This window comes from Cryptomeria japonica, chromosome 5, assembly GCF_030272615.1.
Source record: "Cryptomeria japonica chromosome 5, Sugi_1.0, whole genome shotgun sequence".
Lineage (NCBI taxonomy): Eukaryota > Viridiplantae > Streptophyta > Pinopsida > Cupressales > Cupressaceae > Cryptomeria > Cryptomeria japonica.
In genome coordinates, this window is record NC_081409.1 from 868,157,653 (window position 1) to 868,301,831 (window position 144,179).

Consider the following 144,179-nt stretch of genomic DNA (forward strand, 5'->3'; position numbering starts at 1 on the left):
TAACTCTAATTCTTTTCTACATTATTGTTCTAAATCAAACTATTGTCAAAGCAAATCAAACTCTAGATTGATACCTTAAAATATTGCTCGGATAAGAGCCTACCTGTTAATTTTGAAGCCAGATCTGAGATGTTCGATGCTAATTCTCCTTTCAAAATCTACTGGTTGTGTTACTTTTTTTTTGCTCTTTCTAAATTTCCCAATATTCTTCTTTTCTCTATGTTTCCTTTTTGGTCATTTTGTCTGTTTTACGAAAACAACAGTCTTATTTATGTTGTTTTCCAACTACAATTTCTCCTAGTTTTTGGGCTTATACCTAGTTGTGTTAATGTTTGTTGTGCCACCCATGCAGCATGTCTAACATCCAATGGTACATGGCATAACCACGTAGGGATCGGTTATAACAACACTAAGTTTGCATTTATTTCAAACTCAATGAGTTTGATGTAATGCTATCGGTCCTCACTTTGTATTATCACATGCGTTGGTTATGTGGGGTATCGACTCCTTCTCACATGGTGATATGTTACATGGGTAGTCAATGACTTCCATTGTTATAAATGCAGTTGTTATGTTATAATAACATGCTTATTAATAAATCTGCCACCATTAACATATATAATATATATACTATATACATATAATATGTATATGTGTGTGTGTATACATATGTATATATACATATGTATACACACACATATGTATGTATATGTGTATATACATATGTATATATATATACATATAATATGTATATATATATATATAATATGTATATATATATATATACGTATATACATATGTATATATATGTATATATACATATAATGTGTATGTATGTATATATATATCATAATTATATACATATATACATGTATATGATCATATCAATATTCGAACTCACACACACACAAACACACACACACACACACACACACACACACACACACACACACACACACACACACACACACACAAGTGAACAATACATTATTTCATCCATTCACTCATATATGCACACAAAACCATATAAATCTATGATCAATAATCTTATTAAATCTAATACTTTTAAAAAAAATAAAAATAAAAAAATTCTCGCTTTGAAATAAAACATATCATTTTGCAAATCAGACATGAAATTTCAAATTCAATTCAATCACAAGATCAAGTTATGCAACAGATACACATATTTATTCTAAAGTGGCGTGTGAGATTCCATCTATTCTATCGAAGTCCATGAACTAAGACAACTCTACCTAAACCAAGTTCTCATCTTCATCTACGTTCACATGTTCCTGCATTCACTTGCACTTGATTGTTTATTAGCAATGACAATCCCAAATTTCATAATAAAGATAATTTAAATCATTCATTTGTATTTGAATTTCCATCCTTATCCATATCAAATTTTAATTTCAATTACATTTCCATTTCCATTTCATCCATCTAATCATAAAATATAAATCATTTGCATAATTTATTAAATACAAGTAATTAAAGATAAAACGGTTCATGACATCCTTCCCCACTTGAAGAGACATCGTCCCGATGTCTTATTATACTAACAATAAGAATATAGTATCCCAAACATCATAAAGTAATAACCACACATCATAGTCTTAAATCAAAACATAAACAATAACAGTAGCATCCATTCTATCTAGGTTCACAACATGTGAATCAAAATTAGAGTATCAAGGTATCTCATGCAATAAGCAATACTACTCTATGAAAGCAAATGAGGAAAATGATGGTCAATCATCTCAACATCCTCCCATGTAGTGCTATCCTCAGAATATTGGTCCCACTAGACCTTATACTGAGTAAAATCTCTACTACGTAGCTTAACGCTACGTTGGTCTAGGATTCAAATGGGCTCTACTAGCACCACTCCTGGATCCTGTACCTGTAAAGATCACCAATCAAGAATATGAGATGCATCGGGATGATAAGGTTTCAACAAAGAAACATGGAAAACATTATGGATTCGAGTTAGAGCAGGTGGTAAAGCTAATCTATAAGCAACTAGATTAATAACTTCCAACACATCAAAGGGTCTCACATATCTTGGTGACAACTTTGATGATTTCCCAAATGACATAGAGTTCTTATGAGGCTTAACCCTCAAAAAGACTTTATCTCCTGCAACAAACTATCTAAAAGTCATGTTTCTATCAGCATAGCTTTTCTGTCTATCGATTGCCTCTTTCAATCTATTCTTGATCAACTTCATCTTCTCATCCATTTCCTTAAGCATATCTGGACCAATGATGATCCTATCTTCCATCCTATCCCAACTAACAGGTGTGTGACACTTTTGTCCATAGAGTGCCTCAAAAGGTGCCATCCCTAAAGATGCATGAAAAGAGTTGGTTGTATGCAAACTCAACCAAAGGCAAATACTCCTCCCACTTGTACTATTGATCATGCAATACATCCATAAAAGATCCTCCACTACCCAATTAACCCTTTCCGTTTGGCCATCAGTCTGAGGATGATATGTCAAACTAAAGTTTAGTTTGGTTCCCAAAGCTGCATTCAATATTGTCCAAAATCTAGCCGTCATCTTGGTATCCCTATCCAATATAATGGTTTCTGGTACACCATGAAATCGAAATATCTCTTGCACAAATTTCTTTGCAAGAGTCAACGATCCATCCTTAAGATTCCCACCTATACAAAATGTGCAACTTTGGTCAACTTATCGGCAACTACCAAAATGGTATCGTGCTTGTTCTTACTCAAAGGTAATCCTTGGATAAAATCCATACTAATTACTTGCCACTTATGCTCAGGTATGTGATGTTGATATACAAGTCATGCTGGATGAACATGCTCAAATTTTACTCGTTGGCATTCCAAACACTGTGCCACATACTCAATCACCTCTTTCTCGAGTTAAGGCCAAAAATATAAAGTTCTCAATTCAACTACCATCTTCGTCACCCCAGGATGTCCTGAATAAGGTGTATTGTGCACCTCATGCAATATCAACTTCCTTAAGTCTCCACCTTCAAGAATATACATCCTTCTTTGGTATCTCAAAATACCATAAGGTTCCAACTCATATCCATCAAATCGGTGATCTAAAGGATCTACTCCCAAGGCTTGCTTAACCCTTAGGTAATGCTCATCTTTAGAGAGATTCTGCAACACTTGTTGCTTCAAGTTTGACCTAGTAGTAACCATAGCAGATAGATGTCTTCTTCTGCTAAGAGCATTTTCTACCTTGTTTTCTTTCCTTTGATATATTCAATAGCAAAATCATACTCACTTAGGAATTCAAGCCACCTTCTCTGTCTTGCATTAAGGTTAGGCTGTGTAAAAATATATTTTAGTCCTATGTGGTCTATCTTCAACTCAAACCGCTTCCCTAGAAGGTAATGCCTCCATATTTGTAAAGCATGAACTATAGCTAAAAGCTCTAAATCATGTGGTGCATAGTTCAATTCATATTGCTTCAGTTTTCTAGACTTAAAAGCAACTACTTCCTCTTCTTGCATCAACACTGCTCCTACACCTTCACTTGAGGCATATGTAATCACTGTGAAGTGTCCATTAGGATCCAGTATAGTCAAGACTGGTGTTGCTGTCAACTTCTACTTCAAAATCTAAAATGCCTCATCATAAGTTTCTCGGTCCATTCAAATTTCTTTCCCTTCTTCTGAAGAGAAGTAATAGGTGCCGCTATCCTAGGAAAACCTTCCACATACTTCCTATAGTATCCTGCAAGACCCATAAAACTTCTGACCTCTGTAAAACTCTGAGGTGTTGGCCAATCTACAATTGCCTCTATCTTTGTAGGATCAACTAAAATTCCTTCAGTGGATAAAACATGACCTAAGTAGTGCGCCTTTTCTTGAAAGAAAGCACAATTAGAAATCTTACCAAAAAACTTTCGATCCCTTAGTCGTTGCAAAACTATCCTTAAGTGCTTCTTGTGTTACTCTTCATTCTTGGAATAGATTGATGTCATCAATAAATATAAGCACAAAATCATCCAGGTAATCTCTAAAAATGTTGTTCATAAGGTTCATGAACGTTGTTGGGGCATTGGTTAGACCAAAAGGTACGACTGTGAACTCGTAGTGTCCATACCGAGTTCGAAATATTGTCTTAGGAATATCCTCATCCTTAATCCTTAGCTGGTGCTAACTTGATCGAAGATCGATCTTAGAGAATACTATAGCACCCTTCATTTGATCAAAAAGTTCATCTATCCTTAGCAAAGGATATATATTCTTAATGGTTACCTTGTTTAGAATCCTGTAGTCAATACATAACCTCAAGGTACCATCCTTCTTCTTCATGAAGATTACTGGTGCACCCCACAAAGATACACTGGGTCTTATGAAACCTTTCCTAAGCAACTCCTGCTATTGGGCCTTAAGCTCATATAATTCTGTGGTAGTCATTCTTTATGTAGCCTTGGATTGTGGCTCGGTTCTATGTAAGAGTTCTATAGAGAAGTCAAATTACCTTTTTGGTGGTAACTCAGTAAGATATTTTGGATTAACATCCAAGAATTCTCTTAGAAGTGGATAATCCTTAGGGCTCTTCTTGGCATTATCCAAGTCACTTACCATGACAACAACAATGGTATATCCCTTCCTCCGAGCTTTCTCGAGTTGCATAGTTGAGATGTGTCTCAATTCAAGAGGCCTTTTAGACCCATGAATTTCAACCGGATTTCCTGCATCATCTAAGCAGCTAACAACTTTATCCTCACAGTTTACTACAACTTTATGTTTAGTTAGCCAATTGATTCCTAATATCACATCATATGATCCCAATGGCGCTACATAAAGGTTAACCTGAGTTTGGAAATTTGGAAGTTCTAAATCACTGCAAAATGGACATGAATCTACCCTCTTCTCTACTCAATTTTGATATTGAACCATCCATGCATGTGACATATAAACAGGTCTAATAGATATTCTAGAAACTATTTTAGGATCAATAAAGTATTCAGTAGCCCCTATATTGATCAAAATAGAAACTAGTGACCAAAAAGCTTACCTGTCATCTGGATAGGTGAAGCCTGAAAGTTAGCATGGTGGTTATCTACCGTTGCATGAATCAAATGAGGTGATGCTCCTTGCTGGTTTCTTCCTCTTTGAGATGTGGAACATTGTGGACAGTTTGAAGCATAATGATTTCCCCCACAATTGTAACATCCATCTATAGGTCCTGGATGTCCATCTGATCTATTCCTGTCAAAGTTCTGCCTAGTATTGGAATTAGTGAAGTTGGTGTTATTGTTCACTTTCTTGTTTCCACCTTGATTCACTCCTCCTTTCTCCTGATTATTAGGTCCTCTTTTCAGATTCCTTATATGTCGACTATTGTTTCCCTTCTAATGATCATTGTTTTGAAAATTCCTATTCCCAAAACCTAGTTTGGTATTCACATTCTTTCGGAAGTTTGCCAGTTGCTGCAACTTTTGTTCCTATTTAGTTGCTTTCTCAAAGACTTCATCCATAGTCAATGGATTATGAATATTCACTTCTGCTCCAATGTGAGTCCTCAAACCTAATATGAACTTCTGAATGCGGAATCATTCATCCATTTGGTACTGCGGAACATGCTTTAGGAGATTGGTGAACTTCTCCCAGTATTGAGTAACTGTCATACCACTCTATGTTAGATTTTGGAACTATGTCATCTTGTTGTCGAAGAATAACTGAGGAAGCCACCTCTTCCTAAATGATTGCATAAATAGTTCCCAAGTAATATCACCAGGTTGTGACTTCTTCTTAGATTTCTCATTGTCCCACCATGTCACAACTTCTCCAGTAAGCTGATAAGAAGCCCATACTTCTTTAGTTTCATTCGACATGTTACGGAGTTCAAAATACTTCTCCATCTTAATTACCCAAGCTTCAACACCATCACCAATAGTCTTACCATTGAACTTAGGTGGGGCTATCCTTTTCAAGTCTTTGGCTAGCTCCCCTTCAATCCTAGCTCCGTGATCAGGTTGTTCTTCAACTCTAAGAATTTCATTTCTAGGTTTCTCTTCCTATCGAGGTTGTTCATTTTGAACCTCACCAACTCTTTGAACATCTTGTTCAATTCCATCCATCCTAGCATTCTTCTGATTCAAAAGTTCAAGAATCTGATAAACTCTACCATCCCCATTACTTGATCCACATCTTGTAGTTCTAGAACCCATTCTTACTCAACAATTCCTTCATCAAGGAATGTCTCTTAGCGTAATGGTCATAGGCCCTAGTGTTGTTAACCTACACGCTCTTATACCAAAATGTAAAGACGTATAACGTTCTAATTTGGATAATAGAATTAAATACTATTTATTCTTAAATAAACTCATAAATCCTTTAATAAGTCTATTTACTCCAACTATACTAACCTTAGCTCTATATGATCAATCCATTGATATCATAAAAAAAAAAGAAAATTTCTACAATCGAAATAATGAGTCTTTATTCAATAAGGAAATATAAATAGTATTTCTACAAATAGTTGTTCATAGTATTCCATTCATTCTATGCATCATTCACATCTACATTTAATACTTAGGCCTTTCAAATGCCTTAAGTTCAAATAACAAGTATAATACAAAGTAAAGGATGAGATGCGTCCATTGATCTTCAATCCAAAGATATCTTCAATGCAATCTTTTAGAAATGAAGACGAGAACAAGATTCAGGTGCTTTTTCCCCCCAACCTTGAAGTATACACTTCCCCAGAATTCTTAATCAATTTAGAATATCTGACCCTACACAAATTGCTTTGCAAGAAGAATTCAATAGACAAGATGGAATCTAGTGCATGCCTAAAATGATACATGCATTTTCTATTATTCTAACTCAATTAAGAAATAAGAAAGATCATAACAAGGATATGGTAGAGAGTGTAAATAAATCCATCTATTTTAATGGTCAATAAGTTACTCGGTCGAGTATAATGCCATGCATAGCAATAAATTATAGTTTGGAAAAGAAAACTACTCTCTCTATAATTCCACATTCGGCACCCGTCTTGAATGGTAACTTTCCCCAAAAAAACACATGCAAAAGTATTCTAACATTTCTAGCTTCCTATTTTTCACATGATACCAAAAATATAATAAAAGACAATCTTTCATTTCACACATAATTTGAAAACAATTTTTAAACAAGAAGGTGTATCACATGTATGTATATTTAACATATAAAACAATATAAAATGCAAGGATAGAATCTGAGTACACATTCTTCTATTTATTTCTCATAAAATTCAAATAGTATAATTATCAATAACTAACACTTCATGTTTTGATTATCTAGTTTCTATGTTTTCCACAATGAGTAATACAATAAAAATATCTTCATAATGCACCTACATCTTTATGACTCAAAAATGGTATTTGATATAATCCAACATGATTTTTATAAACAAAAATCTAATCCATAACTCTAATTCTTTTCTACATTATCATTCTAAATCAAACTATTCTCAAAGCAAATCAAACTCTATTCTTTCAGTTTGATACCTTAAAACATTGCTTGGATAAGAGCCTACCTGTGAATTTTGAAGCCAAATCTGAGATGTTTGATGCTAATTCTCCTTTCAAAATCTACTGGTTGTGTTACTTTTTTTGTGTTCTTTCTAAATTTCCCAATATTCTTCTTTTCTCTATGTTTCCTTTTTTGTCGATGTGTTTAATTTACCAGAACAACAGTCTTATTTATGTTGTTTTCCAACTACAATTTCTCTTAGTTTTTGGGCTTATACCTAACTGTTGTTAATGTTTGTTGTACCACCCATGCGACACGTCTAACATCCAATGACATATGGCATAACCACGTAGGGCTCATTTATAACAACACTGAGTTTGTGTTTGTTTCAAGCTCAATGAGTTTGATGTAATGCTATCGATTCCCACTTTGTATTACCACATGCGTTGGTTACGTGGGGCATCGACTCCTACTCACATGGTGATATGTTACATGGGTAGTCGATGACTTCCATTGTTATAAATGCAATTGTTATGTTATAATAACATGCTTATTAATAAATCCGCCACCATTAACATATATAATATATATTATATATACATATAATATATATATATATACATACATATATATATATATATGTATGTATATAGATATATATATATATATGTATGTATATATATATATATATATATATATATATATATATATATATATATCTGTGTGTGTGTGTGTGTGTAATATCAAAAGCTTATGTATATGTATGTATATATAAATTTTCATGATTAAAAGATATATATATATATATATATATATATATATATATATATATATATCATAATTATATATCATAATCAATAATCTTATTAAATCTAATACTTTAAAAAATAAAAAATAAAAAATAAAATTCTTGCTTTGAAATAAAACATATCATTTTGCACATAATTAAAAATAACTTTGAATGGAGCAGAGCGAAATGGCGGCACTGGATGGCAGTAGGATCGACACTGGCGATAGGAGCAGGTTTACTGATGTGCGCTATTCCGATGCGCAGTCTTCGAAGGTTGGATCTTGGAGCGATGAAGCGGACATTGCTTTCCCCATCGAGATAGGTAGATTGCAGGTTGTTCAGAAACCAATTAATGCTGGGAAAGCAGATATGGTCCAGGGCAACAGATATTCCAGACCATGGTTAAACTTTGGAAACCCTTACTCAAATGGAAACCAATGCCCTATTGACCCGCATACATGGAAGGAGAATGGTTTCATTTGGAATAACAAAGGTTGGTTTCGTAAGGCTAAGCATCCCGCTTCTGAGGCTCCCCAAAACTGGTATCCACCGCCTGAACCTAGCATTTTTGGTGTGGCACTCGAGAGAGGCAATCCACACTCTGGCTCTTTTTTGGTTCCCCTGATTGATCACAGTGATCCCCAAAAGCGGAATGGGCGCTTCAAGCAATACAACTCAAGGGTGGACCAAGCCAGGTTCTGGAGATCCAATTTCCGCCCTAACAATCGGAACCCTTGGTCGAGCCATGAAAGATGCCCTGACTTTTGAAGAGCAACCTCCCTCCCTCAACGACCTCGCTTTCATAAACCGGTAAAAAAAACCTCAAGACCCACCATCTTTTTGGATGAGAATAAAATTAATTCTGCTAGGTCAAATTTGCTTGAGTCTTGCCTTTTCATCAAGTGGGGTGGTGGAAAGCAGGTTAAGGATAACTTTGAATCCTGGTGTAGAGCGCAGTGGGGTAAGGATAGTAACATTAATATCCTCCCAAATGATTTCTATATGATTGAATTTATGAGCAATAAGGATAAATGGAAAGCGCAAAACAAAAGTCCATACATCTTAGATGGCATTGAAGTTCACACCATTGATTGGCAGCCCAATTTCTGTAAGGAAGTTAAGTAGCGGAAACAACTTCCTACACTAACCTTGAGAGGAGGGTAATGCAAAACTTTTTCAGATTGTTACAACAGTTACAGAAAATAGAAATAGATATAATAGCATTCATACCACAACACAGTGATTTACGTGGGGAAAACCCTTTCGGGAGAAAAACCCCACCCTCCAAAAGCAGCTCAATATTTTATTCAGCAATCAAAACAGATTACAAAATACTTGCAGAGCAAGCTCTTCGCAGGAGTACCACTAATCAGAGATTCAGAGGCAACTCAATAGCCATAAGACTCTTACCCACAACCTCTATCTCACACACCTCATAAATAGGAGATACAATATAAGAAACCGTCAAACGGTATTACAAAACCATGGGCTAAAACCACCCAATAAGGTGTAGCCGACCTTATCTCCCTTCTATGACATGTTAAAGCACACATCAACACGTGTCGCTCCCTTTTACAGCTCATTTATGTATTCGATACAAATTATTTTTCCTATTTCAGGAGTACAAACTTCCGGAGGCCATAACTTGAGAACCGGGTGTCCGATTGACGAACCGTTTGAAGCGCCGGAAAGCTCGTGAAGTGCTCTATCACCTCGTAACCCGCTTTGCCGGTTACGGCAACTTTTCAGGGCGTTTCGGAGCCTCTAAAGTCCCCAAAATTAAGTTTAAACATTTTATTGCACCCCTCCAAGACGAAAACTTTAATATCTTCAAAACTAGCTGTGACCTTGCGACGCAACTTTACCAGAATGCTTATCTAGCCAACCAGAAGCTTCAGGGAGAGTTTCGCACCATTTCGTGCTCAAATAAAAACTTACTATAAATAGTAACCTCGCATAAATGCAAGGTTGAGACACCATTTTTCCCAACAAATCTCCCACTTGTCGAACACCTTGCATGAGCGGAAGGGAATGTCAACACAATGAATCAATTGCTAGGGGCCATAAGGCCCATAGACTCTGAACACCATCTGAACTTCTCTGTGCTCACAGCCTTAGTTAAAGCATCTGCAACATTCATCAAAGTGTCCACCTTAACCAGCTTCACCCTACCATCTTCGACCATATCTCTAACAAAATGATACTAAACATCAATATGTTTGGTCCGGGCATGAAATGTCGGGTTCTTAGCTAGGCTAATTGCACTTTGACTGTCACAGTAAACTGTCACTGTACCTTGTTTTATTCCAATATCCGAACACAGTCTCTTAAGCCAAATGGCCTCTTTACAAGCATGAGTAGCTGCCATATACTCTGCTTCAGTAGTGGATAAAGCAACCACAGCCTGTCGCTTACTCATCCAACTAATTGCACCACCAAACAAAGTAAACACATAAGCACTGGTGGATCTTCTGCTATCAATATCACCTGCTCAATCTGAATCTACATAACCATGGATATCAAGGGAAGTCATGTCTCCAACTGAATTACCATGATAACACAAAGAATACTCTGAAGTACCCTTCAAATATCTGAAGACTCTTTTGACTGCATCCCAATGAACTCTACCAGGATTAGACATATATCTAGAAAGTACTCCCACTGCTTGGGCAATATCTGGTCTAGTACAGACCATAGCATACATCAAGCTTCCAACTGCACTCTGGTAAGGCACTCTGCTCATGTCTTCCATCTCCAATGGGGATGTAGGACAATCTGAAATAGATAGTTTCGTTCCAACTGTAAAAGGAACACTCAATGGTCTACAATTCTGCATGTTGAACCTCTGTAACACTGAATTCACATACTTACTCTGGCCTAGCCATAGCTTTCTGTTCGCCCTATCTCTTCTAATTTCCATCCCAAGAATGTGCTTTTCTGCACCAAGATCTTTCATTTCAAATTTAGCAGCGAGCTGAGACTTCAGTTCTGAAATCATACCTTTCCCTTTGCCAATGAATAACATATCATCAACATACAATGCAATGAATAAGAAATGATCACCATAAGATTTATAATAAACACAGTGATCTGATTTAGAACGTTCAAATCCCAAACTCAACACATATGTATCAAATTTCTGGTACCACATCCTAGGACTTTGTTTGAGGCCATACAAAGATTTCTTCAATTTACAGACCAAATTACTTTTGCCTTTCACCACATAGTGCTCTGGCTGTGTCATATAAATATCTTCCTCCAAATCACCATGAAGGAAAGCAGTTTTCACATCCATTTGCTCAACCTCTAAATCATAAGCAGTAGCAATAGAAAGCAAAAATCTAATGGACGTCATTTTTGCAACAGGAGAAAATATCTCACCGTAATCAACACCCTCAACCTGAGAGTAGCCTTTTGCAACTAACCTTGCTTTATACTTTTCAATGCTTCCATCTAAACCAATCTTTTTCTTGAACACCCATTTACAACCAACAGGTTTTCGTCCTTCAGGCAATGGTACAAGATCCCATGTATCATTCTTTTTCAAAGCTGCAATTTCTTCCTCCATAGCAATCTTCCAGGATTCTGCATCATTCATACCTAATGCCTCTTCTACAGATTTCGGTTCATCCACACTAGTATTCAGAGCAAAAATACATCTCCAATCATCAGGTGAATACCTTTCAGGTGGTTGTCTATGTCTTGTAGACCTTCGAACAAGCTGAGTTGGAGGTTCTTCCTCCTCTTCTGAAGATTCAGAGCTAGACGAGCTCTCCTCAAATTCTTGCCTATCTAGGGGTCTTGATTCAACTCTTTCAGGTGTAGAAGGAAGTTGAATCACATCTTCTTTTTTAGTCTGTTCTGGCTGCAATGTAACAGAAGGAGACTTAATTTCTCTAAAAATAACACTTCTACTGTGAATTACCTTTTGTGCAACAGGGTCCCAAAGCTTGTATCCTTTCACACCATAACTATACCCGATGAAGATACATTTCACAGCCTTGTTCTCCAACTTTGTTCGCTTCTCCTTTGGCACATGTGCATATGCCTCGCAACCAAAAACTCTAAGATGTCTCAATGAAGGCTTGTGACCTGACCATGCTTCCATAGGCGTTTTATCAACAAGAGCTGATGTAGGAGACCTGTTAATCAGGTAGCAAGCAGTGGCAACAGCTTCAGCCCAAAACTTTTGTTCAAGACCAGCACCACTCAACATACTCCTAGCCTTTTCCATCAGTGTCCTGTTCATTCTTTCTGCAACTCCATTCTGCTGTGGAGAATACGGAGTTGTCTTCTGCCTGTTAATTCCACAGTCTTTACAGAATCTATCAAAATCATTAGAGCAAAACTCATCGCCATTATCAGTTCTCAAACATTTTATTTTCTTTCCAGTCTGCAACTCAACCATTGCTTTAAATTCTTTAAAACGACTAAAAACTTCAGATTTACTCTTTAGAAAATAAACCCATGTCCTTCTACTAAAATCATCAATAAATGAAACATAATATGTGGATTTTCCAATCGAAGAGACATCTACTGGACCAAACACATCAGAATGGATAAGATCCAAAACACCACAAGTTTTATGAGAACTCGAGTAAAACTGAACGCGGTTTTGTTTTCCATAAATGCAATGCTCACAGAAATCAAAGTCAAGGTTACAGTCATTCAAACCTTCAACAAGGTTTTTATTTTTCAAGGTCCTTAGACCCTTTTCTCCAATGTGGCCAAGTCTCTGGTGCCATAACATAGTCTTCTCTGCAGGTAACTTTGCTTCAGACAAAAGAGCACCCTTAGGTACCCAAAAACCATTTCCATCTGCTGAAGGTGAAACCTTCAAATCTTCCAGTGAAGTATCCGCAGATTTACTTTTTACAGAAGTGTTATTACACTCAACAGTGTATGCTTCAAGCTTATACAAAGTGCCAAACCTGACACCTCTAGCAACTACCATAGCACCCTTAATCATCTTACATCCTGCTTCAGAAAAGACTACCTGCACACCTGCATCTATCAGTTTGCTCACAGATAACAGGTTTCGTTTTAATCCAGGGATATGCAGCACACCATTAATCCTTTTTATTCTACCATCAAAAAACCTGATTCTAACTTTACCTCGACCAACAATGTCTAGTTGTGAATCATCACCCAAGTACACCTTACCTCCATTAAATCCTTCATATTCAGAAAACCAATCTCTATTGGAAGTCATATGAAAAGATGCACCTGAGTCAATTAGCCAGGCATCATTATCTGCATGAGTCGCCAAAGCCGCAATAAATGCATCACCATCTTCCTTGTCGGACTCAGAATCAGAATTGAACTTTTTCTTTTTCTTCTTCTTTTCTTCTTTGCAGTCCTTACGGATGTGACCCGGTTTACCGCAATTCCAGCAAATGACTTTGGACTTTCCAAGAGATTTCGATCTCCCTTTGGATTTGGACTTGCCTCGCTTCTCATTCTTCTTGCCTTTCTCCTTAGGTCTTCCACGAACGGTTAGGGCTTCCTTTGAACTGATGGATACCTTCCTTCGCATCTCTTCACCGAGTAGGGCACCCACCACGTCTTCAGATTTCAAAACAACAGAAGTACTACCGATAGCCATAACAAGAGAATCCCACGAATCAGGCAAAGAACAAAGCAAGATCTGACATTTCTCCTCCTCATACATCTTAACACCGACGGATACTAATTAAGCCACAATCATATTGAATGCTTCTAGGTGGTCTGCAATTCGTCCACCCTCTTCCATCTTCAAGGAATACAATTTCTTTCTTAAGAAAATTTGATTTAATAAAGATTTCACTTGATACATCTCACCAAGCTTAGTCCATAGCTTCTTTGCAGAGTTCTCTTCATGGACATTGATTAGAACAGAGTCTGCCAGGCACAGTCTGATTAGACCCTTGGCTTTTCGGTCCATAACATCATACTGAGCTGCCGCAGTAGGATCTGAGGGCCTTTGGACATTCGCATCAACAGCATCCCAAAGATCTCGATCTATTAACAGATCTTCCATCTTCAGCTTCCACATCTCAAAATTACTTCCATTAAATTTCTCCACCTCTATTCTCCCTGACGAACTCGCCATCTGAATATTCCTGCAACAGGATCAAAAAGTGTCTTCTGCACAAGCTCCCACTCAAATCTGGATTAGTTCAAAAAACCCAACTGCCCACAATTGAAACCAAAGGTGATCAGGCTCTGATACCACTTGTAAGGAAGTTAAGTAGCGGAAACAACTTCCTACACTAACCTTGAGAGGAGGGTAATGCAAAACTTTTTCAGATTGTTACAACAGTTACAGAAAATAGAAATAGATATAATAGCATTCATACCACAACACAGTGATTTACGTGGGGAAAACCCTTTCGGGAGAAAAACCCCACCCTCCAAATGCAGCTCAATATTTTATTCAGCAATCAAAACAGATTACAAAATACTTGCAGAGCAAGCTCTTCGCAGGAGTACCACTAATCAGAGATTCAGAGGCAACTCAATAGCCATAAGACTCTTACCCACAACCTCTATCTCACACACCTCATAAATAGGAGATACAATACAAGAAACCGTCAAACGGTATTACAAAACCATGGGCTAAAACCACCCAATAAGGTGTAGCCGACCTTATCTCCCTTCTATGACATGTTAAAGCACACATCAACACGTGTCGTTCCCTTTTACAGCTCATTTATGTATTCGATACAAATTATTTTTCCTATTTCAGGAGTACAAACTTCCGGAGGCCATAACTTGGGAACCGGGTGTCCGATTGACGAACCGTTTGAAGCGCCGGAAAGCTCGTGAAGTGCTCTATCACCTCGTAACCCGCTTCGCCAGTTACGGCAACTTTTCAGGGCGTTTCGGAGCCTCTAAAGTCCCCAAAATTAAGTTTAAACATTTTATTGCACCCCTCCAAGACGAAAACTTTAATATCTTCAAAACTAGCTGTGACCTTGCAACGCAACTTTACCGGAATGCTTATCTAGCCAACCAAAAGCTTCAGGGAGAGTTTCGCACCATTTCGTGCTCAAATAAAAACTTACTATAAATAGTAACCTCGCATAAATGCAAGGTTGAGACACCATTTTTCCCAACAATTTCAACCCCCGAACGTATGTACTGCCAGACAACAAGGTATGGATAAGACTGTATAATTGTCCCTCGGATTATTGGCACATTGATGTCATCAAGGATATATCTTGGAGGATAAATTGTGGGGAAGCTTCCTCAGAATTTGTATTAGCACGGATCAAATCACCACGATTCTCGACGAAGTCAGAATTATTGGGGCAGGGAAGATCTGGATCCAAAAGATTGATAGAGAAGATCAATTGCATATTTGTCCTAAATTATTTTCCTTAGATCATACCGGTATTAGTTGTGATGTTTCGGCTACGATTCAACGAAGTTATTCCTGTATGCAATCTCCTATTGAGGTAAATCTGCAACCGGGACCTTCTATTTCCTTTGACATCGGGGAAGCTATTTGCAACAACACTCTTGATAATGAGAATGTCCCACTAATGGAAGCAACCCCTTTAATCATAATTCCTCCCTCCTCTAGTCAATGCAAGAGTCAACAAGATCTTCTCACACTTTTGGAGAAGACCAAAACCCTACAGGTAGATATTGAATCTAAGTTAGCAGATTCACTTCCACCCTCCCCCTGTGTGCCTAGGAATCAACTGGTAATTGAAGATGGCAATCTTCACTCTCCGGATATGGAGACTGGCATGTTGAGGGAGATGGGAGGGCAGATCTTCTCCTCGACTGGCATTGAGCTGGAAGATGGTGAAATTGAAACCTCTGCCTCAGAGGGAGAGGAAGACTTTGAACCGGACTCAAATCTTATACTGGAGGGTACTCCAAATTTTTTTGGTAAATTGGATTCAACTATTGACAAACCTAATTTTAAGCCAAAAGGTGTGTGGGGGCGCAAGTCCAAAAAAGTTATGCTTGCAGTGGCTAGTGCTGCTTGTGGTCAAACCAAACTTAATTTAGAGAAGGGAAATACCCTTCCCTAGGAGCAATGGAACTCCTATCTTGGAATGTCAGGGGCATCGATGCCCCTAACAAATGGTGCTTGATTAAGCGCCAGATTGATGACACTAAAGGAGATATTTGGCTACTTCAGGAAACTAAATGGAGCATGGCTGAGACTGCTACTAAAATGAGAGTTTGGAAACAGTGGAATGGGCTTTTTAGGCAATCGGATGGAGCCTTTGGTGGCTTGGGTATCATTTAGAACCCCATGAATGTTAAGATCTCACTTGTAGGGGATGATAAGTATTGACAACACTGCTCGGTTACCATTCTTGGATGGAATGAGAATTTCAATCTTTTCAATGTGTATGGGCCATCTACTGTCGGTGATAAACGGGCTCTTTGGGATCTCTTATCTAGCAAACTAAACAGTATTACTGACGGTAGTTGTGTGGTAGCTGGGGACTTCAATGCGATCCTCTCTGGCACTAAGAAAAGTGGGGGTATTCAGAGAACTAGTACCTCCCAGAAGGACTTTTTGGATTTTGTTGAGCAGAATCACCTTTTAGACATTGTTCCGAAAAATGGTATTTTCACATGGACGAATTGGAGAACAGGTTTCACTAATATTGCTGAACGACTTGACCGGTTTCTTGTCTCTAGTGAGTGGTTAGGACAAAATTTAGCCTTAGAATCGTTGATTCTCCCGCTTATCAGATCAGATCACTACCCGATCTTTCTGGAGGTCACCTTGGGTCAAGTGGAGGGGGGCACCCCGTTCCGGTTTGAGAAAATGTGGTTCAGAGTGCCTGAACTATATGACCTTATAGCCGCTTGGTGGAATGAACCGGTTTTTGGGAATTATTCAAGACTTCTCATTCTCAATAAAAAGATCAAGTATATTAAGGTCAAGATCAAAGAATGGAATAAGAGCCATTTCAAGAATATTCATATGGAGAAATTAAGAATTAAGGCTGAACTAGCAGACTTTACCAGCTCTGTTATCACTTCTGGAATGACTGAGGATCTATTTATCAAAGAAAATTCTCTCAAGTCTGACCTAAATGAAATCCTTTGGTGTGAGGAAATTTACTGGCGTCAAAAATCAAGGGAGTTGTGGCTTAAGGAAGGTGACAAAAACACCAAATTCTTCCATCGGTCGATCATTGCCTATCGAAATAGAAATAGAATATCAGAGATTATGAGACCAGACGGAGTTACTATCAAGAATTATGAGGACATTACCTAAGAAGCTGTAAGATTCTTTGACTCTTTGTTGAACGGCGCCCATTAGATTGATCATGAAGCAAGAACCAGAATTTTGAACTCAATCCTATTTGTTATATCCGATAATCAAAATACAGCTCTCTGTACTCCTATTTCAATTGATGAGGTAAGGACTACCACCTTCCAGCTAAAATCGGATAAGACTCCTAGCCCGTATGGCTTCCCTGTTGTTTTCTTCCTTCACTTCTGGGATATCATTGCTCAAGATCTACACCTTGCAGTAGAAGAACCAAGAAAGATGATGACTATGTTAGGGGCTTTCAATCACACCTTTTTGACTCTAATTCCGAAGTAGCAAAATCCACAACAGATGAGTGACTTTAGGCCCATTGCTCTATGCAACACTGTATATAAGATTGTAACAAAGATCATTGCTAACAGATTGAAGCCCCTCCTTAATCACATTATATTAGATGAACAAAGAAGTTTTGCCCCTGGAAGATTCATTGTGGAAGGCATTATTGTTGCTCATGAAACACTTCACACAGCCCAGAAGACCAAAGACTCCTGTATGGTTTTAAAACTAGACATCCTGAAAGCTTATGACATGGTGGACAAGGTTTTCTTATTTGATATTTTTAATAAATTTGGCTTCTGCAAGGAATGGCTCACTTGGGTCATGAGTTGTCTTTCTTCCCCCAAATTCTCTGTTCTGGTTAATGGCTCATCCCATGGTTTTTTCTCTTCAACAAGAGGAATCAGACAAGGTGATCCATTATCACCATTTTTGTTTATCATAATGGTTGAAACTCTAGGTCGATCTATTAGAACTCTTCAACAAGATGACAGTTGTGTTAGGCCCCAAAGACAACTGAGAGGGGGGGTGAATCAGTTGTCAAATAAATTCAAACCAAAATTAACTTAACCAAAACTTAATGCTTAATATCGGTAAACCAAACTTTATGCCGGTAGATAGTTTATCGGTTAATTGCAGTATCAATAAAGATTAATGCATGAAACAGAAAGACAATAACATCCACAACACATAACACATATATTTGTACGTGGAAACCCTGTAAGGGGAAAAACCATAGTGGGAAGAGTTACCCACAATCAGATGATACTATTGCAGATAGTATGTGTGTACAATATGGAGTCTGCACATGCAGAAAGGCCAGCTACCTAGAGCTCACTGCTCAATCACAAAATGGGAGTCACACTGACTACAATTGGATGGTTAAATCCAATGATAATGTATTGCTTAAAATAACATCTTCTTATGCTGGATTCGGTACCGGTTTAGTTCTAATATGCCTTCTTCAAACCTTCCTTCAATATTGAATGATGTCTGCATGTATAGCTCTACTTATATTCGCATATACCTTATTCGCACTAACTTACATTCCCATATCAATCTCACAAGTGAGATCTTACATATATACCGAAGCCTAAGACCAAATGTGTAGGTTGGATTACAAATAAATTACAATAAAATAAATTACAAATAAATCATTATGTGATGCATCATGTCGGCTCAATGCATTTACAATAATAACAAATCATGTTCATAACGTGTCATGTTGGTCTGGAATAGATATGCTTGCCGGTGCATAACCTGGACCTATTTGCTGGTAACAATAAATATGCAAACCCGAATAGACCAATGAACAAATCGCCAAAACCAAGTGATAAAATAGTGTCTTTGACATAACCAAGTAGTCTCCAAGTCATTCCAAGTGCTGATGAACAACATAACCTGTCGGTGAACCAGATACCTGTGACTGTGCATAAGTCACTGAACATGTCGGTGAACATAACCAAAGATCTCCAAGTGTTGATAAGTGTTAACAAGTGTTGACATCAATGACAAAACCATATCAACATATCCAAAATACCAAAAATCTCCCCCTTTGGAATTGATGGCAACACAAGATGGAAAAACCATCAAAGTGCCAAAACAGAAATGCCAAAAACCAAAAACAACAATCTCCCAAAGAGATCATTAACCAGAAATAAAAAATACATAATATCTCTTCCCCTAGGACTAATCTCTCCCAAAAGATAATGTTTTTTTCCATAGATATCTCTCCCCCTTTGATATCAAATGCCAAAGCAATACAAAACTAAATACAAACAGTTCATAGAACTTATTACAAGATACTAATTATCCAATTTATCCAACTACTCCCCCTGAGAAGTAGCTCTCCTCATCAAAGCCGAAATAAAAATTTCTCTGTTAATTCTGTCGGTTGATGATAATCATCAACTGTCTAAGTCTCTACCGGTGGGGGTAGAACTCCAAGCTGCTCTCTGAGATATTCAAAAGTCTCCTTAGGTAAAGAATTAGTAAAAATATCCACAATCTGCTCTTTAGTATTACATAAACCAATTTCACTTCTTTTGCTTCAACATTCTCTTTTAGAAAATTGAATTTGATAGAAACATGTTTAGTCTTAAAGTGAAATACCGAATTCTTAGATATATCAATTGTTGCCATATTATCACAATAAATAGTTATAGGTTCCTTGCATTTTACCTTTATGTCCTTCAACATTTGTTTGATCCATAATACCTGTGCACAATTAGTTGCTACTGCAACATATTCTGATTCAGCTGTTGATAGTGATGTACAACTCTGTTTCTTTTTCAACCATGAAATTAATCTACTACCAAGAAAAAATGCTCCGCCGGTGATACTTTTTTTGTAATCTACATCTCCTACCCAATTTGCATCTGTGTATACACATAAATTAAAATTTTCATCTCTAGGATACGATAAGCCAAGATTTGTAGTGCCTTGTAGGTATCGGAAAATCCTTTTTACTGTTGATTCATGATTTTCTTTAGGATTACTTTGAAATCTTGAAACAATACATACTGCATTCATAATATCAGGTCTTGTTTGTGTCAAATACAGTAAACCTCCTATCATAGACTTGTATCTAGTCAGATTAACAAGTGTTGATTCATCCTTCAATGATAATTTATCAGTTGTAGTCATAGGTGTGCTTACCGGTTTAGATTTTTCCATGCCAAATTTCTTTAGTAATTCCTTCAAGTACTTAGATTGACATAAGAATATACCTTTATCAGGCTGTGAAATCTGCAATCCTAAAAAGAATTTTATCTCTCCAATCATAGACATTTCAAATTCTTGCTGCATTTTATTAGAAAAGTCTTTACATAATCCATCTTCTCCTCCAAAGATTATATTATCAACAAAAACTTCAATAACCAAGATGTCATCTTTAGTCACTTTGTAATATAGATTGTTGTCAACATTATCTTTAGTGTAACCAAGCTTCAAAAGATATTTGTCCAATCTAGCATACCAAGCTCTAGGAGCTTGCTTTAATCCATACAGAGCTTTCCTTAACCCGCAAACCATATCTTTGTCATCTGTCAAAGAAAATCAATCAGGTTGTTCAATATAAACTTCTTCTTCAAGATCTCCATTTAGAAATGCACATTTAACATCCATTTGATATACTTTATAGTTCTTGTGAGCTACAAAAGCCAATAATAGTATGACTGCCTCAATTCTAGCTGCCGATGTAAAGGTTTCATTATAATCAATTCCTTCTTTTTGTGAATATCCCTTACATTTACACTAATCTTGCTTTGTTTCTGATTACCTTGCCATCTTCATTAAGTTTATTTCTGAATACCCATTTAGTTCCAATTACATTTTTGTCTTTAGGCCGGGGAACTAATGACCAAGTGTTATTCCTTTCAATTTGTTCCAATTCATCTTCTATAGCTTTAATCCAATATTTATCTTCACATGCCTCATTAATTGATGTAGGTTCAATTTGAGAAATAAGACATACCTCTTCATTTGCCAATCTTCCTCTAGTCATAACTCCTTGATACTTGTTTCCAATTATCTGATCTTCAGAGTGGTTCAATCTTACATACCTGGGTGTTTTTACTTGTTGATGTTCTTTAGTGACTATTGAATCCTCAGATGATGCCGGTGTAACTGGATCAACATTATGTACCGGTGTACTCATAGTAGGTTCGTTTGTGATTATCTCTATTGTCGGTTCAGATGTACCTTGAATTTCCTCTAAATTTCTCATCAATCTTCACATTTGCACTCTCAACAATTTTCTGCAATCTCTTGTTAAAACATCTATATGCCTTGCTCTTAGATGAATAACCAAGAAATATTCCTTCATCACTTCTAGGATCAAATTTGCCAATATACTCATCTCTTCTAATATAGCATTTACTTCCAAATATTCTGAAATATTTAAGAGTAGGAGTATTACCAAACCATAGTTCATGAGGGGTCTTATTAGTTTCACCTTTGATGTGAACTCTGTTGAATGTGTAAACTATTGTATTCATTGCTTCTCTCCAATATATATGAGGTAGGTTTGCTTCTGATATCATACTTTTAGCTTGATCCAAGATAGTTTTGTTCTTCCTTTCCACAACTCCATTCTGTTGGGGTGTCCGGGGTGCTGACAACTGTCTTCTGATCCCATTCACTTCACATAATGTATTAAATTCCTTAGATGTGAATTCACTTCCTTGATCTGATCTCAAACATTTAATTTTCTTATTGGTTTCATTCTCTACCATCACCTTGAATAGTTTGAATTTCCCAAAAGCTTCTAATTTCTCCCCGAGAAAAGTAACCCAACACATTCTAGAATAGTCATCAATGATTAGCATAAAATATCTATCTCCTTGTAAACTTCTAGTTCTTGCTGGACCACAGAAATCAATATGAATTTAGTCAAGAGCATTATGTTAGGTCCTGGGGACAACTGAGAGGGTAGGGGGGGGGGGTGAATCAGTTGTGAAATAAATTCAAACCAAAACAACTTAACCAACTTTAATGCTTAATACCAGTAAACCAAACTTGTATGCCGGTAGACATTTTTACCAGTTAATTACAATACCGGTGGAGATTAATGCATGAAATAGAAACACAATAACATCCACAACACATAACACCAATATTTGTACGTGGAAACCCTGTAAGGAGAAAAACCACAGTGGGAAACCTTACCCACAATCAGATGATACTATTGCAGATAGTATGTGTATACAAATGGGGTCTGCACATGCAGAAAGGCCAAGCACCTAGAGCTCACTGCTCAAACACAAATAGGAGTCACACTAACTACAATTGGATGGTTAAATCCAATAAGGATGTATTGCTCAAAATAACATCTTACTATGTTGGATTCAGTACCGGTGTAGTTCTAATTGTCTTCACAAAAACCCTCCTTCAACCTTCAAATGATGTCTGCATGTATAGCTCTGCTTATTCTCGCATATACCTTCACACAATTCCTTTTTTGTATTCCACATTTGATCTTACAAATAAGATCTTACATTTATATCATAACCTAAGACCAATTTTAGTAGGTCAGCTCTAAAGGATATTACAATAAAATCAATTTATAAATAAAACAATATTCGATGCAATAACTGATTCAACATGTTGGCTTGATGCATTTACAACAATAATAAAACATCTCCATAGTGTGTCATGCTGATCTAGAATAGATAAGCTTGTCGGTGATTGATCTGAACCTATTTGCCGGTAACAACAAATATGTAAATACAAATATGTCAATGAACAAATCTCTAAGACAAAGTGTCCAAACGATGTCTTCAACATAACCAAGTGTTTTCCATGCCATTCCAAGTGCCGATGAACATTATATCCTACTGGTGTACCAGATACCGGTGACTGTGCATAAGTCATTTGCTTGCCAGTGAACATTGCCAATTCTTCAAAGTGCTAGAGTTGATAAGTGATAGTAGGTGTTGACATCAATGACACAACCATACCAAAATACCAACACATTATTGGATTTATCTGGTACACTCTTAATAGATTCTCTAACTTGCTTTCCAAATTGGCATTCCATACATACCGAATTGTGAGGTTTAACAATCTTAGGTAAATCTCTTACTACCTTAGTTGTACTGATTTTCACAATTCAATCAAAGTTTACATGACAAAGTCTCTTATTCCATAACCAACTTTCATCAATATGAGCAATCAAACATGCTTTCTCATTGTTATTCAAGTGAAAGATATTACCTCTAGTTTGATTACCAGTTGCAATTTCCAAACCAGTTCTGTTTAAGATTTTACATTTACCATTCTTGAATTGTAACTGAAATCCTTTCTCAACTAATTTACGAACACTCAAAAAATTATGCTTCAAACCTTCAACATAGTAAACATTATCAGTATTGTGCTTACCATCAAAAGATATAGTTCCTTTTCCTTTGACCGTACAAGCTTTATCATCTCCAAATCTCACTAGACCTCCATTGTATTCCTGAAAGGTTAAGAATTTACTCTTATCACCAGTCATATGATGTGAACATCCAGAATCAATGATCTATTCATCCTTATCTTCAATTTTAGCTGCCAGGGCCTGCTCTACCGGTTGAACAATAGGTGTCGGTTGATCTTCTATTATAGCAACAAAAGCCCATCCATTGTCTGTCAGATCCTCATCAGAATCATCGGTAACTCCTTCATCAGCATAATAACAAGATTTGTCTCTATTCTTCTTGAATTTGTATCTCTGATAATCAAGGTTAGGCTTATATGTTCTTTTAGCTTCTTCTTTCGATCTTGCATGTCTATCAGGACACCTAGAAGCCATATGACCAATTTTATTGCAGTTAAAACATTTAAATGGTGCTTTACCTTCATACTTACTTCCAATTGGACCTTTAGGCATTTTCCTTGCAAATAGTGCTTCAAGCTCTTCCAGTTCTTCATTCTCCTTTCTGATTTCTTCAAGTTCTCTTGCATAAAAGGATTTCCAATCAGATTTTTCAGATGATGATGATGCTTTAAAAGATAGATTTGTCTTTATTGTAGCAACGGGACCAAATTCCTCAAGTTCAAAAGCTAAAAGTTTTCCAACCAAAGTGTCTCTAGATACAAATGTATTAGGCATTGTACTTTCATTTTATATGGCGGTGGCAATGCTCTTAAAAATTTAGAAACAATTTCATCTTCACTTAAGGTTCCTCCACAACATTGTATACCCAAAACAATTTCATTTACTCTTTCCATAAAAGCAGAAATCCTTTCATCTTCTTCCATTTTCAAATTTTCATACCTGACCCGAAAGCATTCAAGTTTTGCAATTTTGACTGTGGAATCTCCTTCACTCAATGTTTCCAATTTGTCCCAAAAAGCTTTAGCAATAGATCTGTCTGATAATCCCATGATTTGTTGATCTGATAATGTGCTCAAAAGTGCTTCTCTTGCTTTGCAATCATTTTCCTCATCTTTAGCCAAGGTTGGTGGATTAGGTTGACCTTGAGTAGGATCAGTATAACCATTATTTGTAACATCCCATATGTCCTTTCCAATGCAATTCAAATGTGTCTACATCCCGATCTTCCATATGCCATAGTTGGTTCCATCAAGTTTAGGATTGTCCTTCCTGAAATAGTTAGAAGATATTGGATCTCCTCAAGTTGTTAAACTTTTGCAAAAAGAGGACTAGGCTCTGATACCAATTGTTAGGTCTTGGAGACAACTGAGAGGGGGGGGTGTGAATCAGTTGTCAAATAAATTCAAACCAAAATTAACTTAACCAAAACTTAAGGCTTAATACTAGTAAACCAAACTTTATGTCGGTAGACAGTTTATCAGTTAATTGCAGTATCGGTAAATATTAATGCATGAAACAGAAAGACAATAACATCCACAACACATAACACAAATATTTGTACGTGGAAACCCTATAAGGGGAAAAAACATGGTGGGAAGCCTTACCCACAATCAGATGATACTATTGCAGATAGTATGTGTGTACAATATGGAGTCTGCACATGTAGAAAGGCCAGCTACCTAGAGCTCACTGCTCAATCACAAAATGGGAGTCACATTGACTACAATTGGATGGTTAAATCCAATGATAATGTACTGCTTAAAATAGCATCTTCTTATGCTGGATTTAGTACCGGTTTAGTTTTGATATGCCTTCTTCAAACCTTCCTTCAATCTTGAATGATGTCTGCGTGTATAGCTCTTCTTATATTCGCATATACCTTATTCGCACTAACTTACATTCCCATATCAATCTCACAAGTGAGATCTCACATATATACCGAAGCCTAAGACCAAATGTGTAGGTCGACTTACAAATAATATTACAATAAAATAAATTACAAATAAATCATTATGCGATGCATCATGTAGACTCAATGCATTTACAATAATAACAAATCATCTTCATAACGTGTCGTGCTGATCTGGAATAGATATGCTTAACGGTGCATAACCTGGACCTATTTGCCGGTAACAAAAAATATGCAAACCCGAATAGACCAATGAACAAATTGCCAAAACCAAGTGATCAAATAGTGTCTTCGACATAACCAAGTAGTCTCCAAGTCATTCCAAGTGTCGGTGAACAATATAACCTGCAGGTGAACCAGATATCGGTGACTGTGCATAAGTCACTGAACATGTCGACGAACATAACCAAAGATCTCCAAGTGCTGATAAGTGTTAACAAGTGTTGACATCAATGACAAAACCATATCAACATATCCAAAATACCAACACGTTGGGTTGGAGTTAATGTGGCAACAGGGGTTGAAAAAATGACTCATCTCCAGTTTGCTGATGACACCATTCTGTTTGGTTCGGCTTGTAGGCAGGAAGCTAGAACTATTAAATCATGCCTTGATGATTACTGTTTGGCTTCTGGGCAGAAAATCAACAGGCATAAATCTGAAGTGTTTTTTGTCAAAACCCCGCTTAACCTACAAGTTGTATTATCAAGGATTCTTAATCTCAGAGTCGCTAACTTCCCTGGGAAGTTTCTTGGTACTCCCCTCTTCATTGGTAGCAACAGATCTCACTACTGGAAGCATCTTATTGATAAGTGCAAATCCAAACTTGCATCTTGGAAAGGCAAGTGGTTATCCTCTGTTGGGACTATGACAAAATTGATTCTTTTAGCGCTACCGGTTTTTTCCATGGCTTGCCTGAGATTGCCGGTGGCAATTGAAGATGAATTATTTTCTCTAATGAGAAACTTCCTTTGGAATGGTTTGGATGACAAAGGTAAATTCCCTTTGATAGCTTGGAAAAATATCTTCCAACCAAAAAAGGCAGGCGGTGTTGGCATTCGCCAAATCTCGATTATGAATTTAGCAATGGGCACTAAGTTGGTTTGGGAGATCTGTAGCGACGGGAAGCAAAATAGGTAAGGCTCTTAAAACACAAATATCTGGACTCCCTAGAGCCTAAAAGGATACTGACTATCAACAATCCTCCCAGAGGCTCGGCTATTTGGAATTTCATTATGGACAACAGGGAAATCATCAGTGATCAGGTTACCTAGGATGTCAGGAATGGTAGGGATGCCTCCTTTTGGTTTGATTCTTGGTTTGGTGAAGCTGTCCTATGCCACAACCCCTCTCTAAAACCTATTATGGCAGAAACCTGTCGCCTTTGGGGGCACAATATTTGCGATTATGGTTATCCGATCGAAGAAAATGGTATTGCCAAATGGAACTGGAACTCTTTGGATCAGTTGGACTTGGATCAACATCAAAAGGACTTGTTTACTGACATTCTCAACAAAAGGTTTATTTTCCCTTCGCCTGATAAGGACATTATTAGGTGGTGCGGCTCTTCCGATGGCAAATACAAAGTATGTTTTGGTTACAAACTGAAAGAAGTGACTATCAACAAACAAGACTGGCCTTTTAATCTTTTTTGGCATCAACGTCTCCTTCCCAAAGCGGGCTCCTTTGCCTGGCTGGTTTGTCAAAGAAAAATATTGACTCAAGAAAGGCTCCAGTCAATGGGTATCAATGGACCCAACAGATGTCCTTTATGTTTGGAAAAGGAAGAGATTGTGGATCATCTTCTTCTCCACTACAAATTCTCCAATCACTGCTGGTGGCATTTCATGGGTAAACTGTGAATCTTTGGCCCCTTCCCAGCAGGGCTGGTCAACTGGTTTTTGCAATGGCCTAAACTGGCAGGTAAGGTTGTTTTTGCTGATTTGCTTTTTATCCTCCCATCTCTTCTAATCTGGGAAATCTGGAAAGAAAGGAACCACAAAATCTTCCAGGGTAAAGAAATGAGCCTATTGTCTCTTTGTGGGAAAATAGAGAACCACCTGACTGAACTCCTGAATGAGGCTGCCCAATCCAAATCATTAAAGAAAAATTTGTTCACGGACTGGGATTATAAGATTAAGCTGGTTCTTCCAAACTTCCTCATCCCTCTGATCTTCGGACTAGATACCCCGGTGGATCAAATCAATCCAAGAGTGGGGGTGAAATGGGATGTGCCAAAGGTTGGGTGGTGCAAGGTAAACTTTGATGGTGCGTCTGCAGGAAATCTGGGTCAAAGTGGAGTTGGCTATATTCTGAGGGACTCTGATGTTCTCTGTTTAAAATAAATCTCTGAAAAGATTGGTGTGGCCACTAATAATGAAGCGGAATTCAGAGCGGCTTTCAGAGGTCTTCAGTTAGGGAAGGAGCTTGGGGTGCAGAGAATTCATTTGGAGGGAGACTCATTAAATGTTATTAATGTGATCCATTGTAATAGCATCCCTAGTTGGTGTCTTAACCAGTGGCTTCAACCGATCTTGGTGTTGCTAGCTACCTTTGAGGAATTTCAGGTTAGCCACATTTACAGGGAAGGTAATGGTGAAGCTGATAGACTTTCTAAATTGGCTATAGCCATAGGTGACCCCACCTGATTTTTCACTGATGATGTTTTTAGGGGTCGGTTGGTGATGTGGCATTTGCTCCACCAGTTGACATGCTATCCTCGCTCTTTGGTTGGTTCTATTGATGTTTGTGCACTCTCTGGTTCATTTCACAACCTCCGGCTATGGAGCAATTTGCTGCTTTGCTCCCCGGTAGCCGCTTTACCCTCGGTCATGGTTTCAGGTGGAGAGATCGATCGTTTGCCCTATTTACCTGTTATGGTCTCTTCTCACCATCGCGATGTGACGCTTGTCGACATCATTGATTAGTGTCGGGTTTGGCCTTGGGGTAATTAAATATAAGTGTACTTTAAAATCTAGTCACGACTAGATTCTCTCATGATTTGTTTTCAATCACTTGATGCTTAAAGTTGGTCGACACCAAGTTGAGGAGCTTTGGCGCAGATGGTTTGTGGATACTGGTAGCTCACACGTGTGGATATTTATTGGGTATGAATTGCTTGCAGGGTGTCATATTCTCTGGTTTGATGCCGCGCTATTTAAAAATGGTATACCCTCCGTTTCATCAAACAATTGCTTTTCTTTTTGGCGATTCGCTATGGAGACCCCAATCCTCCTTAAAGCTACTTGTCGCCAGATGGCTTTCTTGGGAGAAATCATGGACAAACGTCTGCAAGAGGTCATCTTCTCTTAGTATCCTCTCATTCTCCACAACGTTAAGAGGATTCTAGGAAAGGAATTCCTCATGGCATATCACAGGTACAGAGCCAATGCCGATATCCCAGCCTTTTTTCTTGCAATGATAATTTACATGGGTACTAGTAAGCAGAAAGCAAAACTGTTAACGCAAATGATGTTTAAGCATCGCCTGTTGGGGGAAATAGATGTTGTATTGGACAATATTGATGCCAATCTTAGAATTCCGCTACCCCAAAACTATTATATGTTGCTAGGCAACGAAGCAGAGGTTAAGAAGCTTGTGATAGTTAATTCTCTGGATTTTGAGTCTCTCCAAGCAACCTGGCCTGGCATCTCCAGGAACATTGATTTCCTATTTAATGCGGCTGGCATACATAGCGGTTTCACTTCGGAATGGCGGGCAAAATTTCTTTGTGATGAAGATATTGCGGGTATCAATGGCTTTGGGATTTTGGAGAACGGAGATTTGGTGGATGGAAATGACTGGGGTTTTGGGTTGGGCGAAGAGTGGATCCCAAACAACTATCGACTCCCAAAGGAGAAGGCATAATTGGTTGCTCATGCGAATTGTGGCACAGAATGTCCCATTATTCTGGATGCAGCTAATGCGCTAGCGGATGATGCTTCTGAAGACTCTCTTTGACTCCGGTTGTCACTAGGCACTCCGGTCTCTCTGCTTTTTTAGCTTGTATGTTTTTGTCTGAAAACCTCTGTTTCTGTAAGAGGTTGGTTTATGTCTGTACTCTTCCAACCCTCAGGGATGGTCTTTCTTTTCTTAAGACTTGAGCTATGGTAGGGGGTTTTCTTCCTGATTCTTTCCCCCTACCATTCTTTTTGAATCAGGCCTTGTATCCTCCTTTTTGTTCAATACAAGGGTGTTGCCCCTATGTAGCTATTTACTTATTAAAAAAAAAACATATCATTTTGCAAATCAGTCATGAAATTTTGAATTCAATTCAATCACAAGATTAAATTATGCAACAGATACACATATTTATTCTAAAGTGATGTGTGAGATTCTATCTATTCTACTGAAGTTGAACTAAGACAACGCTACCTGAACCAAGTTCTCGCTTTCATCGACGTTCACCTATTCCCGCATTCTCTTGCACTCGATTGTTTATTAGCAATGACAATCCCAAATTTCATAATAAATATATTTTAAACCATTCATTTGCATTTGAATTTCCATCCTAATCCATATCAAATTTCAATTTCAATTTCAATTCCATTTTCATTTCCATTTCATCCATCTAATCATAAAATATAAATCATTTCCATAATTTATTAATTGCAAGTAACTATAGATAAAACAATTCATGACACTCTACTTCTACTCTTTCTAACTCACACACGCACACTCCCTATTTCTCCCTCCCTATCTCTATACCTATCTATCTATCTTTCCTCCTCTTGATCTCTCTCCCTCCCTTTATTAATTATCTCTATCACCTCTCTCTCACTCTTTCCCCCTCTATCTCTATCTCCACATATCTCTCTCCCCCTCTTGATCTACATAATATTTCTACCTCTATCTCTCTCTTATTCACTCTCTCTTGTAAGACCCCCCTCTCTCTATTTTCCTCTTACTTATCTCTCTATGTCTTTTTACACACACACACACACATCCCTATCCCTCTTTGTCTATCTATATTTCTTCGACTCTCGAACTCTCCCTCTCTCCCCTCTACTTATCTCTTTCCCTCACTCATGGCCTCCCTATCCCCTATCTATCTCTTTATGAATCTCTCTCTCTCTCACTCATGGCCTCCCTATCCCCTATCTATCTCTTTATGAATCTCTCTCTCTCTCTCCCCTATTTTTCTTACTCTCTCCCCATCTCTATTTTTTTTTAATCTCTAGTTCTCTCTATTTTTCTATCTCTTTATATGTCTCCCTTCCCCATCTCTATGTGTCCTTATATCTCTATCTATCTGTCACTTTATATCCCCCTCCTCTTCTATAGATCTCTCTATCTTTCTGCATCTATTTATAAATCTCTCTCTCTCTCTCTCTCTCTCTCTCTCTCTCTCTCTCTCTCTCTCTCTCTCTCTCTCTCTCTCTCTCTCTCTACCTCTATATCTATATCTCTTCTTCTCTCTATATCTCTCTCCACATTTCTTCTTTCATCTATCCTTCCATCTCTATCTAGTTCTCACTATATCTTTCCATCCCTCTATATATCACTTCCTATCTCCATCTTTATTTTTCTACCTCTACCTCTCTCCCTTTATTTATTCCTCTTTCATCTCTATATATCCCCCCCTTTCTCTCTCCATCTCCATCTCCATCCCCATCTCCATCTTCTTCTCTTAAACTATCTCTTTTACCCCTATCTCTTGCTCCCCCCCCTTCATCTCTCCTTCTTTCTATCCGCATCTCTACATATCTCTCCCACTCACCCTATTTCAAACATAACATGAGATTGTTGGTCAGGAAACTTTACTATCTTTTTGATTTAAAGGTTTTGTTTTAGTTATGATTGGATCCTTGTAAGTGGATGCATAGTTGATTTAAAGCTATCAATTCTCCATTGAGAGATTTTTATGTACTACACAAATTAGACCAAAATTTTTCTAATAGACCTTCTACACCTCTTTGACATACCCATTGCACACCAAGGTGCAATTACTAGTTAAATATTTTTTCTAAAGAATAAATAGCCCTCAATTTTTAACAATATATATTTTTTTATTAGTAAAGTTGATTCATATTATTTTAATATCATAAAAGTATACACAATTTATAATTAGAATGCTTAAAATTATAAGCTGCCCATACAACCCTACCACCAAAAAATATCAAAACTGTAACAAAATGCTGACAAAATAGAGTCCAAATTCGATCCAACCCAACTACAGTCTTACTAAGCATGCTAGAATTTACATTTTAAATAATAATAACCAAAAAAGCATAAACCAAAACTAATAAACTAGGCTTCATTTCTTATTTGGTTTTGTCTTCCAATAGTCATCCTTTGTGAATTTGGGCTTTTTGCATTTCACAAATATGCTCGCTGCATCCTTGGCCCTTTTTATCCTTTTCGCATTCTTGAATGTATTCTTTGATGAACCAGATGTGAATGACTACCTCTGTTGGCATATGCACACTCCAATGAGACATTGTAGGTGATTGAAGGTTTTGTCATTGATGACAACCTTACAATCCTATGGCACCGACAAGGCATTACACCGGCAAGGCATTACACCGGCAAGATAGTTCACTGGCATCAACAAATCACACTCTACACCGGCACTCAGACCACCGACACCGACACAGAGAAAGGAAGCATACCGACACAGAGGCCGACAAGATTTTTGATATATTATATTTTGTTTATTATTGTAAAAACTTTGTAAGCCGACTTGGCAAGTTGTAAAATGACTCTTATATATAAGAGAGGTCATTGTAGACATTTTGTAAGCGAAAAAAAAGGAAGATATTAGGCAGACCTATTATGCGAAATATAGGTTAAAGGTTTTATGTAAAGAATAGAGCACAAACCGGTACTGGATCAGGCATTGTAGATGCTATTGTAAAGCAGCACAAGATATTGGATTTGTATAATCCACATTGTAAGTCAGTGAGACTTCCCATTGAGCAGTGAGCTCTAGGCAATTGGCCTTCTTGCATGTGCAAGCCTCTCTTGTAAGTAATATTCTCTTATTGGCCACTAGGTAGTTACAATTTGAAATAGATCCGCCAAAATCAAGTTTATACTCTCCATAAACTTTTTACTGTCTCTAATTGTTGTCTCTGTTCTTTTAACTGTACCGGTGAGGTGTTGCATATGCTCTGCCGGTGTTTTCTGTCCCTGTATCAGTGCCTCAGATATTTCCTTCCGCAATGATGCTAGATAGTCCAATCTTGGACTCAGTTTTAGTCTCAGATGCTTTGCCTTATTCACTATTCTCTCATTTTCTCTTTCTAATTTAAGAAACTCTTCCTCAAAATTTGTTATCCTTTGCTCAAACACTGATAATGTATCAGGTGAGTTAACAAAATTATTAGAAAGTTTATTGATTTCATCCTGTACCTTGCTTATTTTCTTATTTATGTTTATTGTCAAAAAGTTTGTCTTGCAGGTGTCTTTATATAGAGTTTTGTATTCCTTTAATAAGTTACATAGTTCCGGTAGAAGCGTGTCAAATTCTCTGGTACACTTCTTTATCTGATCTTCAAAAAATTTCTACTTTTCAATTTCTACCTTGTCCTTCAAAGTCTCTTCCTTTATTTTCTCAATAGTCACTGTGTTCTCAGTGATGTATTTACACAAAGTATCAAGTTGTCCTAAAGAATCTTTATTGTCTATATTACAGTTAGGAGCAATTACCTTCAAAATTGGGATTTAATATCATAGTTAGGAGCAATTACAAGGTTGAAACTACAAACTCTACTAACATCTTGACAACCTTTGTCATTGATGCCAAAGGGGGAGTAGTGCTATGAGAAAATTCAATATCACAGGAATCATATGCTCAGGGGGAGCACACATTTTTGGTAACATTTTTGGACTTCACATTTTTGGATACACTTTTGAAATTTCTCATGAGTGTTGCCATCAATGCCAAAGGGGGAGATTGTTGGCATATGCACACTCCAATGAGACATTGTAGGTGATTGAAGGTTTTGTCATTGATGGCAACCTTACAATCCTATGGCACCGACAAGGCATTACATCGACAAGATAGTTCACCGACATCAACAGATCACACTCTAGACCGACACTCAGACCACCGTCACCGACACAGAGAAAGGAAGCATACCGGCACAGAGGCCGACAGGATTTTTGATATATTATATTTTGTTTATTATTGTAAAAACTTTGTAAGCTGACTTGGCAAGTTGTAAAATGACTCTTATATATAAGAGAGATCATTGTAGACATTTTGAAAGCGAAAAAAAAGGAAGATATTAGGTAGACCTATTATGCAAAATATAGGTTAAAGGTTTTATGTAAAGAACAGAGCAGAAACCGGTACTGGATCAGGCATTATAGATGCTATTGTACAGCAGTACAAGATATTGGATTTGTATAATCCACATTGTAAGTCAGTGAGACTTCCCATTGAGCAGTGAGCTCTAGGCAATTGGCAGGCCCCTCTTGTAAGTAATATTCTCTTATTGGCCAGTAAGTGAATATTGTGGGTCACAAATCCCACCGAGGTTTTTCCCACACTGGGTTTCCTTGTTAAATTCTTGTGTCATGGTGTGTTTTTCATGTGGATGCTCTTAATTCTGTTTATTGCATTATTTCTTGCATACCGGTATACTGTTATAATATGTTCTACATGTTTTAAGTTAAGAAATTCAATTCATACTGATTCACCCCCCCCTCTCAATATCTGTGGGAATCCTAACAGCCTCCTCACGCCAGTCTTCATGGTTCTCAGCTAAACACCACAATATGAATAACCTTAGCAATGAGGTAAAAGTAGTCGTTTGCACCCATCTTTCTGCTCTAGCAACAAAGCCTTCACCCAACATAGCCATGCTTATAAAGGCATCCATACCCAAGCTCCACTCTGTTTTGACACAGGCTTCCATCACTTGCCAAGCCTCTTCCTTTATTCTCAATTCTAGACACCAGATGAACACCATAAACAAAATGTCCACATTAGAACGATATTTAGTCTCTACTTTAATAAACCCATCACCCAACATCAATTGAATCATCCAAAAAAAACATGGGATTATCGAATTTGAAACTATTTTCCATTCTCAAATCCAAAATTTCCCCATAAAGGAAATCTGCTGCTTCTTAGCCCTTAAACTGAAAAAAGCTTTCATTTCTCTCTACTCACACCCACGATCCTTAGCCATTGCAGAGGAGAAACAAACCCAACATCACACAACTAGTTAGAGTAGGCTTTTAATCATCCTCACATTCCATTCGTTTGCCATATCTCCCAAGCATCCCAATTCATATATTGTAAATCCATCCACCAAAAATCATAATTATTTGCATTGAATGAAATTGCCCATTTTGATAAGTTGTCTCCTACCTTATTTTCATCCCTCCTAACATGTGAGATTTAAAAAAAATTAATATTGATTTAACTTGTACTTGATAATTTTATAACTTTATTGATTTTTCATTCAAATTTTTGCCTTTAATCAGTCCATTTACAATAATTTATGGGTCGCCCTCTAAGTGCAACATAAAGATCGATAGTTTGTTTGTCAGATGAATTGCAAGTAAAGCCACATTAACCTCTGCTTCATTATTCATGCCTTCCTTAAGTTTCTAAGTTTCAATTGCAATATATTACTTTGATTGTCTCTAGACACACATCCTACTCCTAATGATCTCAGATTGCCCTTGGAAGCACCATCAAAGTTAATTTTGACATTTTTTACAAATATTAAAAAATCAAAACAACACTCTATAATTTTTTGAACTAATATATTTCATTGTTTTTAAATTCATTATTATTAATTACGTCGAGAATCATAGCACTACAATGACACCCACCCAACTATTTTTTCCGTGTAATTTTAATGACTAGATAATGGCTAATTTAAAAATAAGTTAAAGACTAAAATCTAAATTAAAAAATAACTTTCTATTATTATTATTTATTATTACAATCTAAATTAAAAAATAACTTTCCATTATTATTATTTATTATTACTAGATAATGGATAATTTAAAAATAAGTTAAAGATTACAATCTAAATTAAAAAGAAAGTTTCTATTTATATTATTTATTAAATATAAAAAATATATGTTTAAATCTAGATTTAAAAGAAATAAATCTAAATTAAAAAGCAACTTATTATTATTTATTAAATGTAAAAAACAATAATATTATTAAATTTAGATTTTGAAAAACTTCTAATTTAAAAAATTATGTTTTTAAATCTAGATTGAACTTCTTAAATCATTTCATATGCTAAAAAAAACTTTAAAAATTATATTTTTAAATATAGATTTAAAAGAAACTTCTACTTTCATGTTTTAAAATTTGATATTCTCAACATTATCTACCTACATAAATTTTATAATATTTTTTTTAAAGAATAAACAACCCTCAATTTTTAACATCAAGGCACCAAACATACACCGTTTTCTCTCCCAAAAACTCCCTCTACCCAACGGAAAAAAGACCCCTCGCAATTGTTAAAAAATAATTTAGAATTTTTTAAGTTTCTAATTTTATTTATACGCTACGGATATACACAAATGAGGGGTGCAGTCTGCCATAGAAAAACCAAATTCTTCCCCTGAAAAGATGGGTTTCCTGCCGTCTCAGTCATCCGGTCTTTGTGGGCGTACTCATGACACGAGATTGCTACCAAATGCTGTATATACAAATTGTGTATACGCACCATTGAAACCTGCTACAGTTCCCAAATCTGTGATGCTTAAGCATTCAAGTAAGTAAGTAGTCATCCCCGTCTTCCCTATATTTCAGGGACAGTTTGTGAATCCTTGTAAAGGTCAATGTGTATATTCAATGTATATATTCTTCCTGTAAGCTCACAATACGATTAATTAATTTATTCTTATTCATTTTATATAGTTGGAGGGCATTGAAGAAAACTAATGGCGCTTTGTCCGGGAGAAAAATTTCACAGGGAGTTCGAGCCATGGCCACGGTAAATGTATGTATATATTTTTTGTTTTCTGAATTATTTTATCTCACAATATATGCATATCATATATAGATATATACAAAAAGGTCTATATATATGGTGAAGGTTTATAGATTAGGTAGGAGTGTACAAATAACTCTATAATTATTTAGAGTTTAAATTGTTTAATGAATTGATATAAATACTAAATGACAATTAGATTTAAATTAAGAGTCGAGATTGATAAAGATAATGTTAAAGAGAGGGTTACGACGTGTTTACTTTTATTTGTTACTTTTGGACAGTTAGATGTTAGATTATTCAATATAGCCTGTCATCAATACTTGATTCTTGATGTTTTCTAAATCAGCACTGCATGCGCGTTCACACACCTACGTAGGATATCTACTCTGTTCTTGGTGAGGTGTTGTCCTGGTAGCGCAGTTCTACCCTCTTTGATACTTGTATGCTTGTGAATCTAGGTTGGGTGGTTCTGAGAAGCCGTCTTGGGTAGACTGCAAATGGGTGGAAGGAAGGTGTGGAAACAAACTTGATGATTAGTTAATTTCTGATGAAAAAAGTTGGAATACATGCCAAGCAGAAATGTAGAGTGCTTAGATGATAAGCTGATTGTGTAAATACAACATATTTAGATGATAAGCTGATTGTGTAATATATGTAGACACAGCTGTTGATGCAAGATCCTAGTTTCTATATAATGTAGTGTGAATGAAGTTTAACCCGCACAAGTAGCAGAGTTGGCTTGGGCTGTGGGTTTGCTCCTCATTGGTCTTGGGTTTGACTCGAAGCTCAGGTTTGCCTGATGCACGTGGTTTGTGGGTGATTGCATGCATCCCTAGGGGATTAGTCTCACCTTAGCTTGCCCCTTCTTGGCCCAACTTGGCAGTAAGGCCGGCCAAGGTAAGGCAGATTGGGCGCTGGGTTGGGTCGTGGGGATACCCCTGAATTAAAAAAAAATAAAAAAATACAATTCTAACAAATAACACTTACAAATCTACCACAAATGATGGACTCACAAAGATTGGACAATATTGTAGACTTGAAGCTTCATTGCACTCCATGGGTGAGAATGCCCTCAAGAACCCAAGGGCTTTCATCCTTTGATTCTTGCAATCAACGGGCTTCTGTCCACTGATCACAATCTCCTATGGGAATTTGTCCACAAAAAACACTTGAACACAAAGTTCCCAGAAGGTGCAATAACATAACTTGGATGCTCACAATTGAAATGTTTTTCTTTTTTTAAATGCTTCCCACATAAAGACTAAACTAGTTGGCCTAAACCCAAATGGCACCAAGGCCTAAATTTGAATTCTACACACTAAAATACAGGTTGGTCTTATATGAAATATCCCAAACCAGGGATACTAGATATCTATAACCAAATTTCCCTCAAATAATAATACCAATGGTGATTGCAAAGCCAAGAATAATTAATTTTTTAAAACTCGGAGTCTCAATTTCAGACATACAACTTAAAATATCAGAAATTCAGTTCGAATATGAACTACACCGTTTCTGTCATAAGTACTGCTCAGATGTACTCAAGTCAATACAACAATATTTGGCAGAAATGGAACAATAACAATGTGTAATGCCCCCTATTTAGGAATGCCCTAATTTAGTCCTAGATCTCAATTTTCAAATAAACAAGAGCTGGGTTAGAAATATCTTTCACCTGATTGAACCCCTGCAAAACAGGTTAGAAACTATTTACAACAACAATTCATTAAGCAGGCCATCTTAATTAGGAATCATTAAGCTTATACCAGAAATATTAACTTATTCATAAGTTATCTTAAACATGTTTGGGGAAGCTAAACCAAAGGAGAACTAGGATAAAGTGACCTTGATAGGGTGTCTCGGATCCTCTACCCTAGGCTCAAGAGCGGATATACCATCCCTCTTGGCCTGTGCCATCCATATGAGGTGGTGTACCTAGTGAGATGTCCCACAACCGTTCCCCCTCATCTTGCCATCCATTCCCCACTTCCTATGATTGGACTTCGTGGTGTATTGATTCACCATGATAAAGGGATAAGGTTATTCACAATAGGGATGAAAAGATGTTAATACAGATATAGAGAAGAAGATTATGCAGATTTAAAGACAGATTTGTAAAAGTTTTTTTGGCAGAATCATAGAAAGGAATAATGTAAGAGTTTCATGAGGAAATTATTAGCAGATTTATGATGATCTTGTGAAGGAAAGTATGAGCAGATTTCATGCAGAGATAATGAAGTTTTTGGAGCAGCTTCATGAAACATATTAAAGAAAGGTGTGTAAGAAATATTATGGCAGATTTGTAAGAGCTTTGTGAGGAGATTGTCATCAATTTTGTGGCAGATTCACTATCACCATTGTAGCAGTTTGAGGAAGAGGGTTTGTGGAGAGAAGACTATCCATCATGCGTTGGAGAAGCAACATTGAGAAGATGGAAAATAGAATGAGGGATTGGTGCCTCTAGTGGGCAAGTACTCACAAATAGAATGAGGGGTTAGTGCCTCTAGTGGGAAAGGTTAGTGCTCACGAATAGAATGAGGGGTTAGTGCCTCTAGTGGGAAAGGTTCTCACAAACAGAATGAGGGGTTGGTTCCTCTAATGGGTCGATACCTACGAAATTGTAAAATAAGTTTTCTATATATGAGGAAGCTATTTTACCGTGGTTTTCTCTCATAAGGCTTTCCATGTATATATCTTGTGTTCTATTTGTGTTTATAATAGTCGGATCTCATGTGAATGATAGTATGGAATGAATATGTTTTGAGAAAAAGTTATATGCTTATAATATTAAGTTGAAAAAGTAAAAGTTTGTTATACTGATTCCTCTGCCCCCCCTCTTAGTATAACCGTGTTCTTAACATAGTAGATATCCTAATAGAATTTTCTGAATCATACCTCTTTTCTTGTTCACACCATTCTGAATGTTCTTCTTGCTTGCTCAACTCAAGAGGATCATCCCTCGTATGTTCCATCTCCATGTTTTCTTCCATTGGAAGAAATAGTGATCGAAGACAGGTTTCTCTTCGTTGCCTTGCTTGTTCTATATGATTGCAACGTTCCTTGATCTCTTGCAAGTGCTGTCTTTAGTAACCTTAAGCTCATAAGTAAGCTTATCAGCTTCGTCTTCTTTTCTTCTCAATGTATCAAAATATATCTCATTAAGTTTGAGGAGATGATCTCTATCTGAAAGTAGGTGTAGGTAATTTGATTTAATCACAACCAAAGCTTCTTTGATTACTTGTGAGTCTGCAAGAGATAGGAGCCTTTTACAAATAATTTGCCATTATCTTATGAGTATCATCAATGTGAGTTAAAGATGCAATAATCATGTCTTCGTTTAACCTCAATCAACTTTCCAAGTGATGTGACTCTTGAGCTCTAACAGCTTCAAACAAATGTTCCAATTTGTCTTCATAATTGAGGCATTCCAACACAGCTCCCTTCACAACATCTTTTCCGCTTGTTGATGTGTTTTTGAGGCACCTCTAAGATAGAATAAAATCACCTCAAATGCTAAGTATTTTACCCTCTGTTGAACAAAATCACCTCAAATGCTAAATATCTGATTAACTAAGATGATTCCAAGGTTTCTAATTTCAGTTCTTGACATGTGGGTAACTCAATGGCGAATGTGATTTTGCTGTTTACACAATTGTTCGAAAGACTTAAACTTATCATGAATGGAAGTAGGTTTGCCAATGATTTCAAATGACTTGTGATTTTGCAAGATGAGCGCTTGCTCTATTTCTAACAAGATTTTCAAAATAAAATGCAAAAGGAAAGGGTTTAGAAGTTCTAATCTAATCCTATTTTAAACCTAGAATGCAAGGGATAGTGAATGACTCAATGAAATTCTAGTAGCTAGTGGTATGGATAAAATGATTTCATATGAATTCACTCAACAATTACTTTCATTCCACTACAAATACTTAAAACAAATTTCTAATCTAAATTTGGAGGCAAGAGAACCACACAATGCTTCAAAATCTCATAAAGTCACCAAGTTTCAATGATTGAATTCAATTTAGCAGCATATAGGCAACAATTCTCAAAAATCTCTCTCTTACAAATGAGAGGCAAAGGGGTTTATATAGAGTCTCAAACTGAAGTGGATGGCCAAGATTCATTTAGAATCAAGGGCCGAGATCATGCCAACATTGCCCTAATTAAGGTTTACATAAACCCGAACCGGTAACTTAGCATATTAGCCTTTAGTGGAAATTCAGATTGCGTTGGGACTCAATTTCCTTGAAATTTCATCAAATTTAGTCAAAACACCCTCTTGGTGGAAAATCGATCCTCATCTAGACATGTAAATTTGCTCAAATCATCACATATTAGCCTCAAGTGGAAATTTGAACCTCATCAGGATACTCAATTTGCACATTACCTTGGGTCTTTTTACCCCTAAGTGGAAAAATGTGGGTCATCGAGACTCACTTTCCTTATGCATTTTCATTCTTGTAGGCTTGGTGGAAAAATGACCTCCATCGGGACACATCCTTGTCTTGAGTGGAAATTCCTTAGTCATTGGGACTTTCCACAAAAACACTTGCAAACTAAGTCGAGGAGTGGAAAAATGCACCTCATCAGGACTTTGTCCATTTTCATCAACACTTTCATGCTCAAGATGGAGTGGAAAATCACGCTCCATCGGGACTTTCATCATTTTCATCTTTATAACTGAGTGGAAAAATGCCTCCCATTGGTACTTTTGTTTTCATGCCTTAATTGCTAAGTGGAAAAATGTTTTCCATTTGGAATAAGCTGATTTTGACACTCTAAAAGCCCAAACTTATCCAATTTCATCATTCTATGTAGTGGAAATTCTGTTGCCATCGGGACTTTTAACATTTCGTCAATATTTGAGTGGTAGAAAATAGAAGTCCATCGGGACTTTGTGCAATTTTGACCTGTTTTACCTCCAAGGAGTGGAACAACGACTCCTATGTGGACTTTTAGGACCTTCGCACAAAGTTCACACCAATTTGGAACATTTTAAACCTTTTTCGTTCTCTTTTGAAGGCAAGTTGCAACTTCAACACTTAGGATCACTTTAACATTTTAACATCCTTTTAAGCACTTCGATCCTATTGACTTTAAAACTCAAAATTTGACATTGCTTGCACATTGAAGACTTGGAAACGTGACCACACCAAATGCGAGACTCAGACATTGATAGCTCAAAATTGTCCCTTGATTGCCAAAACCCTAAACTAACAAAAACCGGAATGCATGAAACAGGGGGTTCTCGTTTGCAATGGGGTGATGTGTGAAAAGGTCACAACACCGCCAAACTCACGTTTTGAGGTTAGGCCAACATTGTATTCAATCAAAGGATTACCAACATAATCATGGGTAGAATCATTTACCTCATGCTCTTTACTAACTGCTGATGCAAAAGCAGACTATGAGCAATCTGAATTTCTATCTTTTACCTCATACTTATCAATCGATTCTTGAGTGTCCTCCATGGAAGGCTCCTGTGATAATCAAGGCCTGTTGGTCAAACTCAGAAATTCAGAATCATGTTCATGCCTTTTTCAAGTATTTTTGTTGTCCCTTACATCTTCTTCCAAGGTAGGTTGCTTGTTCATAAGTGCTGGTCTATGAGGTATGGCCAGCTGAAAGTCATATATCCTCCTAGCTGCCTTAGCTATCATAAAACTGTTCCATACTGTTGTGACCATTTCACACATCGCCCCATTAAAATGGGGACCCCCTCTTTTTGCTCGGTTTTGCCTGTTTCTCTCTCTGCTTTTAGGGTTTTGAGTAGGTGAGTCAGTCGTCTGGACCAGGGTTAAGCCTTAGGGTTTCCGTTTCGATGATTTTAAGCCAGAGTCCAGTCCAATTTTGAAGATTGTTAAGCTTCCTCTCGTAAGGTGCAATTTTGAAGTAAGGTGAGTTGTCAAGGGGTCAAGTAAGTCTGTCTAGGTTCAGTCGGAATTTTGAATGCGAGTCTGAATTTTTTTTGCCTATGTGTGGATGATGGAATTTTAAAATTTTGTTTGAGTGATGTTGGCCAAATTTTGGAAATTTTGATAATTGATCCTAGGCATTGGAAATAACCTAATTTCGCCTTTTGAAGTGACTGAGGTCTTAAAAGCTTGATATTTTGGCCTGTGGAAGCAAGTTCGCTCCTGTCCCTCAGCCAGGGACCAGGGCGAAAATGATATTTTATGCATCCTGGTTATTAATTTGTTTCATTTGTCTTGTGCAGGGTCGCCAGGAGATACAGTTGAACGTAAATTGGAAGCTTTGAAGATTTTGAGATTCGAAAATGGCAAATTTTTGGAGTGTGAGGTCAAATCGCTCCTGTCCCTCAGTGAGGGACCAAGGCGAAATGTCTTGCCTAGGCCATTTTGACCTCATTTTGATCAAACTAAAGTGTTAAGGGCATAATGAAAGGTGAAATCAACATGACGGAGCGTCCAGACTTAGTCGTTTGCGAAGAAAAGTTGAACGTTTGCCCTCAAGGATAAAGATCGCTCCTGTCCCTCATTGAAGGACCGGAGCTTGTTTCTCAAAATTTTATTGTCCTTGCAGGATCAAGACGAATTTTGGATTGGAAGAGATAAAGGGAGGCATGTTCTTTCCATTGAATATAATTTGAAGAAATTCGCAAACAAAGAAATGTGCCAGGAACAAAAATCGCTCCTGTCCCTCACTAAAGGACCGGAGCTTAAAATCCAAAATTGCCTTGCCCTTGCAAGATTTGAACGATTTCGCGATTTGAGAAGAACAAAGGAAATACAGTTTATCAGTTGAATATAACTTGAAACTGCCATCATAAGGGAAATTGACCATAGAAGCAAAATCGCTCCTGTCCCTCTCACAGGGACCAGGGCGAATTTTAGTGATAGCTCCCGTCCCTCTCCCAGGGACCAGAGCGATGAAGTTAATGTTCATTTTTCTTCCCATGACTAGGCGCTAACATCATTTTCAAATCGCGTTAAATGCTAAATTTCGATAAACCTTGATATATTTAATTAAAGTTAGCATTTAAAAAATTGCGCATGAAACATTTAAATAATTAATTTTGCCTTTTAAAAAATCGAAATAATTATTTACGAAGGCATTTAAATTAATTAATTAATTAATTTAAATAAAAAGAGGAGTGCGCTTGGGTTTTATTTTTATATTTTTACAAAGTCGGCCTCCATTTTTATTTAAAATTTATTTATTATTTGCCTATTTTCAAAAGTCAGCCCAGGAGAGATTGAAGATGTAAGCGCCTATAAAGGGGAGGTATGATATCTCATTTCAAATCATCATTCAGTCATTGTTGCATGCGATTTTGGAGAGCAATAGGAGAAAGTGCGAAATATCATCAAGAAAGGAGTGCGAATTTTGTTGCAAGTGGAGCGAATTCTCTATCATCACGTTGGAGACCTTAAGGGTGGTGGAATTGACAAGAAAGGCGCCTTTGCTAAAGGAGGATCACGTTGAAGACTTCAAATTTCGTTTTTTGCCTAGGCGAATTTCATATTTTTGCATTTTGTTAGAGTTAGCTCTCAAGTAAGGTATGGCGAAGTCTTCCTTTGTCTTGAGTTTTGAATTTTGATCGTCATAGCCTTAAATTTTGAATTTTGAAATTTTGAAATTTCAGTAAGCTCAATCGTATTTAGGAAATGATAACTCAAGGACTTATCATGAAGTTTCCTAAATTCAATCCTTAATCTAATCTATGTTTATACATTGCAAAATCTATTACTTATTATGAAATGTTGTGTAGGTATCAAGATGGCGACTCCCAAGCTCGAAAGATCTACAAGTCGAAAGACTCTTCTCAAGGAAAATCAAGCCAGATCAAGGACAGTCTCATCAAGGACGATCAAGCAAAGATAAGGGCAACCTCCTCCAGTCTAGCATTGACAAGGACGACCTTCTTCGATCCAGCATCATCAAGATAAGGGCGACCTCTTCCAATCCAGCATTCCAAGGCGAGGTACATCAATCATCCTGCAAATCAAGGACAAAAGGAGTTAGAACAAGAGTTAATTAAAGATAGCTTCTCAACGACATCAAATTGAATATCTACCAAGTTACAAGTGTCAAACAAGGTGGCATCCCAGTCATCACTCCTCCAGTCAGTGTGGTCCACCTCAGCATTTCCAGATTCAATGTACCTAACTCATGGAAGGTGGCGCAAACTCCTATGTACCTACCCCGGCTATTCATTGGTCGAAATTTCTAGAGAGGACATGTGTCCAAGCAATACAATTTTATCATTGGTCAAGCATTAAATGTTATGGAATGGTTGTAACAAACCCTAATTAGGGTTTAGGTGTCATAATCTTGGCCATTGATCTTCTTTTTGATCTGGACCGTTCATTGTAATTGAGGATGCTATATATACCCTCATTTCTTTTCATTTTAGAACTAGAAACTAGAGATTAGATATCAGCATTAGGGATTATAGATTAGCAATTTGATAGAAGCAAGTATTTTGTAGCAAGATTGAGCTTTGAAGAAGGAATTTCAAACAATTGTTGTTCATGATGGCTTTGAGATCAATAAAATATTGAAGTTATGGTGTTTTATTGCAATTCTTGTGGTTATCTTCATGGTTGTTCGTTTTCTTGAATCATTCTCAATCAAAATAGTGTTTTAATTTGAAGGACAAAGTGTTGGACTTGATCGTCGGTGAGGTTCACTTTCCAAACCACTAGCTTCTTGCTGATTGTAGGAACGCCTTGCGTGGTCAATTGGATCGACTTGAATCACTTAAACTTTCAATCATTGTTGTATCTTGGACATGTGCCTTTGTGGTAGTGTTTATGATCCTTGATGAATTGAAAAATCATTTGTTACCTTAGAAGATCGCATCAATTTCAATTGAGTTGTTACTTTATGGCAATATTGAAGTTGGTAGAATCTTGCCAAGTCTCGTCCACATTAAGTCATTCTTAGGGTTAGATTAGACTAGATCTCTCGCAAGCCCAACTTTTTTGATTTTTTTTTTTGAGAGCTTGTTAGTATTAGGAAACCCTGTTCCTGCAGTTTGGATTTGGCGTAAGACCCCTTGATGAAACAGCAATCACAACGGCCACTGGTGCTTATCCACACGTAGAGACCCTACTTAAAAGAACATTGAAGTCACCCTAACTGATCCTTCTTGCGATATCTTCAGCAGTTAGAGATTTTATTCAAGAGAGGATAAGGTACCCTTGGGTATTTTATTCTGTGTATGATTGTGTACAAAATACACGTCAACACATACCTGAACCTTCTTAACTGTTATGTTTTTTGCATCCAACCAATTCCATGGTGAAGTATCCATGACAAACCAAACATTATCAAATTGTAGGATCTTTTTGTTAGGCAATCGCTTAGTCTCTACAATCAGCTCTTTAAGACAATACGAATATTCCTCAAATATAATCATGTGTATGAAACAAGGGAAATCAATCTCACTACATGACCAAATTTTTGTATTGCTTTCATATGTATGAATTGTTAGGACCCGGAGGGAACTGAGAGGGGGGGGGGGTGAATCAGTTGTCTATTAATTTCAACCCAAATATAACTTAACCAAACTTAGTGATTAATATCGGTAAACCAATGCCGGTAGACAGTTTAGCAGTTAATTTCATCTTGTTCTTCATTTGTATTTGGGCTAGGATTTCCCAAATATTCCACTACAACTGTCTCTTCTACTTCAAGATGATACATAATTGGAGATGCTCAATCCTGAGAAGGTGTTCATTGCTCTTGATCCATTTCAAGTACCCTAACTGATGAAGTGCTCGTAATTGATTGAGTAATACTTGTTCTTGACTTCTTACGTTGAGATTCCGCACTAGCAACTTCCTTTCCCAAAATTCCCTCTTTTTGAGGACTCTCATTAGTATCCTTCCTTTTCCTGGAAACTCGAACTTCTCCTTCATTGTTTCTTTCCTCGTTACTTGTCATCATTTCATCTTCATGAGAAGAAGAATCTTCATCATCTATCTTGCCATATGTAAGGGATATACCCTGGTTTCTCAACTTGTCAATTTGTTGATCTATCCACCATCTTGAATTTTCTATCACATCCTTCATCAATGTGCTTATATTTGTAAGCTCAAGTTGTGACCAAGTTGGTGCCAAGATAGCCTTATCCTTTTCCTGCTCGTATTGAGGCAATCTATGTTCTCCATTGCCTTTCACTTGGTCGGGAATTGGAAAAATATTGCATCTTCTAAAGAAATCGATTGACATCCTGGACCACATCTTTCTTCTAACTACATATTCATCCGTGAGGTTTGTCCAATAATCTTCTATGCCAATTCTATGCTTGTATCTTTTCCCTTCCATTGCACACATCTTATGCTAAGGATCAAAGTGTGACCTAAGCTTGTATACGCCAAGTTGGTAAAACTGCAACTCCATATTGGCTGTCTCGGTTGCTTGGGCTGTAGGACATGTTTCTATCATCTTTCCAACTGGGATAGGAAAGGATACCCTGGGTCTATGCTCCTCCTTTTGAATGAAATCAATTTTGGATAACTACCTCACTACCTCAAATAGCACCATCTTGTCAGTCGGATATCTAGGTAGCTTGTATAGATGATATGTGCACCCCTGGATTCTTATGTATGTGAAAGTTGGAAACTGGATGAACCACGAACCAAACTTCTCTACCAGTGCAATAGCCTCCTTTGATAATCGTTTGTGCATTCCACCTTGTAGTAAATGAGTGAGATATGTTGAAAATGCATCGTTTACTCTTCTATAATGCTCTTTTGTGTGCAATTGCAAGTGTGGATAGTAGTCGTACACCTTTAGTTGACCTCTCTTAAGGCCTACTTTGCCTTTACATATCAACCCCTTATACCTTATGTTCCTAGCCAACATGTATACCACATAAGAACTCACGTAGAATATTCTTGTTCTTTCCAGGTTCCTCAGTTGCACATCTAGGTTGTTGCTAATCAGTTTAGACCAATTTATCATCTTTAAACTGAGAGAAATCTCTTCTATATAGTAGAACATCCACGTTTCAAATACTGCTCCTTGTGGACTCCCCATGATTCTATTTAGCATCAACACCATATCACTATACTCATCCTTGAAGTTAGTGCACATGAGTTTCTTTGGAAGCTTGGATTGTGGTCTCTTCGGTCTGCTCATCCAATCCGAAGTAACAAAGCCCATACATCTTCCAGGTGCCTTTTCAAATATTGCCTTTGATTCTTGCTTTGTTATGTTCAACATCCATCATAATGAGGAATATCAAAGGTCTCTTTGATTGCTTCTTTCGAGAGGAATGCAAGAACTACTCCTTTAGGTGCCACTATCATCCTTGTTGAGGATCATAATGTCTTGCAAATTCAACCATAAACTCGTTGCATTGAACTACTGGCAGGAAATCGATGGCTTGATAGATTCCATTCTTAATCATGTTGCTTGCCAATGTGGATGGCATTTTATCTTGGGTGTCGAACATTCTCCTCTTGAGCTTGACTAGATCCAATTATTCCAAGTTGGTATCACCAACTTTCTTCCATTTTGATGACATTTGTAGACTTTGGGAAGAAACTTTTAAGCACCGTCTTCATTTGAATCTTCCTCGCACTACCTCCTGTCTTTGATCTCGACATGTTCCTGTATGAAGATCAAAGTCAAAAACCTGGTTTGGAAAACGAATAATGACTAAGAAAATGTTCCAAGTTATCAATTCTGGAATTGCTTAATTTCTGATTTCTACTTGTAAAATCTAAAATAAAATCAGAATTTCACGCTTTGAATGACAATTCTAGGAATGGAATTACACACTTGACAAGATTTGAAAATGAAATTCTTCACAAATTATGCTAAAATCAGGCATTCTATACTTGATAAAGTTCTGATTTTAAATCTGAATGCTGGAATTAGGCTCTAAAATTCGATTGCTCTTCTTTGGTAGAAGACGATTTGGGCTTTGATCTTTGATCAGCCTCCTTTAATTCCCTCTTCCTACGATTTTTTCTTCAACTTAGCCTCTAAATGCTTGACAAAGCTTGTTTGAATTTTGAATTCCCTTCTTTGCTGGCTGAATGCGATTTTGAAGACCTTCCTTAATGCGTATTTGAAGACCTTCCTTAATGCGTATTTGAAGACCTTCCTTAATGTGTATTTGAAGTGATTCTCTTGGAGCGAATCTACTTAGCAGATTTGAATTTGATTTTGATGAATAGTGGCTTCTCCCTTTGTTTTATAGGCATTAAAACCAAGAATCGCACCCTTCCATTCTCTAACAAGGCCGACTTTGCATTAACAAGTTTTATGTTTGCAAGTTAAAATTCGAACTTGCTTTGCAATTGGTGATCAAATCAGCATTCTTCTCCTCATGCGATTTTGCACCTTGAATAATTGTTAATTAACATAAAGTGCCCAAGCTTTAATTTGTAAATGAAAGGCAGAAATTTGAACTCCTATGAAGGAGTGGAAAATCGACATATAGAAGTAAGGTTTGCATTCATTATGATCTTTAATCACCTTTCAAGTGTTCAAATGAGGAGTGGAAAAATGCTACCTAGAAGGAAGGTGTGGAATTTTGAGGTGCACAAGGAAGATTTCCATCTTGAAAGTTCATTAAATTTGGAGTGGAAAATCACCATGCACTAGGAAGGTGCAAAATTTCACTTGGAGGAGGAAGGTGTGATTTTCTTCTCAAAACTTCATTCAAGGCTTGATCTAAAGTGAGTGGAAATTCATACTCTACTAGGAAGGTTTTGTTTTCATGTCTCAAAATTTTACCTTCTTCATTCATCGTCCAACTAAGAGCAAGGGTGGAATTTCGCTATGTAGGAGTGAAAAATTGACTTGTAGGAGAAAGGAGTGAAAAATTGACTTTTAGGAGGAATTTTTGATTTCCTTGTTATTCCACCTTCTTTGTTCCATTTTAAACTTGCATTGCTCATCTTTGCTTGAAGAGTTAAAATTCAACCTCTAGGAGGAAGGAGTGGAAAAACACAAGGAAGGAGGAAGATTTTGATTTCCATGTTTTTCTACCTTGTTCCACTTATTAGCAAAATTTGCCTAGAGTGGAAATCCGACCTCTAGGAGGAAGATTTCTCCTTTACTTCCCTTCACCTCTTTTCACTTTTTGATAATTCGCTCTACTTGCAAAGGGTGGAAAATTGACTAACACAAGGAAGGAGTGGAAATTCGCACCCTACAAGGAAGATTTCTACCTTCACCAAATTTTGCGTTGAAAATTTCCTCTCAGGGTGGAAAATTGATCTCCACTAGGAAGATTTCATTTCCTTCATATTTTGCTCTCAGCTTCCAGGAGTGGAAATTCGACATGTAGAAGGAAGATTTCAAATTTGATTGCCAATCAAATTCCATCTCTTAACACTTGATTTCATCTCCAAAAGGGTGGAAAATCGATCCTTAGAGGGAAATTTCTAATTTCGCTCACCTTGACTTCCCTTGACAATCTAGTAACATGACAACTTGACAACATATCTACAAAATTGACAACATTTGACAAAATTGTCAATATTGTGCTTTCGCTTCTTCCCTTCAATCTCGAGGACCCTAGCTCAAAGCTAGCTCAAATTACCAATTTCAGAAAGTGAATTGCTTTGGAGGTCAAAACTTACTGCCAAACTAACAAAACCCTAAAGTAAACTAGACGCCTAAGCAAAAAAAGGGGGTCCCCATTTGCAATGGGGTGATGTGTGAAAAAGGTCACAACATTTAGTTTTGTTGCACTTTAGCCTATGGTATTTATCAAGAAGCGTGCTAGACCTATTTTGGTGAAACTTTCACCTAGGAGAAAGGATGGCATGCTAATTAAGCTTCCGTTAACTTCTCATAAAAATGGAGAATATGTTGAAAATTGATATATTTAAGCTTAATAAGTATAGAAGGAAGTAGAGTGTCAACACCCAAGAGACCTTATTATATCAGGCTCTGGTGAAATGTCCCAAAACCATCATCCAGATTCCAAATAAATAACATAGATCAAACATGATTGTGGTAGTTTCTTTCATTGTCAATATGATCAATATGTTTGTAGCAAGAAGCAAGTTCAATATTTCTCTTGATGGATTTGCACAGAGTAACTTACTTAGTATCCAATTCTGTGTTGGATGCACACTGGACTGTGGATATGGGCTTTAAAATGCTTGTAATGTAGCCCTCTCTCACATTTACATCCAGCACAAGTTGTGTAATTTTCTCTGAGATGGACTTGGAATGTAGCCTGCCCTCACATTTACATCCAGCACAAGCTGGATAACTTCCTCTGAAACGCACTTGGAATGTAACCTGCTCTCACATTTACATCCAGCAAAAGCAGGGTAACTTTCTCTGAAATGCACTTGTAATGTAACTCACTCTCCCATTTACATCCAACAAAAGATGCACAAATTTCTCTGAAATACATTTGATTTAAACATTTTCTCTACTTTTTTTTATCATTTGGATTGCTCATGCCATGCCATAAAATTCCATTTTTCTTGATATTTTCAGGGCTCTCCAGGGCGTTACAAAGCAAATTCAAAGGAAGTGATTATGGTGGATCCTGTGGAGGCAAAACGGCTAGCTGTAGTTCAGATGCAGCAATTGCAGGCTGAGGCAAAGTTGAAAGTAAGAACACAGTCATTTTTCATTGGATTACTATTTCTTTATTTGGTATGTAGTATGTATAACTATAACAAAATAAATGTTAAGTTGAGCAGAATTGAAAATTATTGGAAGGGATATGATGTGTATGATTTTCCTGGTGATACAAACATACATACTATTTCAGATTGACATGTTGTAATTGGGTGGGTTTTAACTGGCAAAAACATTCTAAATAGTACATGTAATCCTTCTAATGATAAAATTTTTATGTCTGAAGAGTTTTATGTGCAGGATGGGTAATGCAGTTTAAGAACACAACAGTAATTGGAAGATAAGTAAGACCAAGAACATAACAATCATTGGAAGATTAATAACTCATGACAACTTTACATTCATTTCTTCTACATTATTGTGCATCGAACCTTCACATTCAATTCTTCTACATTTTTGTGCGTCAAATCAGGATGTTTCTGTATATGCAAATTCTTTCAAAGGCACATCACTTCATTTGACTAACTTAAGAATATGAAGCTTGAGAACCATTAGGTACCTGTTTTTTGAATGGACATAGTTTATTACTAATCTTCACTAATTATACAAATTAATTGCCATTTATGGCAGTAAACTGCTATGACTTCAACTGCAATACTATTTCTTAGATGTTATCTTTAAGAAAAGAATATCATATCCAAAATTGTAACTTGTTTATCTTTATCTAGTTATGAATCAAATTACTAGTCTTTTATACACGCTTGTCCCGAAAATATGCTGAAAAATGGAATGGAGACAATTACTGACTTTTATTTGTTACAGTGTTCCATGGGCGTTGGGGACGGGGGGGACAAAAGGCTTAAGTTTGGGGACGGTGGGGGGTTGGCAGGGTGGTGGCGCTGATATAGTTATACATATACTTATAGTACATGAAAAACTAGTTTTGAAAAGGTGTATAATAGTATAACAGTATAAGAATTACATTTCAAGTGAAACTATAGGAAATTAGTAAAATTATAGCATAGCAAAATTTGAAATACTAAATCTAAATACCAAGATTTCTTGAATGCTAATTGCTAAATAAAATTTGACAAATGAAATTGTCAAATTGGAGATTTCTATTATATCGAAAATATGAATATCTGATGTCATATCAGATATCACAAAGTCTATAAAGATGATTACATGATTCATCATTACAATGAGTAGCAAATACAAATACTAATAGCAATAGCATTACAAAAGACAAAATGCAAAAATGTCAAAACTCAAAATGTAGCGAAGGGAGGCCTCTAATCGTCTGCGAACTCCTCATCACTGGAACTGCTGGACTCTTGAAGGTCGAGAACCCTCAAGCTCACACCAACCATCCTTGCATATGAAGTGGTAGGATCATCCTCATCAATCTGTGAAGGCTCCTTTGGCTCTACATGCCATTGTGCTGCTGGACTCTCCTTGTACACAAGTGTCTTGTGATCCATGAGATGCAAAGCACTGTGTATAGCCACAAGCTTCTCTATTCTCTTAGAGGTAAGTCCGTTCCTCTTAAGAGAGTGGATGAAGCTATATGTAGACCAGTTCCTCTTAGCATCTGAAGAACTGGAAACCTGGGATAGCAGACGAATAGCTAGAGTGGTGGTCAAAGATTTCGGGCCATGACAATTTCACCACAAAAGTGGGTCCTCTTGTGCTATAGTTTCTATATCCATCTTTGCCGCATCTGAATAACCTCTAAGAGTGGCAAATTTTGTCCAGTCAGTGTGAATTATGTTGACATCTCTAGAATCAAACATCTTCTCTATGCACCTAAAGAATTCCGCCTTCACCTCATCATCCTGAATTGGTGTCACTCTATCTGGTCTAACCTTGTACCACTTAGGATTCAAGGCAAAGGCAACCATATGCAAAGGAGTGTTCAACTTGTCCCATCTGCGCTGAATGATTGACTAGATATGCTCATTGTAGAATGCTAAAGAGGGGTCCTTCACTTGTACAACAACCCTCATCTGGTCAAGAATAGAGTCAATGCACTCATACACCTCTCCAAGATTAGGTCCATCCCCATCCCCATATCTTATGACTTGGAATACTAGAGAAATGATGGAGACAATGTATTTCACATTAGTCCAAAACACATCACTCTTCACTATCTCTTTCACCCTTCTCCCCTGCTCTGTCTTGGCCTTGGCCCACCTATTCCACTCATTAGTCATTCTCTTCAAGAGAATGAAATAGGATGCATATCTGGTCTCAACTGGTTTCAATAACTCCTTTGTGAAGGTCCCGAAGAGTGCATGTGAAGTGTGGTGGTTACAGATAAACATCTGCACATCTCGCATCGGTGACCACTCCTCTAATTGAGTCAATCTTCCCCATGTCCTTGAGTGCATTGTTTATGGCATGCTGTTGTGACCATTTCACACATCACCCCATTAGAATGGGGACCCCCTCTTTTCGCTTTTGTTTTGCCTATTCTTCTCTCTGTTTTTAGGGTTTTGAACGAGTGAGTGGTCTGTCTGGGCTAGGGTTAAACCTTAGGGGTTCCTTCTGACATTATTTAAGCTGAGTCCAGGCAAATTTTGAAAATTGTTAAGTGTCCTCCCGAGGATTGAGATGGAGACGATTGAAGAAAGGTAAGCCTGTCAGGAGAATCAGATAGGTCTCAGGTTAGGTCTAATCAAGGTTTTTTGGGGTAAAATCCAAATTTTGTCTAAGTGTTAGCATTTTGGAAGTGAAATTGTGTGTTCTTGCTTAGGAAATTTTGATCCAATTTTGGAGGTAAGATGATGCCTGAAACAGAGAAATCGCTCCTGTCCCTCACCAAGGGCCCAGGGCGAAATTCATTCTAAATGCAATTCCTTGTTTTTGATAGGCTTGCTAACTGGTTCCTGGCCTTGAAGATGACCTAACTTGGCCTTGTGAAGTGATTGGAGACTTAAATTTTGAACATTTTAGCCAGAAAGGATAAAATCGCTCCTGTCCCTCTCTCAAGGTCTAGGGCGAAAATGTTATTTAATGCATATTTGTCACTGACTTTTCTATTTTGTTTTGTCTCAGGAGAGATAATTGGACGTGACTTGATGCTTTTGAAGATTTTGAAGGCATGAAAATGATTGATTTTGGAGTTTAAGGGAAAATCGCTCCTGTCCCTCACCAAGGGACCAGGGCGAAATTTTGAATTCCCTCATCTTGCAGTGAAAAAGGACCAAGTGTTGGATATGATTGGAAGACAAGTAACTTTCTCCACCCGCCTGAAGGAGTTTTTACTTGAAATGATGAAGGATTTTGTTGGAATCATCAAAATCGCTCCTGTCCCTCTCTGAAGGACTAGGGTGAAAAGACTTATTTGAGTCACTCCTGACCTTGTTTGGTCAAAATTGAGACATCGAAGGCATGGTGGAGGACGAAATGAACGTGATAAAGCATCCAGACTTGATTAAAGACAATGAAATGATGGAGTTTTTGTCTAGAAGGGTAAATTCGCTCCTGTCCCTCACCAAGGGTCTAGGGTGAAATTCTTTATATGCACATTTTTGGACCTTTCTTGGACTTGAACTCTTATTCATGGCGTGTAACAAGATGAAATCTTCCCTAGCAAAGACATTTCATGATGAAAGACGAAACGATTTGGCCTAGATGGCAAAGTTTGCTCCTGTCCCTCACTGAAGGTCCGGAGCTTGATTTTCCAATTTGCACTATTTTTTGCAGGATCAAAGTGATTTTATGATTTGAAGAGATCAAGGAGGGTATGTTTTGTCCATTGAATATAATTTGAGTGGTCCACAAAGGAGGAAATCAACCCAAATGACAATAGGCGCTCCTCTCCCTCACTGAAGGACCATGGCGTTTTTTCAAGATTCTCCTCTTTGTTTGAAATTTTGAGGCAAAGCCTAACTTAGATGGGAGGGAGAAATGATGTTTTATGCCTTAGATGCGATTGAGGGTTTACAGAACAAGGAAATACACCTAGAAGCAAAAAGGCGCTCCTGTCCCTCTCCAAGGGTCCAGAGCGATTTTCTAAAAGTGCAAATTTCCTGCAAAGACAAGGCAAGTTTTGTGATTGAAATGAATGGAAGAAGGCATGTTTAGCCCGTTGAAGATAATTTGGAAGGCTAGCAAAGGACGGATAAACTTGAAATTGCAAAATCGCTCCTATCCCTCTCTGGGGAACCAGGGCGAAAAACCTAATATCTAGCCTTTCTCTCCAAGTTTGGACAAATCTAGGCCAAGGCGCAAGTTTGAAAGGATGTTTAAAATGCCTTGAGGTGGAATTGAGATGCAAGGACCACAAATTTTGATGATAATAAGGAAAATCGCTCCTGTCCCTCACGAAGGGTCCAGGGCAAAATTTCCAAATGTGCCCATTTACCTTACATTTCAAGATGATATTTTTGTTTCCAAGACTCAAGAGGGAGTGGGGAATGATGTTCTACGCCTGGAGGGTAATTTGAAGATTGAAGTGATCAAGAATTTGCACAAAGGACTCAAAAGCGCTCCTGTCCCTCACTGAAGGACCAGGGCGATTTTTACAAAATCAACAATTTCCCTCCAAGATTACGCCAAGGAAAGGTTGTGCAAGGATGGAAAAGGTCTTCTAAAGCATGGTGAACAAAGACTTGAATTTTAAACTTGATAATCCTAGGCTAAAATGCAAAAGTCGCTCCTGTCCTTCACTAGAGGACCAGGGCGAAAATCTTTGAAGAACTTATTTTGCCTTGCAAAAACAAGTTAAACATGCATAGAAAGGATGAAAGAGATCATTGCTTACCCCACAACGAGAATTGACTAATAAAAGGTGAAGGATTAAGACCAAAAGTGGAAAATCGCTCCTGTCCCTCTCCAAGGGTCCAAGGCGAAAAAGTCCTAAAGGCTCTTTTCTCCTAAAGATCAAGTGAATTAAACTCGAGATTCCAATTGAAAAGGCCATTTTAAATGCCTAGATGAAGTTTTGAACGTGGAAATGAGGAATACAAGGCCTAAATTGCAAGTTCGCTCTTGTCCCTCTCCAAGGGTCCAGAGCGAAGTTATTGGCATTCCTTATTTTTATCATATTTGAGCGTTAATATCCTCCAAATTTTATTAAATGCCAAAATTGCTAACTTCGAAATATTTGAAAAAATTAAATTAAATTGGCATTTAATAAACGGCGCATTAGGTATTTAAAAAATTAATTTTGAGCCTTAGAAAATCGAATTTTTATTATAAAGGCATTTAAAATTAATTTTTTATTAAATTAAAATTGAAAATAGAGCGCTTGAGGTCTTTTTTTTATTATTTTGTCAAGTCGGCCTCTCCTTTTTGCAAATTTATTTATTTTTAGGCCTATTTTGCCAAGTCGGCCTAGGAGGAGTAGGGTGGTAAGCGCTCTATATATTGGGGGTGTGTTTTTTCATCAATCAATCATTCATTCATTATTTCAAGTGCGAATTTGGAGAGCAAGAAGGAAGTGCGAAAGCTGGTCTATTTGGAGCGAATTTGTCTTAAGTATTGAAGACTAGAGGTGGTGGAGTTGATGCTTGTGAAGCCTAAAGGAGGCGCACTTTATTCAAGGAGAGCTTTGATCTACATTTTGCCTAGCGAATTCTCCTATTTTTTGCATCATTTCTTAGAATTAGTACTCAAGTGGAGGTATGGCGTAATCACCTTAACACCATTGTTGAAGATTTGAATTTTGTGCTTTAAGTTTGATGTAGTTAATTAGGAAATGATAATTCAAGACTTATAACGAAGTTTCCTAATTAAAATCCTAAATCTTCCTTTCTACTTTATATTTTACGTTTCAAAATATATTGCTCATTATAAAATGTTGTGTAGGTGTCAAGATGGCGACTCCAAAGGCAGGAGCATCTACTAGTCGTCCAGCTCTCATGAAGGAAGATCAGAGGAATGAAGAATTGGAGACCAAGATCGTGTCCAAATGGAGCAATATTGGAGATACCAACTTGGGAAACTTCAGTGTGAAGAAGTTTCGAGAGGTCCCTTACATTGGCAAGCCATCACCTGTTGCAAAGAGAATAATTGAAAGTGGCATCATCAAAGCGGCCGGTTTCCCTCCAACAGTCCAGTGCCATGAGCTGATGATCGAGTGTGCCCGCCATTATGACTCGCAATCAAGATCGATCGTATCCAAGGAAGGGAACATTTTGGCTTACCTTTCAGAGGAGGCTATAAGTGAGGCTCTCCATCTTCCAGAGCATAAAGATATGATTTACAAAAGCCTAGAAGGAGCCAGGTCAATGTATGAAGATGATCCAGACACTTGCTTGAGCATCATCAATAAGAATTGGTTACTCAAAAGTCGTCCTCGCCTGAGCAAGATTCCCAACACACCACATAGGATCGACTTCCAGGAGGAGTATAGAGATTTGATAACTTTGCTCGATCGAGTTACAGGGGCTCCTCAAGCCTTCTACTTTGAGAAGTGGATGTTCTACTTCATCCAAGTGATAGTTCAAGGGAAAGGAACGATTCATTGAGCTAGAATTATTAGCCATTGCCTGGATGTGCAGTTAAGAAGACTAAAGTCTACCAAGTCGTTTCACATGAGCTCATACGTCATATATGCCTTGATCAGGAGTTTCGAATATGCAGGACTACCTCACAGGGGAGTGATCGGAAGAGGACCTGGAGAAGTGAGAGTTTGTGACTCTTATGTGCATTTGCATCATCCACCTGGAAGTGACTACAAGTTAGTCAATGATACCTTCACGATGAACATCACTAGGATATTGCAAGGCGGGATTCACAATCGACTATCTCCGGATGCACAAGAGCTTGTAAAGAGGTATGGTGCTTGGTTCATCCAGTTTCAAAAGTTTACATATATCAGAGTTCATGGGTGTCCTTCACCTCCCTACATGTTGCCGAGGTATCCAACAGACAGGATAGTGCTACTCGAGGTGAGTAGGCAGTTGGCAGCTTATGCGAAGGCATTCAGACACAGGCATCGAAGTGGAATTCCCGTGCCCATCATATTGGAGAATTCAATTGAGGTATGTCCTAGTGTTCAAGCCTTGGATGATGCAGAGAGGGAATTGGCTTTATATTCATTCACGTTTTTCGCTTTGAGGGAGAATTTTGATCCTTATGGGTATATGGAAGAGACAGCTGGTAGGAAATACAAGCACGAATTTCAGGTAGAGGACTTTTGGATGAATCTCTCAAGTGATTTAGAAGTGAAAAGAAAGATGCATTCCAGATTACCTTTAGATTTCATCAGGAAGTGCAAAGCTTACAGAGTGGCCGATCAAGCTCAGGACAGTGGCAGACATCTCCAGTCATCCTATGACAGAGAGGACAAAGCAGTGAAGATAGATTGGAACGAACCTGAGATTTCAGACTTGGGAGCTTTGATGGCCCCAGTTTTGTCATGTACTCGCAGATGGGTAGATGTACAGCATCAGAAGTTAAGAGAACAGAACATACCAATGACTTTTACTTTGGAGGAAAAACTAGAAGAAGGAGGAGCAAGCGCAAGTGAAGGCAATTCTCATCCTAGAGGCGCGAAGAGGAAAGAAAGACCTGAGAAAAGGAAACCCTCCAAGAAGAAGCAAGAGGCCAATCGAGATCCCTCATCAAACACATCTTCTCGACATGAGAAAAGGACAAGTCAAGTTGAAGGACAAGAGAAGACGTTGCCTGAGGTTGACGAATCTATGGAGTCGATGGTACAGAATGATAAACCTGAAAAGGGGCAGGCATCTCACCATTCATCAAGACAATCTCCCCAAGTTGATGAGCTACATGAAGAGAAGAATGATGATGAAGTGACATCCCCTCTTCGAGAAGACGAACCATTGCTTAAGGAAATACAAGTTAAAGAGACAAGATCCGCTATTCGAGATTGGTTGAAGGAAAGATTGACAAGGGTGATTGTGATTGAAGATGAAGATGATGTAATTGACTTAGAGAGCCTTATAGGGAATTCTCAGGAAGTAACGGAGAAGAGGAAGGCCACCAAGATGTCCAAGGTGATCAGAGATGAGACAGGGTCCAGGAAATTGCAGATAGCTACACCAGTAGTGGACAAGTATGAAGGTGAAATCCTTGCAGATGAGTATGATGTAGAAACATTTGAGCTTGGTCCACTTACTGCTGAACAGGCACTGGATGAGGCAACTGATTCATTTGAAGCACTTAAAGACAAGCTTAAGGAAGAAATGGAAAAGAATAGAAAGCTTGAGAGAGAGGTCGGTGCTTGGAGAGGCTACTTTAGCCATCTCAATCAGCTTTTGGGACGTTAGGATCCAGCAGTGTCTCCTGTGCAAGCACTTCCCCTTGAATCAGTTGGCGAGGCAGAAAGGGTCAAGAGCTTGGTTCCGCTTTTTGAGCTTTTGGATTGACAAATCCCACACAGTAGCCGTTGAATTTACAACAAGAATGATGCAGACAATCCATCGAGCTATCCAGGTCCTTGAGATCGTCCACAACCTGATGATAACAGTAGCCGCTTTCGCTCACACTAGAGATGTTATCATTCCTGTTCTGCAAGTAATCAGGCAAACACCAAGGAAGATCCTAGCTCAAGAAAAGATAATGGATGGAGGAGCTCATAATTTACTTCAGTGGTCAACTCTACTCCAGATGAAGGAGGTTCTTTTCGAGGACATCAACACCAAATACAATCAAGTTGAAGGCGTCATCCATCCAATTCAGATAAGGTGTTTGAAGTGTTGTGTACCATTCTTGGCAGGAGGATCGAAGTTGAGACAGATGTGGACCTTCAAGAGTTGGAAGAAAGAGTCAAGGTCATCTTTTGCAAAGATGAGAATGTCATCACGAATGAGCAATGGGATCTAATGTTCACTACTATGCTCCTGATTGAGAAGATCAAAGAACTCGAACCTGGATGGGAAGCTGCTCTTCTCAAAGCCTTTGATCAGGTTATCCACTTGGAGGAGCGAATGAGGAATCTTCCCGAGATTCCTATTGTTGAGATTGAAGGAATTGTGTCCAAATTCGTTGCATATGCTAAGAAGGAACATTGGAAGGGGAATAAGGTTCTAGAAGAGAGGTTGTTATAAAATGATGTGGCATCTTAATTGTCATTGGTCTATGTTTCCTCGATTTTTGTGCCAATTAAATATTTGGCTATGCATTTAATAATGTTCAATTAAAAGGGAACTTTTTGTAACAAACCCTAATTAGGGTTTAGGTGTCAAAATCTCAGCCGTTGATCTTCTTTTGATCTGGGCCGTTCATTGTAATTGAGGATGCTATATATACCCTCACTCGTTTTCATTTTGTCATTAGATAATTAGCAATTAGAAATTAGAAGATTAGAGCTTTTGGAGAGAAGAAAGTTATTTTGTAGCAAGATTGAGCATTGAAGAAAGAATTTCAAGCAATTGTTGTCTATTTTGGCTTTGAGATCAATAAAATATTGAAGTTATGGTGTTTTATTGCAATTTTTGTGGCTATTTTCATGGTTGTTTACTTTCTTGAATCATTCTCAATCGAATTAGTATTTAGGTTTGAAGGACTAAGTGTTGGGCTTGATCTTTGGTGAGATTCACGTTCCAAACCACTAGCTTCTTACTGATTGTAAGGACGCCTTGTGTGGTCAATTGGAGATATTTGGATTGTTTGAACCTTCAATCATTATTGAACTATTGATATGTATCTTTATGGTAGTATCTATAATTCTTGATGATTTGAAAATCATTAATCACCTTAGAAGATCGCATCAATTCCAGTAGAGTTGTAATTGCTTGGCAATGCTGAAATTGGTAGAATCTTACCAAGTCTAGCCTACATTGAGTCACCCTTAGGATTAGATTAGAATTCATCTCTTGCAAACCCTATCTATCTTTTGATCTTTTTTTGAGAACCTGTTAGTTTTAGGAAAATTCTGTTCCTGCAGCTCGAAAATGTAAGGCCCCTTGAAGAAACAACATTTAGAACGACCACTGGTGCTTATCCACACGTAGAGATCCTACAACGAAGAACCTTGAAGTCACCCTGATTGATCCTTTCTTGCGATATCTTCAGCATTCAGAGGCTTTACTCAAGAGAGGATAAGGTACCCTTGGGTATTTTATTCTGTGTTTGATAGTGTACAAAATACACGTCAACACATGCACACAACATGGGGTCCACCAAATATATCTATAGGCTGGTTCAATGAGTCTCCTTGCTGCTCTACACACATGGGTTGCATCTATCACTACTTGGACCACATTTTGTGGCCCAAACTCCTCAATAGCCTCCCTGAGGACTTGAAACTAAAAATCAGCATCTTTGCGATGCCCTATACAATCAATTGCTCTAAGGAAGTATGGGCCGTTTGCACATGTGACAATGATGTTGATGAGTGGTCGATGGCTAATGTTCGTCCACCCATCCATAACTATGTTGCTCCTAGATGCTACCCAACATGCCTTCATCTTCTCCATCAAAATATTGATCTTGGAATAGCACTTATCCAAGATTGAGGTCCTCATTTTCGTCTCACCTAGTGGCACATATGATGTTCCTCCCTTCCCCATCGTAGCCATCATTTCCCTATAATAAGGAGTTCGTGTAACATGAAATGGGATGCCATTGGCAAAGAAGAACTTGCTAATGGATTCATCTATCTCATCTCTCAACTACACATTAAACATATCAGCTATGGGGTTACTTTGCAATGTTTGCAGCTTGTGTTTCCTTGTCCCCCTAGCCTCTCGTGATTGGGGCATGGCACTAGAAGTGGAAGTGGATGGAGATTCAAACATCATTCCTCTCGTCTGTGAAGCATGAGGAGAAGTATGTGGTGCATGTTGGCTCTGCTGAAGGGCTGCCCTAGCAGACAAAGTAGCAGTAACTGAAATATTTATGTCATCTGGAACACCCCAAAGCTTGTTAAACTCAATTTTGTACTGTATATTTTTAACTTACTTCAAAAACTTACAATGATCCACTCCTTTTTATGTCCAAAAAAGAAAGTGTGCATTCACTCTAGTGATGCTACCAAACCATTCAACCCCACAAATGTTGCGCTTCCACTTCCTTGTTCCCCTACTTGAACGTGATGTGCCTGCTACTCTTGAAGCAAACTATTTGAGAGGAGATTTAGGATCATAAGCACCCCTAGCATACTATGCCAACAACTTTGAAGGGCAACCTGTACTAGCTGATGCACTCGCCATGGAACTAGATTGGGCTCCAGGATCAGCCCCATAGTCACTCCCCTTATCCTCAGGTTCAAATTCTGAATCATATTCACTACGAGAATGGATTTCCATCTCATCCTCACTCATGTCTTGGGAGTTCATTGTGAAAGTGACACTGCATTTCACAAAATAAAAATAAAAATAATATCAGCCTAGTTTAACAAATTGAAATACAAATTGAAATTTCAATTTTGAAAACAAAATTTACAATTTTGAATTTATAATTTTATATTGTTTAAAAATAAAAATAAAAATAATAAATTTGATGTTGAATCTTGAGCACAAAATAATGAATGCTTCATTCATCATTTTGCCTTCAAGATTCAACATTAAATCTGATTTTGAGATGAATAAGAAAAAAAAAACAAGTTTAAACAAACAAAGAATTGAAAAATGAAAATAAGAAAATAAAAGTAAAACAAAAAAACAAAAGAAACCCTACCTTGTGCTTGAAAAATCTCTCCAAAATGCAATAGAATCCTTTTCCTCCTTTTCTTCTTGCTTTTTCTCACTCCTATCACACTTGCAATCACTCTTTTCACTCCTTCAATGAGACTTCTACAAGTTTTTCCTCCTCTTCAGCTTGCTGGAAATAAAATCAGTCTTTCAAAATGTGAGTGAAATCATCAAATATGATGGTTTTGTGTTGTTTTGGGGGAAGGGGTGGGGCCCACGTCAAATTAGGGTTAGCCCCCAACCCGCAAAAATCAAACTTTTTTTTAAAATTTTAATTTTTTTTAGCATTTGGCGTGGGGGCGACGAGAGATGTGTAGACGTATCCCCACCCCTCGAGAAACGTCTAGGTGTCTTCCATGGAGGCGTGGAGACATCTCCCAAGGAGAATTGGGGATGTCTCTATGTCTCCACGTCTCCTTGGGAGATGTGGAGACGTTTCCTCGTCTCTGGCGAAGCATTGGTGGCGGTGGTGGGATGGCAGGAGATGTCACGTCCCCATTTCCCCGTCTCGAAAACTTTCCCGTCTCCGAAATGTGGCCCAAAAGGGGGGAAATTGCGTTTCTGTGGAACGCTGATTTGTTATGACTTGATTTGGTTTTCAAGAAACTACTTCTTAATTTACTGTCTCTTCAGTTATCTAAAGCAAATTTTTGTTTAGGGTATTGTTGACGGGTGTTTTGTGACCACACCAACACAAAATAAAGTTTCCCAACGGTCACCTTATCCTCTCTTGATCAAAACCAGATGTATGCTAAGATTGCAGGAAGATCATACATTGACTCCAAGGTTCCAACTGTGTACTAGCGACTTTACTACGGATATAGACTCTTTTGGCTTTGATGTTTGTTGGTAATCCAAGGGGACTTATGTTTGAATCATTCTTTCACTTCTTTGCTATGGCTGGAACTTCATCATCAAATATAGCAATTCTTTGATGCTTCTGCTTCGAACAAACTAAACTAGAATGAACTCAAATTAAAAGGGAAAGGGTTTAGGAAGACTAAGCTAAATCTAAGAACTCAATAGATAGCAATTCTTCTGATGAGATCAACCATACTTTACTTCGCCACTAGCAGACAACTACATAAAGTGGGTGCAATCTTCAAAGGTTGTGTTTGAGAGATTTTAAACCATTGATGAACACCATTAGAGAACAATGTTCATCCAACAATTCAGATTAAGTGCACACATAGAAAAGCTTAGTCCAACCTTGCACTGTCAATAGAAATCATCTATTAACAAATGGTATGAGCAAGCAATCTTCACTTTAAAACATTGCAATCAACTTTGTTCATCTAACTGCTTGAAAAATAAAATTCTAGTCTAAGTGAGGAAGGTGAAACCATGCAAGTTTTGAAAAGTAACTTAAGTGAACACCATCCGAGAACAATGTATCACTGTTATTATCTCAATAGCCTATCGCAACAATATCATACAATCTCCCCTCCTTTACAAATGAAGGGGTCACCCTCTTATATAAGCTTCCAACTTTGATTACATGCAAGTCCTAATTAGGGTTTGACCCAAAAGATTCCACACACGATGCAACAAGGTGGGAATAAACATTAATGACCATCATGTCCATGATCAATTAATTACATTCCTGCCAAAAATGGTGTCTATTGTGCATTAAATGCACCACTTCTTTCAAATTCGCCCAATGTAATAAATGCTCCATCATGCAATAAATCACCCACTTTGCTTTGAATGCTCCACCATCTCCAAAATCAACTACATGCAATAAATGTCCCATTATGCAAAGTTCGCCCACTATACAAATGATGCTTCATCACTTCCAGGAATATGGTAGCCGCAATGCATTAAGTATGCCACTACTTGGTCAAGATGTTGTTGATGTGTATTTTGTACACAACCAAACACAGAATAAAATACCCAGAGGTATCTTATCCTCTCTTGAGTAAAGTTACCGAATGCTGAAGATATCACAAAGAAGGATCAATCGGTGAAACTTCAAGGTTCTTTTATGTAGGTTCTCTACTCGTGGATAAGCACTAGTGGTCATTGTGTTTACTATTTTTCAAGGGGCCTTACGTACTCTCAGAGAAAGCTTGTTCATGTGACTACTTTTCAAATGAGGAAACAGGATCCTCCTAATGCTAACAGATTTTCAAAAAAAGATCAAAAGATAAAGGATTCAAGGAAGAGATACTTAAACTAACCCTAAGAATGACTTAATGAGGACTCGTCTTGATAAGATTCTACCAATTTCAGTATCGCCAAAGGATTACAACTCCACTGGAATTGGTGCGATCTTCTAAGGGGATTCAACGATTTTCAAATCACCAAGGAGATAGATACTATCAATGAGATACATATCAATACTTCTAATGATGATTGAACTCTTAATCAATTTCAAGGTTTCCAATTGACCACACAAGGCGTTCTTACAATCAGTAAGGAGCTAGTGGTTTGGAATGTGAGTCTTATCAAAGATCAAGCACAACATTCGTCCTTAAAACTTAAAACTTAAATGCTATCTCTACTAAGAGTGATTCAAGAAGATAAACAACCATGAAAATAGCCACAAGGATTGCAATAAAACACCATAACTTCAATATTTAATTAATCTCATAGCCAAATAAAACAACAATTGTTCAAATTTCTCTCTTCACACCTTATTTCTCTGCTGCTGATATTAAACTTATTTCTCTCTAACTCTCTAACTTTTTTCTCCCCCTTTAAAATGAAATGAGTGAGGGCTTATATAGCACTCAAATACAATGAACGACCTGGATCAAAAGAAGATCGATGGCTGAGATTTTGATACCTAAACCCTAATTAGGGTTTGTTACAAAAAAGTCCCCATTTAAATAAATATTATCAATCCATAGCCAATAGGAATTGGCACAAATAACAAGGAGACATAGACCAATAGGAATTAAGTTGCCACATCATCTCATAACAACTTTTCATCTAGAACTTTGCTCCCCTTCGTATGCTCTTTTCTAACATATTCAATGAATCTGGACGTAATCTTCTCAATCTCAGCAATAGGAATCTCAGGAAGATTCTTCATTTGTTCTTCCAAGTGAAGGACTTGATCAAAAGCTGTGAGAAGGGTCGCCTCCCATCCAGGCTCAAGCTCTTTTGTTTTCTCGATCAGGAACATAGTAGCATGCATTTGATTTCGTTGCTCTTCGGTGACTATGTTCTCCTCTTTGCAAAAGATGATCTTGATCTTGTCTTCCAATTCTTGGATGTCTACATCCATATCGATCTCAATTCTTTTGCCAAGGATCGTACATAATACCTCAAATACCTTGTCTTGAATAGGGTGGATAGTTCCCTCAACTTGGCTGCACCTGGAACTGATATCTTCGAAAAGAACTTCCTTTATCTGGAGCAAAGTTGACCATTGTAGAAGACTATGGGCTTCTCCACTCATTATCTTCTCTTGTGCTAGAATTTGTCTTGGTGTCCTTCTTATCACTTGCAAGATCGGGATGACAACATCTCTAGTGTGAGCAAATGTATCCATAGTTACCAATAGATTATGGATGATCTCAAGAACTTGGATAGCACGATGGACCGTCTTCATCATCCTTGTTGCAAATTCCATAGCTACCTTGTAAGATTCATCAATCCAAGAACTCATGAGTTGGACCAAGCTCTTTACCCTTTCCGCCTCATTTATTGATTCAAGAGGAAGTGCATGCAAAGGAGATATTGTTGGATCCTGTCGTCTCAAAGGTTGATTAAGATGGCTAAAATAATTCCTCCAAGCACTGACCTCCTTTTCTAGTTTCTTATTCTTTTCCATTTCTTCTTTGAGTTTGTCATTAAGTGCTTTCAGTGAATCAGTTGCTTCTTCCATGGCTTGCATAGTGGTAAGTGGACCAAGATCAAATGTTTCCAGATCGTATTCTTCTGCTAGAATCTCATCTTCATACTTGTCCACCACTGGTGTAGCTATCTGCACTTTTCTAGGATCCTGTCTCATCTCTAATTACCTTTGACATCTTTGTGGCCTTGTTCTTTTCTATTTCTTCATAAGAATTTCCTACGAGGTTTTCCAAGTCAAATACTTGTTCTTCCTCTTCAACCACAACTACCCTTGTCAACCTCTCTTTTAGCCAATCTGGAATGATAGATTTCCTTTCCCTCACTTGTATTTCTTTAGGTAGAGGTCTATCTTCCCTGAAAGGAGATGTTGCCTCATCATCATTCTTTTCTTCTTGTTGCTCATTAGTGTTGTTTGTAACGAGGGGTATAGGGGTTTGGATTGCCTTAAGGCAACATCCGAACCCCCTTTTAGGACCGGGTCCTACCCTAAATAACGTGATCCCATCCTTATTCATCACGCCACGCTAAATTCACCCCAAAATAACATTGGTGCCAAAATTAATAAGGAGGCCGACTTACAAGGAGGCCGACCTACAAAAGAATAAAGATGCATATAAATAAATGACAATTTGTAAGTCATTTCAATGAAGTGAAAAATCATATCAAAAGGCGATTTAGCTCTGCTGTGCGAATTTAAGGAAGAGGGCGAACTTATTCTGCTTGGTGCGAAATTGTCCAAAGGGACATAGTAGATTTTATGCAAGTCATTGAAGCATACAAGGACAGATCTGATATGTGAAGATCAGATTCGAGCTAAGTATTGTACTTATATTTTAGAGGAGAATATATAATCTGACCTGTGGGTCTTTCATGCTGGGTTTTTCCTCCTTGGAGGTTTTCCCAAGGTATGCTTGTTTGTCTTCTGCTCTATTTCTAATTTATGTTGGCTTACTAAATACTGCAAATCTGATTACAATCTAGGGCACAATTTAATCTATATTGGTTTCCTAAAATACTGCAAATCTGATTACAATCTAGAGCACAATTTAATCTATGTTGGTTCACTAAAATACTGCAAATCTGAATACAACCTAGGGCATAATCAATTAGATAAATCTGGTTAACATACCTAGGGTTTAAAATAACATGGTATCAGAGCTCTAGGTGTCACTAACTTCTGATTTAGCAGATCAATTGTTGCATATAGCTGTTGTTTGTGTTCAGATTAAAGATGTTAGGTTTGAAGGCTGAAGATAGGCTTGAGGGAGCCATTGATTTTGCTGCTTGGAAAGTTCGTATTCTGTTGATCCTTGAAGAAAATGACCTACTGAAATTTGTAGAAGAAGAAAGGCTTGTCTCCTCCAGAAGATGCTGAAGAACTGAAACTGTTCAAGAAAGATTCCCTCAAGGCTAGAAGGATCATAATTGAGTCAGTCAAGAACCATCTTGTCACTGTCATATCAAAGTTTACATCTGCCAGAGAAATGATCAAACACTTGGAAGGGATCTATGAAGTCAACAATCTCAGCAGGGCTCTTGCCCTAAGACAACAACTTCTTCACATGAAAATGAAAGAAGAAGACTCAATCATAGCCTACTTCATGAAGATCAATGAACTAAAGGACAAGCTAAGCACTCTTGATTGCCAAATCTCAGATAAAGACCTTGTTATGATTGCATTAAATGGTCTACCAGATGAATGGGAACCATTCATTCGTAGCATTGGTGGAAGAGCCGATCGTCCCAACTTTGAGCGTCTTCAATCTGATTGCATCGAAGAGGAATCTCGAATTGAGGTAAGAGGAAAATTCAAGAACTCTCTCAAAGATAATCATGTTCTCTTATCTAAATCTAGGAAAGGTGGTCATTGGAAGAAAGAAAAGAGAAGCAAAGATTTTAGATCCTCCTCCTATGATCCAAGGAAAAAGTCAAGAGATTCCTCTCACATTCGTTGCTTCAGATGTGATAAGTATGGTCACTATGCCAGAGATTGTCAAAATGACCAAAAGGAAAATGAAGTTGCCGAACAAAGTGAAGACTACCTTCTTATCTCTACTCTTTCTAGCAATGTTCCTACGGACAGCAATACATGGATACTTGACAGTGGTGCCTCCAGACACATCTTAGGATTTCGTGAGCATCTCTCAAATCTGATTGAAAAAGACACCAATCTTCATGTAGTAATCGGTGATGATGCTCGATACTCGGTAAAAGGTTTTGGCACTACCTCTTTAAAACTAGATTCTGGTATTTCCTTACAACTCTGTGATATTCTATTTGTACCTGGTATTAAAAGAAATCTTATTTCCGTTTCTGCTTTAGAAGATAAGGGTTTGCAAATAGCATTTTTTGAAGGGAAAGTACTCGCTTGGTCTAAGAAATCTAACTTCAAATCTGCTCGCATTATTGGAAATAGATGTGATAGCTTATATAAGCTTGCAGCTAATCCAATTCAAGCTCTCATTCATGAGACCCCTGAATCATGCAAGCTATGGCATAGAAGATTGGGTCATCTTCACTTTCCAGCTCTTCCCACTCTCGGTAAAATGGTCAAAGGTATGCCTAATCTCAGTTTATCTCATGATGATGCTTGTAAAGGTTGTGCAATGGGCAAGAATGTAAAGAATCCTTTTCATAAAAGCGATAGTAGGGCTAAAGAAAGGTTAGAGCTTATTCATTCAGATTTATGTGGTCCTATGTCAGTAGCATCTCCTAGCGGTTTCCTATACTATGTTATCTTCATAGATGATTTCTCTAGGAAAACATGGATCTATTTTCTTAAAACTAAAGAGTCTGAAGAAGTCCTAAATAGATTTAAAGAATTCAAAGCCTTAGTTGAAAATACTACAGGAAATCGAATTAAATGTTTGAGGTCTGACAATGGAGGTGAATACACCTCAGGTAGTTTCTATGACTTTTGTATTAAAGCAGGAATTAAGAGGGAGTTCTGTGTTCCCTATAACCCTCAACAAAATGGAATTGCTGAAAGAAAGAATAGGACCATTGTTGAAGCTGCAAGAGCCATGATACATGATCAGGACTTGCAACCTTTCTTATGGGCAGAAGCATCCAAAACCGCAGTTTATATTCAGAATAGATGTCCTCATCAAGTCCTAAAGAATGTGACACCTGAAGAAGCCTTTTCAGGAATCAAACCAGACATCAGTCACCTAAGGATATTTGGAAGCCCTGTGTATGTTCATGTGTCTAAAGAAAAGCGAACCAAGCTGGATCCATCTGGAAAGAAAGGCATCCTAGTAGGATACAACGAATCTTCCAAAGCCTTCAGGATCTACATTTCAGGTCAAAGGTATGTTGAGGTAAGTAGAGATGTAACTTTTATAGAAGGTATTGCTTTCAAAAGATCTAAAGGTTCATTAATCAACAATGATGATATGGTGATGGAAAAACAGGATTCAATTGTTGATGCTAACCCTGAGTTACAGGAGGAGTCCATTGATCTTCCAGATCAGGAAGTTCAGAATGACTCATCAGAACCCATGCAATCTACTGATATACCTCAGGATATTGTGGTCTGCAAGAAGAGACCACTTTGGGTTAGAAATACAATTCAAGATGCCGAAGGGTTTGCTGCTCCCAGAGGAACCTTCAGAAATAGCAAGAGTGTCCAAAATCACGCCAACTACATTTCTGTGATGTGCAATATAATTGAGTCTGAACCCCACAATATCGGAGAAGCTATGTCCCATCATGCTTGGAAATTAGCCATGGATGAAGAGTATGGGTCTATCATCAAGAATGATGTCTGGGACATTGTACCCAGACCCAAAGGTAAGTCTGTCGTTTCCTCTAAATGGTTGTTTAAAATTAAACATAATGCTGATGGTATTATTGAAAAATATAAAGCTAGGTTTGTAGCTCGTGGTTTTTCTCAAAAGGAAGGAATAGATTATGAAGAAACCTTTGCCCCTGTTGCTAGATATACCTCTATTAGGTCTATAATAGCCATTGCTGCAGCCAAAGGTTGGGAGCTGCATCAAATGGACGTTAAGACAGCCTTCCTTAATGGTGTCATTGAGGAGGAAGTCTATATTGAGCAACCAGAAGGTTATGTAATCCATAAAAGAGATTCTCATGTTTGTAGGTTGAAGAAAGCTTTATATGGGCTCAAACAGGCTCCTCGCACTTGGTATGAAAGAATTGATAAGTACTTTCTAAGTTTAGGGTTTTCCAAGAATGATGCTGATGCTAACATTTACTTGAAAATTTATAATGATGAGATGCTTATTTTAGTTTTGTATGTAGATGATTTATTTCTCACGGGTGAAAATAAATTAATCATAAGATGTAAAAAGGAATTAGCCTCAGAATTTTAAATGAAGGATTTAGGTCTAATGCACTACTTCCTAGGGTTAGAAGTATGGCAAAGAGCTAATGAAATCTTTCTAAGTCAGGGAAAATACACTATTGACATTTTGAAAAGATTTAGAATGATAAATTGTAAACCTATGCGTACTCCTATGGAATCTAACTTAAAGAAGTTAAGTGTTTCTACTGCTAACTCGGATTTTGCAGATCCTTCTGAGTACAGGCAATTGATTGGCTCCCTAATGTACCTAGTCAAAACTAGGCCAGATATCTGTTATGCAGTGAATGCTCTCAGTCAGTTCATGAGTTCACCTAAACATGTTCACCTGGTTGCTGCCAAGCACATTCTAAGATATCTACGTGGCACGATTGGTTATGGGCTGAAGTATTCACTTAATACCCCAATCCACCTGAAAGGCTACTCAGATTCAGATTGGGCAGGAAGTGTCAAGGACAGGAAAAGCACTTCAGGCATCTGCTTCAACTTGGGCTCCGCAGTGATGGGCATGCAGAAAGCAATCTTCGGTAGCATTAACCACTGCAGAAGCTGAGTACATTGCCGCATTTGTTGCATCCAGAGAAGCAGTGTGGCTTCGTAAGCTCCTTTTTGGATTATTTGGTCAAGTCAATGATCCTACCACCATTCATTGTGATAATCAAAGCTGTATAAAGATGTCAGTAAATCCTGTATTTCATGATCGGTCCAAACATGTGGAAACACACTATTATTACATTCAGGATATGGTGCAGAGAGGCGCCATTCATCTAAAGTACATTAGCACAGATGAACAGATTGCTGACATCCTCACCAAACCCTTATCCAGAGTGAAGTTCGAGTACTTCAGAGATAGACTTGGTGTCATGGAAAACGGAACCCTGATTGAGAGGGAGCTTCAATCTCAGTGACTATTGGTAGCAGTTTGAATCATTCTTTGCTTGTGTGCAAGAATGAATTACATCCAATCTATGCTTGTGTGCTACATGGATAATTGTAATAATGTAAAGACCCACTGGTGTATTACACTTTCTATGCTTGTGTGCTAGAACCATCCTATGCTTGTGTGCTAGGTGGAAGATGTAATTCTATGCTTGTGTGCTAGATCCATTCTATGCTTGTGTGCTAGATGGAACTTAAAAGATTCAGATTATGTATTCTCCTCCTCCCTAGTTAAGAGGGAGTGTTGTTTGTAACTAGGGGTATCAGGGTTCGGATTTCCTTAAGGCAACATCCGAACCCCCTTTTAGGACCGGGTCCTACCTGTTGACGTGTATTTTGTACACTATCAAACACAGAATAAAATACCTAAGGGTACCTTATCCTCTCTTGAGTAAAGTCTCTGAATGCTGAAGATATCGCGAGAAACGATCAATCAGGGTGACTTCAACCAATCTGGAATGGCGGATCTTGTCTCTTTAACTTGTATTTCCTTAAGCAATGGTTCGTCTTCTCGAAGAGGGGATGTCACTTCATCATCATTCTTCTCTTCATGTAGCTCATCAACTTGGGGAGATTGTCTTGATGAATGGTGAGATGCCTGCCCCTTTTCAGGTTTATCATTCTGTACCATCGACTCCATAGATTCGTCAACCTCAGGCAACGTCTTCTCTTGTCCTTCAACTTGACTTGTCCTTTTCTCATGTCGAGAAGATGTGTTTGATGAGGGATCTCGATTGGCCTCTTGCTTCTTCTTGGAGGGTTTCCTTTTCTCAGGTCTTTCTTTCCTCTTCGCGCCTCTAGGATGAGAATTGCCTTCACTTGCGCTTGCTCCTCCTTCTTCTAGTTTTTCCTCCAAAGTAAAAGTCATTGGTATGTTCTGTTCTCTTAACTTCTGATGCTGTACATCTACCCATCTGCGAGTACATGACAAAACTGGGGCCATCAAAGCTCCCAAGTCTGAAATCTCAGGTTCGTTCCAATCTATCTTCACTGCTTTGTCCTCTCTGTCATAGGATGACTGGAGATGTCTGCCACTGTCCTGAGCTTGATCGGCCACTCTGTAAGCTTTGCACTTCCTGATGAAATCTAAAGGTAATCTGGAATGCATCTTTCTTTTCACTTCTAAATCACTTGAGAGATTCATCCAAAAGTCCTCTACCTGAAATTCGTGCTTGTATTTCCTACCAGCTGTCTCTTCCATATACCCATAAGGATCAAAATTCTCCCTCAAAGCGAAAAACGTGAATGAATATAAAGCCAATTCCCTCTCTGCATCATCCAAGGCTTGAACACTAGGACATACCTCAATTGAATTCTCCAATATGATGGGCACGGGAATTCCACTTCGATGCCTGTGTCTGAATGCCTTCGCATAAGCTGCCAACTGCCTACTCACCTCGAGTAGCACTATCCTGTCTGTTGGATACCTCGGCAACATGTAGGGAGGTGAAGGACACCCATGAACTCTGATATATGTAAACTTTTGAAACTGGATGAACCAAGCACCATACCTCTTTACAAGCTCTTGTGCATCCGGAGATAGTCGATTGTGAATCCCGCCTTGCAATATCCTAGTGATGTTCATCGTGAAGGTATCATTGACTAACTTGTAGTCACTTCCAGGTGGATGATGCAAATGCACATAAGAGTCACAAACTCTCACTTCTCCAGGTCCTCTTCCGATCACTCCCCTGTGAGGTAGTCCTGCATATTCGAAACTCCTGATCAAGGCATATATGACGTATGAGCTCATGTGAAACGACTTGGTAGACTTTAGTCTTCTTAACTGCACATCCAGGCAATGGCTAATAATTCTAGCTCAATGAATCGTTCCTTTCCCTTGAACTATCACTTGGATGAAGTAGAACATCCACTTCTCAAAGTAGAAGGCTTGAGGAGCCCCTGTAACTCGATCGAGCAAAGTTATCAAATCTCTATACTCCTCCTGGAAGTCGATCCTATGTGGTGTGTTGGGAATCTTGCTCAGGCGAGGACGACTTTTGAGTAACCAATTCTTATTGATGATGCTCAAGCAAGTGTCTGGATCATCTTCATACATTGACCTGGCTCCTTCTAGGCTTTTGTAAATCATATCTTTATGCTCTGGAAGATGGAGAGCCTCACTTATAGCCTCCTCTGAAAGGTAAGCCAAAATGTTCCCTTCCTTGGATACGATCGATCTTGATTGCGAGTCATAATGGCGGGCACACTCGATCATCAGCTCATGGCACTGGACTGTTGGAGGGAAACCGGCCGCTTTGATGATGCCACTTTCAATTATTCTCTTTGCAACAGGTGATGGCTTGCCAATGTAAGGGACCTCTCGAAACTTCTTCACACTGAAGTTTCCCAAGTTGGTATCTCCAATATTGCTCCATTTGGACACGATCTTGGTCTCCAATTCTTCATTCCTCTGATCTTCCTTCATGAGAGCTGGACGACTAGTAGATGCTCCTGCCTTTGGAGTCGCCATCTTGACACCTACACAACATTTTATAATGAGCAATATATTTTGAAACGTAAAATATAAAGTAGAAAGGAAGATTTAGGATTTTAATTAGGAAACTTCGTTATAAGTCTTGAATTATCATTTCCTAATTAACTACATCAAACTTAAAGCACAAAATTCAAATCTTCAACAATGGTGTTAAGGTGATTACGCCATACCTCCACTTGAGTACTAATTCTAAGAAATGATGCAAAAAATAGGAGAATTCGCTAGGCAAAATGTAGATCAAAGCTCTCCTTGAATAAAGTGCGCCTCCTTTAGGCTTCACAAGCATCAACTCCACCACCTCTAGTCTTCAATACTTAAGACAAATTCGCTCCAAATAGACCAGCTTTCGCACTTCCTTCTTGCTCTCCAAATTCGCACTTGAAATAATGAATGAATGATTGATTGATGAAAAAACACACCCCCAATATATAGAGCGCTTACCACCCTACTCCTCCTAGGCCGACTTGGCAAAATAGGCCTAAAAATAAATAAATTTGCAAAAAGGAGAGGCCGACTTGACAAAATAATAAAAAAAAGACCTCAAGCGCTCTATTTTCAATTTTAATTTAATAAAAAATTAATTTTAAATGCCTTTATAATAAAAATTCGATTTTCTAAGGCTCAAAATTAATTTTTTAAATACCTAATGCGCCGTTTATTAAATGCCAATTTAATTTAATTTTTTCAAATATTTCGAAGTTAGCAATTTTGGCATTTAATAAAATTTGGAGGATATTAACGCTCAAATATGATAAAAATAAGGAATGCCAATAACTTCGCTCTGGACCCTTGGAGAGGGACAAGAGCGAACTTGCAATTTAGGCCTTGTATTCCTCATTTCCACGTTCAAAACTTCATCTAGGCATTTAAAATGGCCTTTTCAATTGGAATCTCGAGTTTAATTCACTTGATCTTTAGGAGAAAAGAGCCTTTAGGACTTTTTCGCCTTGGACCCTTGGAGAGGGACAGGAGCGATTTTCCACTTTTGGTCTTAATCCTTCACCTTTTATTAGTCAATTCTCGTTGTGGGGTAAGCAATGATCTCTTTCATCCTTTCTATGCATGTTTAACTTGTTTTTGCAAGGCAAAATAAGTTCTTCAAACTTTTTTGCCCTGGTCCTCTAGTGAAGGACAGGAGCGACTTTTGCATTTTAGCCTAGGATTATCAAGTTTAAAAGTCAAGTCTTTGTTCACCATGCTTTAGAAGACCTTTTCCATCCTTGCACAACCTTTCCTTGGCGTAATCTTGGAGGGAAATTGTTGATTTTGTAAAAATCACCCTGGTCCTTCAGTGAGGGACAAGAGCTCTTTTGAGTCCTTTGTGCAAATTCTTGATCGCTTCAATCTTCAAATTACCCTCCAGGCGTAGAACATCATTCCCCACTCCTTCTTGAGTCTTGGAAACAAAAATATCATCTTGAAATGTAAGGTAAATGGGCACATTTGGAAATTTCGCCCTGGACCCTTCGTGAGGGACAGGAGCGATTTTCCTTATTATCATCAAAATTTGTGGTCCTTGCATCTCAATTCCACCTCAAGGCATTTTAAACATCCTTTCAAACTTGCACCTTGGCCTAGATTTGTCCAAACTTGGAGAGAAAGGCTAGATATTAGGTTTTTCGCCCTGGTTCCCCAGAGAGGGACAGGAGCGATTTTGCAATTTCAAGTTTATCCGTCCTTTGCTAGCCTTCCAAATTATCTTCAACGGGCTAAACATGCCTTCTTCCATTCATTTCAATCACAAAACTTGCCTTGTCTTTGCAGGAAATTTGCACTTTTTAGAAAATCGCTCTGGATGCTTGGAGAGGGACAGGAGCACCTTTTTGCTTCTAGGGGTATTTCTTTGTTTTGTGAAAATCTCAGCCGTTGATCTTCTTTTGATCTGGGCCGTTCATTGTAATTGAGGATGCTATATATACCCTCACTCATTTTCATTTTGTCATTAGATAGTTAGCAATTAGAAATTAGAAGATTAGAGCTTTTGTTGAGAAGAAAGTTATTTTGTAGCAAGATTGAGCATTTAAGAAAGAATTTCAAGCAATTGTTGTCTATTTTGGCTTTGAGATCAGTAAAATATTGAAGTTATGGTGTTTTATTGCAATTCTTGTGGCTATTTTCATGGTTGTTTACTTTCTTGAATCATTCTCAGTCGAAGTAGTATTTAGGTTTGAAGGACTAAGTGTTGGGCTTGATCTTTGGTGAGATTCACGTTCCAAACCACTAGCTTCTTACTGATTGTAAGGACGCCTTGTGTGGTCAACTGGAGATATTTGGATTGTTTGAACCTTCAATCATTATTGAACTATTGATATGTATCTTTATGGTAGTATCTATAATTCTTGATGATTTGAAAATCATTAATCACCTTAGAAGATCGCATCAATTCCAGTAGAGTTGTAATTGCTTGGCAATACTGAAATTGGTAGAATCTTACCAAGTCTAGCCTACATTGAGTCAGTCTTAGGATTAGATTAGAATTCATCTCTTGCAAACCCTATCTTTTGATTTTTTTTTTTGAGAACTTGTTAGTTTTAGGAAAATTCTGTTCCTGCAGCTCGAAAACGTAAGGCCCCTTGAAGAAACAGCATTTACAACGACCACTGGTGCTTATCCACACGTAGAGATTCTACAACGAAGAACCTTGAAGTCACCCTGATTGATCCTTTCTCGCGATATCTTCAGCATTCAGAGGCTTTACTCAAGAGAGGATAAGGTACCCTTGGGTATTTTATTCTGTGTTTGATAGTGTACAAAATACACGTCAACACTACCCTAAATAACATGATCCCATCCTTATTCATCACGCCATGCTAAATTCACCCCAAAATAACATTGTTGCCAAAATTAATAAGGAGGCCGACTTACAAGGAGGCCGACCTACAAAAGAATAAAGATGCATATAAATAAATGACAATTTGTAAGTCATTTCAATGAAGTGAAAAATCATATCAAAAGGCGATTTAGCTCTGCTGTGCGAATTTAAGGAAGAGGGCGAACTTATTCTGCTTGGTGCGAAATTGTCCAAAGGTACATAGTAGATTTTATGCAAGTCATTGAAGCATACAAGGACAGATCTGATATGTGAAGATCAGATTCGAGCTAAGTATTGTACTTATATTTTAGAGGAGAATATATAATCTGACCTGTGGGTCTTTCATGCTGGGTTTTTCCTCCTTGGAGGTTTTCCCAGGGTATGCTTGTTTGTCTTCTGCTCTATTTCTAATTTATGTTGGCTTACTAAATACTGCAAATCTGATTACAATCTAGGGCACAATTTAATCTATATTGGTTTCCTAAAATACTGCAAATCTGATTACAATCTAGAGCACAATTTAATCTATGTTGGTTCACTAAAATACTGCAAATCTGAATACAACCTAGGGCATAATCAATTAGATAAATCTGGTTAACATACCTAGGGTTTAAAATAACAATTAGCACCAACTTGGGAAGATTGACTCGATGAATGCTGAGGCGTCTGTCCTTTTCCTTGTTTATCATTCTGTACCACGGATTCGATAGACTCATCAATTTCATACACTATCTGCCTCTGATCTTCTCCTTGACTTGCTTCCTTTTCATGCCTAGAAGATGTGCTTGGTGGGCGACCAGGATTCACTTTCTGCTTCTTCTTGGAAGGCTCTCTCTTCTGAAGTCCTTCTTTCCTCTTTGAACCTTTGGAATGAGAAGTATTCTCGCTCACACTTGCCTCTCCTTCTTTCGGTCTTGTTTCCAATGTGAATGTCATGGATACATTCTGCTCCTTCAACTTTTGATGCTCTACATCCACCCATTTTCGAGTGCAAGATAAAACGGGAGCCATCAAAGCTCTTAGGTCTAAGACCTCTGGCTCATTCCAATCTATCTTCACTTCTTTATCTTCCTTCTCATAGGATGATTGGAGGTATCTACCACTGTCTTGGGCTTGATCGGCTACTCTGTAAATTTTGCATTTCTTGATGAGATCCAAGGGTAATCTGGAATGCATCTTTCTTTTGACCTCTACATCATCCTGGACATTCATCCAAAAGTCCTCCACTTGAAACTAATGTTTGTACTTCTTCCCGACTGTCTCTTCTATATGACCATGAGGATCGAAATTCTCCCTTGAGGCAAAGGATGTGATTGAATATAGAGATAATTCTTTCTCTGCATCCTCCGCGGCTTGAGTATTAGGACATACTTCAACTGAGTTCCCTAGTAGGATGGGTACGGGAATCCCATTTCCATGCTTGTGTCTTGATGCCTTCGCATAAGCTGTCAACTGTCTAGTCACCTCAAGTAGTATTATCCTGTCTGTAGGATATCTCGACAACATGTAGGGAGGTGAAGGACACCCATGAACTCTGATGTATGTGAATTTTGGAAACTGAATGAACCATGAACCATGTTTCTTCACGAGCTCTTGCGCGTCCAGAGACAGTCGATTGTGAATCCCTCCTTGCAATGTCCTGGTGATATACATCGTGAAGGTGTCATTGACTAGCTTGTAGTCACTCCTTGGTGGATGATGCAGTTGAACATAAGAATCACAAACTCTTATTTCTCTGGGTCCTCTCCCAACAACTCCTCTAAGCGGTAACCCTGCGTACTCAAAACTTCTGATCAAGGCATATATAACATATGAACTCATGTAAAACGACTTGGTAGGAGTTAGCCTTCTCAACTGCACGTCTAGGTTGTTGCTAATGATTCTAGCCCAATTGAGCATTCCCTTTCCTTGGACGATCAGTTGTATGAAGAAGAACATCCACTTGTCGAAGAAGAAAGCTTGAGAGGCACCCGTGACCTGATTGAGCAAGGTTATCAAGCCCTTGAATTCTTCTTGGAAGTCAATTCTGTGCGGTGTATTGGGAATCTTGTTCAGGCGAGGTCGACTTTTGAGCAACCAATTCTTGTTGATGAAGTTTAGATAGGAATCAGGATCATCCTCGTAGATAGACCTAGCTCCTTCCAAGCTCTTGTAGATCATGTCTTTATGCTCTGGGAGATGAAAAGCTTCACTTATAGCTTCCTCTGAAAGGTAGGCTAAGATAGTTCCATCCTTGGTTACGATCGTCCTTGAGTGTAAATCATAGTGCCGGGCACACTCGATCATCAATTCATGACACTTGACTGCAGGAGGGAAACCCGCGGCCTTGATGATGCCACTCTCAATTATCTTCTTCGCAACAGGTGACGGCTTGCCGATGTAGGGTACTTTCCGAAACTTCTTCACATTGAAGTTTCCTAGATTGGTGTCTCCGATATTGCTCCACTTGGACACGATCCTAGTCTCCAATTCATCGTTCTTCTGATCCTCCTTGATGAGAGCCTGTCGAGTAGTGGATCCACAGGCCTTGGGGGTCGTCATTTGATACCTACACAAAAGCTTAAAGTTAGGGTTTGAGCATAATACCTTAAGGTATGGGATTCAAGTCTTTTCAAGGAATTAACTAAATATTAATTTGAAAATAATGTGATAAATCCTAGAATTATGAATTTTCAAATTAATATTAATTGAGAATTGAAATCAGATTGCACTTAGACTTTCAAAAGACTGCTATGGAAAATCAAACTAAATCTTGAATAAGCTTTCAAAAATCTGATTATGCATACCTCTTCCTTGATTTTAGCTATCAACCTTTGAAAAATGAATAAAGGAAAATGAGAATTTGCTGGACAAAGATGTTTGATCTGAATTTTAGACGACTCCTTTGGATGACTCTGGAAATTATCCTCCAAAATCTGGAAATTCGCCTTCAACTAGTCTTCAAATATCTTCCAAAATCTGGAAATTATCTTTCAATCTGCTCAATTTCGCCTTCTTAATCAGAAATTCGCTTTCAAAAAACCTTCAAGATCTGGAAATTTGCCTTCAACTAGTAAGAAATTCGCCTTATAGGTCTGCTCTTCAAGTTCGCATGAGAGAAACTGAATGAATGATTTAAAATTTCAAAAGAACACCTTCCCTTTATAGGGCGCTCACCCTATTTTGCCTCTAGGCCGACTTTGTAAAGGCTTAAATAAATTAAAAAAAACCCCTCCACAAGCTTGGCTGACTTGATAAATAAGTAAAAATAATAAATCTTGGGCGCCAAAATGTGAATTTTTGATTTTTTTAAATTAATTTCAAAGCTAAGGTGGATTCTTCATTTATTTCAAGGCTTAGAAAAATTAATTGATCAATTTATAAGTGCCTCAATTTATGCGAATTTGTCTTAGTCTCCCAAATGTGTTTAATTGGCAAATTTAATGAAAAGATATAGGCTAGCTTAGCGAATGCTAAAGCTTGATCAAGGTTTGATGAATTTTCATTCTCCTTAGGCACTAGAATGTTCATAGTTTAGGTCTCTCCAAGGAGGCTTGTTTGAACTTTTTATCTAGGTTTTGTTCACTTCATTAATCAAAATCGTTACAACCTAGATTTGCCATCACTCCATGTTCTTGTCATCATGATTTTGCAATTTGCTTTTGAAAAGGTGAATAATAGGTGTCTTCAAGGATTTTCGCCCTGGACCCTTTGGAAGGGTCAGGAGCGATTTTTTTGATTAGGCCTTAAATACCCCATTTTTCTCTCCAAAATCCTCCGGAAGGTGAACATACGCTTGTTTTGGCTTAACAAAACCTAGGATTTCAACCTTTTAGCCTTTCACATGGGTAAATTAGGTGAGAATGGGAATTTCGCTTTGGATCCTTTGGAAGGGTCAGGAGCGACATTCACCCTTAGGTCACAACTCACCTTTGTTTGATCAACAACCTTCTCTAAGGCAATCTCCAGGGTCCATTCTCAACTTGGCAATCTCAACTTGGCAATATTGGTTTGATCCTCACAAGGTCAAAAAGGTCAAATTTGCTCAAAACCTAGCCAGGGACATGACCTATCTAGAATTTCGCTTTGGACCCTTTGGAAGGGTTAGGAGCAAAATTCCAATTTTAGCTCAAAATATGCATCTTTGATGGTCAAGAGTCTATCCAAGGCAATCCAAATGGTATCTCTCACCCTTGTTTAGTCCTGACTTCACTCAAATCTTGAGGAAAAAGGTGGTTTTAGGGTTTTTCACTCTGGACCCTTTGGAAGGGTCAGGAGCAAATTTCTTGTTTGTAGCTTATTTCCTCATCATTTCATCTGGAATTCACCTCACAAGGCAAGGAAACATCTCTCTTCTCCCATTCAATCCAATTTTGACTTGATTTTGCAAGGAGAAAAAGGTGATTGAAGAATTTTCGCCCTGGACCCTTTGGAAGGGTCAGGAGCGAATTTCTTCCTCTTAGCCCAAAATTATCATTTTGGAGACAACAATCAACTCAAAGGCAATCTCAAGGGCATCTTTGACCTTAGACTAGGCATGGTTTAGCACAAATTTGAAAGGAATATGTAGATTTTAGGATTTTCGCTTTGGACCCTTTGGAAGGGTTAGGAGCGAAAATCTTGTTTTAGGGTTATTTCTCCATCCTTTCAACTTCAAATCACCTCCAAGACTTAGAACACCTTGCCTCACTCCTCTCTAGGCCATAAAAATCAAAATTTTAACTTGCCTTGCAAAGAAAATAGGTGGAATTGGGATTTTCGCTCTGGAATTGGGCATGCATCAGGATCATCTTCATAAATTGATTTAGCTCCTTCCAAGATTCTATAGATCATGTCCCTTTGTTCTGGTAGGTGGAAAGCTTCATTGATAGCTGTTTTTGATAGGTAAGCAAGAATGGTTCCATCTTCGGCCACAATTGTCCTTGAGTGTGAATCATAGTGTTTGGCACACTCAATCATTAGTTCATGACATCTAACTGCAAGAGGGAAGCCGGCTGCCTTGATGATGCCGCTTTCTATCATCCTCTTGGCTATAGGTGATGGTTTGCCAATATATGGTGCCTCACGAAAGTTCTTCACATTGAAGTTTCCAAGGTTTGTATCTTCAATGTTGCTCCACCGGGATGTGATTTTAGTCTCCAAGTCATCATTCTTTTGATCTTCTTTGATGAGAGCCTGTCAGGAGGTAGATCCACTTGCCTTGGGCGCTGCCTTCATTCACCTATTAAATATGTTCAAGTTAGGGTCTTGACAAGGTTATGAAAATTATTGACTTCAGGCTTGCAAAATCTTAGGAATGAAGATGAAATACTGATTTAAACCAGTCCTACGCTTTAATGATTCTAATCGAATGCTTAATAAGACTGATCTAACTCTACACATGCATCCTGACTTGAATGAATTATGATTTTCTGCTTCTAATCAGACCTGATTTTTGATCTTAAATGCAGTCTTTACTTCTGATTTTGATGATCTCCTTTCAATCAAAGAGTGATACTAATTAATGAATTCACTGTTTGGAATGCAATTCTAATATCTAAAGGCAGATCTGGGCTGCTTCAAGATGAATTCGCTATCTGATAGGCTTCTTTGCTGAGCAATTTCGCTGCTACTTGATGCTTAAATGATGAATTCACCTGCTCCAAAAGATCAGAGCTGCATCTCTAATGATGAAATTCGCCATTTATGCTGATGAAATTCTTTGATGCTTGATGAAGTTCGCCAATATTCTGATGGAATTCACTGACCTGCTGCTGATGGAGAAAAGAAAATGTTTTGAATTGATGATTAAAGTGATTAGTTTACCTTCCTAATATATGCGCTTAGGGCAAAGGATGTGTCTTTTGGGTGTAAGGCCGATTTGTTTTGACAAAATAACAAATTGTTTCCTTAATGCTGGCCGACTTAATACATTGAAACTCTCCCTTTTAGCAATTCGAATTTTAAATAGAATTTTGGCGCCAAAAGCTTGCCTTTGGGTAATTTGCTTTGGGACCTTGGCAAGGTACATGAAATGATAAACATTCGCTCTTGTACCTTTGCAAGGTACATGAAATGATAAAAATTCACTCTTGTACCTTTGCAAGTTGCGCCACCTTGATCAATAATTTCACTCTAGGACCTCTCCAAGGTACATCACTTGATAAAAAATTCCCTCTAGGACCTTTGGGAGGTACACAACTTTGATAGAAAATTCGCTCTAGGACCTTTGGGAGGTACACGACTTTGATAAAAATTCGCTCTATTTCCTTTGGGAGGTACACGACCTTGATAGAAAATTCGCTCTAGGACCTTTGGGAGGTACACGACCTTGATAAAAATTCGCTCAATGACCTTTGGGAGGTACATAACTTACTAGGAAAGTTTGATCTCACATCTTAACAAGGTACATGCTTGAACAAATTCGCTCTAAAACCTCTCCAAGACTTCGAAATTCACTCTCGATCTTCACTTGGATAAATTCGCTCGTGATCCCTGGCAAGGTACTGTTGACGTGTATTTTATACACAATCATACACAGAATAAAATACCAATAGGTATTTTATCCTCTCTTGAGAAAATAGTCTCTAACTGCTGAAGATCTGCAAAAAGGATCAGTTAGATGGACTCCAAGGTTCTTTTAGTGGGGTCTCCACGTGTGGACAAGCTTTTTTAGTGGTATGATGTGATTTGCTGTTTCCTCCAAGGCGTCTTACGGATTCCAAAGGCTCGAAGATTTTACTAAACTAAAGGAACTTTAAAAAAAAAAGCAAAAGATAGGGTTTGAGAGGTCTAATCTAGCCTAACCCTATGAATGACTTAGCATGAATGAGATTTGGCAAGACTCAACCAACTTCAATTTTGCCATAAGATAACAACTCAATTGAAATTAGTGCGATCTTCTAAGGTAATAATGATGTTCAATGCATCAAAGACCAAGGACACTACTACGAAGGTACATATCCTAGATACGAAAATGCTTGAAGGTTAAGGACTCAAAATGTTCTCCAGTCGACCACGCAAGGCGTTCCTACAATCAGCAAGAAGCTAGTGGTTTGGATTGCGAATCTTACCAAATATCAAATCTCACACTTAGTCTTTCAAATTAACAAACTACTTTGTTTGAGCGTGATTCAAGTACATCCAACAACCATGAAGATAACTTAAGAAATTTGCAACAAAACACCATAACTTCAATATTTTATTGATTTCCAAGTCATCATATACAACAATTGCTTGAGTTTCTCTCTTCAAGACTCAATCTTGCTACAAAATAAGAATTGCTTCTAACTCTAATCTCTCTATTTTACTCTTATCTGACTATTCGACTATTAACTATTATCAAATGAAATGAAAAATGGGGGTATAAATAGCATCCCCAGTTACAATGAAAGGTCCAGATTGAAAGTAAATCAACGGACAAGATCATGACACCTAAACCCTAATTAGGGTTTGTTACAAATGACCTCCTTTTACTGAACAATATTAAATACATAGCCAAATATTAAATTCGGCACAAAAATCTAGGAGGTATCAACCAATGAGAAATAAGATGTCATGTCATCTGTAACAACCTTTCATCTAGAATCTTATTCCCTTTCCAATTCTCTTTCTTAGCATATGCAATGAATTTTGTCACGATTCCTTCGATTTCTGTGATTGGAATCTCGGGAAGATTCTTGATACTCTCTTCTAAGTGGATGACCTGATCGAATGCATCTAGAAGAGCTGCGTCCCAAGTAGGTTCAAGTTCCTTAGTTCTATCAATCAGGAGCATGGTGGCATACATCTGATCATACTGCTCATCTGTAACATCTGCGTCCTTGCGAAAGATGATCTTGATTCTATCCTCAAATTCCTGGATATCCACATCTGTCTCGACCTCGATCCTTCTGCCAAGAATGGTACGAAGTACCTCAAATACTCTGTCCTGGATCGGATTGATCACCTCCTCAACTTGACCACATCTAACACTGATGTCCTCGAAGAGAACACTCTTTATATGGAGTAAGGTTGACCACTGAAACAAACTGTGAGAATCACCTTCTAAGATCCTCTCCTGCGTTAAAATTCTTCTGGATGTGTGTCTTATTACTTTCAAGACAGGGATGACAACGTCCTTGGTATGGGCAAATGCAGCTAATGTTGCCATCAATCTGTGGATTATCTCAAGAACTTGGATAGCCTGATGAATGATCTTCGACATCCTTGAAACAAATTCTATGGCCATTGTATGAGATCTATCCATCCAACTACATGTACGCTGGACCAGGTTCCTGAATCTTTCTGCTTCATTGATCGATTGAAGGGGCAATGCCTGCACTGGTGACCTAACTGGATCCTGACGTCCCAAAGGTTCATTGATGTGACTGAAATATGTCCTCCATGCACCGACCTCTTTCTCAAGCTTTTTATTCTTTTCTACTTCTTCTCTAAACTTGTCCTTCAATGCCTCAAATGTGTCGGTGGCATCATCTAAAGTCTGCTCTGCTGTGGATGGTCCTAACTCAAAAGTCTGTATATCATAATCCTCTGCTAGGATCTCACCCTCATATTTATCTGCTGCCGGTGTAGCTATCTGCAGTTTTCTAGATCCAGTCTCATCTCGAATCATCTTGGACATCTTTGTAGCCTTCTTCTTCTCTGTTATCACATGTGAACGTCCAACAAGGCTCTCTAAGTCAATTGCATTGTCCTCGTCCTCAATTACGATCACCTTGGTTAATCTTTCCTTCAACCAATCTGGGATATTCGATCTTGTCTCTTGAACTTGAATTTCTTTATGTACTATTTCTTCTTGTCTGGGAGGAGATGTTACTTCATTATCTTCTTCTAAATCATAGTCTTGGAGAGATCCATCTGACGAAACATGCTGTGCCTGTCCTTCTTCCTGTCTGTCATTCTGTACCATCGACTCCATGGACTCTTCCACTCGAACTGTTCTATTCTCCGGTCTGGAAGAAGTACCTGGTGTTTGATCTTTGTTGGCACCTTGCTTTTTCTTGGAAGACTCCTTCTTTTCTGATCTTTCCTTTCTTTTTGAACCTCTCGAATGGAGATTGCCCTCACTAGCACATCGAAGGTTACCTTCACCTGAATTCCTAGGATTAGGATTGCCTTCACTAACACTTGCTCCACCCTCGGCTGGTTTTTCTTCCAAAGTAAAAGACATAGCTACGCCTTGTTCTCTCAACTTCTGATGCTGAACGTCTACCCATCTGCGAGTACAAGACAAGATTGGTGCCATCAAATCATCTAAATCCACGACCTCGGGCTCATTCCAATTCAAACTAATTGTTTTGCTTTCTCTATCATATGAAGACTGGATGTGCCTGCCATTGTCCTGAGCTTGGTCGGCCACTCTGTAAATCCTGCATTTCCTGATGAAATCCAAAGGCAATCTAGAATGTATCTTTTCGTTTCACTTCGAGATCATCTAAGAGGTTCATCATAAAATCTTCAATTTGGTGCTCATGTCTAAATCTTCTACCGACCGTCTCTTCTAAATGTCCATATGGATCAAAGCTCTCTCTCCAAGCAAAAGATGAAAAAGAATACAAGGCTAACTCCTTCTCTGCGTCATCCATGGCTAAGACATTAGGACATACCTCAACTGAATTACCCAAAATAATAGGTACCTGAACTCCATTCTGATGTCTGTGTCTGAATGCCTTCACATATGCTGCCAACTGCCTTGTTACTTCAAGTAACACAATTCTGTCTGTCGGGTACCTCGGCAACATGTATGGAGGTAAAGGACATCCATGCACTCTAATGTAAGTGAACTTGGGAAACTGAATGAACCAAGCACCGTACCTCTTGATGAACTCCTGGGCATCTTGAGATAATCTGTTGTGAATCCCTCCTTGCAGCGTCCTTGTGATGTTCATCGTGAAAGTATCGTTGACTAACTTGTAGTTCTTCCCTGGCGGATGATGCAAGTAGGTATAGGATTCACAAGCTCTGACCTTGCCGGGTCCTCTTCCAATCACTCCTCTGTGAGGTAGTCCTGCGTACTCAACGCTCCTGATTAAGGCATAGATGACGTATGAACTCATGTGGAAGGACTTAGTAGCCCTGAGTCTTCTCAACTATACGTCTAAGCAATGGCTAATTATTCTAGCCCAATGTATTGTACCCTTTCCCTGAACAATCACCTGGATGAAGTAAAACATCCACTTCTCAAAATAGAAGGCATGAGGTGCTCCTGTAACTCTGTTGAACATGGTAATCAAATCTCTGTATTCCTCCTGGAAATCAATCCGATGCGGTGTGTTCGGTACTTTGCTCAGACGGGGACGACTCTTAAGTAGCCAGTTCTTGTTGATTATGCTTAGGCAAGCATCTGGATCATCATCGTACACTGATCTGGCTCCTTCAATGCTCTTGTATATCATGTCCCTGTGCTCTGGAAGATGGAAGGCTTCACTTATGGCTTCCTCTGAAAGGTATGCCAAAGTGTTTCCCTCATTGGACACAATTGTCCTGGACTGTGGATTGTAGTGACGGGCACACTCGATCATCAACTCGTGGCACTGAATAGCTGGAGGAAAACCGGCCGCCTTGATGATGCCACTCTCTATTATTCTCCGGGCGACAGGTGATGGCTTGCCAATGTAAGGGACCTCTCGAAACTTCTTCGTGCTAAAGTTCCCCAAGTTGGTATCTCCAATGTTGCTCCACTTCGACACGATCTTGGTCTCCACCTCTTCGGTCTTCTGATCTTCTTTCATGAGAGCCGAGCGGCTGGTGGATGCTCCCGCCTTCGGGGTCGCCATACCTACACAACATTTCATTATAAGAAATAAATTTTGCAATAAATAACGGTGATTAGAGAGATAAAGTTTTTTAGGAAACCTCATGATAAGTCTCTAGAGTTATCATTTCCTAAAAACAACGATTGAGCTAAGAGAAATTCAAAAAATCAAAATTTCAAAATTTGAAATACGACGATGAATGAATAAAGCAATAATAATTAAATCGCCATACCTCGATAGAGAGCTAACTCTAGAATGCAAAAAGAAAATTCGCCTAGGCAAAATTTGAGGTATAAAATAGTCTTCAATATGATCTCCTCAAAATTGACTTTGCCACCCTTGGAGTGAACGTGATCTTCAAGTATCGCCTTAGACGTGGTCTTAAATGATCTTCAAATTTGTCCTTGACAAATCGCTCAAACAAATCCTCCAAGTCTTTAGCAAATTCGCCTTAATGTATCCTCAAGTTCGCATTTGATGTGGTCTTCAAATTCGCACCACCCTTGATAACTAAGCGCCACCCTTGGTTTGAATTCGCACCACCTTTGAACACACTTCGCATTATATTCGCCTCTTCTTAATTCGCATGAAGAAAGGTAAAAATGATTATGTGAAAATGAAATCTCTCACCCTTCATATATAGCGCGTTCATCCTTTCACCCCTTAGGCCGACTTGGTTAATAAAACCATTTTTTAAATGATTTGCAATAAAATAACAAGGCCGACTTGCTTAATTGAGCGCTCCAAATCGATTTTTATTAATTAATTAATTAATTATTAATGCCTTGCGTTTTTTAAATGTGAATTTCTATTTTTAAATAAAGGCAAAAAATAATTAATAAAAGATAACGCCATATTAAATGCTAAATAAAATGGATATTCAATTTTTAAATTGATTTAGCATTTGAGGGAAATTCGAATTGCTTACTTGGCGCCAAAATTGGAAAAAGGAAGGGACGTACCTCATCGCTCTGGTCCCTTGGAGAGGGACAAGAGCGATCCATGATTTTGATCTTGATTTTGCATTTCTTACGTCCAACTCCTTCATCTTCACGTTGAAAATCGATCATCATGATGAGTCCTTCGAATTTGATCATCTTGCATGCGTACTTAAATGTCTTTTGAGTGTTCATCGCCTTTGTCCCTTGGAGAGGGACAGGAGCGATCTCCAAATTTCCACGTTCAATATGCATCTTTGCTCCTCGATCTTTCATTGTTAGCGAATAACATCTATGCTCATTCCTTTTGCGCTTATTCCATTTGTCTTCATTATGTGTTTGGACGTATTAAAGGGACCATCGCCCTTGTCCCTTGGAGAGGGACAGGAGCGATCCACGTTCTTTTCCTTGACCTTGGCAACTTTACACTTTGATCTCCTTTGCAATGTCCTCTAGACGCCGTCCTTCACTCTTCCTAACCTCGCTTTGCTTTGATCTTGAAGGAACGTGAGTGTTTTTGATAGTATCGCCTTGGTCCTTGTCCAAAGGATAGGAGCGATGTGAGCTTTTACCTTGATTGGCAATGTTTGGACGTTCAACACTCTTGCGAATTATCTTCAAACGATGCCTTGGACCATATGCTATCTTATGACGTCTTGACTTAGCTTGAACTTGAAGCAAAACGAGGAATCCAAAGCAAATCGCCCTGGTCCCTTGGAGAGGGACAGGAGCGATATAGTCTCCATGCTCAAAATGATGATCATTTTACGTTCAAAACCCTTGTATATCATCTTTTTATCATACCATGGACCCTCTAAAACATTGCAACATCTTGTCCTTACGTAAATTTTGCATGAAATGACTAATGCATTCAACATCGCCCTAGTCCCTTCCTGAGGGACAGGAGCGATCTAGGCTATAGGGTGCGAATTTCATCATTGCGACGACCCTTGAATGTTTGTGCTTGCTAAAAAGGTCTTGAAGTGTCCCTCGCCATCTTGTCTTGACTTGGATCGACCTTGAACTTGCATAGGAAGTAATATTACCATTGTATTGCCCTGGTCCCTTGGAGAGGGACAGGAGCGATTTTCCTTTTGTAGCCTTTACCTCACTTTGCCAGGTTCCAAGTTTATATTCAACGGACTTGTCCTTCTTCACTCCATTCGTCCATGCCTTGACATCATCTGTAACTTTGCAAGAAAATCATTTATATCAAAAATCGCTCTGGTCCCTTCCTGAGGGACAGGAGCGAACTAGGCATTTAGCACTGTTATGGACGTCCCAAAAATCTTCAATTTATATTCAACGCATTTATCTCATGTTTTTCCTTGTTTTTGAACGTAAACTTGCCTTGACCTTTGTCTGGATTTTGCATAATGAAGGAAATCGCTCTGGTCCCTGGGAGAGGGACGAGAGCTACAAGGTACCTCGCCCTGGTCCCTTGGAGAGGGACAGGAGCGATTTGGTCAATATAGGTCATTCTCCTTCGTTTCTGCATCTCAAATTATATTCATTTGGCAAAGCATCTTCCTTTGGACGTCCTCAAATTGTTAAGTCATCAAAATCTTGCAAGGACAAGGCGAAATTGAATTTGTAGCTCCGGTCCTTCACTGAGGGACAGGAGCGATTCTCCTCCTGGAGGCATTTCTGTGCTCATAAAAATCTTCAATTTATATTCAATGGAAAGATATCGCCGTTCTCCATCACTTCCAACTTGAAAATTTGTCTGGACTCTGCAGGGATGATGAGATATTTGAAAATGAGCTCTCGTCCTTCACTGAGGGACAGGAGCGATTTTGCTCCTACAGGCCAAAATAACATGATTTTTCACATTTTAACACTTCACGAGGCGAAAACAAATCAATTCCAATGCCCAGGATCAAAATCAAAAAAGTCAAAATTTGGTCAAAATATTCAATCGGACAAAAATTCACATTTCACTTTCAATACTTAGACAAATTTAAGCTCTGCATTAACATTCCAATTGAAAATTAGACCAATTTGGCGAATTCATTGCATTCAAAATTTGCATCCTAGAAAAGGAAGCTCAAAAGCTCTCAAAAACGACTGGGTTTTTGGCCTGAAAAGACAAAATTTAAAACCCTAAGGCTTGACCCTAAATCCAGACGACTAACTAACAAACAAAACCCTAAAAACGAAAGCAAAAGCGAGCGAAAAACGAGCAAAAAGAGGGGGTCCCCATTTGCGATGGGGCGATGTGTGAAATGGTCACAACAGGGACACATCTTGGCAAAAATTCGCTTTGGACCCTTAGGAAGGTACATGTCCTTGTGAAGAAATTCGCTCTATGTCCTTTGCAAGGTACATGACTTGGAGATGAAATTCGCTCTAGGACCTCAGCAAGGTACATCAAAATTTCGCTCTGGATCCTTAGCAAGGTACATCAAAATTTCGCTCTTGATCCTTCGGAAGGTACATGACTTCAAAATTTTCTTTCACTTGGTTGGTTTTGACCTAAAGTTTTCCAATCTTTCCTCATGAAAGCATCATCAATTTGACCCTTAAGAACGCCCATGAAAAATTCGCTCTATGACCTTTGGGAGGTACATGCCCTTGGTGAAATGTTCGCTCTAGGACCTTTGGAAGGTACATCGAAAAATTCGCCCCAAGACTTTAGCAAGGTATGGGGTCAAGGTTCGTAGGCAAATTTCGCTCCAGTGAGGGAGCAAGGTACACGGTCTTAATGAAAATTTTGCTCTCAAGTTGGGGCAAGGTACGCAACCTTATGAATGACTCTTCACTTAGCTCTTTCACCTGACTTTGCTTAGTTTGTTCAATCCTCAAGTCCTTCATCTACGAATCATTCTTACAACACCTGATGACCTACTCCACTCCATTCACTAGAAAAGAGCATAGAGAGACTACGCCTAGAGAAGGCAAATCCTTAAAAAAGGGGGGTCCCCATCTTGATGGGGCGATGTGTGATGTGGTCACAACAGTACTAATTTGAAGAACTGATTTCTGTGTTGAATGTATACTTCATGAATTGTTGCAATACTTTAAGGAAGTTTGAGTATTACAAGTTGATTGTCATTTGCTGCTGTCAAGATGGAGTTTATAAAATATTTTTGGAGCTGAGAAAAGGAAAGAAAACCTTCTACAACAGAGATTTTGAGGTTGGTGCCTTAGTTGGTGAAGTGGGAGCTTTACCTCAAAGGGTGTGGTATTTAGAGAGTTGGTGCTCTCAGTCAGCTGTTTGCTCTTTTGTAATTTGGGTTGGTGCCCTTTTAAGTTAATAAAAGCTTTTTGATGCCACGGTTTTTTACCCGAGAGGGTTTTCCACGAGAAATATTGTGTTTATGTTTTGCTGGTTGTTTCTCTTTATGTTTCATTTGGTTTCATTCCGCAAATTGTTTTAAAATTCTGAAATACTGATTCACCCCCCCTTCTCAGTATTTCCTGTGTGCTTCTCACCATTTTCATTTGGTTTCATTTTGCAAATTGTTTTAAAATTCTGAAATATGGATTCACTCCCTCTTCTCAGTATTTCCTGTGTGTTTCTCACCATCTCCAAGATTTCTCAAACCATATTCCACCGTGCTCTTCAAATATCTGAGCACATGTTTTGTTGCTACCCAATGCTCTTTCTTGGCTCCACCATGAATTGACTCAAGGTGTTCACTACGAAACACATATTTGGCCTAGTGTTGACCAAATATTTTAAGTAACTTATCAGTTACTTGTACAATGTGGGATCGATCAATTTTTTGTATCTAACCTTCTTTAGTTTAGTGATCATAGGTGTAGTTATAAGTTTGCAATCCACCATCTGGAATCACTTCAGTATCCCAACTGAATACTTACATTGCCTAAGGAAAATCCCTGTCTTTGCGAAACCTTCAAATCCAAAAAGTAATGCAATAGGCTAATGCCTTTCATCTCAATAGTTAAATATGCTTTGCACCTTGCAATGAGTTGTTTTTCTCTTGTAATGAACAAATCATCTGCATATAGTACCAAAATAAGTAGATCACACCCAACAACTAAATAATATAGATTAAGATCTGACTCACTTTTGTTAAAGGTCATACTTAGCAAATATTCATTAATCCCTGAATACCAAGTTCTCAGTGCTTGTTTGAGTCCACACAAGGCTTTCTTAAGCCTGCAAACATGGGATTCCTTCCCATTTACCTCAAAGCCTTAGGCTGCTTTATATACACTTTTTCCTCGATGATACCATTAAGAAAAATTATCTTAACATCCATCTGATGTATCTTCCATCCCATGCATTAAACTAAAGATATAACTGTTCTAATGGAAGTGTATCTGGCGATGGGAGCAAATGTCTCCTCATAGTCCACTTCCTCCTTCTAAGAGAATCCTCTCACCACAAACCTCGCTTTGAACTTTTTAATACCGCCATCTGCAACATGTTTAATTTTGTAGAGTCATGTGGATATCACATCTGATCACATCTGATTTCCCTTTTGGTTGTGGCATGATGTCCCATACATCATTGCTCATGATGGATGTGTACTCCACCATGGTATTTGTTGACGTGTATTTTGTACACTATCAAACACAGAATAAAATACCTAAGGGTACCTTATCCTCTCTTGAGTAAAGCCTCTGAATGCTGAAGATATCGCGAAAAGGATCAATCAGGGTGACTTCAAGGTTCTTTGCTGTAGGATCTCTACGTGTGGATAAGCTCTCTGTGGTATGATGTGATTTGCTGGAATCACAAGGGGACTTACATTTGATGATTGAACGTCTGATTTGCTTTGAATATTGTTGGAACACAGGCTCTTACTAGCTTTGATTTGAAAAAAAGGAAAAAAGATGAGGGTGAGGAAAGGATCTAATTCTAATACTAAGAATGTAGGAGCAATGAATGATCTTTGATGAAATTCTAACTAAGTCTTGTTTTGACATCGCAGGACCATCTCCACAAGGCTAGTGTGATCTTCGAAGGAAAGCTTTATGATGTTCAAATCATCACTGCAGGCATAGACACCATCAGGCTGATGCATATCAATGAAGAAGCGATAATTGAAGTTAGGCTTAAGCTGAACGATTCCAGTTGACTACGCAAGGCAAGTCTGCAATCAACAAACTGCTAGTAGTATGGATATACGAATTTCACCATCAATCATGCACATTTCTTCCATTCATCTAATCATCTACCATCTAGGATTGAAGATTCAACAAGAAACCATGCATATTGCAAGAAACGACACACTTCACCATTACTTCAATGAAAATGGAGTTTGTTTACAATCAATGGCAACAATTTCTTGCCTTGTCCTCCTATTCTACTCTAATTGCTAGACTAATTCGCTATTCTAACTATTGACTCTCTATCTTCTATTCTATTCTCCTTTCTAACTCCTTCTAACTGCCTTTACAAAATGAAGAGTCGGGGCTTATATAGTGCCCACAATACAATTCGATGGCTAAGATCAATGGCCAAGATTCAACAATGAAAACCCTAATTAGGGTTTGTTACAACCATTACATAACATTTAATGCTCGACCAATGAAATAATTGTATTAATTGGACACATGTCTTCTCTGGAAAAATTGACCAATGGATAGTTGGGGTAGGTACATCGAAGTTTGTGCCACCTTCCATGAGTTAGGTACATTGAATCTGGACATGCTGAGGTGGACCACACTGACTGCAGAAGTGATGACTAGGATTCCAACTCGTCTGACACTTGGTTGGAACTATCTGCTCCTTCAACGAACCCTTTGCTCTGCCATCTTGTGTCCATGATTCGCAGGATGATGATGTACCTCGCCTTGGAATACTGGACTGGAAGAGGTTGCCCTTGTTGATGTTTGATCGAAGAAAGCCATCCTTGTCGATGCTAGATTGGATGAGGTCGCCCTTGTCCTTGCTTGATCTTCTTGGAGGAGACCGTCCTTGATCTGGCTTGATTTTCCAACTCCGGGATCTCCATTTGATGCCTACACAAAATATTAAAGTTAGTCTTTTGAGCATCAAACCTTAAAGCATGAAATTTAAGACCTTTCAAAGGTAAAACTTAAGATATTAATTTGAAAAAAAGTCATGATAAATCAAGAATTACACATTTTCAAATTAATAATGAATGGAATTTGGATCTTCAAGACTTAGACTTTACAAAATTGCAATGGGATCACAATAAGTCTTGAATAAGAACTTAAAAAATGATTCTTCATACCTCCTCCTTTGAGTGCTTAACTACAAAACCTTGAAAAATGAAGGAAGAAGACCGGATTTTGTTGGGCAAGATTTATAGCCATCCCTTGGATGAAGTACGCCTCCTTTAGCCTTCAAAAGAGCTTCACCTTCCACTAGCTTCTCCAAAATCTGGAAATTCGCCTTCAAATACCTCCAAAAAATCTGGAAATTATCCTCCAATCTAGCACGAAATTCGCCTCTCCAATAGCCTTCAAGATGAATTTCGCCCTCCTTAGTCTCCACACTTAGTAGAAATTCGCTCCACTCCAGCTAGATTTCACACCTTCAATTAGCTCTCCAAATCCGCACTTGAAGCAATGAGTGAATGATTTGGATAATGAAAAAACACACCTCCAATATATAGAGCGCTCAGCACCTTGTTCCCCCTAGGCCGACTTGTCAAAATAGGCCTAAAAAATAAATAAAATTGCAAAAAGGAGAGGCCGACTTGATAAAATAATAAAAATAAGCCTTAAAGCGCTCCATTTTTAATTCTAATTTCACAAAAATTAATTTTAAATGCCTTAATAATAAAAATTCGATTTTTTGAGGCTCAAAATTAATTTATTAAATGCCAATTTAATTTAATTTTTCCAAATATTTCGAAGTTAGCAATTTGACATCTAATGCAATTTTGGAGGATATCAACGCTCAAATATGGTAAAAATAAAGAATGCCAATAACTTCGCCCTGGACCCTTGGAGAGGGACAAGAGCGAACTTTCAATTTAGGCCTTGCATTCCTCATTTTTCCTTGCTCAAAACTTTATCTAGGCATCAAAACGGCATTTTTAATTGGAGTCTTGAGTTTAATTTCACTTGATCTTTAGGAGGAAAGTGCCTTAGGACCTTTTCGCCCTGGACCCTTGGAGAGGGATAGGAGCGCTTTTTCACTTTTGGTCTCAATCCTTCACCTTTAATTGCCAACTCTCATTGTGGGGTGAGTAATGATTTCTTTCATCCATTCCATACACGTTTAGCTTGCTTTTTGCAAGGCAAAATAGGTGTTTCAAAGACTTTCGCTCTGGGCCCCCAGTGAGGGACAGGGGCGACTTTTACATTTTAGCTTAGGATTATCAAGTTTTGAAGTCAAATCTTTGTTCACTATGCTTTAGAAGACCTTTTCCATCTTTGCACAACCTTGCCTTAGCGTAATCTTGGAGGGGAAGCTATTGGTTTTGCAAAAATCGCCCTGGACCTTTAGTGAGGGTTAGGAGCGATCTTGAGTCTTTTGCACAAATTCTTAATTATCTCAACCTCAAATTACCCTCAAGGCGTAGAACATCATTCTCCACTTCCTTTTGAGTCTTGGAAACAAAAAAGTTATCTCAAAATGTAAGGTAAATGGGCACACTTGGAAATTTCGCCCTGGACCCTTGGAGAGGGACAGGAGCGAATTTGCAAATTGTCATCAAAATTTGTAATCATAGCATCTTAATTCCACCTCAAGGCATTTCAAACATCATTTCAAACTTGCGCCTTGGCCTAGATTTGTCCAAACTTGGAGAGAAGGGCTGGATATTAGGTTTTTCGCCCTGGTCCCTTGGAGAGGGACAGGAGCGATTTTGCAAATTCAAGTCTATCCGTCCTTTGCTAGCCCTCCAAATTATCTTCAACGGGCAAAACACGCCTTCTTCCATTCATTTCAATCACAAAACTTGCCTTGTCTTTGCAAGAAAATTGCACTTTTAGAAAATCGCTCTGGACCTTCAGTGAGGGTCAGGGGCGAAATTATCTTTGTTGCCCAAAATTCAACAATTTTCAAACTTTCAAACTTTCAAACGCATTCAGTAACGTCCAATCTTCTCTCTGGGAAACCCTGCACAAAACAAGTTAGCCAAAATTAGCGAGAAATAAACTTGAACAACATTTTCGCCCTGGACCTTCAGCAAGGGTCAGGAGCGAAATTTACAATCTAGGCTAAATTGCTTAATCCTTTAGTTTCAAACCACTTCACAGGGCAAGGTAAGATCATTTTCAAGCCCAAGAACAAGGTTTCAAATTCAAACGAGTTGGCAAACGAAATCTACAATGAATTTCGCTCTGGACCCTCAGCAAGGGTCAGGAGCGAAATTCCCAATCTTGGCCAAAATTCATCATTTTCTTCAAGGTGTTCAATCAATTCCAAAGTCCAAACAAAATGCTTTGCAAATCAAAAATTGGTCAAATAAGGCCAGGAATGAGTCCTAGGTTGATTTTCGCCTTGGACCCTCTGGAAGGGTCAGGGGCGAGGTTCGCCTTGGACATCCTGAGAGGGTCAGGAACGAAATTCGCTCTGGATCCTCAGCAAGGGTTAGGAGCGAAATTTGACTTTTTGAACTCTCCGACAGGATAATTTTATGGAATATAACATTTAAGTATAAGTGACATTTAAGTTATATTCCATATATACTTTCAGGATGTTTGAGAGTGGTTTCAGACCTCTAGGAGTTATATTGCAGAATCTAGTTTTTTTGAGGTTTTTCAGTTTCCAGACTTAGTCAAATTTCAGGATCAGGACATTCCAGACTTAGCCAAATTTCAGGATCAGGACATTACTCAAGCCAGACTTGCTATCCATGTGATCCCCTTGGCGACACTGAAAATGCAAAGGCTAACGGACAAAACCCTAAAAGACCTAGAAAACAAACCCTAAAAAGCAAAAAGCAGGGGTCCCCATTTGCAATGGGGCGATGTGTGAAATGGTCACAACAGTATCCCACCAAACATGCCGGTCTTCAACTTCTTGGAATCTGGAAAGCTCTTAATCCATGATGTTACTCATCATTGCTGCTAGAATTTGTTTGCCTTGTAACCTTTATATATTCCCTTCTCTAACCCCTATAACCTGTGTTGTATCTGGGCTAGGTCCTTTCAATTTGGTAATAACTTGTTGATACTTGAATTCAACTACATAGCCCTTGTCCTTTGTAACCAAAACCAAAAAAAAATTCTTCTTGGGACTAGGAACAAATATAAGATAATCAAACTCTGAAGAGTTACTTGACTGAAGCCGAAAGGGAATTGTATCGATTCCTACTACTGAATGCTTGGCATCATCACCAAGCACAACCTGAACTCCAAATCTATACCCTTTAGTTGGTTCTCATAATTTGCAAAAATCAAGATGGAATTTGAATCCTTAGAGTACGGGCAACACTATAGCCATTTATGTGGCATCAAAAAACAATGGAAATGGACATTTGAGAAAGATTTTTATGTTTTCTGCTGAAAATATAATTTGAAAAAGTATTCCGTTATAGATAGAAATATGGGTAACATGAGAATCTAGATCCACCAATTACATATTTATTCTTTGAGGCTTGATCGAGTTACTTTTTGTTCTATAATTGATTAAGTGTCTAGTCGGAGTAGTGTAGAAAGGGACTTGTTTGGGAGAGGTTGTTGCAACAAATTCATTGAAGATATGGTATAATCGAAATACGATGTGGTGCCTTATGAATGAGAATTAGGACATATTGAATATATAACAAATCTAGGGTAGAATAAATATAACTTATCTCGACGAGTTAGACCTGGATATTTCTAGGTAGAAATCAGCTGTGTTCTTGGGTGTCAATCTTTAGTTTAAGTTTGATTTCTTGTGTCTCTTATGTCTGTAAAATCTGGAGAAGGCGCTTGCATGCAAAAATCATCTCTATGATTTGATTATCTCCATTTTTCTCTGAGATATTCGGGGGATAAGCAGAACATCTTGGGGCTACATTCGGTATTCTATTGTTGTTTTTGATTAGTTGACTGTTGTAGCAATTGTAAAATTTCTTCCATGTCTTTGAAGACTCTTTTCATAATAGCATATGGAGTTTCTTTGATCAACTATGGATTTTTAAAGAAGACATGGTCGTGTGAAGTTTGTAGAGTTTATTGAATTGCATATGGATGAAACTGCAACTAGACTGATGGATTATGAAATGATTTTTTGTAGTTTTCTGTTTTATGTTGATTCACATCTTATGGATAGGCTCAGATTTACAAGTGTTTGCACTTGTTCGTGGACCTTGACTTTTTCACCAATGGATTAAGGCACTGGTCTTTCAGCAATTGATCCTTCCATATTTGAAATACATCATCTATTCTTTGCAGGTTATTCTTTTAGCTAATGTCCCACCAGTTTGCACAATCCAGTAACGCTCACTTCTGCCTTATTTTTTGAGAGCCTTCACTTATTAGTTATCTTTAGTGGCTTATCCATTTCTGGGTTTTCAAGGGGTATATATGAAGCATGATTTTGAGAATGATAGCATATTTGAGAATACAAATCTTAATTGGATCTTTAGTTGCATATATAATCTGATAATAATCTGCTTTGTTAAGAGATCTTTAGGTTTGCATGATTAGTAAGTCAGTGTAGGGCATTTAGTGACAAATTTTTAGTATAAACTTATGAAAAGGGTGCAGCTAAGTTGTTTGATATAGTTTTTCTTTTATGTCTTGTTGATTGTTGATTGTTTTGTAAAGATCTCTAAGAATGCTCTCCCAGGCCTTGCAAAACTAGAAGTCATTCGGCCCACAATTGCCTATAGTTTGATCATGGTTCTAGCCTTGTTAACCTAAACTGAGATAAGTCCTCAGATATAGGTCTTGAGTGCATTCCTTAGGATTGCAGGCTTTAATTTGGATTACCAACACATACCATCTATAAAGATAAGTCTATCCGAACTTGCACATACCATTTCAGGTTCAATGCATAGGTAGCCATGTCCAAAGGGATCTTGAGTGTTTCTCCTATCTCCATTGAATGATAAGCTGATATGCTTATTCTACATGGTGGGATCTAGCGCATTTCCTCACCATTAGGAGTGATCCCACACTTATTGCAAGTGACTTCTATAATTTGGAGGACCAACAAACTCCAACAGGCTGCAACAGTACATCCTCCTTGAACGGTCTCCTCCACACTTGGTGCCAAAGGACCGGTCATTTCCAACAACATTTACTTAGTCAACAAGGCAGTCTATTTATCTACATTGGCATCCTCCACTCCACAAGTGGTCAAATCTTTGCACCATAACTGCCGCTTCAATGACAATTTTTTGCCATATAGTGTTGTTGCTACCTTAGCATCTATTATTTACTCCTTGTGGTGTGTTAGTTGTTAAAATTCACAGTTTACATGTAAATCAACCATTAATGTTAGTTGTTTGGTCATTTCAAAGTGCTTGTAGGGGAGATATGTTTTCTATTTGCATGCCAATTCGAATGAGTGGTTGGAAGACTCGGTCCATTCTCACCTTGGTGCATTTTTTAACTTTTAGTGCAGATATTTTAAAACATGCCATTTTTTTGGGAAATTGATTGTGTAATAACTTTTGATCGATAGCTCAAAATTGAGCACTGTTTTTTGCATAAGTTAATGTTTTCACATTAAGTTATAAAGTGCCAAAACAGGGGGGTGGTCATCTAATTTTGTAATCATGTTGAAATTTAGATGTGATCATTGTGGAAAGAAACTGCAAGCTTTGGAGACTTGCGAACTTTGTCAAATACGGAAATGGTGTAATAAACAAGGCCTCAAGTTACCAATTTCTTTCCTTTCAACACCTGCAAAAACACCATCTAGTCTCACTCAAACATCTTGTGAGGCAACATCATTTGGGATGAACAATATCGTTGCATTGAGATCTCATATCCCATGTCACTTGTTGCTACATTTGAATCCAGTGTTGACTCATCCCTGAGTTCCAATGATTCTAGGCATCAAGTCATTGCAATTGGTTTTCCAGTTCCACCACATTGGGATGCATATCTACCAGACATCACATCCTAGTTCATAGAATCCCACCTTGTAGATTTGGATGACACATTTGAGGACATTGGTCTTCTATTTGATGATAGTCATATCAACACTGTTGTCAACCCATCTTTGGATAGTGCTCTTGCCTTGCCTATATTAGCTTCTATTATGACAAATTGTGCAGATATTCATGAGTTTAATCCAACTCATTCATCATCATTCAACTGTATTAGATTCACATCGGTCTAGATATCACTATACATCCATGGTCCCTATTCCTGAATCTTCTATTGTACTTGATCCATCATATCAATATGGTACTTGATGCATCCTATCACTCTAGATCATACGCAACATTCATGGACCTTCATAGTACTTCTTATATCTTCCTATCAAGAATGGGAGGTCTTCTTGCACACACTTGTAGTGTTGTTTCTTCCCAAGGGGAGAAATGATGTCCAATGTTAATGGATCCTCTTTAGCATCCAGTGTCGAGTATTCACCAACACTACATGGTTTTTCTTCTTCTATCAGTTTTGGGAGGAAGCATATCTTTGCATGGAGTTCATTCCTTCTCACTCTCTAGGGGGTCACATGACCACCTCTTCTTTCTCTCATATGGGGGGAAACATTCTTTACATTGTATTAGAATTAGTCCTTGGGGGGTCATTACAAGTCCTTCCTTTTAACACTTAACTTCTTCACTTGTATATTTTATTGCATCATTTCTCTTTTGGAGAGGTGTTTTGTTCTCACTGTATTTTTCCTTTACTTTGGTTATGAGGAATTTGTACATGAGTACCTAACGTGGCTTAGCATTTGGTAGTCATCATTTTGCATTCATTACTTCCTAAGTTGCTTTTTGTCTCACTTCATAGCATTGAGACATGTCCTCATCACTTGAGACACCTATTGTACTTACTACTTGTTCACACACTTTTCAAGTGAGCTCACAAGTGTTGCACATTTGGAGGAGTAGTCAGAGTTTCACTCCTACCTTCTCACCTCATTTTTTTTTATATATGTATTTTTACACTCTTCTCTTATATGATAGATTATCCTATTATATTTATTGTTTCACTAGTTGAAGGTTGTTTTTGTCCTTTCAGATTCTTGGCTTACTCCAACATCATATTTGGTTGTTTTTGATTAAGGTAAAAACAGGTTTTGAAGGGGCCCCTAAACCCTTTACAATTCAAGCTTTAACAGGAAAAGCAACAAGAAACAACAAGGAACAGGCCAACGAAAAGCCAGCAGAAAACCAAAGAAAACCAGCAAAAGCCCCACAAAGCCAGCAAAATCGGCCAGACCCAAGAAGAAAAACTAATTGATTTTTTTCAGGGCATTATCCAGGGTGTTGCTAATCCCATGTAGTTCTTTGATGTTGTCCTTGATATTTTGGAGATCCTTCGCAAAAGTAGCCACAGCTTTCTTGACACTTGCCCTAGTCCTCTTGGCAGCACCACTAACCGGAGTAGCTTCACCACTACCAATCTGGATAGTCTCATCAGCCATGCCAAGTTCCACCACCGGCTTAGGAGAGCTGGTATGATCGAAGACCTTAGCAATATCCTCCAAATTTTTAGTGACAGCTGACAGAATATTCGAGATAATACCCATCAAATTTTTCATGGCCTCTCTCCCTTCTTCCAGCGATTTAACCTTCTCCTCCATATCATGCTTCCATTCTATCTGCTCCCTGTCGTCATTCTCCTTCTTCTCATCCATATTTTTCCCCTTTTTTTCCAGGTTCTTCAAGAGTTCATAGGTCCATCTGTCATAATCCAGTCTCGCCTCGGTAAGTTTTTTGAGGTTATCCAGAGATAACCCGTTGTTTTCCTTGTCCTCGCTTAAACTTTCCTTAGTCATATTCTTCTCAGGTTCCTTGTTCCTTTCTCTCTCAGAATTCGCATCTATTTCCTCGTTATCCTTGTAATCCACATCCTCCATGGGATGGCTGTTGTCCTTGCCAGGGCATTCGCTGTGGATAGGGCTTTCATTGTCAGACTCATTATCATTGCTTTCCTCCTCAATACCCACCTCCTCATCTTTCCAGCTGTCATCACCATCGGAATCATCCGTCTCCATATCATTGCCTTCTTTTTCCATTTCCTCTGTTTCCATCCCAGGGGCATTCTTTCTTTTTTTGCTTGAAGACGCCTTCTCCTTGCCAGAATCGCCTCCCTCCATCTTTCTCTTCCCCAGGGAGGCGGATAACCTCTTGTTTTCCAGCAAGGCGAGGGTTTTGCAGTGCTCATAGATGAGTAGCAAGAGCCCACAATGGAGAACTGGACTAGAGGGATTCTTACTGTGTTTATTGAGGGATCTGGAAAGGGACTTGAAAAGGTAGTAGGACAGGGATACCTTTTTGTCGTGTCTGAAATGGTTTAAAAAAACAAAGTGGTAGGTGTGGGCCTTGGAGAAACGGCCCTCAACCGTGATATATTCCATTATAGCGTTCAAAACCCAGCCCCAAATTTTCTTGATATTAGCAGCTTCATAGTAACCTCCTGTGGCTTTGCCGATTCTATCCCTCTCTTTTTCCTTCCGCGGGAACAGATTAATCGCGTTGTTGGAGACTTAAAGGTCTCTAAAAAAATTAAGCCCAGTATGGGGCATGCCAGTCACAGTAGCTATGAGGCACGCATCCAGCTTGAACTTAACTCCATAAATTTTAAAGGAACCATTACACCAATTTTCAGAAATTTTGGTAACGGCAAGATTTACCCTACCTTTATCATAATCCGCAAGCTTCTCCATAAAGCTTGTGAGGGATCCTTTTTCCAGTTTCGCCCACACCTTCGGCATCGCTTTCCATGTTGACGGATTATCAGGTTCCTCCCTCCTTAAATCTCCTCCCATCTTCGAATTCGGATTATCAGCTTTGTTCCTCTGCAGACTCAGCACTCCTTTCCTGTAGTTACTCGATATTTTGAACTAGGTGACCCACAAAGTGTGCGACGTATTATAAGAAATGGTAGGGGATCTGCCGCTTTGCCAGGTGATAATTACCTTTCCATCAAAGCAAGAATTAATCATATGCTTTGTCATGATTATGCGGTCCTTCCCTTCCCATATATCTGTCCCTTATAAGGAGCTCTTTAGTGTTTATGTTGACATCTTCCCCGTGCCAAATCATTTGGGAATCAGAGTTAACCCCTAGGTTTGCCAGACAATCCGCCACCGTATTTTTTTCTCTAAAGGCATGTTGAATTATAATATCTTTAAAACTAGCAATAATTTCCTTAGCTTGCAAGATAATATTTTCAATTGACCATGATGGCTCCGACTCCCCCTTCAGACACTTAATAATATTAAGTGAGTCTCCTTCGAGCCATAATTTATCATGATTAAGATTCTTGGCTATAATTAAGGTGTTCAGGGCAGCAAAGGCTTCGGCAAAATGACTTGTTTGACTCCCCAAAGGACCAACCACTGCCACTAAGCAACTTCCAGCAGAATACTTGACAATGCCCTCATATCCAGCTTTACCCGGGTTCCCCTTAGAGGCCCCATCAAAGTTAGCTTTAATCCACCCCTGAGGAGGAAAACACCAAAAGAGACCTTCTCTTCCCTTTTCCTTGCTAGAGGTGGTAGTGGAGAGGTTCCACCTGTCTTTGAAGTCATCTTTAGCTACTGGTCCATGATCAGTGCCATAGATACATTCAAATATACCCCTGTAAATTTTATCCGCCACCACTTCAGGAGTAGCACTTTTATCCTTGAAAATCCTATTGTTGCGCTCTTTCCAGATATTCCAGATAACATTCGGAAGAGTAAGTCTCCAAGTCTCCACAATCTTAGAATTAGAGTTGGGGCAGTGCCATTGTTGCCAAGTTTCCCCTAGGGAGTTCGGGAAAACCCATCTCAAGTTCCACCTACTTAAGATGATTTTCCATATATCCTGACTAAAGGTACACTGATTAAGAATATGGCAGGCAGTCTCTTCTTCCCTGCAACAAAGAGAACACCTGTTAGGAAAAACAAAACCTCTCTTTTGAAGGTTGTCCAGGGTTAAAACCTTGTTTTGGATGAAAATCCAAAAAAAGATATTAACTTTAGGAACTAACTTCTTGTTCCAGACTTTAGCCCAAATAGGAATTTCTTCCACAGATTCATTATGGATAGCCACAGCAGAGGAGACAGAGTATTTCCCATCCGGGGTTTCCCTCCATATCAGTCTGTCATCTTTGTTGTCTATAGGAACTATAGCAGAGAGAGCAATCTGAAGGGACTTAAGCCCCAGACATTGCTGGCTGAAATCAATCCAATTCCCATTTCTCCAGTAGTCTCTGACTAGCTCCCCAAACCTGCTTTTGAACCAATCTTTCCATTCATTAATGATTGGAACATCCTCCAGAGGTTTGTCCAAAATCCACCTATCTTCCCAAAATCTAATTCTCCTACCATCCCCAAGGTTCCAAGATCGTCCAGCAACAACCCAACTTTTAGTTGATTGAACAACATTCCATATAGTCGAACCTTCAACAATAAAAGAATCATCTAAGAATTCTTCCTCAGAAGGTTGCCTATAGAGATATTTGTTATTCCAGATGGAGTTCCATTCTCTTTCCTCCCCTTTCATTCTCCAAATTTGTTTGGCTAATAAAGCCTTATTCATGGAACTAATATTCCTTAAACCCAACCCACCTGAGGCCTTAGGAGAACAGATTTTATTCCAGGCAATTAGGGGAATTCTGTTTTTGACTTCCACCCTCGACCAAAGAAACTTTTTTTGGATTCTTTCAATAGCTTCCGCAAATTTTTTGGGGATTTTGAACAAACTGAGAGCATAGACAGATAGGTTTTGGAGAGTGGCTTTAAGAAGAGTAACTTTGCCTGCTTGACTAAGGACAACCCCTTTCCAACCATCAAGTTTTGAGTTAAATCTATCCACCAGCTTATTCCAGAAAGAATCCTCAAGCTTAATACACAGAGGAAGCCCCAAATAAGAAGAGGGAAGCTCAGAAATATTGCAACCAAGAATTCTTTCAATCCTCAGTTGCCTTTGAACAGGGGTGTTAATGAAGAACAAAGAACTTTTATCCCAATTAATTTTTTGCCCCGAGGCAGATTCATAAGTATTCAACACCTTCTTCATGTTTTTAGCTTCTAAGATGGAAGCTTCCCCCATAGTAATAGAATCATCAACAAACTGTTCATGGGAGCAAGTGACATTGGATGAAGATGGTTTCAGACCCTTAAGATTTCCATCTTCCACATTTTTAAGAATAAATCTACCTAGACATTCAGCTAAAATGGTAAACAGGATAGGGGAAATGGGGTCCCCCTGTCTAAGTCCTCTAGAACTTTTGAAGAAACTAGACGGGGAACCATTGACAATAATAGCAGAAGAGGAGGTTTCCATAAGTTGAGAGCAAAGCTGAATAACTTTTTCACCAAAACCAAACGCTTTCATGATCCTTAGGAGAAACTGCTAGTTCACTCTATCAAAAGCTTTAGCCATGTTTAACTTCAGGAAGAAACCCTGTTTATTCGCCACTTTCAAGGAGTGGATATTTTCGTGAACAGATATGATGGAATCCAGAATCTGTCTACCGAGGACAAAGCCATTCTGCTAGACATAGATAATTCTTGGAAGAATTTCCAACAACCTGGAGGTCAGAACCTTGGATAAAATCTTGTACACAGAGTTGCACAGACTAATGGGTCTAAACTTATTGAGAGAGTCAGCACCTAGGATCTTCGGAATAAGGACAATGAAGGTAGCATTCAGTTCCTTTAGGAGCCTTCTAGAGCCAAAGAATTCTTTAACACCATTGCAGATGTCTGTCTCCACGATGTGCCAAAAATTTTGGAAGAAAAACATAGGAAAACCATCTGGTCCAAGGGATTTATCTCCTTGAAAAGAAAACACCGCCTTTTTGATTTCCCGATTTGAGGGAATACGTGATAAAAAGTTATTATCATCAACAGTCAGGGTAGAATGAATAGCTTGCAAGAGGATGTTTTGATTACTGATATCCAGGTTATCCACTTCTCCCAACAGGGTGCCGAAATACTCCATAGCTTCCTTTCTAATATCATTATCCTCTGTTAAGATCCCTTTATTACAGGATAATCTGGAAATCCTGTTAGCTGCCTTATGCTTAAGAGCAGTTAAGTGAAAGAACCGAGTATTTTTATCACCTTCCTTCAAGAACAAGGCTCTAAATCTTTGTCTCCAGAACGTCTCTTCATTAGAAATAATGCTGTGGTATTTAGACAAAAGAACATTTTCCGCCACCCTGAGTTCTTCAGACAGCCCAATCTCTTGAATTCTATCCTGAACATCTTTAATTTCAGTTTTGATTTGAATTTTACTCTTGAAAATGTCCCCAAAAATCTCTTTGTTCCAGATTTTGATTTTGGATTTTAAAATGTTGAGCTTTTTAGCTATTCTAAAGAGAGCCGTACCCTCAACCTCAGAATTCCACCACTCAGCGATACAACCTTCCAAAGAGGGGTGGGATAGCCACACTTTTTCAAATCTGAAAGGGAAGTTTCTTTTAGCCGAAAAAGAGTTAGCAGTAAAAGAGATAGGATAATGGACTGACCCAATTTTGATAACAGAAGCAAGGGAGCAGCTATACTTGGTTAACCACTCAGGAGAAATTAAGGTTCTATCTAACTTTACTTGGATCGGGTCAGCTCCGGTTCTTTTGTTAGTCCAAGTGTAGTTAATGCCCTGAAGATCCACATCCATAAGAGCTTGATCATTAATGAACTCCATGAGGTCTTGTTTCCCATCAAGCTGCAAGGGGAGACCTCCCATCTTCTCTTCCTCTTTAAGCAGAGTGTTGAAATCTCCCATTATAATCCAGCTTTGATCAGCAAGTCTATCATCGACAAGGCTTCTCAAATATTTAACTCTCCCGGTTTTGGTGTTAGGCGCGTAGACATTAGTTAGCACCCACACAAAGTTATCCTTAATATGCTCAAGCTGCACTGAGTTCCTATTGAGAGCAGAGATAATTTCCTTACCTTTGATGGTTTTTTGGTTCCAAAAAATTGCAGTTCCTCCAGAAGCTCTCTCCGAGCTAGATCCTATGACACCATTAATCTTAAAAATTCTAATCTTTTCCACTTTTTCCTTGGACATCTTGGTTTCCTGAATGAGGACCACATCCGGTTTATGATCTCTTATGATGTTTCGTAACACATCCTGCTTATGAGGGGCATTCAGCCCTCTGATATTCCGAGATATTATCTTCATACTTTAACCAGGGATAGGGCTGACTCGATGGAACATTGTGTTCCATCAGCACGGTTCTTCCAACTTTCCTGTTCTCTTTGATGTTTTAGAGATGGCCTTCCCTGCTTTTTGTTCTGGCTTCCAACATCTGCCTTTTTCTTATTCCTGCTTCTAGTTGAAATCCCTCCATTGAGATCCTCGTTATTCATTTTTCCTTCTTTCGAGCCGAGAATCCGGAGATTCCTTTCCAAGATATCCACAGCCATACTCTGAGATGGGGTTTTACAAAGAGGAGGCTTTGGGCTGCCATTAGTTAAAAGCAATGAAGGCTCAATATCAGAAGAGTTACACTCTTGAGCTTCATTATAGTTTTCCTCTACTGATTTTGAGAGAGAAGAAACAGGGACAGCTTCAATGGGGCTTGCCTCTTCCTTCTTCTGACTGACGGATCCAACCTCCTGGACCTCTGGGTTGTATTTGTTGTTCAACTCTGTACCTTGCTCCCCTTCTTTAGAACTCTCTGTTTGGTTATTAGAGCATACACAATCTTGTTTTTCATTATTTGGTTGTTAGTGGTCTTAGGCTTGGCTGATTCTTTCAGCCTTTTACTGCAAGATCTATGTTTGTAGGTGTTGACGTGTATTTTATACACCATCATACACAGAATAAAATACCAATAGGCATCTTATCCTCTCTTGAGAAAAAGTCTCTAACTGCTGAAGATTCGCATAAAGGATCAGTTAGGAAGACTCCAAGGTTCTGGTTAGTAGGGTCTCTACGTGTGGATAAGCTTCCAGCGGTATGATGTGATTTGCTGTTTCCTTCAAGGGGTCTTACGCATTCCGAAAGTTCAAGATTTTACTAAAACTAAAGAAACTTTCAAAAAATAACAAAAGAGTAGGGTTTGAAAGAGGTCTAGTCTAATCTAACCCTAAGAATGACTTCGTGTAGACAAGACTTGGCAAGATTCAACCAACTTCAATTTTGCCATAAGATAACAACTCAATTGAAATTAGTGCGATCTTCTAAGGTAACAAAATGATATTCAATGCATCAAAGACCAAAGACACTACCACGAAGGTACATATCCAAGATACAATAATGATTGAAGATTAAGGGACTCAAAGTATTCTCCAGTCGACCACGCAAGGCGTTCCTACAATCAGCAAGAAGCTAGTGGTTTGGGTTACGAATCCTACCAAAGATCAAGTCTCACACTGTGTCCTTCAAATTAACACACTACTTTGATTGAGCATGATTCAAGATTAAACAACCATGAAGATAACCAAGAAAGTTGCAACAAAACACCATAACTTCAATATTTTTTTGATTTCCAAGTCATCATGTACAACAATTGCTTGAATTCCTTTCCTCAACTCAATCTTGCTACAAGATAAAATTGCTTCTAACTCTAAATTTCTCTAATACAATAAACTCTCTGATATCTAACTATTGACTATTAACTATTACCAAATGAAATGAAAAATGGGGGTATAAATAGCATCCCCAATTACAATGAAAGGTCCAGATTGAAAGTAGATCAACGATCAAGATCATGACACCTAAACCCTAATTAGGGTTTGTTACAAATGGCCTCCTTTTTACTGAACAATATTAAATACATAGCCAAATATTAAATTCGGCACAAAAACCTAGGAGACATAAATCAATGACAAATAAGATGCCATGTCATCTATAACAACCTTTCATCTAGAATCTTATTCCCTTTCCAATGTTCTTTTTTGGCATATGCAATGAATCTTGTCACAATTCCTTCGATTTCTGCAATTGGAATCTCGGGAAGATTCTTCATACTCTCTTCTAAGTGGATGACCTGATCGAATGCATCTAGAAGAGTTGCGTCCCATGAAGCCTCAAGTTCCTTTGTTCTTTCAATCAGGAGCATGGTGGCAAACATTTGATCATATTGCTCATTTGTAACATTTGCGTCCTTGCAAAAGATGATCTTGATTTTATCCTTTAATTCCTGCATATCCACATCTGTCTCGACCTCGATCCTTCTGCCAAAAATGGTACGAAGTACCTCAAATACTCTGTCCTGGATCAGATTGATCACCTCCTCAACTTGGCTACATCTAACACTGATGTCCTCGAAGAAAACACTCTTCATATGGAGTAAGGTTGACCACTGAAACAAACTGTGAGATTCCCCATCCAAGATCTTTTCTTGCGCTAAAATTTCCCTTGTGTGTGTCTAATTACTTTCAAGACAGGGATGATAACATCTTTGGTATGAGCAAATGCGGCTACTGTTATCATCAAATTGTGGATTATCTCAAGAACCTGAATAGCTTGATGAATAATCTTCATCATCCTTGTTACAAACTCTATGGCCACTGTATGAGATCTATCCATCCAATTACTTGTACGTTGGACCATGTTCCTGAATCTTTCCGCTTCATTGATTGATTGAAGTGGAAGTGCCTGCACTGGTGATCTAGCTGGATCCTGACGTCCCAAAGGTTCATTGATGTGACTGAAATAAGTCCTCCATGCACCGACCTCTCTCTCAAGCTTTCTGTTCTTCTCCATTTCTTCTCTAAGCTTGTCTTTCAATGCCTCAAATGAATCGGTGGCATCATCTAAAGTCTGCTCTGCTGTAGATGGTCCTAGCTCAAATGTCTGTATATCATATTCCTCTGCTAGGATCTCACCTTCATATTTGTCTACTGCCGGTGTAGCTATCTGCAATTTCCTGGATCCAGTCTCATCTCGAATCATCTTGGACATCTTGGTAGCCTTCCTCTTTTCTGTTACTTCGTGTGAACGTCCAACAAGGCTCTCTAAATCAATTGCATTGTCCTCGTCTTCTACTACGATCACCTTGGTTAATCTTTCCTTCAACCAATCTGGGATAATCGATCTTGTTTCTCGAACTTGAATCTCTTTATGCACTATTTCTTCTTCTCTGGGAGGAGATGTCATTTCATTGTCTTCTTTATCTTCATCCAACTCATAATCTTGGAGAGATCCATCTGGTGACCCTTGCTGTGCCTGTCCTTCTTCCTGCCTGTCGTTCTGTACCATCGATTCCATGGATTCTTCCACTTGAAGTGTCCTTTTCTCCGGTCTAGAAGAAGTACCGGATGATCGATCTCTGTTAGCCTCTTGTTTCTTCTTGGAAGATTCTCTCTTTCCAGGTCTCTCTTTCCTCTTCAAACCTCTTGGATGGAGATTGCCCTCACTGGCACATCGAAGGTTACCTTCTCCTGAATTTCTAGGATTAGGATTGCCTTCACTCACACTAGCTCCACCTTCGGCTGGTTTCTCTTCCAAAGTGAAAGACATAGCTATGCCTTGGTCTCTCAACTTCTGATGCTGAACGTCAACCCATCTGCGAGTACAAGACAAGACTGGTGCCATCAAAGTATCTAAATCCACGACCTCGGGCTCATTCCAATCTAACCTTATTGTTTTGCTTTCTCGATCATAGGAAGACTGGATATGTCTGCCACTGTCCTGAGCTTGGTTGGCCACTCTATAAATCCTGCATTTCCTGATGAAATCCAAAGGCAATCTAGAATGCATTTTCCGTTTCACTTCAAGATCATCTAAGAGATTCATCATAAAATCTTCTATTTGGTACTCATGCCTAAACCTTCTGTCGACTGTCTCCTTTAAATGCCCATGTGGATCAAAGCTTTCTCTCAAAGCAAAAGATGAAAAAGAATACAAGGCTAACTCCTTCTCTGCGTCATCCATGGCTAAAGCATTAGGACATACCTCAATTGAATTACCCAAAATGATAGGTACTGGAACCCCATTCTGATGTCTGTGTCTGAATGCCTTCGCATATGCTGCCAACTGTCTTGTTACTTCAAGTAACACAATTCTGTCTGTCGGATATCTCGGCAACATGTATGGAGGTGAAGGACATCCATGCACTCTAATATAAGTGAACTTGGGAAACTGAATGAACCAAGCATCGTACCTCTTTATGAATTCCTGTGCATCCTGAGATAACCTGTTGTGAATTCCACCTTGCAACGTCCTTGTGATGTGCATCGTGAAGGTATCATTAACCAACTTATAGTTGCTTCCTGGCGGATGATGCAAGTAGGCATAGGAATCACAAGCTCTGACCTCGCCGGGTCCTCTTCCAATCACTCCTCTGTGAGGTAGTCCTGCGTACTCAACACTCCTGACCAAGGCATAGATGACATATGAACTCATGTGGAAGGACTTAGTAGCCTTGAGTCTCCTCAACTGTACGTCTAAGCAATGGCTAATAATCCTAGCCCAATGTATCGTACCTTTTCCCTGAACAATCACCTGGATGAAGTAAAACATCCACTTCTCAAAATAGAAGGCATGAGGGGCTCCTATAACTCGGTTGAGCATGGTAATCAAATCTCTGTACTCTTCCTGGAAATCAATCCTGTGCGGTGTGTTCGGGACCTTGCTCAGACGGGGACGGCTCTTGAGTAGCCAGTTCTTATTGATAATGCTTAGACAAGCATCTGGATCATCTTCGTACATTGATCTGGCTCCTTCTATGCTCTTGTATATCATGTCCCTGTGCTCTGGAAGATGGAAAGCTTCACTTATAGCTTCCTCTGAAAGGTATGCTAAAGTGTTTCCCTCGTTGGACACGATCGTTCTGGACTGTGGATTATAGTGACGAGCACACTCGATCATCAACTCATGGCACTGAATAGCTGGAGGAAAGCCGGCCGCCTTAACGATGCCACTCTCGATTATTCTCCGGGCGATAGGTGATGGCTTGCCAATGTAAGGGACCTCTCGAAACTTCTTCGTGCTGAAGTTGCCTAAGTTTGTATCTCCAATGTTGCTCCACTTCGACGCGATCTTGGTCTCCACTTCTTCGGTCTTCTGATCTTCTTTCATGAGAGCTGAACGACTGGTGGATGCTCCCGCCTTTGGGGTTGCCATACCTACACAACATTTCATAATGAGAAGCTAGATTTTGCAATAAATAACATAGATTAGAGAATAAATTTTAGGAAACTTCATGATAAGTCTTTGAGTTATCATTTCCTAAAATAAAACGATCGAGCTAGGAATTCAAAATTTCAAAATTTCTAAATTCAAAATTTAAGCTATGACGATTTAAAACTTAAAACAATAAAACCAAATCGCCATACCTCGATAGAGAGCTAACTCTAGAATGCAAAATGAATAAAATTCGCCTAGGCAAAATTGACGTTAGATAGCTTTGATGTGATCTTCAAATCAACGTTCTTCTTATCAACTTCGCCACCCTTCAAGTATTTGACGTGATCTCTAATGCATTTGACAAATTCGCCACCTTTGGTATGTCCTTGACGTGATCTCCTCTAAATGATCGATCCTTTGTCAATTCGCCCAAGTGAAAACTAAGTTCGCACTCCTCAAACACAATTCGCACTTTCTCCTTCAAGATCGCATGTAAGAGATGATAAATGATGATGTGAAAATGACGATCTTCATCTCCCCTTTATAGGCGCTTCTCACCATAATTACCTTAGGCCGACTTGTCTAAAAATAAGGCAATTTAAATGATTTTTAAATAAATAATAAAGGCCGACCTCTAAAATGCCAAGCGCTCCTTTTGATTTTTTTATTAATTTAATAATTAATTATTAAATGCCTTCATTATTATTTAATAAATTCGATTTTTTCTCACAAGGCAAAAAAACAATTAATTAATTAATACCATGTGCTATTTTAAATGCTTTTAATTGAATTTTCAAAACATATCGAATTTTAGCATTTAAAATAAATTCAAAAATATTTGTTTTGGGCGCCAAAATTTGAAAATGAAATATACATACCTCATCGCCCTGGTCCCTGACTGAGGGACAGGAGCGATCCATCAATTTGGTCTTAATCTTTGCACTTTTGATGTCCAAAGTCTTCATCTCCACGTTCAAATCGACATTTTAGCTGGGTCCTTCGAGTTTGATTGACTTGTTTGTGCGAAGGAATGTCTTTAAATGTGATATCGCCCTGGTCCCTTGGAGAGGGACAGGAGCGATCCTTGTCTTCTAGCTTGAAATTTATCGTTTTTGATTCTAACTCTTCGTTCATTGCCTTTCAAATGGCGTTTTAGACCCTTTGCAACTTGTTTTGTTATGATCTTCGAAGGATAATAGGTATTTTGGCAAATATCGCCCTGGTCCCTTGGAGAGGGACAGGAGCGATCCTCATAACTTCTCCTTGACCTCTGTAAATTCGAGCCTCAATCATCTTTGTGAAGGACAAACAATGCTATTCTTTCATTCCACTTTCATTTCGCTTGAATTCCACAAGACATTTAAACGTTGGGAGGATCATCGCCCTTGTCCCTTGGAGAGGGACAGGAGCGATCTTGAAGCTCTAGCTAAAACGCATCATCCTTCAACCTTGGTTCCTTGTTCATTGCCTTTTAAAGGACGTCCTTGATCTTGCGTGAACTTGCCTTGACATGCATTTGAAGGAAAATGAAGGATCCTACGCAAATCGCTCTGGTCCCTTCCTGAGGGACAGGAGCGACATAGCCTCTTTGTTCAATTTGATGATCATTTAACGTTTAACCCTTTTGCATATCACCTTGTTATAATGCCTTAGACCTTGTGTGATCCGCAAAAACCTTGACCTCACGTGATTTTTGAGAGATTTAGCCAATATGAATAATATCGCTCTGGTCCCTTGGAGAGGGACAGGAGCGATCCTTGTGTCCTTGGTCAAATTTGCAAACTTTTGATCTTGGTTCTTTGTTCATCACGTTCCAAATAGCATCTTTGACGTTGCCTATCCTTGCCTTGTCTTGGTTTTGAGGGAACATGGGTATTTTAATAAAAATCGCTTTGGTCCTTGTCCAAAGGACAGGAGCGATATAGGCCTTTTGCACAAATTGGTAGCATTTTAACGTTCAACACCTTGGTATATGACCTTCAAAGGACGCCTTGAACCTTTTACGACCTTGTAAAGTCTTGACTTAACGTGATTTTGCATGAATTGGCCAATATATTCAATATCGCTCTGGTCCCTTCCTGAGGGACAGGAGCGAACTGGGGGTCTTGATGTAATTCGTTTAATGTTGACGACCCTTGATGCTTTGTGTTTGATGGAGATGCCTTAAGACGTCCTTGCCACCTTGTTCTCCGTCTTAGAAAGTCTTGAATTTGGAGGAACGATAGTATAATCATTATATCGCCCTGGTCCCTTGGAGAGGGACAGGAGCGATCCTGGCCTTGTGGGCTTCATTTCACTTTATCATCTTCGAAAACTACCTTCAACGGATTCGTAACGTTCCATTCCATTCACCCATGCCTTGGGGTCCATTCAAATTGAGCAAGAAAATCATCTAAAGTAAAAATCGCTCTGGTCCCTCCCTGAGGGACAGGAGCGAACTTAGGTATTTGGATCCCTTGTTGACGTTTCATAATCTTCAATTTGTCTTCAATGGGTTAAAGTCACATCATTTCTTGCCTTCAAACTTTTAGCTTGCTTGATTTTTGCCCAGAACGTACCTTATGAAGAATTTCGCTCTGGTCCCTTTGAGAGGGACGGGAACTACAAAGAATTTCGCCCTGGTCCCTGACTGAGGGACAGGAGCGATTTTGGCATTCTGGGTCATTCTCCTTCATGTCGGCACTTCAAGTTATATTCATTAGGTAAAATGCATCTCCTTGGATCTCTTCAAGACGTCAAGTCGTTAAAATCTTGCAAGGACAAAGCAATATTTGATTTGTAGCTCCGGTCCTTCACTGAGGGACAGGAGCGATTTTGCTCTTACAGGTCAAAATAACATGATTTCACAAGTTTAATCACTTCACAAGGCGAAAACAAATCATTCCCAATCCCTGGGATCAAAAATCAAAAAAGTCAAAATTTGGTCAAAATTACTCAATTGGACAAAAATCACACTTCATCTTCAACACTTACACAAATTTAAGCTCTGCACTCAAAATTCCAATTGAAAATAGACCATTTTGGCGAAATCATTGCATTCAAAATTTGCATTCTTACAAAAGAAGCTCAAAAGCTCTCAAAATTGACTGGATTCTGGCCTAAAAAGACGGCAATTAAAACCCTAAGGCTTGACCCTAAATCCAGACAATTGACTGACTAACAAAACCCTAAAAGCGAAGCGAAAAGCGAGCGAAAAACGAGCAAAAAGAGGGGGTCCCCATTTCAAATGGGGCGATGTGTGAAATGGTCACAACAGTAGGCTAGAGTGACACTCTTTCTTTCTCTTTGGAGATGTTTGCTATGTTGTCTTCCTCACTACTCATATGCGTGCAACAAAAGATCAAGAAAGAAAACTAGTGTTTCTCAGTTTCTGGGACAACAAATTCTTCTCCAGATTTTAGGTACAATGGGGAAAAGCTATTAAACTAATATATAAAAATATTAATTTTTCTTTTTAAGATACAAATAAACTAAAATTTCTTAAATTAACCTAGACAAACTAAAAGAAGCTAATTTTTTTAAAATGTCAATATTTAATGTATCTACTAAAAATATAAAGATCAGCCCATGCAATGTAAGTGTGAAACAGATTCAACTATGATGTGGATGAATTTAGTTTGCTTAGTGAAAGAGATTCATTTTTGTCTATAAACGCTTAGTTTTACAATTTTTACTCATTCTTACATTTTCAAATTTGGATTTTATCAAGCTAGGTGCACTTCAAAGACTTGGACTTGTACTATAAATATTGGGCACAATTTTTTAGATGTTTGTTGTGTTTGTCAAATTTCAATAACTTTGCCTATGGCCTTGATGAATATGTTCTTTGAGGGGTTTGGAGCTTGGTTAAAAGCAATAAAATTAGGAAAGATGGCATGTGCTACTGTTAAAATCCAGCTCATGGTATGCAGATTTTGCACTTGGGTTTGACACAAATTATGTAACTTAAACTTGGATCAAACTCACAATTTGAGTGCCCTAACTTGCATACACAGTAAATGATGTATGGATAATACACTTTGAACTCAGAATATACCTTAGTTTGAAAAGATAATTCTAATATTCTGATAAAAATCACGACTACAAAAATATGTGTGCCAAGGGTAAAAAATAACCCACAAACTTGGTGTATCAAACAAAGTCTTGTTATTAGTCTTCCTTATTACAAAAAAGAAACTGCTCTAAAAATAATCAAGCTGTCGAAAAGATAATCTTATTTTATACATCCTTATCCTTAGGAAATCTACCTAAAATAATCTCTGTTGCGTGAAATTAAAACAAGAGACAAAGATAACCCTAAAATTAGATACAAAAAACTGCACCTAAAATACCCTAATTATAGTGCCTAATGTTAAACTGATCTTGCACTTATCATCAGGATAAAAACAATGACTATCAATATAACTATTTTGGTGCTCAAAAATACCTACCAAAATGGAGTCTGAATTCTGAATTTGCTAATTTTAATATTCAACTGTTGTGCTTGTGCCTGGAACAATAGCTGAGTGACCATTAAATTTTTTAAAAAGCCTCAAACATAGAACTGAAAACTGTGTAAATTTCCTTAACTCCAGGGCTTAAAGATAAACTGTTTTTTCACTTATTATTAAGATATAAATAAAGACTATCAAATTATCAATAGGTATTTCAGAAATTCAGTGCCCAGAAAAGCTTGACAAAAATAGTCTAAATTCTGAATTTACTAATCTTAAATTTCAAACTGTTGTGTTTGTGCCCAGAGCAACTGCTGTGCCTGTGCCCAGAGCAACTGCTGAGCGACCATCAGAAATTCTAACAGCTATGAAAGTCCTTGTGGCTGTCTCTCGACCTTGCTACTGCCCCCAGATCCTCACTCTAGTTTTAGAAAGAAAAAAATAAAAACTATTTTAAGCTTGCATCAGATGGGAAACCAACGTTTTCTCCTATTTTTATTAATATTATAGTATTTTTCAGTTTCCCAATTTTTCCCAATTCAGTCTTGAGTAATTGCATTCCATTTATACCATTGGTGTTCTGTGTCAATCTGGATTCTAAATAATGCTACTAGTATCTAAATGTTATGTTATCACTCTTCCACTACTGAAGAAACTCTTGCGTTCGTGAGCATAGTTGTTGACCAATCAATGTAGCTACTTCAACTGCTGTCATACAAAAATCAGATTTTGAAATCCTGCTGCACTCAAGTCGTAGTGCATGTGACTAAAATTACATGCTACATTAACATTACATCAGCATGTGCATGCGACAACCATCTAATTTACGTTGGAATGCTATGTAGAGTATTTAATAATGCATTATGTAGCATCATGATACAACTTACAATAATTCAGCTCTGCACTGGAACTTTCATTTAATTGTCATACTCTGGGTTGCTGGACAATGCTGAATTTCATATTGTTCCCTCTATTTGAAAATTTAGATTTTATAAAAAAATGTAACGGAGTTATTGCATGTGTCAAGTACTGTAATGTTTGTGTATAGTCTGATTTTTTTAATAATCCAGAGGGATTGTAAAATTGAAGCAATCAATGGAGGATGGGCCATGCTGGGGCTAACAGCAGGCTTGGTGATAGAAGGCTACAGTGGAAATGGTATCCTGTCACAGGTAAGATGCATGCGTATATGTTGCAACATTATTTCTTGTTTTTGAAGATCAATAAGACATTCCAATAAGTGAAATAAATCAAAAACCATATATTTGTTGGTATTGGTAATCATGTTCTGAATGAAAGGTTAAGTTTGTAATCCTTGATCAACAGATTATTAGATTTATTTGGTATAAGGAGATTAGTCACATTGATGGTATCAAAAATTTCCATGATTACTCAGTAAACCTTTTGTCTGACAGTTGGCTGGTTACTTTAACGCATTGGCTGGTTTGTTGGACAAATATATTCCGTCATGAAGGCAGTGTCATTTTGCTCTGTACTACCCAAAAAAACGAGTCGTCAGCTTGTTGATGATAATTTTCTTGCTTATGTTGCACAAGTGTATTTCAAGAAAGAGGTTTGTAGCGTTTGCATGCCAACTTCTTTAAACAAGAGAAACTACTTACCTATTGATGGACAATATTCAACATAAGGTATGTCTTAGGTTTCTGCATTTCTGATACATATTATGTTTGGAGAATTGCCTCTTTTAGGATGGGCCGATTGCAAATCAGATTCATGTACAATGTTGAGATCCAAAGTTTGCTCGCTTATTGGGTCTGATGCATATTGCGTAGAATTCTTTTGTTTTATTGTGTATGGATGTGCCTAACATATGTACGGAACTCCAATGATATAACAACTAGCAAGTATTTGATTCTATAAAATACAAGAAAGGTATGCACTTCTTAAGTACACCCATTGGTTGAACCAAGCCTTATTACCATCAGGGTTTATCTGTTGTTTCTCAATTGTGATTTCTGGTAATCTGCCCTTCTGCAACTATTTTGTAATGTTTCGTACAGTTGTAGTTTACTGTTGGTATATATTCATGCACCTGTGTTTTTATCATGCTGAGCAGAATTTGCATGTAAGTACTTAGGTCCATTCTACCCTCAGCCATCTTGTCACACTTTCCTGTTCTAGTATGTTGATGCTTTTTAACTTAATAAAGGCACCATAATGGAAGTGGAGAACAATATCCTTGGGAAGCAACTGAATTGTTGCTTATAAAATAATGCTGTTGATTGGGTGAAAGAGGTTATCTCTGCATCAGAACTTCAAGAGGCTATGTTGTATCCTTGTAGGATACTTGAATGGTGGAAAATGAAAACTGTTGGTGTAAATTGATATAATCACATCAATTGCAAAGATAGTTTGCTTTATTTAATGACTTCATATAGCTAGACTTGACTTCATGGATAGTTTGCTTTATTATTTTATCTATTAATTTCTTGCAACATAGTTTGTGTTCATTGACTATACGAATGGTTTATGATTGATAAATAAAACAGCAAAACAAGGGTGCTGACCCTATATACAAACAGCCTGTAGGCAGCTATAAAAAAAATAGGCCATTAACAGTAGGTCACAAGACCATTGATAGCAAAACAAAGGCCAAACAGACCTTTAACAACACACTAGCATAATAGCTAGGAATCCAACTCAAGTGGGGCAAGAAATTTCACTCACAATTCGAGGAAGAGTTTAGGTGTGGGCTGGGGGGACGGGGGGGGGGGGCAAAGGAGGGTGGCAGGGAGAATTACCCTTTCCCCTTCGACAAACAGCTATCCAAGCAATACTACTATTAGGAACATCATTAGAAGTGGGATCAAGGGGGGAAAATCCCCTTAGAGGGAGGGTTTGCTAGCACCTGGAGCAGACACAAGTTGCTGTAGAATAGGAGGAACACAAGTAAAAACCTTGGGGCTAGAAGAGCCCACACCAGTAGCAAGAGGAGTAGAATCCAGGGGGGAGGCCACAATAGCAGTAAGAGGCACAACCTCATCTTGGAAGGAGTCATCATTAGCCTTTGAAGAGTCATTAAAAATGGAAGCTTTGACAGCCAAATAATCACCATTAACATCCTTCCACCAAGTAGCAGCACCTTTATGGTGTGAGAGAGAACAATCCGTAGCTAAATGACTAGTAGAGAAGCATCTAAGACAATGAAAGGGGAGGCCCTCATAATCCAACAATTGAGTCCATGGCCTATCCCCAACCATAAGAACCACATCCCGAGGGAGAGGCATAGAGTTGTTAATGTGGATTAAAATGCGAGCAAAAGTAGAATGACTGATGAAGGACTTTATCATCAATCTTCAAGAAGCGGTTGATAGAGTTGTCAATGGCCTCATAACAAGAATGCTCCCAAAAATGAAGAGCAAGATTGGGAAAACAAACCCACCCTGAACGCACATTGAGTGGTTTAGTCAGAGAGTTAAAAGAAGTTGTCCATGGTTTGAGAGTGAGAGAGTGAGAGAGTGAGAGAGAGAGAGAGAGAGAGAGAGAGAGAGAGAGAGAGAGAGAGTTAACTCACCAAGCCCACAACTGGTTCAACACTAAGTCACGATCATCAAAAGAAGCAAATGAAGCAATAAAAAAACTTAGTACAAGGGAAAAGATCGATGGTACCAACAACCAAAGACTTTCAAGAATCACTCACCCATCGATGTAGATCTGGGAGGGAAGGCCAGAGCCTAACAAATCTGCACACCAACCCACATTGATGGTAGAAAGCAACATTTCTTACCACATCTTGGCCACAAACCACAATAGGGGAGCTCTTGGCACAAGGAAAAGGACAAGATTTCCCCTTGGGAGGAAGAGCAATAATAGATCTAGCAACACGAGCAAAGCTCCGCCCACCAACAATAGAAAAAGGCCCAAGAGAGGGGGCACCAACACTTGCAACAACCTTGGCCGACCATTAAGCGGTATAGTGCAGGCGGTGATGTCATTTGGAACATGTTGTGATGTTTTCACACATCACCCCATTACAAATGGGGACCCCCACTTTTTTTCTCGTAGGTTAGTTCTTTTGCTTAGTTTGCTTAGCTTGGAAGTAGTTTCTTTAGTCATTAGCCTTTCGCTTGTGAGAAGATGTAGTGTCTTGATTGTTAGAAGGTGGTCAAGTTAGGGAGTCATGTTTCATGTCTAAAGTACATGGTGGAGCGATGGAATTGAGTTTTAGAGTTGAGATAGTGAAAAGTGTAAAATGATGTTGTCAAGTAAGGAAAGTTGTCAATAGTGTCAATGTTGCAAGGATGTCAAGGAATGAACTCAATGAAGTCATGATCATATAGAGCTTAAGTGGAACAATCAATCAAGGAATGTGAAGTATTCCTAAAGGTTGATTTCAAGAAAAATATGTGTGGATGAAACTGAAAATTCCATGAAGTGGAAAAATCCACGACTTGTTATAATCCACGACCTCATCAAATCCACGACTTGCTAAAATCCATGACTTGGAGAAATCCATGACGTTGAGGTGCAAGGCAATAATTTTATCCATGACTCTCTCAGATCCATGACTTGAGGGGAGGTGAGCAACATTTGTCCTTGATAACTTGGAAGGAATCCACGACTTGGAGGTCTTGAAGGTTATGTTGAGTGAGAGTTGCAATGATCAAATTCATCCTTGAACCTTTAAATTTCACAAATAAGGTGTTTTTAATTATCAAAGATAAGTGAAAGCTGAAGTGATCAATGCTATTCATGAATTGAGGAAGGGTGAATGAATTTGTCCATGAGGTCAAGGAATCCACGACCTCTTATTATCCATGCCTTGAAGAAATCCACGACTTGAGGGTGGAAGGTCAACTTTTGTCCTTGACTTCCTTAAATCCATGACCTTGTGCAGATAAGAGATATCCCATGTTTGAGCAATTTAATGCTTAAGTGAAGCAAGTTCATGAAAGAAGGGTGATAAATGATTAAGGAATGGAAGGAAAATGAGAGAAGTATGACGTAATTCATGACTTTATCCTTGGACCTCCAAAATCCATGACCTAGGGATCATAAAAAACAATTCAAGTTGGAGGTTGCACTTGCAAAGTTTGTCCATAACAAGGATAAATCCACGACCAACAAGAAGCCATGAATAGCAAAAATCTACGACCTAGGCATGAAGTAATTAATCAATCTGATGTTGATCAAGTTTTATCCACAAAAATCTGATGTTGATCAAGTTTTATCCATGAGTCTCATAAATCCATGAACTTGAAAAATCAACGAAATTGTGGAACTGTGCATGTTTGATCAACAAGTTAAGAGTAGGGACTAAAAAACCTAAGATCAGGCTCTAATTCGCCTACAACAGAGAAAAATTAAAATCAGATCAGAAATTCGTAGCAGAACTAAAATGTATAGAGCATAAATAATTAGAAAGCAAGTTTGAATTGTGGTGAACTCTCAATACATCACCTTGTATATATACCTTCAAATTTACCCCAAACCCAACTGTCTCGAGTAAAACTAATGGATTTTTATTAATTTTTGAAGTCAAATTTGAGGGGTTTTAAGGCAGCTATCCTAGGGCATGAAATAAAATTTTTCAAAATAATTTAAATGAATCAAATTCGAGAAAATTAGAGGCCGACCACTTGCAAAAATAAATAAATAAATTGAGATTCATATAAAATTGAAGACAAGGAACCCTTATTTCACATTCAACATTCAAGTGCATTCAAGATGAAATCATAATTTGCAAGCAAAATCAGAGTAGTCTTCATAGCTAATTGTAGGAATAGGTTTCGAAAGTGATTTTTATAAATGTTGTGAAGCAAATTAAGGGCTGATTTAACATAGAGGAGGGCGGATTTCATTAAACATTAGGCGAATTACAACATGCAGAGGAGCAGACCTATGAATTTGAGGAGCAGAAAACCAGATCAGATCTTATTCAAGGCAAACTTTGGTAGGTTCATGAGAAGATTTTGAGTAAATTCTAGAAATCCTAAGTGCATGACTAGGTTTTGATCTGACTTGATTGAAAGCGATTTCTATCACGTTCTTAGTCAAAATCATAATTTCTAGACTCAAAATGTCATTTCCACATCTGAAAGGAAGGGCTTGACACTTGATTGATGAAGGATTTGTATAATTTTTTGGGTTCATTTTGCATTCTTCTTGATTCTCAAGTGTTTTCCTCTCACGTTTCATTGGAAGGATGCACATTCAAGTAAACATTAAGAAAGATGAAGGGCTACAACCTCAACAATGCAAGGTCAAGGTTCGAGTCATGCTAGGAAGGATGAACATTCTAAGCAACAAAAGGATTGCGTATTCAACAAGGATTACATTTCAAGCCATGCACAAGACAAACATGTCAATGATAAGATCAAGAATCAACATCATGACGACCTCAAGAGATGCAGCTAGAAGAGAGAACTTCACAAGAAACAAAAGAGAGGATAACATTAGGTCATGAAAATCAACCCTCAAGGACAACATGGAGAGGACTTCACAATGATGCATTTGAAGACTAACAATATCAAGATTCTCTTCTCATGAAGGAAAATCATAGGGAAAAGAACTTCATAGTTGGAAGGAAAGACTCAACAAATTTAAGGACTTCACAACTCAACCGTTGCAATCATAACAAAGAGAACTCAACATGGTAAACAAAGGAATGAAGATGCGACCTGCAAGATAACAACACAAGGGAGAGGAATGCTAGATGCAAGAATGATGCATGGAAAGAGATATCTCAACAAGATGATGGAAGAGTCAACAATGCAATGAAGGAGATCAATATCTTCAAGGCAAGGAGGGTGAAACAATCTAGCAAAGTGGAGGATTTATAAATACCACTGCAAGGATGGGACAATCAAATTCAAGGATACCCCGACAATAAGAAGATTTTTGAGGATGAAAGATTTTACAACCATGCAAGATAGAGAGAGACATCATGACATCAAACATTGCATCTACTACAAGGATGATGAGCTTAGGAGGAAAATTTCATCAGCAAGCATCGAAGATCAATCACCAATACAAGGAGAAGGTCAAGTACATAAAGCATAGATGTTACAGGGTCTACACAAAGGCAAAATTACCAAGTATGAAGAAGGATACGTGAAAGTGATCAAATCAGATGAAATGATCTCTCACTGTCATCACATCCATCATGAATCAATTGGAAATGTTGAGTATCAAGAGATATTGCTCAAACACATACATTTTCTGATGATTTACAAGATGAGGAGGCCAAGGTGACGCCTAGTCATCATCAACGCAATCACATTATTTCAAGTCAAAGTGTCCAGATTCAATGTGCTTGACTCATCCAATGAGGATGATAACTACAAGATGTGGAGGCACAAAGTTCTATGTACCTTTGCTCACGTTTCATTGTTGTTCAAGGAGGGACATGTGTCTTGAACTGTAATCAAATCATTGGTCAAGTATTAAATGTAATGCAAAGTTAGTTTTAACTAACCCTAATTAGGGTTTTCTCATGTAATCTTGGTTGTGATTTGGATTTGATACGGGCCATTCATTTATTAAGGGAAGTCTATAAAAGGCTTGCCCTCCTCATTTGTAAAGGTTAATAGACAATAGTTAGCAGCATAAGTTAATAGCAGTAAGATAACAAGTAGAGTAGAGTAGGAGAAGGCATAAATTGTTGCCATGGCATGTAAATAAACATATTTTTCATTTAGTTTATGGTGAATAACGGTGTTTCTTCTACATATTGCATGGTTTCTTGTTATATCCCCGAATTAGATTAATTAGAGTTCATTTATGGGTGATCCCACAATGCTGGCTTACACTTTTTGGTACATCTTGATTTTTGCTGAAATCATACATTTTTTAGAATAAATAATGATTTAACCCATATTTTTAATTATTTAAAAAAAAAATATATTTAGAATCTATATGAAAAATCTCACAAATCAGTAGTTTACTTCATCTTCAAATTCTTAATGGTTTAGCTGCTCTAAGTGTTAGAAAGTAAAGATTTTGTGCAAAATGTTGATTTCAATGTCAAATTTGGCCAAAAAGTGTAACCCTATATTATGGGATCACCCTTATTATAGTTAATGCTTATGAAGATATTGTGATGAATTCTTTGGTTCATACTTTTTGTAGTTTGTTGATTGTAAGCTATAGTGTAAAGTTAGCATGGACTTGATTATTGTACTAAGTTTGATTGTGGATACTTGTTCAAGTTGCACCAACATTGGGTATTTGAGTGATGGGTTTGCAATGTGAAAATATTTCACTTCCTTAGAAGATTGCATTGGTCTTGTGCAGTTGTTGTCATCATGATGAAGCAAGGCTTGATTTGAAGGAATTTGTCTATCTAAGCTTAGGAGTAGCATAGTCTTTCTAAACCCTTATCCCTTTTTTTTTTCAAGTCAATTAGATCTCAAGTTCCAGCAAAGTTCCAGTATAAACGTAAGTCCCCTTGCGATTCCAGCAAAATCACATCAACACACTGAGTCTATCCACAATATAAAGTCAAGACCTTGTGATTCCAACAAAATCAAATCAACACATTAAGTCATCAACAATATAAAGTCAAGACTTGACTATTAGAACCTTGGGGTCGTTTCGTTTGATCACATAGTTTAGCATCTAGGAGGTCTTTGTTCAAGAAAGGATAGAATACTTAATATTTTATTTTGTGTTGCATGGTGCCGTAAAAACACATCAACAGAACCTTGGGTGGGAGAGCTCCCAACAACACATTATCATCCACAACACTATCCCCCAACGTCATTGGAGGAGAAATAGATTCAAACCCAACCATTGACACAAATGAAGTTGTTTTTGAAATCCCTAGGCGGGAGGCAGTGAGAGCTGTTGTGGAAGAGGCCATCTTTCACTTATTGTGATTATACAAATGGTTTGTTACAATGCAACTTCTATAATGATTCAGGCAACACAATATAGATGTAGAATTAAATGTTTGATGTGAAAATATTCTTTTTTTTTAACGTACAAATATACTTATGGTCTTATATACATATATCCTTCTTCTAGGCATCCCAACAACAATTTTGTTGTAGACTTGTTAACCATTACACACACAACATGCTCTAGACCATGGTTTGAAACTTAGAATATCTGTACATTGAGACTTATCATTAGTTATACTATGTAAATGACATATTATGCACAAAACACATTCGTGCCTTCAATTCAATAGGGATTTGTTACATCCATTCACCTATATCTGATTGATTACAATTATGGGGTTTTATAGTGGCTTTATCCCAAGATGATTGAATCTTAATGATCTTGCAAGCATTCAATTAATTGTGCCATACATTAGTAGTTTATTACAAGAGAGTATATGATATCGATATCATGCACACTCTAGTTAACTTACATGACAACGTTGAGCAACAACATACTTCAGAGTAATCACATGTAAACTATTACGTTGGAGGCACATTCATACCTATTCAAAATACAAAATACTATGGGGCCAACATCTTCCTAACACAAAATCATGTTGGTGCTCCAAAAACAAAAAAGAAGGAACAACCAACAAGACAAAATCATTAGTCTACACAAAGATAAAAGATGAATGATTGTATGTGCAATAGTAAGAATTTGGGTCTTTAAATTTGTTGCCATTATGTGCACGCAATAGTAATATTAGGTGCAAAGGTAGTGACATCCACGACAAGGTTTGTAATACCTTATTTGTCATATTCATCCAACACCAAAACATTTTGTCAAACGAAAAATTTGAGGGCCAATATCTTGGGAGGGCTTGATCATATGTTGGATTTTAACACAATCTAGTTGGGGTAGCTCATTCAAAACGACAATAAAGTATGTATCATGTTGATCAATATGGCTGAGCCTCAATCTTTGTAATAAGCTTGGTGACTTTTTTTGTGATTATATCCTTCATTTCAAGTTTGGCTTGAAATTGGCCAAGTGCGTCTTTCTTAGAGGCAAGCCATGCCTCTATCCAATTTTGCCACTTAATGGCATGGGGTAAATTTCAATGGATATGCATGAGATTTGTTGCTTCTTTGCAATTTGTTCCTTTTGGGTTTGGAGTCATCCTACTTCCACTTTATCGACTTGCTCTTCAATGAAGTATTTCCCTTCAGACAATGACTTTGTTTGCAACATCCATCTGGCTTGTAGCAGGAATTGGAGGCACAAAGGCAACGCTAATGGAGACCAATTTGTTAGTAGTGCCAATATGATGTTTATGTGGGTCCATGGTGCTACAACTTGGGTGGTGGAAGAGAACAAGTCCATGCATGTACTTACAATGTTATTTTTCGAAGCATGAAGTCACAAAGATTATTGGTGACATTCCAATTTGTTGTTTTATAGTGCCAAGTGCTACACCATGATATGAGTGTCTTATTGGAGATGATGTGTTACGGGGCATCAACATGGGTCTTGGCTTGATTCATGTTATCAAATCCCTTTTGCACGATGGGCTCCATTCCCTTAGTAGTCTTCAATTTTATAATTCCCTTGGAACGAAATTAATGCAACAAGGCCTTTGAATGGTGAACTTGAGTGAGACCTTGCTATATAGCATGAAAAGTGACCAAATAAAGTCTCATGACAAGCCTCTTAGGTTCATCATACCTCTTCTCAATAGTGTTCCCAATTGAAGAGGAGGGGAAGCAGATGCTTTCCTCTTAATGAAGGGGTCATGTGCCAGTTGGACCAAGGCATCTCAAATGACATACTTATCTTCAAACTAAAATTGGGGGTCATGAGCATGAACAAACCTTGCAGGGGCTGGGCATCGATGTCTCTTTGGTGGAGGGAGTATTGAAACTTTTGACTTGATCGACAAGGGGGCGATGGGAACTTGTAGAGGCAATGACAAAACTAAAAATGATGCTTAAGGTGATGGTGGCACAACTCTATCGACAGAGTGGAGTGGCGATGATGGGGTAACTAATAGAGGTGGAGTAGGTTACATCACATTTGTGGTAAGCAGTGAAGAAGATGTAAGGTTAGCATTGAAATGAGAGGAGGAATTGTCAACCCCTTTAGCATTTACCTTTTTGTGTGCAACAATTCATGGACACACTAAAAGCTTATGTACAACCCTAATTTTCGAACGATAGGGTTGTGGTGATTGAAGGTAGAACAACAATGATAAAAGTCCTATCATTAACTAGAGACTTTCAATCTCCATGAATTTCTAGTTGAGAATATATGTTAGATTAGTCAATAGGCAAGAGTTATCACCATCTTGAGAGTGGCAAAAGTGCCAGTAGAACTCAAAAGTAACATCTCAAACTCTTGGAGCGTGGTTAGAACTCTATGAGCCTCAATACATTAGGGAAGTGCTTGTTGTCATTGAGCCATATCAACTATGCACCCTCTTGGAGGTCATTTGGTTTGGTGGAAGTCAACATAAAATCAAAAAAATATTGTGTTGGTTGTTTCTCTCTTTGACCGTCAACTCTCCAAAGGTTGGGCTATACCTCTCTAGCATGTGAAAAATAAATAGCATGTCCTAGTGGAATTCAACAATACGATCCCAACGTGTGTGAAGGATCATGTCATTGTTAATGGAATTTTAGTAGTAATATATTATAGGGCAGAAGTTTTAGTGGTAATGGAATTTTAGTAGTAATATATTATAGGGCAGAAGTTTTAGTGGTAATGGAATTTTAGTAGTTGGTAATGTCCAATATTTTCAATAATATAGTATTAGTAGTGATTTTAAAATTGTTATTGTTGATTGAGTACCAATAATTGAATGAAATGCATTTCTTGTAATTAAAAATCAATAAATCTCATGTGATGTCACATTAGCATACCGATAAAACATGATCTAATGCACAACTACTTGTCTAACTTTTTTTGGGGCGTTTTTGGACACCTCAAAAAACATAGTAATGTGACATCATATTTGATGACATGGACTTGAAATCTTAGTTATAAGCAGTAGACTTGACAAGTAAGTTGTTGAATAAAAGTGGGAGAGATTAAAATTTTGAGAGGTGCAAAGTTAGGTTATTTGTTGACGTGGCTAAAGTCGTATTGCTACAACTCTATCTGGTCAACACAGAATAAAATGTTCTCGTTAAGTATCCTATCCTTTCTTGAAATAAGGGACCCCTAATGCTGTTTTAGTTGATCAAAGTGGATAACCTCAAGGTTCCAAATGTCAAGTCATGACTGCAGGATAACTCAGTGATTGATGTGCTTTGCTGGGAACACAAGGGGCCTTGCGTTTGCAACAAGTTGGTTTGCATCCTAAGATGTTGCGGGAAAAATAAATGCAAAAGGATAGGGTTAAGAGACCGAAAATTAACAAGATTGGTGTGCGAGTAGATGTATTCGACATAACCAATCCCTGCTTGGCCAGAATAACTCACAACCTTGCAAGAACGGTGCAATCTTCAAGGGAGACTTGGAATATTTTCAAACTGCAGGTGCATGCCTAAACACCCAATTTTGGTGTAGCTCAGACATACACCTCCAATTGAACTAAGCATGATTTTAAAGGCTTAGACTAGCCATACACAAGGATACACAATCAACATATCCCCAATGGTATGAACCCAAAGCCATCAAATACCTACACACCAAAAATAATCTATTTGAACTTGCTGAAGAAAACCAAGATAACAAACACCATACTTCAATGTTCATATATTGATTTTGGGCTGTCATTACAATAATTTCTACAGTAGTTCTACTCTATACCTAACTACTAAATTCTAACCTTCTAACAATCTAACTAGAATCTAACCCTCTACAATGAGAGGCATCCTGCCTTTTATAGATTTTACAAATTGAACCAGAGGCCAAGATTGATCTGCCTTCTAGAACTTGGCAGCTTTAATCCATGCCCATTTAATCCTCAGTTATCCTCCCAACCACTTTCTCAACTACCAACCACTGTTTGGCATTAATTCGGTCAATTTGGTAGTTGGAGATAACTGACCTGTGTCCCCTTGTTTTAAATACATTAGTTGGGGCCCATAGACAATCCTTTACATTAAACAATTCAATTTTTTAAACTGATTTTCTGGAATTAATTCCAGCTGTGTGTTTCTGAGAATGCATACTTGTAGCATTCTGAGTGCTCTTTGTCTTTGGTCTTGAGGATGGATGTCAAATTTACGCTCTGCGACATGTTCTTCATTGGCAGTGCTTCTTGGCATTGATCGCGATCAGGTCTCCAATTTGAGCTTTAGGTTGACGCCTTAACCTTCTCCAATCGACGTCGATTTGCAAACATCAATTTCAAGTTGAATTAATTACTTACAAAATTATATAAAATTAACAAATATTAAATTTAGGCAATGTCGGGCTTTGCTTTATACGTCCAATTTGGGTCCTTGGAGAAGAATGAAAGACTTACATTTCGCTTTACAATTTAATAAAATAGCCAAATTTTAAAACGTCCCCTTTATAAAACACGACACCTTTGGCTAAAATGAACGACCCTTGGTGACCTCCTTTTGACTTGAAATGAACCTCAGATATTCTATTAAAAAAGTGCCACTTTACTTTATTCCTTGCGAATCTTGAAGAAGTCGCATCTTTTCTATTTTGCCCTCGCTTTTAATACAAAATTCGGACTTTTAGAAGGGGATGAGCGAATTTGTTTGTCGCTTTTCATCCCTAGCTTTCTAATGCCTTTGTCAAACTCGACATTTTTAAATGAATTGCATGAACTTTATTTCCTTGTTTTACCTTAGATGCTCGTTTTGCAAAGTAAAATCGGGTCCTATAATGAAATTGGGCGAACTTCATTGTGACTCTTTGGTTTGAAACTTGACATTTTTATTAAAAACACGAACCTTTGTGCCTTATGAAATTTGGGATTTTTGCCCCAAAGGTGCGATTTTCTTATTAAGCAACTCCCCTTGGTTTGATTGCAAATTCGGCTAAAATGATGAAATGAGTGAATCTTTTGCTATTACAAAAATCAACCATTTTAACCTAAATGTGCAAACATTTTCTTGTTACTATTTAGTCCTTTGCTCAAAATTTCTTTGGGTATTTCGATGGCTTACAGAGGATGCGAGATACAAAGATTTTGCTTAGTCGGGACCTCTTCTCTCTCATGCGGGCAAACCAAAAATAAAGGACGGGGGTACCCTAAAATAGGGGCATGTGTGTGAGCACAACAATACTCAACTATTGGGTCCTCTCCCCTGTGTTGTTCATGTCAATTTGATATTGGACACAAACAATGCCTAGAAACACTTTAACTTCATCCACCTTTCACAATAATATGATTCAAATCAAGGTAATGAAATTTTAGTAGTCATACACTATGTTGTTGTTGCCAATTCGATATTAAACACAAACAACTCTTAGAAACACTTTGCCTTCACTTGCCTTTCACAATAATTTCATTTGAATCAAGGTGTATGCAACTTATAGTTGATGATCAAAGGAAGTATGGTGGAGAAAGGGTTATGACATTTTATTAATTAGATGGACAAATGGTAGGGATATGACATTAAAGTTTTTGTGGATTTCAAGGACATATTAGTGTTCTTGAAGTCCATAGATACTTTGCTAGAAGTTGAGAATGTTGAGATGTGCAATATGTTGGAGGGGGTGATTTGAGAGGTTTGGATGGATGATGATGATGGAATTGTCATGGAAAATGCAAGAACATATGTAACCATGGGAATGTTGGCAATATGTGTTGTCATTGATGTCAACCTCCGAATGTCTGACAATATATGTTGTCATTGATGATATGGAGATTGGTTGGATAGAGAATTATGACAATTGTTGAAGTAGTGATGATGTTGATAGTTGATTGTTAGCTATTGGCATTGAGATAATGAACACATAAATATTGGGTGCAAATGTTTTGTGGATGTCCACCTTCTTGGTGCCTGATGTCCACACTTTGTATGATGTGTTGATCTAGATGATGATTCTTTTGGTCTGAGATATTAGGATGGGGACTAGATGCATGACAATAGAATGGAGATATTGGTCTTATGAATATAATACTTAGTGAGAAGATGATGTTTCTGGGACATTCTTGTCCTTGGATGTTTGATGAAGTAAGTTGGTACAAATATACATTTAGATGATTGTTTGGGAGAATGCTCAACATTCCTCCACATTTGATGATATGGTTTGGTGGGACTTGAACTTATGTTTATGCTCTGTGGACATTGCACTCCTATCTTTTGAGGTCCTTGGTGTTGCGACTGATGGGGTTGGTGATTGTAGTTTGCTGACAACTTGACTGTCTATCAGAATTGGTCCAGAGAACACTTAACATATTTTTCAAGTGCTACGGCTGCGAGGACATGTTTATAATGTTTGTGCTATGTCTTAGTTGATTTTTTTGATGTTGGTGATTTTTGCAAGAGGTGATAATGGTGTTTACTGCATGACTGTTTTCCTTGGCTCTTGGGAATGAAGTGTTTTTGTATCAGCTATGTTGTGCCAGTTTGTGGCAAGGAGAAAAAAGTTCTTGGGAATTATGTTGGATGTTCAAGGAATGTCCTTGCATGCTTTGCATGATTATAAAATATTTGTTTAATAGTACATTGTGTTTGACATGTGCGTTTCATGGTAATTGCTTTGGTTTGACTGACATAATTGTTCTTTTTCTTGCAGTGCATTCTTGGGCATCTATGCTTGTTTTGAAGGTTGTGTCGCATTGATTTTGGGTCCTACTTTGGGGTGTGAGGATCCACATTGGGCTTGTTCATCTGGAAGATATGTTTTGGGCCGACTAGTGATGTGCTGCATGATTTATCTACACGTTCCTTGTTGTCAAGCTTGGAGGCTATGTGATAGCATGTGAATTGTTTTAAAATTGCTTAGAAAGAAGTGATATGATGTTTTTAGTTCCTCTCTGTGTCTTGGTTTGGACTGCTTCCACTACATTAATGTATTGATGGCCGAATTGATAGGACCTATGTTTGTCCTTTTCTCTAGACAACCTAGTTGATGTTTGTAATGAAGAAGATGGTATATATAGAAGATCAAATCGATGCCGATGGTGTGGATGAGTGTGTGAATCAATTAGAATGTTTTTGATTAGGGAAAAACTAGTTTTGAAGGGACCCGAGACCCTTTACAACCAAAAAAAGATAGGATCTGGAATCCTCAACCAGAAAGTTGTTCGAATAAAAGGAACATGAAAGCACCAGACAACTTGATAGGGGGAGAAGAGCAATAAAGAGCGAAGGATAAGAACTGATGACCGGTCAGTGATGTACAACATACATAACAGGTTTCATGATGAGATTTTGGTGTTGCCATCAATGCCAAAGGGGGAGAATGTTGGCATGTTGGCATAACTGATGGAGATGATGGTGTACCGGTAAAAGATTGTTGGTGATGATATATTAAAGGACTGTTGGTGATGATATTATTGATGGACTGTTGGTGATGATATAATTATGATATGATGCTTGATGATCAGTTATTTGTGTTATCATTGATGTCAACCTTAATTGTCCATGTTTGTTTATTCTTGGTATGTCATCTAAGTCTACTGGTTAAGTCTAACCAGTAATAGATTGAATTGGATTGAGCTGGAAAGCAAAACTGCCAAGTGACAGTGAACCGATAAGTAGGAACAAAGAAGGAGATGGTTGCGGTAGAGATCTGTGTTGAGTCGGGTGTTGCGGTTTGGAATGTGTGCTTATGACATCATAATGAGTCTATGACATGAATCACATCTTGTTTGGAGAACTAGAAGTCATGTTTGTAATTGACTGTTGTATAATCAGCTAGGTTTGAGAACCGGTAACAAGATCTTTGACCGGTGATGTTTTATGGTTTGGCAGTGATTCTTTTCATGTTCATAAGTTGATGATGACGTGTCAGAATCTGTGTGAAAAGATAAGATGTTGTTTTGGCACGTACAAGGATCGAATTTCTTGGGAAGTACCGAAGTGCTTAGCAGAATGTTTTAAGGGTTTGACAACTTATTAGATCGATGTGCGGTGATGAGTTATGATCATTCAACGACTGTAATTGTATTGTAATTTGTTGTAATGATCTATATGATGATCTGTATGATGATCTGTAATGATTTGTAATGATCTGATATGATCTATGATGTAGATTCATTGTAAGTTAGGGTTATGTTACCGACCTAATTGTAAAGTCTATTTAGGTTGAGTTTTAGAAGGTTTATTGTGTCGGTGATCAGAGAAATGTGTGTGTGCCGAACTAGATTGAGATGTTTGCATGAGAGAAGTAGATTGGAGCTGAGAAGGATCTGTAATAGGAAGCTATGAAGTGCTGAGTCTAGATCATTTATCTGTTGTTTCCTAATAGTTGCAACAACATTAAAATCCTTAACCGGGTAGGTCCTCACAGGCCTAATCTTGTAAATCCCTTCACCGGGCAGCTCATTAATTTGGGTTTAAATCATCCAACGAGGTTACTCCTAACAGGGTAAAGCTCCTAACAGAGCTAAGTTGTAAAATCCGTTGACCGGGTGACTTCTTACAGGGTCTGCTCTTAACCGAATATTGTTGTAAAGGTCCTAATCGGGCCAGGCTCCTAACATGGCGCATTCCGAAAGAGTGTATATTTTGTGGGTACTAATTCCCACTGTGGTTTTTCCCATTTGGGTTTCCACGTGAAAAATCTTTGTGTTCATGTTGTGGATGGATTGTTGAGTTATGCATTTGATATCTTTACTATATGTTCTTAATGATGAACACTTAAGTTGCTACCGACAATGTTTTCATAAATCTGATTTGGAGATTGTTTGATCAACTACCGATACTGGTCATGAACTGTTTTGTGAAGTATTTTGCAGATTGGTGAAAAGTTGTAGTTTATCCTTAGTAATGATTCAACCCCCCCCTCTCAGTAATAACCAGATCCTCACAATAACAGGAAATAACGATTCATACCCATGACAAACATAATGAAAGTTAGGGTATATTGTAACTTTTATTTCATTGCATCTGACACTTTTTGCGGTAGCAAAAAATGTCTCGCCATGAGAAAATAGTTTCCAGCCTTCAAAATCTAAGAGAGGTTATTGTTGGAAGAATGTTGCTAATATATGCTTGAGAGATATTTAAGAGATGTGTTGTCATTGATGTCAACATATTTCTCTGTTTGAGATAGTGATGCAATGAAGTTTGGTGAGTTGGTTTGTTCAACGTAGTAAGTATGATGAAGATTAGAGTTTGTGGATTAAAGGGTTTGTAGACAGTTGTCTATAGTTGATTAAGTTCAAGTTTTAGAGGTCCACATAGAGATTCGGTTGAGTTATGAGTATCTGCATTGTGGTTGGTTTTTCAGTTGTTCAGTGGTGACAAAGAGATAATATTTTGATCTCCATTGCTCTACATTGTAATATCTTGTTTTGCAGATTTGGAGGTATGTTTGGGACATTGATGTGTGTCCTCAAGTCAAGTGGTTCATGGTTTGGAGGTTCACAAGTGATTTTTAAAAATTGAAAGTCATTGTAGTTAGTATTCGTGAGGTTCGATATGAAGATGTTGACGATTCTAGTAATTTGTATTGGTATGGATTTTGGTATGGTAATTCATGATGCTTATGGATGTTTTGGATTGTGTGCCTTTTGTGTTGGTGGTCCGCATCGATCGTGGAGCTCATAATTGATGTTTTTCTTCGATACGTTGGTGTTCTTCATGGGCTTGGCCGACCGAATGATTGTAGCGTGTTGTGGATGTTCAAGACAAATTTTGAAGGTGTAATGTGTTCGAGGTGAAATATTTGGGTCCGTGCTATGTCTTGATTGACATTGCTTGGTTCACATGTAATATTGTATTGAGCGTGGTTGTATTTTTGTAATTAAGTGGTGAGTGTTGAGCCGACCTTGATGATTTCTCCAAGGTTGATGTCATGTATGAATATTGTAGTTAGTATTCGTGAGGTTCGATATGAAGATGTTGGCGATTCTAGTAATTTGTATTGGTATGGATTTTGGTATGGTAATTCATGATGCTTATGGATGTTTTGGATTGTGTGCCTTTTGTGTTGGTGGTCCGCATCGATCGTGGAGCTCATAATTGATGTTTTTCTTCGATACGTTGGTGTTCTTCATGGGCTTGGCCGACCGAATGATTGTAGCGTGTTGTGGATGTTCAAGACAAATTTTGAAGGTGTAATGTGTTCGAGGTGAAATATTTGGGTCCGTGCTATGTCTTGATTGACATTGCTTGGTTCACATGTAATATTGTATTGAGCGTGGTTGTATTTTTGTAATTAAGTGGTGAGTGTTGAGCCGACCTTGATGATTTCTCCAAGGTTGATGTCATGTATAAATAATTATAGTAACTTTGTATTCGTGTGGTGTGGTGGTGTGTGAGTATGCATGTGCACTGAATATATACATCTTTTGAAGACATAGAAGAAGTGTAAAGAAGAAAGTTGTTCTGTGCTTTAGTGGAACCGAATCAAGCATTAAGGAGATGCTATTTCTCAGTTCATAATTTCCAGATGTAATCTATGATTGTTTGTACATGCAGTGAGCCTTCCTTGGGCAGTAAGACTTTTTATTTTGAGTAGTGAGCTCTAGGCAGTGTGGCTGAATGCATGTGTATTCTCCATTGCAATACTTCTAATAGACTATACCTAAATTGTGGGTGTATCCCCATTGTGGTTTTTCCCCTAACAGGGTTTCCATGTACAAAAATCTTGGTGTTATGTGTGTTTATGATGTGTTGTTGATTTATGCTTTTATGTTTAATTATCAGATCTAATAATAAGTTTAAGTAGTGTGTGTTTTTGTGACAACTGTTAGTTGTCTTCCCTATTTCCATCAGTTATTGTAAAGTAGCCTCACACAAATTTGTAGCTTCAAATAAATTGTTTATATGTTCCATCGATTCGAAAAAATGCTTTGTCAAAGTTTAGCAATTTTTGACACATGGGGCACTTAAGAGAATGCCACTACACAATATGGATTACAACATTCAAGCAACTTGGAAAGCAAAATTGGGGAATTTCTAACATAAACATGGCCACCTAGATGCATTGGTGCTAATGATTTGTGTCTAGGATGAACAAATGAAAGTTAAGTTATATTTTAATTTTTAGGCTCAGTTATGTGCTCTCGGCTTGAAACTAGGGCAATGGTTTAACTTGCGATTTAACCAGCCAAATTTCTTCAAATTTGGGATTCTTGATTCTCATATATGTATAGAAAAGTGTGCCAAGTTTCGTACTTTTCCAAAATGTGTAAATGCCTTTTCCATCAAACCCTTGGTTTGCAATGTCTTACAAGGCAATTTGATTGTATTGAATTATGATTTCTAGAGATTGAATGATTTGTCTTATTAGAAGAGTGTTTAAACATGTTAGATATGCCTATTTACACCTTTATTATCAGTCTTAAGGCCCGATCAATCAATTTGATCTCTACTATTATAAAATAGTCCTAAAAACAAGCCTAATTTAAATGTAAATAGCAAATTTTCATCTATTCCATACAAAAAAACCCTATCTTATTTTCCAATATGTTTAATAAGGGCCAAAAGGGTATCTAAAATGGGATTCAGATCTCAATTATTAGGTGCATGAAATAAGTTATGGTGAAAAAGTGACAATTCATGCAACATAATTAGATAAATCACATCACACAACATACATTATCAACAATTAACAAATTCGTCCTCTTGAAAATCAAATCATAGGCATGGTTATTTCTATAATTTAAAAATTCAATTCATTTTTAGATTTTATTACAAAATCATGCCTCAATTGTTAGTCTAAGTATCTCAATCATTGGAAAACAACAATATTGCACATAATTATCACATAAGGCATGTCTGTAGATAGGGAACAATATTTTGTTTTTGCAAATATACAAGTCATATGTACATTAATACAAATAAGCTTAAGATTAGAATTTTTTGTATTTATATTCAATCAAATGAACCATTTGGATCTGGTTTTGTCTTACTTCCTAAGAAGATTGAGAATCCAGAGCATGAAAAAGAACAACCAGAAGAGATAAAAGATTTGCTGAGAAAATATGAAGATGGATTACCACCTGTAAGAATTATCAGTCATTGCACGAACCTGGTTCCCAGAGCTAGTTACCTAACAAAGCTGCACACTGGATGACACCGATAGAGAATGAAGTGTTGAATAAACAATTGTTAGAGTTGTTGAATAAAGGTTTGATTAGAGAAAGTTTGAGCCCTTGTGCAGTACCAACAATATTAGCACCTAAGAAGAATAGAGAATGGAGGATGTGTATCGATTCCAGAGCAATAAACAAGATCATAGTGAAATACCAGTTTCCTTTGCCTAGGATGGGTGCCATAATGGACTGTTTGAGTGGAGCCAAATACTTTACAAAGATAGACTTGAAGAGTGGATATCATCAGATCACGATCAGAGAAGGAGATTAGTGGAAGACAACATTCAAGACAAATGAAGGACTGTATGAATCGTTTGTGATGCTTTTTGGGTTAACTAATGCACCGAGTACTTTCATGAGGCTGATGAATGAGGTGTTGAAGAAATTTTGGGGTAAGTTTGTTATTGTATATTTGGATGACATTCTGATTTTCAGTAAGACAAAAGAGGAGTATTTGTTGCATTTGAGACAAGTTTTGCAGAGGTTGAGAGAAGAAAAATTGCTGATTAAATCTTCACTAGCATCATCATTAGATTCTTCATCAGTAATACCACTGTCAATAGCAACAAGACAATCTCTCTTTCCTTTACCCTTATATATCTTAAATCTATCTCTCTTGTATTCATTTACCATTAGGGCAATTAGCTGCTATATGACCAATCTTATTGCAAGCAAAACATTTCAACAATAGCTTACCTCTGTATTTCCCAGTGCCTCTAGGATGTCGTTTTGCCAACAATGCTTCAAGCTCCACTAAACTGTCTTCATCATCAACATTTCTGCTGGATCTAGATTCATAGCTATGGCCGGTGTCTCTACTTCTTCTCACAGATGAGTTGACAAAAGCTTTGAATGCAGATTCTGATTTTTGTATACTACCATCATAGCCATTTAGTTCAAAAGTAGTAAGTTTGTCAATGATAGAGTCAAGAGTTACCTTTGTTTTGTCAATGGATTTTAGCTCTTGAATAGTTGCAACTTGAATAGCATAGACCGGTAGCAGGGTTCTCAATACCTTACTAATCACTGTGGCATCTTCCACTTTCCCTCTTGCACTCTTTATTTCACCAACTATCTCTTTTATCCTTTGACCATACTGTTGGATATTCTCACCTTCAGACATTCTCATGTCATCAAACTTTCTTCTTAAACTCTCCTCTTTAGCAATCTTAACATGTTCATCACGGCTATAAATCTCTTCAAGTTTTTTCCATACTTCATAATCAGTTTCAAGACCATGAACATCTGCATATTCAACATCAGACATGGAACTGATAATAGCGTCTAATGCTTGATGATTCTCTTGCTGTTCTTTCTTTTGATCATCAGTCAAAGTTCCAGTAGGTGCAATATACTTAGTTTCTATATGATCTGAATACTGACTACCAAGACTCTTAATGTAAATTTTCAGTCTGTCGCTCCATATCCTATAGTTATCTTTGTTGAACTTCAGACCTTCTTTCTTCATCATGATCTACAAGATCTTTTCCTCAAGATGTTAGGCTTTTAGGTTAAAGAGGACCTGAGATGCTCTGATACCAATTGATGGTATGATGAAAGAATAAGTATCTGGTAGAATACTGAGAGGGGGGGGTGGGGGTTGAATAAAAAATTGATACAAACTCCCAAACTCAAAAATAAACTTTTCAACAAATAACTCAGTCAAGATAATATCTCAAAGATTACCAACATCAACCAACATCGACCGGTTTGACTATTATGACAACTTAACAGTAAACAACTTCAATCTTGTAAACATAAAAAATGCTTAATCATATGTCAACATATTCATCTCTCAATGCTTCCAATTATCCTGCCTTATTTGAATAGTTAAGTAGTTAATCAAATCAACAAATAAGATCATAACCACAAAAGCATTCACCACTTGACACAAATATTTATACGTGGAAAACCCAAATAGGTAAAAACCACAGTGAGATGAGACTCACAAGGATAGCTATTTGAACTCTTCTGAAGTTTTCCCTGTTAGGAGCCAAGCCTGTTAAAGCTTTTACAATAAGTCCTGTTACAAACTGATTCTGTTCGGAATCACCCAGTTAAGGGATTTACAAATATGCCTTGATGAAAAGCACAATACCCCTGTTAGGAGTAACCTGACTGGAGGATTTGAGAACCCAAACTAATGGACAACCTTGCGAGAGGATTTAGAAAGTAACCAAGCTTGTTAGAGCTTACCCAATTAGGGGATTTCAATTTATGCTGTATTTGTTAGAAAACAATAGGTTTTCTTGATTTGTTCGAATAGCACTACATCTGCTTGATCAGATCCTTCTTAAGCTTCAATCTGCCTTTACTCAAACTGCAGATCCATCCACCGGTTAGGTAACTACACACTCAACTGGTTTCTACCAATCTTGTCAACTTTGCCAACACTTAACAAAACAATATCATCGACCTTAAATACAAATCAACTAGGTCGGTAACACAACAAAAACCTAATTCTCATCATCGAGATTACAAACAAGTCGGTACAATCTTGACCGTTAGAAATCATAACAATCTCTTCACATTAATCAAGAAAATTCCAACCGCTCTGTGATCACCGCTTCATCGAACTTTGTAACTCATCACGCACTATGCATTAGGTGCAATCCACTTTGCTCCTTTCCAAGACAACAAACAAACACGCCAAATCAATCTGAACTAATCCTCATTCAATGATCACACGTGTCTCCATCATTGCCACTCAACATTAGATCTTAAACCAACAAACTTGATCGGTTAAGGTTTAACTGAAAAGAATTGGTAGGGTTAACTGGTTACATAACATCGAAAGGTTTAACCCTTTACACCGGTTCAACTTACAAACTACCATATACCGCTTTACAACATCTTCCTTAAAGTTTATCATACCGATTACAAGACAATAGCAATAACAACAATAATATCAACAATATCATGAATACCATTCACCGGTTCAATTGACATCAATGACAACATATCATTAATGCGATCTATATGCAAAATGCCAACAATCTAAAAATGCCAACGGATAGAAGCTAGTGGTTGGATTACTTCAGTCAAGATGGGATGTTATTTAGAGGAATATAGTTGTGCATACCTAAGAGTTCTATGAGGGAGAATCTGATAAAGGAGAAAAATAGAGGATTAGGCAGACACTTTGGTGTTGACAAAACAGTAGCATTTGTGAGTGAACATTACTTTTGGCCACAGATTCATAAGGATGTTAGAAAATATGTGCAAAGTTGTAGAGTTTGTCAAGTTGCAAAGGGTAGTAGTTAGAATGTGGGATTGTATAAACCTTTGACAGTACCGATAAGACCTTGGGAGGATATAAGCATGGATTTCATACTTGGATTGCCTAAAACGCCAAGAGGGAATGATTCTATATTTGTGGTAGTGGATAGATTATCAAAGATGACTCATTTCATACCTTGTAAGAAGACATCAGATGCATTTCATCTAACAAACCTATTTTTCATGGAAGTAGTGAGATTGCATGGATTACCTAAGAACATAGTTTCATACAGAGACACTAAGTTTATTGGCTATTTTTGGAGAGCACTTTGGAAGAAGATGAAAACAAATTTGAAGTTCAGTTCTACTTTTCACCCACAGATTGATGGACAAAAAAAAGTAATTAACCAAAGCTTGGGAAATATGTTAAGATGTTTAGTTGGAGACAAAGCCGGAAGTTGGGATTTGATTCTTGCACAAGCAGAGTATTCCTACGATAATTCAGTAAACAAGAGTGCTAGAAGGACACTTTTTGAGATTGTTACCAGAGCACACCCTAGAGGTATATCAAAATTAAGAGATATTAGCAGTGAAGACTGGAGAGTTCAGAAGCATAAGAATTTGTAGATCACATGAATGACTTACATATTCAAGTTAAGCAACAGTTGGAGGACATAAACAACAAGTATAAGAGAAAGTAGCTGAGAAGAGAAGACATAAGGAGTTTGAAGTTGGCGATGAAGTGATGGTATACGTGAGAAAAGAAAGATTTCTGGTTGGAACTTTTAACAAGTTGCAGATGTGAAAGTTTGGACCTTGCAAGATTTTGAGAAAGTTCAGTTCTGGAAATGCATATGAAGTGGATTTACCGGATAGTCTGAGTATTTCACCCGCATTTAACATTGCAGATCTTCATCAGTATCATGAACCATAATTCAGTGAGGACAGTATTGCAGACTTGGAGAAACAATTGCCCCGAAAGGAACCAAATCTGATTGAAGACATTTTGAACAGTAGGATTGGGCGTAGTACCTAGAGCAGTCAGTATAAGGAGTATCTTGTGAAGTGGAAAGAAAAGACTAGTTGAAGATTCATCTTGGATTTATTAGGTAGAGGTGGACCGTCTTGGTTTTCCTCTGACCCCAGCAAAGTGAGAGACTCACTTTTTTCAACAACCTCGGATGTCTAATGCAGGAGCATCCCCGATTCATAGCAATCTTGCATCAACCAAAAATATTTCATTTCTGTTTTGCTTTCTGTTTGCAGTTTCAACATTTCTTTCTGTGTTTCCTTGGTTTGGCTCACCAGAACCTGTGGAGTTGGATCCTGCTTGAAGACTTGATCATCTTCCGTATTCCCAAACCGTGGATCATTTGGATCGTTTTTCAGCAAGTTATCGCTACTGGTTTCTGAGAAAGTTTTCCATTACCGGTTGCCTAGACCTATTTGCATTGGTCATCTACGAGATCCTTTTTCGTAGCTTGTGGAGCCCTGAGCGTTGATTCCAATGTTCCTTGGGGTGTGTTGACCTTTCCCCGTGATCTACACTTCATCCTTTGGATTTTCCGGAGGAATTTCTTTGGCGGAGGCCAACCTTGTTGGTTTTACATGTTAGGTCTTGTTCTTCGGGGTTTTGATCCATTTTGGGCCGACTGGATCCCCTTGGATCCTATAAATAATTGTAATAGAGCATTAGAATATAGGGAAGGAGTTAGACAAAGCATAGAAGATAGATCTTAAGATTTGAGGTCCCAGTTGTGACCTGTTTTGTATTTTGAGCATATTTTAGTATGCCCGTGAACCGGTTACTGCAACACGGTTGTTACCGGTTGGTTGTAATCAGTTTTCATGATATAATTCAATCTGTTTTTCATTGCCTCCATCATGTCCTTGTGTTTCTGTTGTGTTTACTCTTCCTGACCGGTCGGGACTGATCTCTTTGAGGTCCCTCCTAGGCGGTGACTGCTTCAGTATTTTGGTGGACATTACATCTGGTATAAGAGCCAGGTTCATACACTGGGTACTTTGGTTTCATTTGAGCCAATTGTGCAAGTTATCTTTTAGCATGGGGTAGCCCAGCGGTTTTATCCCTGCTTATTTATTTTCTTTTCTTCATAGTCTTAGTTTGATAGCTTATAGTTTTCTTTTGCATCTTGGTTAGTGATGTAGGAGCATCCCCGGTTCTTGGCAATCTTGCATCAACCAAAAAATTTCCTTTCTGTTTTTCTTTCTATTTTGTAGTTTCAACATTTCATTCTCCATTTTTTGGCACTGTCTCACCGGATCTCAAGGAGCTGGATTTTTGCTTGAGGACTTGATCATCTACCTTATTCCCAAACCGTGGAGTATTTGGATCATTTTCAGGCAAGTTATCGCTACCGGTTTTCGAGACAGTTTTATGGTATTGATTGCCTGGACCTATTTGCATTTGTGATCTACTGGATCCCTTTCGTAGCTTGCGAAGCCTCGAGCATTAATTCCGATGTTCTTTGGTGTGTGGCCGACATTCCCTTTGATCTACACTTCATCCTTTGAATTTTTCGAAGGAATTTCTTTGGCGGAGGAAGACCTTGTTGTTTTTACTCGTTAGGTTTTGTTCTTCGGCATTTGATCCATTTTTGGGCCGACCGAATCCCTTGGATCGTATAAATCATTGTAATTGAGCATTAGAATGTAGGTCAGTTAAGATATAGAACGTAGAAGATAAATCTTAAGATTTGAGGTCCCGGTTATAACTTGTTCTATAATGAAGCATGTTTTAGCAGGCCAATGAGTCGCTTTTTGTAACTCGGTTGTTACCGGTTGATTGTAATCAGTTTTC

General features: G+C 38.1%; 1 protein-coding gene across 2 annotated transcripts; it reads left to right on the forward strand.

Moving 5' to 3' along the window:
* The first annotated feature begins 36,016 nt into the window (after positions 1-36,016).
* Positions 36,017-119,022, forward strand: LOC131043410 (uncharacterized). 2 transcript variants are annotated; one of them, XM_057976602.2, is made up of 5 exons: positions 36,017-36,246; positions 36,389-36,464; positions 50,913-51,029; positions 118,182-118,283; positions 118,527-119,022. In XM_057976602.2, the coding sequence occupies exons 1-5, from the start codon at positions 36,098-36,100 to the stop codon at positions 118,581-118,583; spliced, it is 501 nt and encodes a 166-aa protein (XP_057832585.1). In that variant the 5' UTR covers positions 36,017-36,097; the 3' UTR covers positions 118,584-119,022. The 2 variants fall into 2 exon arrangements, with proteins under 2 accessions (XP_057832585.1, XP_057832584.1); XM_057976601.2 differs by having other exon boundaries at positions 36,027-36,246; positions 36,389-36,470.
* Positions 119,023-144,179: the final 25,157 nt, after the last annotated feature.

Excerpts from the sequence above, each read along its gene's own strand:
- LOC131043410 (XM_057976601.2), top strand. The coding sequence starts at position 36,098 with ATGGGTTTCCTGCCGTCTCAGTCATCCGGTCTTTGTGGGCGTACTCAT. Across the intron at positions 36,247-36,388 it reads ATGCTTAAGCATTCAAGTAA|TTGGAGGGCATTGAAGAAAA; the intron begins GTAAGTAGTCAT and ends CATTTTATATAG. Across the intron at positions 36,471-50,912 it reads GAGCCATGGCCACGGTAAAT|GGCTCTCCAGGGCGTTACAA; the intron begins GTATGTATATAT and ends TGATATTTTCAG.